At 43.7% G+C, this 144,179-nt stretch overlaps 1 protein-coding gene across 3 annotated transcripts; it reads left to right on the top strand.

The window, feature by feature from the left end:
* The first annotated feature begins 33,635 nt into the window (after positions 1–33,635).
* LOC148480752 (beta-1,3-galactosyltransferase 2-like) lies at positions 33,636–135,581 on the top strand. 3 transcript variants are annotated; one of them, XM_088453897.1, is made up of 2 exons: positions 33,636–33,663; positions 134,246–135,581. In XM_088453897.1, exon 2 carries the CDS (start codon positions 134,319–134,321, stop codon positions 135,405–135,407), a length of 1,089 nt encoding a protein of 362 aa, XP_088310023.1. In that variant the 5' UTR covers positions 33,636–33,663; positions 134,246–134,318; the 3' UTR covers positions 135,408–135,581. The 3 variants fall into 3 exon arrangements, with proteins under 3 accessions (XP_088310023.1, XP_088310021.1, XP_088310022.1); XM_088453895.1 differs by lacking the exon at positions 33,636–33,663 and adding an exon at positions 34,219–34,306; XM_088453896.1 differs by lacking the exon at positions 33,636–33,663 and adding an exon at positions 90,729–90,785.
* The last annotated feature ends 8,598 nt before the right edge of the window (positions 135,582–144,179 follow it).

Below are 144,179 nucleotides of genomic sequence, written 5' to 3'. Positions count from 1 at the left end.
CACTGCGCAGCATTATGGTCCTGGTGCAACCACACTTAGGGCCTGATTCAGACCTGGTCGCAAGCGCTGAGCACTCGCAACTGGGTTGATGGTGGCCCAAAGCGCATGCGCACGATGGAGCCGGCTCCATCGTGCGCATGCACAAGACCTGGCTAGCGACGGGAACTCCCCCTGCCTGCCGATCCATTGCCACGCATCAGAGATTGAATCTCAGGCAGGAAACTGTGCTGCACAGCAGCAGCCTGCCCTTATTCACTGGCTGGCTGGCTGACTGTAGGGGGAGCTGCAGCAGCAATGTGCAGCCCCTCCCAGGCAGTCCCAATGGGGCATTGAGTGAGTGGCTGCCGAGAGCTGTCGCCGGGTGATTATCTCTGTATTCCCGCCACTCTGTCCCGGAAACGCAGGTAAGTGGGTGTTGGAGGTGAGGGGGGTGCCCTGGGTGGGGTGTCATTAATAAATTATGTCATCTGTATTTATTTCCCTGCTGCATTAAAGGGAAAGAGGTGTGTCTGTGCCTGTGTCAGTGTGCCTGTCGGTGTGTGCCTGGGGGGTCCCGTGTCCTGTATTTTTTCTATAGGAGTGTTAGAGACCTGCCTGATGGAGGTCACCTGGATATGGTGGGCTGGCCCATAATTATGCTATCATAATGCTAAGAACCTCTTTGATGCAATTTAGCAGTATTATTATTAGGTTCAGCATGGTTTCGTTTTCTGCTTGCAGCACTACAAGTCTCAGCAGGTAGCACGTCACATTGTGCTTAGGGTGTTCAATCTAGGGCCCTTCTCCCTATGCATATATTCTTGTGATTAGAAGTTTTTTCATTGGTTCTACTGACTAAGTTTAATGCGTAATTATCTGCATACAGTTCTCAAGTGTGTAGTGCACAAAATTTCAATTTATTATAACACATACTGTATACTTTCAATTACCACCTGGTTCTTTTTTCTTCCACAGGATCTGGCTGCACAGGAATTCCCCCAAACCTCAGCTTCAGGTAAGTACTTCACAAATAATGTATGTTATAACTTCTCCTTCTTTTATAGGATAAAATGGTAATTAACATTCATTGGCTGTTACTACAGTATATGCATTACAATATACATTCAGAATACAACAATATCCAGTTACAACGTATGTGAATCCTGATACCCAAAGCATATAGCCAGTTCACAAAATGTTATATATTAATAGTCTCGGTAGTACTCCAATATATTTAAGGCTGTTCTGTGTGGCCTCAAAGTCCAGTTCTAGCAATAAGCTATGCTGATGCCTTGAAGAATAATAAATCACACCACTTCAGTAAACACTCTCCTGTGGGGTTTTGCGAAGCCAAAGCATAAGGCTTAACCAATTACCATATGCTGCTTGTGCTTTTACCAAAGTTAAAGTTTCTGTTGCCAGAATGTTGAATAATAATCCCCTTCTAATTTTCCACCATTACACAGACTCTCAGTAATTAGCTGCAGCCGTAATCGATACTGTGCTATCCTGCAGCCTTAGATCAGTTTATACAGTTTCCTTCAAAGGTGCCTGTCCCTGGAGTCTCACTGTAATTATTTACTCCTCCTGATATGAGTCTATGGTGCTAGGCAACCCCTTTACATGTGACTCTATCTGCTCCTCCCAGATAGTAATCGGTGTGGTAGTGTCCCAAGTTATGCCTGAAACTATGCCTCTAAGAATATACTTGGCTTATTAATATCCCCTGTATTGGAGCTGTATCATCTGTGTGGGTGCCAGGTATATTTACTCACTGTCACCTCAGCACTGCACTGCCTTCTCCCTGTCACTGCTGTCTCTAAGCACTGCTTCTCCTAACAGCGCTGCTGCTTCTGCCTTCCACCAAACACTGAAGCGGCCCTGCCTCCTAGTCCCCAGCTCTTACTGGGTGATCTCCGTCTCCATAGCAGCGGCAATAATTGATGATGCTGCAGCTGCTGACCTCATATGCAGGGGCCGGCTCTGTTCACCACAGCCGCTGGGTGGCCTCTTACAGCCACCTGCCATAGAGTTCCCGGACGCACACTGGCACCTCTTCACTAGCAGCTGTCGGGTAGTGTGACCACACACTGCTGCTGGCTGGCTTGCCCCTGGACACAGACAACACTCCTGGCTGCCTTCAGACCACAGCCCCACACTGGCGCCACGACCGCTGCTTCTGGGGTCCCACTACTGACAGCACCAGTAAGCGTGATGTATGCACTGGAGGAGGGAACTGCTCACTCCTAACGCTAGCCTATATATACTCAATTGCCACGCGACCTCCTCCCTTCCCGCTCACTGCACGAGCTCACCTTCTCAACAGCTCATGCTGGTTCTAGCACATTCTGCCTCAAAGCCCCTGTCTCCACACTCCATCAATCTGCACTAAAGCACTGCCTCTGGCTATGGCTCCACCGTTCCCCTCACAATCTGTACATTATTATATACAATATCTCATGCATATATTAAACAATAAAATATATAACCTATACTTTATTTCATAAAATAATAATTAACTATATACACTAATGGTACAAATACACTGAGGTGCCAGAAAGCACTCTCAATATTTTATGGTACCTATCCTGTTTTTAGCCATATATTAATATGGCTACAATCTCACCCTGGTGGCATGGCTATTTATTAAACTCAGAACAGCCATATCACCACACACAACAGTTTTATTTAAATAGTATAATTGATCTTCTTTCAGGGAGTATCCAAAGTATGGCCAGGAAAAAATTATGCTAGGATGATTTACTCGGAGGATATCTGCAGACTCACCCAACCTGTCATAAGTTAATATTGTAGGAGGTCGAATTGCCCAGGTGGGTCTATTTCTAACAGTGACTCTACTGTCATCAATCCCAGGTAGGTCTAAAAACTCAGAAACTTCTTGGGTTTCACTGGCACTTAGTGTTTCCCTACTTTTGATTTCTTCCTTTGAAGTATCCTTATGCATAGAATTCACTGGTGTTCGTCCTAGTGGTGGAACGACTGATGAAGATGATATAGATAGTTCATTATTTAGATCCTCCTCTCCTCCTATTCCCTCCAACTGATGTCTTAGGGTAGCTTCAAAAGGGTTAGGTCTGTTATCTAATCTTCTTTCATTTTGAAAGTAAAAGCGTCCCATCTCTTCACCATCCTCAACTTCCTGATCCTCCACTTTATCTCTCTCCTCACTACACTGTGCACTGCTATTTGCATGTTTCTTTGTTTTATCTATTTGTCCCAAGGGGAGTGGGCTATTATCTTCTGAGCATGAGGAAATATTAGGGAATCGAATGTTCATTCCGATAGGATGAATGTGTTGCCTATGGAGAGTCACTATTGGACCATCCTGTGTTTCAAGTTGTAGTCTATACATCGGGAGTTCATGAAGTTTTTCTATTACTATATAAGGATTCTCTTTCCATCAATTGGCAGTCTTCCTTTGGAGAGGGTTCCCTAACTGCCGAGTTAATACTCGATCTCCCGGATTTAATATCTGTTCTCTTACGGCGCGATCATATATTTTCTTGTTTTTCTCCCCCAACTTTCTAGAGGCCTGTTCAGCCGCCATGAAAGCCTCTTTTAAATCCTTCCTGAGCTTTGTCACATATTTAGTGTGGGATTGCAATGGGTGATCACTAGAAGATAGTCCCATACATACATCTATTGGCAATCGAGCTTCTCTCCTGAACATTAAGGCATATGGGGAGTACCCAGTGGCTTCGTTCCTAGAGCAATTATGTGCATGTACCAGATGACAAATATGTTGTCTCCATTGTGGCTTTTTACTTGGATGTAAGGTACCAATCATATTGAGCAGGATTCTATTGAACCATTCAGGTTGGGGATCCCCTTGTGGGTGGTATGGGGTAGTTCATGATTTTTTCAACAGACAGAAAGTCAATACACACCAAATCCATAGGTCCACTGCTGGTAATATTGACCAACCGGGCAGACTTAGTCGGAAGAGTCTTCTGCAGAACACAGTTCCCACAGTTTTTGCAATACTGATGGATATCTTGCTCCATACTGGGCCAGTAAAAGCGATCTGAAATCAAACCTAAAGTCTTGTCCACACCCAAATGACCATGCTGGTCTTGCATTGAGAACAAAACAAGTTGTTTGTACTTTTTAGGAAAAACTAGCTGCCATCTCCAACTACCATTTGACTTTAAGGTTTTTCAATATAATATCCCTTGCTTAAAGGTCAAATGTTTAAGTTGCTTTTTCAACACTTTGGCCTGAGAGGATACAGTTCGCCATCCAGAAAAGACGAGTCTCTTTTTCATTTTATGTATGACATAACCCAGGTCAACATTCCTCTTCTGGTCAGCTTCTATGTGGCTTTTACATATCTGCAAAATACCTCCCATTCCAGCTGACTTAGCCAACAGTAGGTAGGTGGCAGAGCCTTCTCAGTGGCTCCTAAAGCAGTAAGGCACTCTTGTAGTGGGTAAGGACTTATCCTACTAAAATGGCACAAACTCCTTACTTCAGGAGCCGGAACTTCTACCCACTGTTCAAATGTATTTTCTACCTTCTGATTGGGGATCCGAGACAGAGACTCCACATCGATATTACTGGTTCCAGGATGATATTTTAGACTGAAATCGTATAAGGCCAACCATGCCAACTACCGATGTCCAGTGGCATCGAGCTTGGCTGTTGTTTGCACATATGTAAGATGGTTGTTGTCCGTATGGACTTAAAAACTGGCCCCATACAGGTAATCATGAAACCTGTAAATTACAGCCCATTTAAGAGCCAGGAATTCCAGCTTATGAACTGGATATTTCTTCTCACTGACCAACAATCCTCTACTTATGTATGAAACGGGCCTCAATTTCTTGTTATGCTAGTGACATAGCACTGCGCTCAGACCTTCCATGGAAGCGTCTACATGCAACACATAGGGCAATGTTGGATTAGCATAAGCAAGGACAGGAGTATGGTCAGACTCCACTTCAGTTTCAAGAAAGACTCCTCACAGGAAGGAGTCCATCTTTCCCCAACGGCTTCATTGACCTTGAAAAAGGGCCCCACCGCAGATCCTCCACGTGACCCCTTGTTATTAGGCGGATATCCTCTAGTCAGCTCTGTTAATGGCTGGGCCACTTTGGAGTAATGAGGGACAAATCGGCGGTAGTACCCACAAAACCCAAGGAAAGACCTGAATTACTTTAACTTTGTGGGCCTAGGCCACTTCCCTACAGCTTCTACTTTTGAAGGGACGGTGGCTATTCCTTCTCTACTAACAATGTGTCCCAAGTATTTGACAGACGGTTGACAAAAAGTTCATTTGTCTATAGACAACTTTAACCCTTTAGCAATTAACCGATCCAGCACCTTTAGCAGGTACTGATTATGTTCAGAAAGGGTTCGCCCAAAAACAATAATATCATCTAAGTATACTAAGACTTCTCTATAATTCATATCGCCAAAAGTACTTTCCATCATCCGTTGGAAAGTAGCTGGCGCTCCTTTTATTCCTTGGGGCATGTTCAAAAATTCATAGAATCCTATTGGGCAAATGAAAGTGTTTTTTTCAATGTCATCTGGGTGCATGGGGTTTTGATAGAACCCACTTCTAAGATCCAACACTGAGAACCATTCACTCCCCAGTAAGCAATCCAGAGCTTCGTCTATATTTGGAACTGTGTACTGGTCAGTTATGGTTCTATCATTCAATGTCCGGTAATCCACACACATCCTGATCTCACTGCTCTGTTTCCTAGCTACAACAATTGGAGATGCATAGGGACTCTCAGAATTCCTAATGACCTGATTTTCTAATAATCCCCGAAGATGTTGGCGAACATCCTCTAAGTCTGCTGGGGTGAGCCTCCTTGATCTTTCGCGAAATGGAGTGTCATCTTTTAATCTGATACGATGTTCTACTCCTACAGCAACTCCCAAATCCGAGTCTCCTATTGAAAAAGCACTGATCCGGCTTCTCATTTCATTTAACAAAGAGAAATATCAGTCCCATTAAAACAACTGCCAAAAATTCTCTTTTCCCAATAGATTCTCATGAGTATCATCAGGGGACTGGACTTTCTGATATGCTTCCCTACATGTAGGGTGTATATGTAAGACTTGAGAATAATTTTCTCCTCCAATCTCCAAACACCAGCTAGCTAAAGTCTTAAAAGGTTAGCATTAGTTCCTATTATCACGGATATCTCACCTCTATCTCCGTGGATTCTGGACATACCAAGGTGAGGGTGGGAACCCGTTCTTTCACCCCTGCTATGTTTTCCCAGAAACTCAATAGTCACCAGAATATATCCTAAATAAGGATATTTCTGTTCACTCAACCCCCATATTACAAGCCTGGACAAGGGAAAGATGGGGATATCTGATAAATTTTCCCATTACCACTGCTCAAATACAATAGATACCTGCGATCCACTATCCAAAAGGGCCTTACAATACTGTCCATTAATAAAAGCTGTAACCAGTGGAGTAGGGTCCATCAATCCATCTGGTAGACAACTAGACCACTGAGAACTCCCCATTGCACATCTGTTTTCTTCTAGGGAGACTGTGAGGGGCCCACAGATCTCCCCCTGCCGTTCCCCTCATTATACGTGGTTGGAGATGGGCCTGCAGATCTACCTCTACCATATCTTTCATTGGTAGTGACCCAATTACGAGTTGGAGTTGACAAACTTCGAGATGGTGTCCACTGCTGTGTACACTCTACCGCTCTGTGCCCACTTTGTCCACATTTAAAACATCCCCTACTATTGGAGTTTCTACCTTGCTGAAATTCAGAGGCCCTTAAAGATGACTCCGGTACTCTAGCTGGTTGATTTTCCCTTCGCTCACCTAGAATCTGGTCCAATTTTTTATTCTGTTCTTCCATAAGCTTAACCAGCCTATCCTCCAAGGAAGTCTCAGGAATGGGTACTATCACCTTAACTTTCTTCACACTTTTTTCTCTAATTTCCACCAACACCTCTTCCAGTTTGACTTAATTCATTAAAGGTAGGAGGTGGATACCTACTTTCAGAATATCTCAGTCTCTGGGTGACTGGGTCATTAGTCAGCGCTCCTCGTAACAGTTGTTTAAACCGACTGGAGTCTTTTTGTTTTTTTTCTAAACCTCCTCTCTCTACTAATTTATATATTAGTTTATCCAACTTATATAAATAGTTTGTTCGTTTTTCACCAGGGTCCTGGAAAGTGTGGTTTAATCAGTATAGTAAATCACTAACTTCCTCTACAACGCCATAGGCCAGCTCCAAAGCCTCAAAATAATCTTGGACAGTAGCTTCATGATTGCTACATAATGTGGCTTGGATCACCCCAGTTGTTGGCTGCCTCAAATTCTCTACAATTCTTTGTCTCTTTATATTATGAGGACATTGCCACTCTTCAGTATGCTGTACGGCAGCTTCCTTCCAAGAATCATACGTCTCTTCTCCGGCTGCCACAGGTATATTCCCGGAAAAGGGAATATAGTCCATAGTCTACGATAGCCCCCTTCATAATGTAATCTTTCAAGTTGAGATACAACCCTTTCCACCACTGTTTCAGACTGACCTCAGATTTATTCTAATTTTTTCTACTGGGAGCTGACTCTATCAACCATTTGAGGGGAAAAATCAATCAAGGTTAAAGGTCAAGCTGCCTCCTCACTATTCCCACTATTGGCCACACTACACTAAACCTTGATCCTATAATCCCTTCTACAGGTATAACTTTTGGAATTAGGCATGGCTCCAGGGTATTTTCTGCCTATCAACACTGCACGGACAGTTCCGATATCCCCTCTCCATCGATCAATCACTTTGGGTCGAATTATCCCTTTAAAAGGTTGCAAAGCTGATAAAATAACTTCATCAGACAATCCATCAAAATTCCCTTGCATCCCCAGACATTTACTGATCACTACTCCCTTCTGATGACACCGTACATATACATCCTCCTCCAATATATTAGCCATCTTGTACTTTAAGTAACTGATATTTTTCCTGAGCTTTTTGCTTTGTATCTCAGCAGCACGCCTCCAAATGTAACCCACCCTTTACTCTGTAAATGGTCTCTGGGTCACTAACAGGAAGGAAATCAATATTGTGGTCGTGCCTCAACCCAAGCTATTTGTGGTTGGCCTGGGACAACCTACTGACTAAGTTTAATTTGTAATTATCTGCATACAGTTCTCAAGTGTGTAGTGCACAAAATTTTAATTTACTATAACACATATACTTTCAATTGCCACCTGGTTCGTTTTTCTTCCACAGGATCTGGCTGCACAGGAACTCCCCCAAACCTCAGCTTCAGGTAAGTACTTCACAAATAATGTATGTTATAACTTCTCCTTCTTTTAAAATGGTAAATAACATTCATTGGCTGTTACTACAGTATACGCATTACAATATACATTCAGAATACAACAATATCCAGTTACAATGTATGTGAATCCTGTACCCAAAGTATATATCCAGTACACAAAATACAGATATTGCCTATGTTAAATATTCAGTAGTCCTTTTGAAGCTTGACAGTGTTGCTTCTACCATATATATATATATATATATATATATATATATAGACACTGTATATATTTATATATTAATAGTCTCGGTAGTACTCCAATATTTTTAAGGATGTTCCGTGTGGCCTCAAAGTCCAGTTCTAGCAATAAGCTATGCTGATGCCTTGAAGAATAATAAATCACACCACTTCAGTAAACACTCTCCTGTGGGCTTTTGTGAAGCCAAAGCATAAGGCTGAGTGCTGTTCACCTTAACCAATTACCATATGCTGCTTGTGATTTTACCAAAGTTAAAGTTTCTGTTGCCAGACTGTTAAATAATAATCCCCTTCTAATTTTCCACCAATACACAGACTCTCAGTAATTAGCTGCAGCCGTAATCGATACTGTGCTATCCTGAAGCCTTAGATCAGTTTATACAGTTTCCTTTAAAAGTGCCTGTCCTTGGAGTCTCACTGTAATTATTTTCTCCTCCTGATATGAGTCCATGGAGCTAGGCAACCCCTTTACATGTGACTCTATCTGCTCCTCCCAGATAGTAATCGGTGTGGTATTGTCTCAAGTTATGCAGGGAACTATGGCCCTTATTCAGAGGCTTTTGCTATTTGCGAGCGCTCGCTCTGAATCAGGGCGGGCCATTTGTTTTTTTTCCCAGCCTCCAGGCTTTAGCGGGTGGCCTGGTGATGGTCGCGGTTATCGCACCATCGGGCTTGCAACGAGACCCTTGTGGTATGGTCTCGTCCACCACAAGCCCCAATGAACTTCCTGCTCTAATAGCTCTAACACCACTACTTCTTTTACTAAGCAATTGACCCTCCAACAATCCTTAGCGAGGAGGATGAAGTACGACAGCAGTCATCCAGAAGCAAAGCGGATAACTGAAGCCTTGACAACTATGTTGGTGTTAGACGTGTGTCCGGTATCCACCATTAGTGCAGTGGGATTTAGACAATTGATGGAGGTAGTGTGTCCCCGGTACCAAATCCCATCTAGATTCCACTTCACTAGGCAGGCGATACTGATAATGTACAGAGACGTCAGAAAAAGTGTCCTCAGTGTCCTAAAAAATGCACTTGTAACCAGTGTCCACTTAACCATGGACATGTGGACAAATGGAACAGGGCAGACTAAGGACTATATGACTGTGACAGCCCACTGGGTAGATGTATCACCTTATGCAGCAACAACAGCAGCGTCACCAGTAGCAGCTTCTCAGAAATGCCAGCTCGTTCCTAGGCAGGCTATGCTGTGTATCACCTGTTTCAGTAAGAGGCACACCGCCGACAACCTCTTAGAGAAACTGAGGGAAATCATCGCCCAATGGCTTACCCCACTTAGACTCTCCTGGGGATTTGTGATGTCTGACAATCCCACCAATATTGTGCGGGCATTACATCTGGGCAAATTCCAGCACGTCCCATGTTTTGCTCACACAATAAATTTGGTGGTGCAGAATTTTCTGAAAAACGACAGGGGTGTGCAGGAGATGCTTTGGGTGGCCCAAAAAATTTCTGGCCACTTTCGCCATTCAGCGACTGCATGCCGAAGATTGGAGTGCAGGCCAACACTCTTGAACCTGCCCCACCATCACCTGAAGCAAGAGGTTGTGATGTGGTGGAACTCAACCCTCTATATGCTTCAGGGGATGGAGGAGCAGCAAAAGGCCATTCAAGCCTGTACATCCACCTGTGACATAGGCAAAGGAGGGGGTATGCACCTGACTCAAGCGCAGTGGAGAATGATTTCCGTGTTGTGCAAGGCTCTCCAGCCCTTCGAACTTGCCACACGTGAAGTCAGTTCAGACACTGCCAGCTTGAGTCAGGTCATTCCCTTCATCAGGCTTTTGCAGAAGCAGCTGGAGAAAGTGAAGGAGGAGCTAAGACGGAGCGATTCCGCTCGGCATGTGGGACTTATGGATGAAGCCCTTCATTCGCTTTGCCAGGATTCGAGGGTGGTCAATCTGTTGAAATCAGACCACTACATTTTGGCCAACGTACTCGATCCTAGGTTTAAAGCCTATGTGATGTCTCTCTTTCCAGCCAACACAAGCCTGCAGAGTTGCAAAGACCTGCTGGTGAAAATACTGTCAGCTGAAGCGGAACGTGACACGTCAACAGCTCCTTCTTCATTTTCTCACGCAACTGGGGCTGCCAGGAAACAGCTTAGGTATCCTAAGCAACCCACTGGCGGTGATGCAGGGCAGGCAGAACAAAGTTTGGACATCTGGTCCGGACTGAAGGACCTGGCAACATTTTCTGACATGTCTACTGTCACTGCATATGATACTGTCACCATTGACAGAATGGTGGAGGATTACATCGGTGACAGCATCCAAGTAGGCATGTCAGACAGTCCATACCTGTACTGGCAGGAAAAAGAGGCAATTTGGAGCCAGTTTGTGCATGGACAGATTAATTGCCAGCTTGTTTTGTGGGGGCCCAAACGAACCAATTTCAGCCAATTATTTGTCGGGTGGCAGACCCTGGCGCTGAAATGATTGGTTTGTTAAAGTGTGCATGTCCTATTTATACAACATAAGGGTTTGTGGGAGGGCCCAAGGACAATTTCATCTTGCACCTCTTTTTTTTCTTTGCATTATGTACTGTTTGGGGCCTAGTTTTTCAAACTGACATCCTGTCTGCCACTTCAGTGTCACTACTGGATGGGCCACGTGTTTGTGCCACCCACTTGTGTTGCTTAGCATAGTTATCCAGCTACCTCGGTGCAACCTTTTGGCCTAAAAACAATATTGTGAGGTGTGAGGTGTTCAGAATAGAATGGAAATGAGTGGAAATTAAGGTTATTGAGGTTAATAATAGCATAGGAGCAGAAAAACCCACAAATTCTGTGATTTTAGCTGTTTTTATGCTTTTTTCCAAAAAAATACAGATCCAAAACACAAAACCCAGAACACAAAACACGGAAGGTTGGTTTTGGCAAAACCAATCCAGATCCAAAACACGAAGAAAGATCCAGATCCAAAACCAAAACACAAAACACGAAAAGTGGCCGGTGCACTCCCCTACAATACATACAGCATATTGCAGCATATCACAGAAATACAGAATTAAGTACTACTGGAATTTAATAACAGTGATCCACCTTGCGATATTATTCATAAAAAAGGCTTCCCGGCAATGGTAAAAAATAGCCTCCTCCAGGTGCAAAGTGCACACATAACGTATTTGTACAGTATATTCTTTCCCACTCTGCTAACACAGCATATAAATGCTATGTTATAACATCTGTTCTTCTAAATAACAATTCCCTACAGCTCTAGGAATGTTCTCTGTGCTTTATACTTACAAGGGGTAGAAACTCCTGCAAATATTGAATGTTTCTGTATTGCTGTTACATGATAAGATAATCACATGATCACTTATTTATTGTGTATTTATTTTGTACTTTAACTGTTATGCAATTTCCATTCACTGACTCGAGTCATAAATTATAATCTTATGTGTAATAAAACTACAATCACATATGTAGTTAGAAATTTAATAGAGTTATTTAAATAATCATTGGCATTATAATCTTATGTGTAATAAAACTACAATCACATATGTAGTTAGAAATTTAATAGAGTTATTTAAATAATCATTGGCATTATAATCTTATGTGTAATGAAACTACAATCACATACAGTATGTAGTTAGAAATTTAATAGTTATTTAAATAATCATTGGAATTAATAAACTCTTCTCATATTATATATTTTTTTTTTATGATTGTGTCAATCAGTTCCAGCCTCTTTGTCAACACACATTCCTTCATATTTAGGATAAATTGTTTAATAGTACAGAGCAGTACCACTGTAGGCTGGAAGTAATTTAAGGGGGTGTAGTATATTATGTCGGTTTTCAGAAAGTCAGCAGCACAATGGGCCTGATTTAGAGCCGCTCGCTATTTGCAAGCGCACGCTCTGAATCAGGGCAGGGAGAATTTATTATTTTTTTCATCCTGTCCGCTCGCTAAGCTGTGGGTGCCCACCCACAGCTAGTGAGAGTGGGCAGGAGATGGTCGCGATTATCGCAACCATCAGCATTGCGAGGCGACCCTAAGGTAGGGTCTCAGCACTCGCAATGCCGAGTGGACTTCCAGCTCTAATAGAGCCGGAAGTCCACTACTGACATCACGAGTGATTTCAGTAGGGATGCCCACAAACAGCAGGCGTTCCTTCGGGGAACGCCTCCGTTTGTTCAGCCATCCCTCCAACCCGTATACAAAAGAGGGCGAGCTGTCAGTCAACATCGACAGCCGCCCCGTTTTGCTGCGAGCTCCATAGCAAGTGAAGGTCTCACTCGCTACGGGGCTTGCGCGTGTGCACTGAGCCACCATCGACCCGCTTGCGAGTGCAATGCGCTTGCGAGCGGGTCTGAATCAGGCCCAATGCTATTATGGTCTGAATGTTAACATTCAGAATGAACATTTAGCATGTCGACATTCACAATCTTGTAACTGACATAATGTCAACATGCTATTTTTCAAAGATTTTCAATGTAAACCTAACCCTAGTGGCAGCCTAACCCTAATCCTAATCTTAACCTAATTGCAACCTAACCATAATCTAACTCTAAACCTCAAATCCTCTGTCAACATTCTGCCACAGTTGAAATTATGTTGTATGTCTACATTCTGAATATCTACATTCCAACCATGTAGAAATTATGACCTCTACCTATTTTTCTTTGTGTAAAGAAACTCATATCAGTAATCTGTAATTCATGTTCTGAATTATTATTATTATTATTATTATTATTATTATTATTAACACTGGAGAACAGTCGATCTGTTGCCAGGGATTTAGGAGTCGATTTCAATTAATTTTGTGATCATGAATATGCCATGCTTAGTTTTCAATTGGAAACAAAAAGTATGGTGGCCGCTAACATCGGCTTAATGACTTTGCACAGGTGCTTGTAAAGGGCGGGGTTTACACTGAACCACAGAGAAAAAAAGATTCCCTCCAGCACACTGCAGCAATATCAACAAAAATACTTGAATCCTACATGATAATAGAAATTCAGAGGTATTGGTTATATACATTTGCAAATATATGAATAAGCGCCAGGCCAGCGTCAAGGCTCCTCTATACTGGCATCCCTAACATTAAGGGGTTCACGTCCGAGGTGGAAGGTACCCCAAAAAATTCCAGCCATGGACTATCCCCAGGGTATCACACGAAAAGGGTAAAGAAGGTGATAGTAAAGTGTAAAGTATAGATGTGTAAAGATAATCAATAAGTGTTAATAAAATACGGAAGAATTAAAATTACCTAAATAATAAACAAACAAATAGAGAGGTGATAAAAAAATATCTATGTGAATTAAGTGGTGATGCCCTGAAAAACGCCCAGCCAGAGCAACTCCGGGGGCCCCACACCCAAACGCTCACCCCAAAATAATTATTGCTACCTAATAGTAGCACCCACTCTGGGTCATATAATTACAAATTAATGTACTGTATAATAACAGCACATGTATAGGCCGAGAGCAGACTCCAATTAGCAGACTAACTGTTGATATTGATATTGCTGCAGTGTGCTGGAGGGAATCTTTTTTTCTCTGTTATTTTTCAATTGGCTCTAGTTTTTGAGATACACATATGTCTAATATTTATGAAAAATTTAATGAAACCATGTTAAAAATTGTTAAAAAGATATTTTTTGTATTCTGATTAAATTTGATTCGTAAAATGTTATAAAAAGACACAGGATAATTACATACATAAATATTATGAAGCTATGAGAACTATTTTTTGTAGGATTTTCTTTTGTATTCTTGTTGCGGGCAGTCCCTCTGCAGACTCCAACAGTAATAGGCCATCATGTGACGATCCCACCTTCCTTGATATCTTTATTCCATTACCTGAATATCCTGTTCGCTTAAATCTGGTAGAATGGATGGGAAGTGATCTTAATGGCTGTACAAAAAATGTACTTTAATACTCATGTTGGCACCTACTTTCTCGAAACATTTTAGCATGTTGTGGACTAATTCATGATAGTTGTCTGCCTTGTGATTGACTAAAAATGTTTGCATGACAAACAAATAACTCAGCCATGCTTCAGATTCGGTTTCAGTGATAGAGGTGGTAAAATTTGGATCCTTGACCAGTCTCCGTATCTGTGAGCCGTCAAAAATTCCTGCCTTTAATTTTTCAATGCTAAGAGATGGAAATTTTCGACAAATATAAGTCAATCACCTAACTTGTCCAATACTTTTACAAAGTGTTTCGTTAAACCCAGTTTGATACGGAGAGGCGGTTGTATGATTTATTTCTTGTCAAGGGGCCATACAGTTTGCTGCCAGTGCTGTTGTTTTGCAAGACTATCCCTCCCATAAGCATATGCGACAAGGATACATAGTATATCCATTTTGCTGCCCAAGAAGAAAGTTGACCATTTTTAAATCGACACATCAGACCACTGATGCAGAGAATAAGCAATTTTTTCTAAGACTATCTTGATATTTTCATACAGTTCGTTAAGTTTTGTTGAATGACCAATAGAAATCGACGCAAATTTATTCCCATTGTGCAGTAATATGCATTTTAAGCTCCTTTTAGAACTATCCAAAAAGAGTCACCAGTCTTCTGCTCGATATTCTGGTAAACCTATCATCTGGATAAATTCCGGAATATTGTTGCAACACACAAGATTGTTATCTTGGCTTAAGAACGGCAGTATGGCTTGCTCTCTATTTCGATACGACATTATAGTAACATCTGGCTCAAGACTTTTCTTGAAGTCTGGATGCTAAAAGCTTAGCTCCTTTTTTCGATAAATTTAAGTCATGAATTAAATAGTTTAGTTCCTTTTGAGAAAATTCGTTTGGAGTAGAGGAACATTCTTCAAACTCACTTTCTTCTGTGTTGTCACTTGCATTGGATGAAATTAACATTTCCACATCATCACATTCAACTTTGTACAAAGAACTGAATGTAAAGGTAAATCTTCGCTATGTGATATCGGTTTTTTGCAGAATTCAAACTTGGGTATTCCCATTTGCATTTCTTAAATCGATTCATACCCTTCACATTTACAGCACAAAAATAGCAGTCACTCAAGTGATCTTTTGGCTCACACCACATCATAGGTATGCCGAAATTACTGTAAGTCCTTTTTCGATAACTTTTAGTCCAATTGCGGAGAGATTTCATGCAGGTTTTGCAAACTTTGTGAAGCACCCTAATCCTGTCTTGCTGGCTTATGTGACCTCCAAAATAAGCCTGATTTGCTTGTTTTATGAATACAGTTATATTTTTTCTTTCTTTTGCAACACAATATTTGCTACAAATATAACAAAAAACATCAGAGTTGTTAGTACCGAATGTAGAAATGCCGACTGCCAGCTTCCCAATTGTGCAATCCCAACGGGACAAATGATAGGCATTGAAATCCCGACGCCTATCATTATCCCTATGCCGGGAGCCCGATGCCTGGTATAACGAACAAAGGTAAGCCGGCCGGTGGGAGTGGACAGCCGCAGGGGGGAAGGGTTATGTTAGTGGCTTCCGGGGGGATTTAGGGTTTGGCATCCCCCCAGGAGGGTTAGGGGAAGGGAGGGTTAGGGATAGGCACCCCCAGGGGGTAAATTAGGGTTAGGCACCCCCCAGGAGGGTTAGGTTTAGGCTGCAGGGAAGGGGGGTTAGGTGGGTTAGTATACTTACCTGTCAGGATATTCACTGCTGCCGGACATAGGTACGGCGGTCACTCCTACCGATCCCGTTAGAACACCATCTCAGAGAAGAATCCATTTTTACGGCGAAAACGTTTTGTTTCACACATTCAGTGCTAACTCCCAACAAAAGCAGAGGATGTACTGAACAAAACAAGCCCAAACGGCGGGAAATTGATTGTGGTGGGACAGAGAGAAGGCCGAACAAAGGAACAGGAGGTGTGCTTACTGTGTCAATCTGTTCTCTCCATTGCTCCTCTCTGTATGCTGGGAGGAGGCATGGCTGTGGTCTGAGGATGTCCCAGCAGGCTCAGCAGTGTGCTGCCACACCTCCTCCCAGCGTTAGTGAGGAGATTATAATGTGTTATATGTGCCATACGTGACTACCAGCTACGTTATCACAAATAAAACAAATTCTTGTTATTGTTGAAAGAGTGTAGTTGTTAACAAAGCAAAACTAAGTCAATTATGTTAAGTAAAGCAGCCTAGACTAGTAAGGTACTTCAAATGGAGAATATAATAGAATTTTATAATTTTTCATTAATTTGAAAACTGGAGCCAATTCAGCTATAGCGAAGATCTAATGCGAAAGTAGGACCTGCAAGTACACTCAAACCGATCTTAAATCCTTGGCAAGAACAAAAAAATATTTTTTTGTTCCCCAGTATAATAGTTTGGTTCGTTGCTGTTTGTCATCACCGATATATCCAGCACAGCTATGATTTAAAGTATGGGTGTGCACCTGCCACTTTTCGTGTTTTGTGTTTTGGTTTTGGATCTGGATCTATCTTCGTGTTTTGGATCTGGATTGGTTTTGCCAAAACCAACCTTCCGTGTTTTGTGTTCTGGGTTTTGTGTTTTGGATCTGTATTTTTTTTGTGGAAAAAAACAACTAAAATCACAGAATTTGTGGGTTTTTCTGCTCCTATGCTATTATTAACCTCAATAACATTAATATTCACTAATTTCCAGTCTATTCTGAACACCTCACCTCACAATATATTTTTAGGCCAAAAGGTTGCACCGAGGTAGCTGGATGACTATGCTAAGCAACACAAGTGACACTGCAGTGGCAGACAGGATGGCAGTTTGAAAAACTAGGCCCCAAACAGTACATGATGCAAAGAAAAAAAAGAGGTGCAAGATGGAATTGTCCTTGGGCCCTCCCACACACCCTAATGTTGTATAAACAGGACATGCACAATTTAACAAACCAATCATTTCAGCGCCAGGGTCTGCCACCCGACTGTGGCTGAAATGATTGGTTCGTTTGGGCCCCCACAAAACAAGCTGGCAATTAATCTATCCCTGCACAAACTGGCCCTAAAGAGGCCAGTTTGGTCACCCACAGCTATGCGAGAGGCCAGGAGGCTGTTCTAAAAAAAAAAGACCGTCCCTGATTCAGAGCGATCGCTCTGTCAGAGCATCCGGCTCTGAATCAGGCCCAGAGTATTAAGTCATCCCCGCTGGAATCCACCACCACAGGTCCCTCTGTATGTTCTGGAGGCTGGTCTCCCTGGAAGAATTGATTATTCATTTTGATGAACATCATCTTCTCCACATTTTGTGGAAGCAACCTCCTACGCCTTTCGCTGCCAAGGCTGCACTAAACACTCTTTCAGAGAACACACTGGAGGGGGAGCAATTTAGGTAAAATAGAGCCAGTTTGTACAGGGGCCTCCAAATTTCCTCTTTTTCCTGCCAGTACAGGTACGGACTGTCTGACATGCCTACTTGGATGCTGTCACTGATGTAATCCTCCACCATTCTGTCATTGGCGACAGTATCATATGCAGTGACAGTAGACATGTCAGAAATTGTTGCCAGGTCCTTCAGTCCGGACCAGATGTCCAAACTTTGTTCTGCCTGCCCTGCATCACCGCCAGCGGGTTGCTTAGGGTACCTAAGTTGTTTCCTGGCAGCCCCAGTTGCGGGAGAGAATGAAGAAGGAGCTGTTGACGTGTCACGTTCTGCTTCAGCTGACAGTGTTTTCACCAGCAGGTCTTTACACCTCTGCAGGCTTGTGTCGGCCGGAAAGAGAGACATCACATAGGCTTTAAACCTAGGATCGAGCTTGGTGGCCAAAATGTAGTGGTCTGACTTCAACAGATTGACCACCCTGGAATCCTGGCAAAGCAAATGAAGGGCTTCATCCACAAGTCCCACATGACGAGCGGAATCGCTCCGTTTTAGCTCCTCCTTCACTTTCTCCAGCTGCTTCTGCAAAAGCCTGATGAGGGGATTGACCTGACTCAAGCTGGCAGTGTCTGAACTAAGGGGGTCATTCAGAACCGCTCGCGAGCGGCAGTACGCTCACAAGCGGGTCAATGTTCCCCACTGCGCATGCACACGACGGAGGGAGCTCCGTCATGCACATGCGCGAGACCCCGGGAGCGACGGGCTTTCCATCGCTCCGGGTCTCGCACCAAAGGGGGCATGCTGTCGATGTTGATTGACAGCACGCCCCCTTCGGTGGGCGTGCCGGGGGCATGCCTGCCAGACGGAGGCGTTCCTACGGGAACGCCTACCGTCTGAAGCCGGCCCCACTGACATCACTAGTGATGTCAGTGGGAGTGATTTTGGCTCTGAATCAGGCCCACAATTCTTTGCTGTGCTTTTGCCAGCTTAACTCGTTTGATTTTTGTAGTGGGAGGAGGGCTTCCATCGTCATGTGAAGCTGAACCACTAGTCATGAACATAGGGGAGGACCTCAGCCATTCCTTGTCACTCCGTGTTGTAAATGGCATATTGGCAAGTTTATGTTTCTCCTCAGTCAATTTAAATGTATTTTTTAAGGTCATTTTCCTGAAGTTTGTCATTTGGGATTTTATATGCCCTCTACTATGACATTGGGCATCGGGCCTTGGCAGATGACGTTGATGGCATTTTATCATCTATGTCATGACTAGTGGCAGCAGCTTCAGCACTAGAAGGAAGTGGTTCTTGATCTTTCCCTATTTTATTTTTATCGGGCAAATTTTTCTCCTCTATTTATGTGATATTGATATATACGTACGGCTAAGGCGCACACAAACACAGAAAAATATATATATATATTTTTTTTTGGGATGGAGCGCACCTTTAACAGACGAGCCAGCCGGCCCTAGATTTATGACACAGGCGCACACTTGGCACTACATTGTTGATGCACGTGCGGCTACAGCGCACACTTACCCTGATTCAGTGCCGGTCGCTCTGACAGAGCGCTCGCTCTGAATCAGGGCTGGTCTTTTTTTTTTATTGAACGGCCTCCTGGCCGCTCGCATAGCTATGGGTGACCACCCACAGCTATAGCGAGCGGCCAGGAAGATGGTCGCGATGGTCAAGACCATAGCGACCATCAGGGTTGCGACGAGACCCTTGTGGTAGGGTCTCATTGCCGCAAGCCCCATAGAGCTTTTGGCTCAAACAGAGCCGAAAGTTCTCCCACTGACATCACTTGTGATGTCAGTGGGGCCGGCCCCAGACAGTAGGCGTTCTCATGGGAACACCTCCATCTGGGACGCCACCCCCCCGGCCCGCCCACCAAAGGTGGCGTGCTGTCATTCAACATTGACAGCACGCCCCCTTTGGTGCGAGACCTGGAGCGACGGCATGCGCTCTGGGCCACCATCACCCGGTTGTGAGTGCTCAGCGCTTGCGACGGGGTCTGAATCAGGCCCACAATTCACAAACACAGAAATTTAAATTTTTTTATTTTTTTTGGAGTGCACTTTGGGGGTTACACCACCTTTTAACAGACGTTTTGGTGGTTGCGTCCCTAGAAGAAAGACAAAACAATATTAGTATAGTATACACAAAGTAAGTGTAATAGGGCAGTCTTTCTGAAAGTTAAGCTGGGTACACACTGACAAATATATTGGCTGATCAATTGATTGGCCAATATATCTGGTGCCCATTGGCCCGTGTGTACCAGCGATATGTCTGTGAACGACGTCGTTCACAGACATATTGCGTCGGCTCTGCTGAATAGCCGATGGACAGATATATCTGCAGACACATTTGTGTATCGGCAAGTGTGTACACATTTGGTGATACACATGCAGCGGCAGCTGCAGGGAGGGCCGGTGGACCCGACCCCACCTCGGCCCCCAGCCAGCGGGACATGCGGCTGCCTGGAAGATGATGGTCATTTAGTGTATATGAACGACCATCATCTACAAATATATCTGTGCAGTGTGTACCCACCTTTACATACAGTCAGGTACATAAATATTGGGACAGTGACAGAATTTTCATATTTTGGCCTCTATTCACCACCACAATGGCTTTGAAATGAAACAAACAAGATGTGCTCTAACTGCAGACTTTCAGATTTAATTTGAGGGTAATTACATCCAAATCAGGTGAACGGTGTAGGAATTACAACGGTTTCTATATGTGCCTCCCACTTTTTAAGGGGCCAAAAGTAATGGGACAAACTAAACAATCCTAAATCTAACTTTCACTTTTTAATACTTTGTTGCAAATCCTTTGCAGGCAATTACAGCCTGAAGTCTGGAACGCATAGACATCACCAGACGCTGGGTTTCATCCCTGGTGATGCTCTGCCAGGCCTCTACTGCAAATTTCTCCAGTTCCTGCTTGTTTTTGGGGCATTTTCCCTTCAGTTTTGGAAAATGCCCCAAGTGAAATGCATGCTCAATCGGATTCAGGTCAGGGGATTGACTTGGCCATTACATAACATTCCACTTTTTAGCCTTAAAAAACTCTTTGGTTGCTTTTGCAGTATGCTTCGGGTCATTGTCCATCTGCACTGTGAAGCGCTGTCCAATGAGCTCTGAAGCACTTGACTGAATATGAGCATATAATATTGCCTGAAACACTTCAGAATTCATTCTGCTGCTTTTATCAGCAGTCACATCATCAATAAATACAAGGGAACCAGTTCCATTGGCAACTATGCATGCCCACGCCATGACACTACCACCACCATGCTTCACTGATGAGGTGGATCATGAGCAGTTCCTTTCCTTCTCCATACTCTTCTCTTCCCATCATTCTGGTACAAGTTGATCTTTGTCTCATCTGTCCATAGGATGTTGTTCCAGAACTGTAATAGTTTTTTAGATGTTGTTTGGCAAACTCTAATCTGGTCTTCCTGTGTTTGTGGCTCACCAATGGTTTACATCTTGTGGTGAAGCCTCTATATTCACTCTTGTGAAGTCTTCTCTTGATTTTTGACTTTGACACATATACACCTACCTCCTGGAGCGTGTTCTTGGCCAACTGTTTTGAAGGGGTTTTTCTTCACCAGGGAAATAATTCTTCTGTCATCCACCACAGTTGTTTTCCGTGGTCTTCCGGGCCTTTTGGTGTTGCTGAGCTCTCCGATGCGTTCTTTCTTTTTAAGAATGTTCCAAACTGTTGATTTGGCCACACATAATGTTTTTGCTATCTCTCTGATGGGTTTGTTTTGATTTTTCAGCCTAATGATGGCTTGCTTCACTGATAGTGACAGCTCTTTGGATCTCATAATGAGAGTCGACAGAAACTGATTCCAAATGCAAATGTCACACCTAGAATCAACTCCAGACCTTTTACCTGCTTAATTGATAATGAAATAACGAGGGAATAGCCCACACCTGTCCATGATATAACGATAGTACCATTACTTTTTGCCCCTTAAAAAGTGGAAGGCACATATAGAAACCGTTATAATTCCTACACCGTTCACCTGATTTGGATGTAATTACCCTCAAATGAAATCTGAATGTCTGCAGTTAAAGCACATCTTGTTTGTTTCATTTCAAAACCATTGTGGTGGTGAATAGAGGCCAAAATATGAAACTTCTGTCAATGTCCCAATATTTATGCACCTGACTGTAAGTCGCAAGCATTCACTGACATACCATAATATGGCCTTGGAATGTGAATACACAGATAAACATGAATACAGAGATAATGGGTCTGATTCTCAGTTCCACGCAAAATTCACCTTTGTGTTACAGTCTGAATCGATCTCAGCTGCACCTTTGTGCATACACTCTGTGTAAGGCATACGCTGTGGGGGTTCCCTGAAAATTTAGCGCATGCGCAGTTGCACATAATCGCTCAGTTAGGTGAACATCTGCCTTGTGTGTTGCTCTGAATCAGGCACAATGTGCTTCACTAACCAGTTGAGGCACAACATTTATTGTGGTGATGCTGTGAGCCTGATTCTAAGTCGGACAAAGAAGCGCACGTAGCAGCATCTATAAGCAGTCACCAACATCTGCAACTTTATGCAACTACTGCTACATACTCCTTCCTTAGTGTACATCCGTTTGGCCGAATGTGCAAGGTTTGAGATGCCTACTTTTAGCATTTGTGCCCGCTGTATTACCCATTGGTGCTTCCTTATACGTAGCACCAATGAATTTCTATGCAGCACCTTATCAGTTGCACCTATGAAACTTTCACCAGCCCTATAGAAGATTCAGTTTCTCCATGTGACCATGGCCTCCTATGCTGCGTGTCTGTGATCATAGCCACTTGCATTGACACGTAAGCGAAACTCCTATAATACACCTACTGAACTGACCAATTGTGTGTGTGCATTACTAGCCACCTCCCAGTCACTGCCCAGGAACGCCCATCACTTTCCCACAACATTTCTGATACCAATGCGTCTTGATCTCAACAGCACCTTTGTGTTATTTTAGCTTATTTGTAGTTGCAAGAAATCACTCAACTATGTGATCAGCGGCATTGAATGCGGTCTGTGTGTGGCCCTGTGGGCCTGATTCAGAGATGTGCACTAATTTCACCACTGCTGCAAATTTGTATGCAGCGGTAATGTGCAAAAATGCAAATGCCGCAGCTTACAGGATTTGTATGATGCAGCATTGGTTGCAGATCAGTTGATAATCCATACTTGCCTACCCTCCCGATTTGGTCGGGAGCCTCCCGAAAATCGGGTGCCACTCCCGGCCTCCCGGTAAGGCAGGCAAGTCTTCCGTAAGCTGTCGACCCCTCCTGTCCCAACTTGCGATGTGTGAAAATCCCCAGGAAGCGGGGGGCCTGTGATGTAATTCGGCATGAATTTCGTCAATTTGGCCCCGCCCCTGCTTCACAATGCCGGGATTATCGCCTCTGCTCCGCCCACAACACTCGGCCACATCCCTGATTTTGCCGATCTGGCTGCCCCCTCCCGGAAGGGGCTGCCAGAATGTCGGCATGTCTGGGATAATCAGAGCTATGAGAAACCTTATGGTTGCTCAGAATGGCTGCCGAAGCTGAGATGCCAGAGCCATTTTTATTATGTATGGGATCAGTTTGAGACATGCCCCGGAATGGTCACTAGTCATGACTGTTGGAATTATTGCAGCCAAGAACCCCCTCTGACATATAGTGTTTTTAAAAACATTGAATGGGATTTATAGACCAGTTAGAAGGTGCCAGTAACAATATAGTTAACTGCATACACAGTGGATTACTGTCAGGTTGCGACCTAGGATCGACCGTTACTCACCTCAGCGCCGGCTTCCCCTGACCTTTCGAGCGGTCAGACGCCAGGTGCGGCGGTGAGTGACGCACTGATGATTATGCCTGGGGTCGGTCTGAGGCATCCATGTGCTGTTCCGTGATTTGGTGCCTGCGGTTACCATCATGGACGCAGTCATGAAAGTCTACATCACCTGATTAGCCTTTACCCAATGGTAGCATTGGTTGCTGTCAGCTGACACTATCCTCCAATGGACTGCTACCTTAGGGTATTTAGCCGGGCTCTGGACAACAGGAAGTTGCCTGTACAATGTTGTTACTTCCAGTGAGTACTTGCTGTAGCAGCATTCCAGGTTCCAAGCTCCTTTCTTCTAGTGATATATTCCTAGTGTTAATCCACAGTGTATATACATCTGAGTACCATCTCCTAAGTGTCATTCTCCTGTGCCAGTTCTGCATTTGGATCCAGTGTGTGTACTCAGTACATCATCCAAGTACTACCTCCCAAGTGACATTCTCCTGTGCCAGTTCTGCATTTGGATCCACAGTGTGTGTACTCAGTACATCATCCAAGTACTATCTCCTAAGTGACATTCTCCTGTGCCAGTTCTGCATTTGGACAGTGTACGTAGTCAGTACGTCTTCCGAGTATTATCTCCTAGTGCCATTCTTCTGTACCAGCTCTGCGTCTAGATTAACAGTGTGTGTACTGACAGAATTCTCGCTCTGAATCAGGGCCAGGCTTTTTTTTTTTTTTAGGAGCGGCCTCCTGGCCGCTCGCATAGCTGTGGGTGACCACCCACAGCTATAGCGAGCGGCTATGATGATGGTCACGATGGTCAAGACCATGGTCATCGGGCTTGCGATGAGACCCTTGTGGTAGGGTCTCATTCATTGCAAGCCCCAGTGAGCTTTCGGCTCTAACAGAGTGATGTCAGTGGGGCCGCCCCCAAACGGCAAGCGTTCCCTCGGGAACGCCTCCGTTTGGGCAGCCACCTCCCCGGCCCGCCCACCAAACGTGACGAGCTGTCACTCAACATTGACAGCTCGCCCCCTTTGGTGCGAGACCTGGAGCGATGGATTGCCCGTCGCTAGCCAGGTCTTGTGCGTGTGCACAATGGAGCCAGCTCCGTCATGCGCATGCGCTTTGGGCCACCATCGACCCGGTTGCGAGCGCTCAGCGCTTGCGACCGGGTCTGAATCAGGCCCTCAGTACGTCACTCAAGTGCAAACTCCCAGTAATACTCCTGTGCTTTCTTTGCGATTGTGTTCTTCCGTTTCCCATTTGTGCCGGATACCTAACCAGGGGCTGTGACCTGCTTGCTGGGTGCAGCTTAAACCCAAATCCCGATTGGAGGGGTCACTGGCCCAGTAAGTTAGACTCTACGCCTTTGCTCAGGTCTTGCCAACATCCGGTACTTGTGGATGAGGAAGGCATATATCCAGGCCCCTCGCCTCTAGTTCCTTCCCCAACCTGGGACCCCAACTTCCAATCCCTCAGTAGAGAATCTCTATAGCCCAAACATGACAATTACCCTGCATTCAAAATGGTATCTGACTATAGACAGTTAATAGGTCAACACTGTCTAGATAAACACCAGATGGTTATACAGGCAATAGGTCGACAGGGACAAAAGGTTGACAGGGACAAAATATCAATACATTGAAGATCGATATGTTTAAATGGTCGACAGTATCAGAAGGTCAACACGAGAATAGTCAACATGTTAATTTTTTCCATTTGGTTAGGGTTAGGTACTTACTGGAGGGTTAGGGTTAGGCACTTACCCCGACGGTTAGAGTTAGGCACCAGGAGGGAGGATTAGGCACTTAATGGAGGGTTAGGTTTTGGCACTAGAAGGGACGGTTAGGGTCAGGCACCTACCCCGACGGTAAGGGTTAGGCATCCAGAGATAGGGTTATGGTTAGTCACTTACCCCAACGGTTAGAGTTAGACACCAGGTGGGAGGGTTAAGCACTTACTGGATGATTAGGGTTAGGCACTAGAAATGATGGTTAGGGTCAGGCACCTACCCCAACGTTTAGGGTTAGGCAACAGGAGAGAGGGTTAGGGTTTGGCACTTACTCCAACGGTTAGCTTTAGGCATCAGATGCGAGGGTTGGGCACTTACCGTGGGTTTAGGGTTAGGCACTAGAAGGGACGGTTTGGGTCAGGCAACAGGGGAGAGGGATAGGGTTAGGCACCAAGGGGAGAGTTAGGATTAGGGTGAAGATTAAGGTTAGAAAACAAAAATATATGTTTCGACCATTTGTTTGACGACAATTTTGACACTGTAAACAATTTGTACCTGTCGACCTTCTTCCTTTTCGACTTTTAGTGTATCGACCTTTTGTCCCTGTCGACCTATTGCCTGTCTAACATCTGGTGTCTATCTAGACTTTGTTGACTTTTTAACAGTCTATCTTTTATACCACACCCATGGCATATCCACATTTTGCATGTCAACATTTTGACCAAATCAAAATATAGACAGTAAAAATTTCATCATTGACAATATATACATGTCTGTTTTCCATGTCGACATTTTAACTACAGTATATCAAAATAGACAGTCAAAATTTCGACATGGACGGTGTGGTTGCATCCCTGAGTGGGACACTATCTGTTGGAATCATAACTTTATGCTAACTACAATCAGATTGATTGCAATAGCATCAGTTTCATTGCAAACACACATCTGTAAAACAATTACAATACAATCACAATATTGCTTACTTTAGATTATAACTGTGCTGGAGATATCAGTGCGATCAAAGGGCAACTAACCAAACTAGCAAGATTTATAAATCATTAACAAACCACACAGGTAAACCCATATCTTAACATCTTTTTATAAAAGTCTGCACTCATTACTCCTATTTAAAAGATACAACAGAGGTACTCCAGACTGCATCGGATTTAATTTAGAAAGAAGAATATTTATTATATGTAATCATTTACTTGTATAGTACCATCATATATAGTTGTACTTTACATCGGAAAATGGATCCTATATTCTTTATTGGGTAACGTTTTAACACAAAGTTGTTCTATATTTTAGACAATGGGTCAAATGTAATAGGGTTCGAGGCAAACTCGCTTATTCTCACACATTTAAAATGTAACAGAGTGTGACTTTTAGGGTACCATTTTGACTGGCATGTGAGCTAAAACTGCGGGAAAACGCGCACCTTGTAATGTGACTTTCATTACAAGGTGCGAGTTACAGAGGCATGCACAGATCAGTGAGATCTGTGCATGGTTTCGTGTTAAAAATTTTTTAAAAGTGTAAATAAAAAAAATGCACCTGAAGGACTCTCAGACCATGACCTGCCCCCCCCCCACCCCCTTCGCCCCACAAATGCACATTCAGCACCGGGCTTTTCTGAACCGGTCTTGGTTGTGAAAATATATGGGAGAGAAGATGTAGGGTTCCTCGTATTTTCAATCATTAACCAGCACCAGGCTCAGTGAGCCAGTCCTGGTTGGTGGAAATACAGGGGACATAATGAGTAGGAGACACTGCCGCTACATTGTATCCTAAATTATGATACATTGTATCCTATGATGAAAATACAGGGGACCCCTATGTGTTTTTCCCCTGTATTTTCACAACCAGGACTGAATCAGATAAGCCCGATGCTGATTGTACTTTTAGCTGATCTGTGTATGTTTTTGTGTATTTTGCACCTGCTCAGGCTATGCTTGCTAGCCTGAAACAGGTCTATTATTTATCGAATTTTAGGTGAGTAATAGTGTGCGAGTTAAAATAAGGGGCCACAGGAAAAAAACATTGGTAGGGACCCACTGAAGGGCAGTGGCACAAAGCTTAAGGGGTGTGACCAGCCACCAGAAGGGCAAAAAGAAAGTAGAATAACTACCCAGTTGCCTCCCCTGAGTGATCCTTCTTTCATTTTGGACTCCAGGTGGAAGGGAACAACAGCAGCACTGTTTGTAAATATGGCACTGCAGCAGCTCTGTTAGATTAGAGGGTGCCAATGATTGTGATTTTGGGGTACTTTGAGGGCACCTTGAAAAATAAAAAAAATTATAAAAATAATTATTTTTCAATTAAAAATCTAAAAAAACTTTTTACACGTTGTCATTATGGGGTATTATGTGTAGAACTTTGAGGACAAAAATAAATTTATTCCATTTTGAAATAAGGCTGTAACATAACAAAATGTGGAAAAAGTGAAGCGTTGTGAATACTTTCTGGATGCACTGTATCTCGAGTAGCTCACTCCCCAATTAAGGTTGGCGGCCACTGGCCTAAACTAATGAAAAAGTTGATTTGTGGGTAATTTGAGGACAATTTTTATTTCCCCCCAAAAATGACATGTAATTATTGGACTAATTAAGCTAATTGGAAACTTCCAAATGCCTAATTAGTCATTAGGGGTGTGTCCAAGGGGTTCAGCACAGTGTCTCGACATTTTTACCTTAAAATAATAATGTTCCTTTCCAGTTCTCACTCTCAGTGAGGTGCGAATGGAAAAATGCAAATTCAGTCTGACTGGTTCAGTGCGAGTTACTAATTAGATTGCAAATTGAATTTGCTATGCGAATTTGAAGAAAAAATAGCTACTCGCACCTCTCACCATGCAATTCGTACCTATTGGATTGACCCCATAGAGTGAACACTGGCGGCCATTAGTCGGGCTTAGCCAAGTCTGGTGACCCACCTTCCCCTATTGAGAACCAGCAGCTGGAGGCGGACCCAGGTGGAGCCACAGTTGAAGAGTAGTGACCAGGGTAGACCAAGGTGTGTGGCTCGGAGTGAGGAAGCAGATCCTGGACTCAGGCAGAGACTGAGAAGAGGGGCCTGGCAGAGCTGGCCCTAGTCAAATTAGTGCTCTAGGCAAGATTTTGGGTGGTGCCCCCCGTGGGATCCTGGAAAGAGGTGTGACCACATGGAAGGGGCGTAGTCCACTGTGCTGTGGCCCCTTCCACATTGTGCTGTGCTCCCAGCACCCCTCACCCAGCACAGATCACTGCACCCATCACCCCTCTCCCAGCACAGCACCCTTCACCCCTCTCCCAGCAGAGACCACAGCACCCCTCTCCCAGCACACATCACAGCACACCATCCAGCACCCCTCTCCCAGCTTAGAACCCTTCTCCCAGCACAACACCCATCACCCCTCTCCCAGCACAGCATCAATCACCCAGCCCTCACCCAGCACAGCACCCCCCTATCCAAGCACAACATGGTGTCAGTGCCCCTCACCTGACCCAGCACCCAAATCCCAGCACAGCATCCCCCCATCACCCAGCACAACACTCCAGCCCTCACCCTGCTCAACAACCCTTTCCAAGTACAGCAAAGATCACAGCACACATCACACTTCTCCCAGCACAGCACCCCAGCCCTCACCCAGCACAGTACCCCCCTCTCCCAGCACAGAATGGTGGCACCCCTCACCTGAACAAGCACCCCTCACCCAGTACCCCAGCCCTCGTCCAGCACAGCACCTCCCTCTCCCAGCACGGCATGGTGTCAGCACCCACCTGAAACCCAGTACCCTTAATCCCAGCAGAGCGCCCCTCTCCCAGCAGTGAGCACCACAGCACTATGTCCCACTCCCAGTTCCAGACTTACTATACTTGAGTGCAGCCTACACAGCCGCCCGACTTGAGGTATAGCAAGCCGCAAGCAGTGGACCTGCTTTTCCTGGCTCAGGCTGGCAGGCCACAGCTGTGTGTGATGATTGCTGGAGGTGTGACTCACTACTCTGAGCTTCATAAAGGCCCATGGGAGGAGCTGCCATGGCCATTTACTTATAGTCCTGAATGAGCCTCTGCCCATGCACAGAAGCTCATTCTAATCATGGTAGTGGCCGCCGCCAGCCAATATCCTGGAACGTGCTGCTCCAGACTCTACCCAGCTCTAACCACTAGCTGCTGTCAAGGTGCCCCACTCCCCCCAAAATGCCGCTGACTGTCCTGCAACTGCCCGTTTACTGTTTGCTGCTGCTGGGCCCGATCAGAACTGTTAGCTGGGCTTCGATTGTGGACGCTGCGCAGCGGCAGTAGCAGCTGCCAGAGTCTCTGCCCAGCCGGCAACAGGCTGGGCAGAGCCATGTCTGCCCCAAACCTCCGCCGGCCCTAGACTGGTTTGGATGCCCCTAGGCATTCCAAATGCCCTAGGCATTTGCTTAGTTTGCCTATGCCTAGGGCCAGCTCTGGGGCATGGCTTGCAGTGAGTAACAGCAGGTGCTGTCACTGCTATCATGCTGAATTGCTGCCAAAGGAGGGAGAGAGGAGAGTGAAGTCTGTGAGTATAACTGGACAACAATCACTGCCTTTGTTCTGCAATATCTGCTAGGATTGTAGGACTACACAAGTGCAGAGTCCGAGATAGTAAATGCTTCAGGGACCAAAGACTGAGCTCTAAAAGGAAAACAGGCTAAAAAGTTATTGTGTAGCTATACAGACTTCTTTACAATTCCCTCTCCTATTCCTAATAACATTAACCATTGGGAAACTGTACTGACCACAGAAAGTCTCAGTAGAGTATATTTATTGGGGAACAGGATACATACAGTATAGCATCATGTTCATTTAGCCTCTTTCTAATGGGAGGGCAGACAATACTGTTAACTCACTTTATTGCAGGAGAGAATATTACAGTGCAGCGCAGATAGCAGCCGTCTACACATTGGACCTGATTCAGAGCCGTTCGCAAAAAGCGAGCACTCGCTCTGAATCAGGGTGGCTGCTTTGTTTTAAAAATCCCCGCCTCCTGGCCGCTCGCTAAACTGTGGGTAACTACCCACAGCTTTAGCCAGCGGCCAAGTGATGGTTGCGATGGTCACGACAATCGTGACCATCGGGCTTGCGATGAGACCCTTGTGGTAAGGTCTCGTCTGCCGCAAGCCCAAGTGAGCTTCCGGCTCTAATAGAGCCGGAAGCTCACTACTGACATCACTCGTGATGTCAGTAGGGCCGCCCACAGATGGCAGGCGTTCCGTCAGGAACACCTCCATTTGTCCAGCCACCCCCCCACCCCGCCTACAAAACGGGGCGAGCTGTCGATCAACATTGACAGTCGCCCCGTTTGTAGCGAGCCCCGGAGCGAGATAATTTCTCTCTCGTACGGCGAGTGTGCGCAATGCCCCACCATCGACCCGCTTGCGAGCGGGTCTGAACCATAGTGAGCAAAGTAAAAATACCACTATCTCTGAGACTATATCAATACAGCTCATTTTATAACATATGAAAAGTAACTGTTAAACATTAAAGGAGAGATACCATTAACTCCCCCTCAATACGCCAGCATATTATATCTGTAGTAAGTACGCAGTGAGAAACTTTGAGACCAGGACTACAATACACGAGACAATTTTGTAGGAAGTTCAAAATTGCCTTCAGTCCCGCCACTTCAGTCTGTTAAACTGTCCACTACCTCGCGTGTGCACCAATCACAAAATTGGCCAATGAGTATAAATCTTTAATAGGAAGTTAATTTAGTTTGGACTAAACTTCATAGCATAGGTATACTGAGTTAGATACATTGTTCTTTAAGAAAGTAGATAGATATCAATTGTATTAAAAGTGTTACAAAATGTAATGGTAGGGGAGTAATTGAAATGTTACTGTTAATAATATATTCGAGTGTTAACCTTTTAAATTACAGCTCCAGTTCCGGAGTTCCTGTCTAATAGACTTTTACTTTGTAAAGTGTTACTTTACTTTAGTGTACTGGTAAAAATATTCATTGTCAAAAGTAAAAATTAAAAAAAAATGAGGTTTACTGTGCTAGAGAATTAAACCTCCTTTACCTCCCTTCCCAAGAGCCACAGAAGAGACCCGCAAATCCCATACTGAATCAGAATAAGTCCTTCTAGCATGGACGCTGATAGATGGGCATATGTGAATAATTTGATCAATGAATTTAAATTAATAGCTATGTTGAGCACAACAGCCAATAGATCAAATAAAATAGTAGTGATGTGATTGCCTAAAAGTAATGAGATGCTTAACCACCACAAGTCCCTCTGCATGGTGATGCAGGTATAGACTTGCGATGTCCACACTGCAAAGTATACAAGATTCAGGCAAATGATCAAATGATCAATAGCAAGCAATTTCACCAATAGGGTAGCTGTACCTTTTAAATATGTAAACATTTTTGGATGCAGGGCTGTAAATATGCATCCAATTATACAGCTATCAGTTGGTATTGAGACCCACGGGTGGAGATGATAGGTCTGCTAGGGGACTCTGGGCCTCACGCACACTTGCACAAGGTCTAACTTACTCAGCAATTGTTAACCTCATCGCACACTGGGCCTGATTCAGAGCCGGACGCTCTGACCAGTGCGCTCGCTCTGAACCAGGGCCGTCCTAGTTAAATTTGGAGTGTCCTTTTGGACGCTCGCATAGCTGTGGGTTACCGCAAGCCCTGGAGTGATTTTGGCTCTATCACTCACCATCGACAGCACGCCCCCTTTGGTGCGAGACCCTGAGCGACGGCTTCCCCGTCGCTCGCCGGGTCTCACGCATGCGCTCGACAGAGCAGCCTCCATCGTGCGCATGCGCATTTGGCTACCATCGACCCACTTGCGAGCATCCTGCGCTCGCGAGCAGGTCTGAATGAGACCCACAGTGCAATCCCAAGCTGCGTATGGCATTGCAGTGGCTAGTATATGCATACACCTGCTACAGCGTTCAAACACACTGGCATGCCGACATTTTGCCGACCACCCCTCCGTCACCACCCCCAATGGTACTACCTGTCAATAACTCTGCGATGGTTCTGTGTAGTCACTGCGATCGCAATCCCGATCGCAGTGGATTGTTTGTGCATGCGCACTGTGATGCATGCACAGAACACAAGCGCCCAATTGCGTGTGGAATCACAGTTGCGATCACTGCTGAATCAGGCACTGTTACTGTATAGAATAAGGGAACAATAGGATGTTCCTTTTGTTAAAGCTTTATAAATGTCCATTTTAATCATAGTTGAAGAAAAGCATCTTGTAAAATATAATCAAGCTCTCTCTTGATAGCCACAGCTGGATCTCCAGAGAAATTGCCATATGTGGAAGTATCTAACAAGAGCCGCTCCCGTTCTTGTTTATAAAGTATAGTGTCAACAATAACAAAGGAGCCCTCATTATCAGCTCCTTGAATAATGATGTCCTTTTTTGGCTCAAGTTCTACAGAACTAGATGTTCACCCTTAGTGAGATTATGATCAAAAGTTTGGGATGTTTCCTGGGTAGAAGATTTAAGCATCCTAGAAAAAGTCCTAATGTATGGATTGGAGGTTCAAAAAGTGATTTAGGGACACTATTCTGTAATTGTGTTTGTTATGTTAAATTCATGGGGTCTAGCAGGCTGTTGTTGTGTCTGGGGGGCCCAGTGATAGGGCTCCCCTTGTTATGGCATCAGCCCCCTGCTAGAAAGGGTCCGTGCTGGTTTTAATTATAGGGGTACCCCTACACAATTTTTTTCCCCAATAATTAAAACCACGACTGGCCCTGCAGCCTGGTGCTGGTACCTAATTTACGGTGGAAGCCTACTCATTTTGTTCCCCATAATTTTAACAGGGCTGCTTAAGCTTTACGGGGGGGACCCTATGTAATTTTTTAAAATAATATTTAACCCGTTTTTAGGTATTAACACACAAGCAGCCAGCACATATCTCACTGTTATGTGCAGGATGCTAGCTCGGGAGAGATTTGCAGAGAGAAAACACTGCAATCTTGGGTGAGTAATCTCATCTAAACTCGCAACTAGGGGAAGAAATCTCGATCTGCATCACCATCGGCCATCTCACTTTCAGCTAAACTCACATCTTAGTAAAAGGGAAAACTCACCCGAGTTTTGGTGAAGCAAAGTGAGTTTAAAAAAAAAACCTCGACCAAACACAAAATAAGTAGGAGAAAAGGGGGCCCCAAATCGGTGTCTTGCTTAGAGCCCCGTAAGGCCTAAATCTGCCTCAGAATGACTGTCACATAATATAGAAATAAATGATTGCTTATAAATAATATAAAATATCAACTAATTCACAATCATTTTTAATTTTCTACAGCCCCACTACGGATGGACAATACTAACAACAACATATAGGTAGGTATATTATATTCAATAGATCTTGTTACTAGTAGACAACCTTCATTTCCTTTGCATACTATCAGAGCCGACCCTAGGCATTGGAAAACTAAGGAAATGCTTACCCACCTAGGGCTGGCAGTCAGCGGAGGTTTGGGGCAGGCACTGAGGCATGGGGGGACATGCTGCTGGCTGGGGCAACTGCTACTACCACCACGCAGTATCCACTGGCCCGGCAGCAGCAAACAGTGAGCAGGCAGGAAGCGGGAGAACAACCGGTGGCGGGGGCAGGGCATCTGGACGGCAGGGCTCTGCTAGTGGTTAGGCGAACACGATCGGAGCTCTCATCTCTGATCAGCCTGTTGCTCAGGTCCAGGGAGGCTGGAGCAGAGTAGCAGACTATGCACAATGGGGGCAGTGGGCATCAACAAAAATGGATGCTGGACTCTGGAGGAAGGCTGCTGCGCATGTCCAGCCACAACTGATCCTCTGCCCATGGGCCTTTGCAGAGTCCAGCAGGCTGAGCTTGCACTGACTTCCTGCACCCTACCAGCCCACCCTCATAAAGCCACCCCCACAAAGCACAGTGAGGAGGATTCAGCAGGAGCTACAAAACAGCTAGGGGCGGATGCACAGGCAGCCTGCCAGACCATTTTAAAAAGTAGGTGACTGTGTTATTAAAATGCTTTGATTAAAGTCAGCTTAGCATGTGAGGGGTACTGGTGCTGTGTGCTGGCCAGGTGAGGAATGATGATTGGTGATGGGTGTTGGGTGTGATCTGTGCTGCTGGGTGAGTGTGCTGGGTGAGTTGTGCTGGATGAAGATTGGTGTGTGGGAGAGGGGTGATGGGTGTTGTCGGCTACCTCTATGGGTTATGGGTGCTGTGCTGTGATATAGGGAGAGGGGTTCTGGGTCAGAGGCAGAACTAGTGGCGATGCAGCCGGTAAATTGCACCGATCTGGGCCTGTTGCAATGAAGGGGCCCTTAGCAGGCAGCAGTATAATGAGTCTAAAGCTGCATACACACGTAAAGATTTTCTGTCCAACCATCCAACTAGTTGATTGGTTGGAATGAAAATCTGGTAAGATATGAAAGCAAATGACAATCAGCAATTTGCTCCCAAATGCTGGAAAATGGACAAAAACTGTTGTTTGAACAAATTATTTACATCAAACATTTAACAAACTTGTCTGACCGACCATTATCATCTGTTTTCTGGCATTTAGGAGCAAATTGCTGAGCATCAGTTACTCCCATACATTACCAGTTTTTCATTCCAAACAATCAACTACTTGGATGGTTGGACAGAAAATCTTTACGTGTGTATGCAGCTTTACTGACTCATTTTACGCAGTTCACCTCTGACATAACAAAGGAGGATGCCTGGATAGTTGTATGTTTTGTGCATTTAGCACGTGTTTCTTTAACAATAAAAAATAAGCCATTAACCAATGTGTTAGTTTTGGTGTCCGTGTATAAACACTAAGCTTGTGGTTGGATTATCTGCATTAACAAAAATTTTGCATATGGCATCAAATTGCTTAGGGCCGGCTCAGCATGCTATGAGCAACCTTGCCTTCACAGAACTGACAGCTAACTAGCCACAGTGTGAATAATGACTATTGCCTGCAGGTGAAATCATTCCAGGAACACACTATTCCTTTCCTGACAGTGCTGATACACATAGGAATTGAAAGATTCAGTTTTTCATCATGTGAGTACAACTGGTCCCCACCACGGGTATTTAGTATTTACTAATACCCTTTTTCCACTCAATTCCTGGGTCTGACCCGGTATTTGGAACAAGGGGCCCAATTCAGACCCACTCGCTAGATGCGTTCGCTCGCACCTGCCAGCTGCCAAAGTATGCAAATCCCACGATCGCACTGCAAGGCAGTTAGCACACCCACTATGTCTTGGCGTGCGATTGCAGTGTGTATGTAAACATCCACCAGCCTGTCTTAAGATGCCCACTTTCCCTTAGAAATACATGTCATCTCCAAGAAGTCTATTCAACAATCGGTAACATCGAGTACCATCGGACCCATACGCAGCACTTGTGGCTGACCATACTCTAACGCAAGCGCTGCGAGTGCTTCAGTGTGTAATTGTCATGTGACGTGTATTATGACACTGCACCTTATTTATGCACGCCTCTGGAACGGCGTTAAGACGCACAGATATGCCTGCGTTCGCACCACCACACCCCCATTTCCATCGACCAACCCTTGTCACTACCCACAAACTGCTCTTCCTCTCACTCACTCTAGCGAGGCATCTGTGTACAAGGGGCGATCTTATTGCAATCACGTGGACTGGTTCGCGCACATGCACTGCGACTTATACTAGTGCGCAGATGGCAAACATTGGCAGGCTACGAGCGAATGCATCCTAGCGAGCGGATCTGAATCGGGCCCTGGGTTCCAAACCGAGTCAGACCCAGGACATACCCCATTCAGACCACGGCGTTGACCCGGGATATTCCCGGGTCGGTGCTCTTCACACTGCACACGAGTGCAGTGGAGCTGGTCTTCCGGCGCTTGGAGATGACATCATCTCCAAGCACCAGAAAATCCATAACGCTCTATGCTGTAAACGGGAACCGGGTGAGACGACAAGGGTTACCTGTTTACACTGCAGGGTTACACAGGTCTTTCCCATGTTAAACCCTGCAAGCTGCCTGGGTTGGAATGCTGGGTCACTCGACCTGGGAATCCAACCCTGGTCCCTTTTACATCTAGCAGCAACCCAGGTTAACTCGGGAATATCCAGAGTTTTGGCTGCTAGTCTGAAATGGGTATAACATTCACAATCCCCACCATTGGTACTTGTCTACATGTTCTCTGCTGCGGGCACATGCCATCTTCCTATCAGTTTTATATGCATGGAAATGACAATAATAAGTTTTAATGCAATATACCTCTACCTTTCATTGTTTTCCCTGTTAGGATATTCATAGACCATTCTCATTTGATACATCGGGTTAAATTACACCATTACTACAAAATACCATCCTGCACCAATACCACATAAATTTTCATTGGTTTCCTTTGCATGCCATCTACTGACAACACCAGAATAGCACTGGTTGAGCGCAGCTCATTTGAGCAACTTTGCCTGCACAGAACTGACAGCTGATTAGCCACAGTTCTGGCAATAGTAATCGATGTAGATAATGATTATTGTCTGAAGGTGAAATCATTGAGTCATATCTTATAATTACTGCAGAATACTATCTTGCAGTCTTACCACTCTTATATGATATCAGGTTAAAACATACATGCCTACCCTCCTGGAAGTCGCGGGAGGCTCCCGGTTTTTCATGCAACCCACCGCACCTCTGGAAGGGTAGGCACTTCTCCCGCATTCTGCCCACTTCACTATGAAGTGGGCAGAATAAGGAGAATTTTCTTGTGGACCAGCAGGTCCGCGAGTAGGGGGCGTGACCTAATGATGCAATTCTATGAGAATCATGTAATTTGGCCCTATCCCCTTATTTAAATATGCGCCGTTCGTGGCAAATTGCCATGAGGTGGCAGGGCTTAATGACGCGATCTGTCTGGCCCCGACCCCAAAACCTCCCACCTGCTTCTCCTCCCTGGGCTTCTCCCGGGAAGAAGAAGTCAAATGTCAGCCAGTATGGGTTAAAAATCCAATTAATACATGGTATCCTGTTTCTATGCACTATAAAAATCTTATTTCACTGTATTTACTAATTGGGAGCTACTATATCATAACAACTTCATGCAACAATGATGGACATTTGTATGATGTAATCAACTAAGAAGTTTTTGGCTTAATTTCAAGGTTTAAATCAGGGATGAGTGGATTTGGATTTCTGAAATCCGAACCACACCCCCGAGACCCTCCGATCCGAGTCGGGAACTGAGTCCGGCTCGGGTTTTCCTGCCTGACTCGGAACTGAAATCGAGGCAAAACGTCATCATCCCGCCTTCCAGATCTCGCGGGTTTTGGATTCTATAAAAGGTCCCCGCGTCTGCGCCATTTCTCACCCTGGCAGAGGACAGTGAAGAGGGAGGGTGGAAGTTAGGGCTGGCTGGGCTGTTGTGTTGTGTTGTGCACAACACAGCCCAGCCAGTTATGGCTGGCTGGGCTGTGTTGTGCTGTTGTTGTCCATAGGGGCCGGCTGGACTGTGTTGTGCTGCTGTTGTCCATAGGGGCTGGCTGGGCTGTGTTGTGCAGTCAGTTGTCCATAGGGCCTGTGTCCACTCCAAAAGTCTATAGGGGCTGGCTGGGCTGTGTTGTGTAGTGTCCCGTAAAAGCTGTAGTCCTAAAGGGGTGCTGTAGTGTTGTCCAGGGGGTGATCTGTCCATCAGGGGTGCTCCCCCCAACTGTGCGCTTGTGTCATAAGTAAAGGGCCTGCTGGCTCGTCTGTTAAAGGGTGCTGTAACCCCCAAAGTGCACTCCAAAAAATTTTTTAAATTAAATTTAATTTTCTTTTCTGTGTTTGTGTGCGCCTTAGCCGCACGTATATATCAATATAACATAAATGGAGGACAAAATTTGTCCGATAAATATAAAATAGAGAAAGATCAAGAACCACTTCCTCCTAGTGCTGAAGCTGCTGCCACTAGTCATGACATGCCATCAACGTCGTCTGCCAAGGTCGATGCCCAATGTCATAGTAGAGGGCATATAAAATCCCAAATGACAAACTTCAGGAAAATGACCTTAAAAATAACATTTAAAACATATGAGGAGAAACATAAACTTGCCAATATGCCATTTACGATATGGAGTGGCAAAGAACGGCTAAGGTCTTTCCCTATGTTCATGACTAGTGGTTCAGCTTCACATGACGATGGAAGCCCTCCTCCCGCTACAAACGAGTTAAGCTGGCAAAAGCACAGCGAAGAACTGTGCATTCTTAGAAGATATCACAAAGGAGAGTCCAAGTGTGGTGGCGGTTGCGATGTCTGACCTTCTCAGCACGGGACGGGAAGAGGTGGCTCTTTCCACCATTTGCACGCCCTCTGCAAGTGCTGGAAGGAGCACCCACAGTCCACTTGCTGATATGCAAACTGAAGATGTCACTGTTGAAGTACAACAGGATGAGGATAATGGTGTAGCTGGCGCTGAGGAGGAAGTTGGCGAGGAGGATTCTGATGGTGATGTGGGTTGTTTAAATCAGGCTCCGGGGGAGACAGTTTTTCGTGGGATTAAAAAGCCCATCAAGGTCATGCCTGGGCAGAAAACCAAACATTCCACCTCTTTGGTCTGGCAATATTTCTATCCAAATCCGGACAACAACCGTCTTGCCATATGTACCATATGTAAAGGTGAAATAAGTAGGGGTAGGGACGTTAACCACCTAGCAACATCCTCCCTTATACGTCACCTGCAGCGTGTTCATAAAAAGTTGCTGTCAAGTTCAGAAACTTTGGCTAAGACCGTTAGCAGTCCAGGGACATCTAAATCCCTTTGTCCTGTTGTATACAAGTGCCTGCAAACCACACCGTCAATTTCCTCCTTAGTCAGGATCGGAAGTAGTCCTGCAGGCCATGTCACTGGCATGACTGACTGTCCTATCCGGGATTCCTCCGGAGGATCCTGCATTGCTACACCTACTGCTGCCACTGCTGCTGTTGCTGCTGGGAGTTGTTCATCATCCCAGAGAGGAAGTAGGAACACCACTACTTTTACTAAACAATTGAACCTCCAACAGTCCTTAGCGAGGAGGATGAAGTACGACAGCTTTCATCCTGAAGCAAAACGGATAACTGAGGCCTTGACTGCTATGTTGGTGTTAGACGTGCATCCGGTATCCACCATTAGTGCAGTGGGATATAGACAATTGATGGAGGTAGTGTGTCTCCGGTTCCAAATCCCGTCTAGATTCCACTTCACTAGGCAGGCGATACCGAGACTGTACAGAAACATCAGAAAAAGTGCCCTCAGTGTCCTAAAAAATGCGGTTGTACCCAATGTCCACTTAACCACGGACATGTGGAACAGGGCAGACTAAGGACTATATGACTGACAGCCCACTGGGTAGATGTATCACCTTACGCAGCAACAACAGCAGCGTCACCAGTAGCAGCATCTCAGAAATGCCAGCTCGTTCCAAGGCAGGCTACGCTGTGTATCACCAGTTTCAATTAAAGGCACACCACCGACAACCTCTTAGAGAAACTGAGGGAAATCATTGCCCAGTGGCTTACCCCACTTAGACTCTCCTGGGGATTTGTGATATCTGACAACGACACCAATATTGTGCGGGCATGACATCTGGGCAAATTCCAGCACATCCCATGTTTTGCTCACACAATAAATTTGGTGGTGCAGAATTTTCTGAAAAACAACAGGGCCATGCAGAAGAAGCTTTGGGTGACCCAAAAAATTTCTGGCCACTTTCACCATTCAGCGACTGCGTGTCGAAGACTGGAGCACCAGCAAACACTCTTGAACCTGCCCCGCCATCACCTGAAGCAAGAGGTTGTGACGTGGAGGAACTCAACCCTCTATATGCTTCAGAGGATGGAGGAGCAGCAAAAGGCCATTTATGACATAGGCAAAGGAGGGGATATGCACCTGACTCGAGCGCAGTGAATGATTTCCGTGTTGTGCAAGTTCTCCAGCCCTTCGAACTTGCCACACGTGAAGTCAGTTCAGACACTGCCAGCTTGAGTCAGGTCATTCCCCTCATCAGGCTTTTGCAGAAGCAGCTGGAGAAAGTGAAGGAGGAGGTAAGATGGAGCAATTCCGCTCGGCATGTGGGACTTGTGGATGAAGCCCTTCATTCGCTTTGCCAGGATTCCAGGGTGGTCAATCTGTTGAAATCAGACCACTACATTTTGGCCACTGTGCTCGATCCTAGGTTTAAAGCCTATGTGGTGTCTCTCTTTCCGGCCGACACAAGCCTACAGAGGTGCAAAGACCTGCTGGTGAAAACACTGACAGCTGAAGCAGAACGTGACACGTCAACAGCTCCTTCTTCATTTTCTCCCGCAACTGGGGCTGCCAGGAAAAAACTTAGGTATCCTAAGCAACCCACTGGCAGTGATGCAGGGCAGGCAGGACCAAGTTTGGACATCTGGTCCGGACTGAAGGACCTGGCAACAATTTAGACAATTGATGGAGGTAGTGTGTCACCGGTTCCAAATCCCGTCTAGATTCCACTTCACTAGGCAGGCGATACCGAGACTGTACAGAAACATCAGAAAAGTGTCCTCAGTGTCCTGAAAATGCGGTTGTACCCAATGTCCACTTAACCACGGACATGTGGAACAGGGCAGACTAAGGACTATATGACTGTGACAGCCCACTGGGTAGATGTATCACCTTACGCAGCAACAACAGCAGCGTCACCAGTAGCAGCATTTCAGAAATGCCAGCTCGTTCCAAGGCAGGCTACGCTGTGTATCACCGGTTTCAGTAAGAGGCATACCGCCGACAACCTCTTAGAGAAACTGAGGGAAATCATCGCCCAGTGGCTTACCCCACTTAGACTCTCCTGGGGATTTGTGATATCTGACAACACCACCAATATTGTGCGGGCATTACATCAGGGCAAATTCCAGCACGTCCCATGTTTTGCTCACACAATAAATTTGGTGGTGCAGAATTTTCTGAAAAGTGACAGGGGACTGCAGGAGACGCTTTGGGTGGCCTGAAAATTATCTGTCCACTTTCGTCATTCAGCAACTGCGTGCTGAAGACTGGAGTGCCAGCAAACACTCTTGAACCTGCCCCACCATCACCTGAAGCAAGAGGTTATGACGCGGTGGATTCAACCCTCTATATGCTTCAGAGGATGGAGGAGCAGCAAAAGGCCATTCACGCCTATACATCCACCTATGACACAGGCAAAGGAGGGGGTATGCACCTGACTCAAGCGCAGTGGAGAATGATTTCCGTGTTGTGCAAGGTTCTTCAGCCCTTCGAACTTGCCACACGTGAAGTCAGTTCAGACACTGCCAGCTTGAGTCAGGTCATTCCCCTCATCAGGCTTTTGCAGAAGCAGCTGGAGAAAGTGAAGGAGGAGCTAAGACGGAGCGATTCCGCTCAGCATGTGGGACTTGTGGATGAAGCCCTTCATTCTCTTTGCCAGGATTCCAGGGTGGTCAATCTGTTGAAATCAGACCACTACATTTTGGCCACCGTGCTTAATCCTAGGTTTGAAGCCAACGTGGTGTCTCTCTTTCTGGCTGACACAAGCCTGCAGAGGTGCAAAGACCTGCTGGTAAAAACACTGTCAGCTGAAGCGGAACGTGACACGTCAACAGCTCCTTCATTTTCTCCCGCAACTGGGGCTGCCAGGAAACAACGTACAGAGAGACCTGTGGGGGTGGATTCCAACGGGGATGAACTAATACTCCTGTGAGGATGAGGATGTACACAACACTGAAGAGGGTGAGGAATCGGTGGATGAGGACGACAAGTTGCCTACGTAGAGCCAGTTTGTGCAGGGACAGATTAATTGCCAGCTTGTTTTGTGGGGGCCCAAACGAACCAATCATTTCAGCCACAGTTGTGTGGCAGACCCTGGCACTGAAATGATTGGTTTGTTAAAGTGTGCATGTCCTGTTTATACAACATAAGGGTGGATGGGAGGGCCCAAGGACAATTCCATCTTGCACCTCTTTTTTTTCTTTGCATTATGTATTGTTTGGGGCCTAGTTTTTCAAACTGCCATCCTGTCTGCCACTGCAGTGTCACTCCTAGATGGGCCACGTGTTTGTGCCGCCCACTCGTGACGCTTAGCATAGTCATCCAGCTACCTTGGTGCAACCTTTTGTCCTAAAAACAATATTGTGAGGTGTGAGGTGTTCAGAATAGACTGGAAATGAGTGGAAATTAATGTTATTGAGGTTAATAATAGTATAGGAGCAGAAAAACGCACAAATTCTGTGATTTTAGCTGTTTTTATGATTTTTTTTCAAAATAATACAAATCCAAAACACAAAACCTAGAACCCAAAACACGGAAGGGTGGTTTTGGCAAAACCAATCCAGATCCAAAACACGAAGAAAGATCCATTTCCAAAACCAATACACAAAAAGTGGCCGGTGCACACCACTAGTTTAAATACAGGTCAGTAATACCCCTTTCACACTACAAACAATAACTCAAGTTATTGCAGTGAACACGCAGCAACCCAGGCTACTGTGCAGTGTGAAAGGTAGAGGTTGAAATAACCCACCAGGTATTGAAGGGAAAGTATGCCTTTTTGCAGATGACTCAGAAGTATGCAACAGGGCAAACACACCTGGAGGGGTCAAACAAATGACTGAGGATCTTGGTAGACTAGAGAAATGGGCAAGAACATGGCAACTACAGTTTAATGTCAAAAAATGCAAAGTCATGCACTTGGGTCTCAATAACCCAAATCTAAATATAGTATCAAGGACACTACATTGGAAAATACAGAGAAGGAAATTAATTTAGGAGTCACCATTTCAGATGACTTGAAGGCAGGCAAGCAATGCACCAAAGCATTGAGGAAGGCAAGTCAGATGCTTGGTTGCATAGCAGGAAAAAAGAAGTAATAATGCCCCTGTATAGGTCTTTGGTACGGCCTCATCTAGAATACTGTGTCCAGTTCTGGAATCCATATCTCCAGAAGGAAATAAATACATTAAAGACGGTATAAAGAATGGCAACTAAATTGATGCATGGCCTACTGCACAGAACTTGCCCGTAAAAACTAAAAGATCTTAATATGTATAGTTTGGAGCAGAGAAGGGAAAGGGGAGACATGATAGAAACTTTCAAATACATGAAGGGTTTTAATAAAGTACAGGAGGGAAGCATTCTTCAAAGGAAGAGATGTACAAGAATACGAGGACATACACTGGAGGGAGACAGGCTCAGAGGAAATTTGAGGAAAAATTACTTCACAGAAAGGGTAGTGGATAAGTGGAATAGTCTCCCATCAGATGTGGTTGAAGCTAAGACGTGGAACAATTTAAACACGCTTGGGAGAAGCATAAGAATATCCTTAAGAGAGACCTAAGGAGCAATTAGGGTTGAAGTTACCAAAACAATAAATGAAAAGAGGCAGACTAGATGGGCCAAGTGGTTCTTATTTGCTATCAAATTCTATGTTTCTATGTTTTAACCCTGGTCACGAGCAGGGTTCAACCCGGCTCGTGATGCAGTGTTAACGGGTAACCTGGGCCAATGCTACCACAAACTTATTTAATATTAATAATTATATGGCTGTACTGTAGGTCCTGTGGGGTCTATTACTAAGCTTTGTTAGGAGATAAAGTCAACGGAGGTAAGGTACCAGCCAATAAGCTCCTGACTGCTAATGTCACAGGCTGTGTTTGAAAAATGACAGTTAGGAACTGATTGGCCGGTACCTTACCTTTGCTCACTTTACCTCCTAACAAAGCTTAGTAAATAGACCCGTATATCACTATATAGTGTTACAGGACCTAAAGCCATATACAGTAAAGACGTGGTTATTAAGTAACTAGCAGACGACAATACATAAAATAAATTACCAAATAATCCTACTAGACAATTCCATCAGGAATTGCTCACAATCTTGCAGGAAGCATTGCATGACAACATAATAAACCAGAAAGTCTTCGATGCACCTCAACAGAAGGATCCAGCCACACCAATTATATATACAGTTCCAAAAATTCACAAAGACCAGCAGTGTCCACTGGGAAGACACATCGTCTCCGCTCGAGGGTCAATTTATCAACCGGTATCACAACTTTTGGACTACCTAATTGAACCATATGTCATGCGACAACCAACTTGTCTCAAAGATACAATTTAGTTTCTCAATCTATTGCAGAACATCTGTGAGATTGAAGAAAACACCATCCTATGTGTTATGGACGTCAAAAGCCATTATACTGTACCTCCATTCCACATTTAGCAGGTCCGGCAGCAATTAGGTAATTTCTGTATAATTTACACATCCCGTTGGGTTTTGAGAAATATCTGTTTATGAACCTTTTAAGATTAACTCTCACCTGGAATTACTTCCTGTTTGATGGCGAATATTACCTTCAGCAGTTAGACTGTGCGATTGGGGCCAATGTTTAAATGTTTTAGCAAGAGAGGGATATGTTCTGTCAGTCTTAAAGCATTTTTAAGCAAATAAATTTATACACCAGGTACATAGACAATCTCTTATTATTGTGGACAGGAGGCAGTGAGGCGTTTATTAATTTGATGATGGGTATTGACAGCTCTGACTCCCCAATCAAATTTACATTACCAATTACCAACAGGCATTTATCCACTTCTTTATTCCAGAAGGAGACAGACAGAAACACCTTCGCAGCTATCACCGACCATCCCTCAAAAGAGGGTTACCTTCTCACAAATCATCAGGATAGCACATACAGCAGTGGCGTAACTAGGGCAGGGCTACGGTGGCTCGTGCCCTTGGTGCTGTTGGACCGGGGGCACCTCATGGGGGGGACCTCTACTGGGGACTACTACTAGGGGGACTACTACTGGAGGCATGGCATCGGGGGGGACCACTACTGGGGGGGACCTCTACTGGGGGCACTACTACTGGGAGCACTGCATCAGGGGACCACTACTTTGGGCACTATCTAAAGGGCACTGCATAGGGTGTACCACTACTGGGGGCACTGCATGGGGGGACTACTACTGGGGGCACTATCTAAGGGGCACTGCATCGAAGGGACCACTACTTGGGACATTGCATACTGGGGGTACTGTATAAGGGCACTACTGGAGGACCACTCCTGGGGGCACTGCATAGGGGACACTGTATAAGGGGCACTGCATTAAGGTGCATATGGAATGGAAAGGAATGTTCAGAGTGACGAGATAGGGATGTGTGTTATGTTGACATGCCCCATTTTAAGTGACCACGACCATTTTTTTGGCACGCACACAGAGGGGGAAGGGGGGTTGGGGGCTCCAGTTTTCAATTTGCCCTGACTCCAAATACCCTGGTTACACCACTGACGTACAGTATAACAAGGAACAGGGGGGAATTACCAGCCTCATTTGAGCATATGAAGGCATGATATATAATGAGACGATCTACAGAACCAGCATGATCAGACCATTTATAATATCATTAAGGTTGTACCAGATTAATACAGTGCAACATCTGCCCCCTTTTTTCCCCCTCTTTTCCAGTTTTTACTTTTCATGATCCATCTCCCCCCTCCCCCATTCTGTTATTTCAGTTCATGCACAAATATGAACATTAGGTTAAATATCGGTCAGCACCTTTGTAGTGCAACGGAGGTTTCCAATCTCCTTATCTCTCTTTCCCCTGTATGCAACTGTACCATATCAGTTTGTCTAGTTTCATTAGTACAGTACATTTCACTGTACAACATAAATTGTAATATCAATTTATTATCATATTCTTAGATTCATTTTTCTGGGACATAGTATATCTTTTATTTACTCCTAATACTCATTGTATTACCAATATTGATTCTATGTGTCCAATAACAAGACTGGCAACAACTCATTATTCCATTATGACAAGTACAGTTTAAACTTTCCGTTTCCATTTTTATGGCTTTAAGGATGCATAGGGTCTCCTTCCCCCAAGCTTGCTCTCCCTTCCATTATCACACTCAGTAACCATGGCAAAAGGTTGTTTACAATGACATAGGCCCGCATCAGAGACTAAGCCCGCCCAACACACTTTATATTCCACCTCCAAGATGGTGCCGATCATCACTCCCTAAGGAAGGCTGTTAGCCGACACGCGTAGGAGCACCTAAGAACCATTGCACATCTCTGCCATCAACGTGACCCGCACCCCCCCTCTGCCCGTCAGAGTCTCCTCAGTTTGGCGAGTCGAGCGCACAGCAGTCCGGAGCCGTCAGCTTCCCTTACAGCCCGCGACCTCTCGTGAGATCGCGGCGCTGCATGGGATTCGGCATACGGACTCTGTGGGGACCAAGCCTGCAACTGTTTGAGCAACAGTTGCTGGAATAGGGCCCTACCATCGGCGGAGACAGAGAGGAAGCCGGGACCCCGAGGGCAGAATGAAACAGGATCAGGAACCACTCCGTGTTCATCAGAAGGTGAGGCCTCACCAGGATTTTTATCTATTAATAGACTATCCACGGACCACTTTTTTGGTCTGATTACATTTACCATTCTGAATTTGACTCTCTCTTAAACTTTGACTTTGGTTTTTTAGGTACAGTGGGGTGTGGGACGCCCTCCCTCTGTACCCTGCATTTTCCTGCTTTTGCCAGTTACTGAACGGTATCCTACTACTGATACCACATTAGTATTGTTCTCTCTTTCACCCATATTTAGTCCAATACATCATCCCCCCTCCCTATATATTGTGCTTGGTTATTCACAGTCATCACAATTTGTGATCCACAGCACCTACAGAATAATTAATAAATATAATATACGGTAGGACCACTAGAGTGTCTCGGACTCAGTCATTTATATATGGTATCATTCGTACACCATTTCCGGAGAGCAGTCCCACTTTGATACATGTGTGAGCTCACACATGAGTCATTCCCAGTTACAAAGGAATTACCAGCCTGTCTGGATGACATCATATATAAGTTTAGAACGAGAGGATACTTGCTAAAATCACTTAAGGCTACAAAACAGAATGTTCTTGCCCTCAAGAGGGAAGATTTAATTACAGCAAGTCAAATGGATAAAAAGAGAGATAAGTTTCCTTGGATTACCACCTTTACTGCTTCTAGTTCTGTTCTTCCCCAGGCCTCTAAAGCATTATGGTCCATTGTGACACGTGACAAAGATCTTCCTGTATTTTGTAAAATGCATCCAATGATGTGTTACAGATGGGGCAAGAATCTATGGGACCATTTGGTCCACACAAATATCACTAATTTCAAACTTCATTCTACCACAGCAATAACTTTAGAAAAACCAGGTTGCTATAAATGTCCATCCTGTGTGACCTGCAGCTACTGTACTTACAGACCAGCAATACATCCCAACATCTACACACGGGTAACATTTTTAAAATCAGGCACGTGTTACATATAACAAGATCGTCATTCACATGATCACATGTCCATTGGGTTTTTGTTATTTTTCATGGCTTTGAGAATGTTTAAAGAACGCTTGGCCTTCATCTGCCATACGAACGGAGTGATAAAGAAAAGTATCAGCCTGTAGCTAAACATTTTAAACAAGAAAGTCAGCAGCTATCGATGTTGTGATACCGGATTATAGATCATAGTCCCTCACTATCAAGGGGAGGGGATAGAATTGGTGCCTTAGCGAGGCTTGACGCAAAGTGGATTTTGAGACTCAATACCGTCCATCCTTTGGGTCTTAACAAATGCATTGCATGGAACTCATTCATCTTATCTTGACTTTTTAACCACTTAGATTGTAGTCTGTTCCCTATATAGTTTAGTGTTTCCTAGCATTGTTTGGTTATTTATTTTTCTTATAGTCGTAACAAGTATAGTGATTTTAGGCATGTATATATATGCCTATGGGGTTGTTAGTGTCACAAATCTCGGATACATAATAGATGCTGCCCCATACTTCAGGATTGGCTAGTCCCAGAACTGAGGTGCGGAGTCTAATGTGCTGGCAGTGTTCACCAGGGACCCCTGCAAGGAAGTTTGGACTTAGCTGCGTTCCCTAGTACAGGTGCTCGTGCACTCTGGGCTGGAGCAGAGGACAGTGAAGGCATTCAACGTAGTCAATAAGCCGTGTCAGAACCAACCAAACAAGATGGTGCCAGGGGTCAGGCCATATCAGGTCAGGAATAAAGACAAGGTCAGAACTGGAATACCAAGCGCAGTACCATGGAGGAGACGGAGACAGGTCATGGACAAGCCAAAGGTCAGAAAGAGAAGACTGTAACATGGATATGGACGCTGGAGTAAGGTAATGGAACCTATACTCTGGCACCAGAGTTTCCTCATTGACTTCCTTATATAGGATGCGGCTAATTTTGACTTCATCCTGATGTGCTTCATACCCTCCAGTCACATGATAGTGGCTCTGGAGCAGTTCTTTCTGTATACAACCGCTTGATTTCTTATGCACCCAGGCACTAGGAGCATTGAGTGCCAGACAATTGTACCATATACAGTATGCCTACTCTCCCGGAAAAGTAGGCAGGCTTCCCGACTTCTCCACTGCACTGGCTCAAATCACATACACATTCAATACAGAAGGTACCAGACAGATAGCCAGGAGGTCAGTGCATCGTTCTTTAGCTTAAATGAGAGCTTAAATGAGACCCATGAAAGTGCCCCTGTTAACACTACAACATCAGACACAGGGCCTCATCTGGGCTTGTGATATTGCCAATTGAACCCTGGAGGACTCGCAATGTGTGTCATTGTTCGATGAATCATGGTCTAGTTGTTTCGAGCTGATGGCAGGCAGGGCCAGATTAAGGTCTGTGGGAGCCCCTGGGCAATAAACTGGTGGGGCCCCCATCAATTACATTATCAAATATAAAAAAGTTACAAGTGATTTTCCAATATTTCTAAAGTTAAATAAAAACAATTAAAATCACACAGACATCTTTCAGTACCCCAAAATAATCTTTAGGTAAGTGGAATCTTTAGTTAGGTGGAAATCTATAATATATATATATATATATATATATATATATATATATATACACACACACATGTATCTATATATATATATATATATATATATATATACATACAGTATATACATACACATACATGTAGATAGTGTGTGTGTGTATATATATATATATATATATATAAAATGTGTGTGTATGTATGTGTATATATGTGTATGTATGTATATGTATATGTATATGTATATATATATATATATATATATATATCACAAACCCTCAATGCGCTAATAATGACACAGATATTTATACATGAATAAATAAATACATAAAAGAAAAAGGAAAGCTGCTTCGCTTGTATAATCCTTGCCAGGAAATGGATCTATAGATAGAATATAAAAAAAAAACCAAGAAGGTTCTAATAGTGTAGTATTTTTGATACCATTAGATTATCAAGATAAATAATGTGTGTATATTTAATTTGATATAGTTACGCTTATCTCAATTCCACCCAGTGAAACGATGAATCAGGACACGATATTTATATGGTTTCCAACATCAGAATGTAGCCCAGCTATTTAGAAATAAAACATGAGATTAAGAACACGTACAAGATGACAACTTGGTAAATAGCGTATCAATCAAGAACAGTTCACCCAAACCAGGGATCCAAAGTGTTCCAACTGAATGGTACCAAATTCAGGAAACCTCCGTGATATTGTAGTGAACTTGAAAGATAATGGACAGATACCTCCAACGCGTTTCGTTTGTAGCCAAACTTCCTCAGGGATAGGTTCCTAGTCCAAGTTGTGATGCTTAAATAGGGCTATGAATTCACTAGAGCAACAAATGTCATAATTTCCTATTCATACTAAAGTGAATCCATTTTTGGTCATATAAATCAATATACGGCTACAACAAAATGGCCGATTATTACATAAAAATAACTTACATAAAAGCATGTATAAGACAAAAATACACAAAAAAATGTTTAACATTGATGTTTTTATAATCAAAAACGATCACATTAAACAAATAACATCAGACAAGTAGTGCATGTTGTAATTCATTTATTGATGAAAAGAGGAACTAACCAAAAATGGACGCCTAATATAAGGACAATGTGTTTATTATGTTCGACTGTGGGGCAGCTGGAAGACTAATTCAGCCATAATGAGTCCCATTGGACCTATAAAAAGCTGCCAACTCATATAATTGCGCCAATTCCAGGTGCTGTGATAGTGACTGAACTAAATAAGGGCCCAAATGGCCGATTATGTAATAATCGGCCATTTTGTTGCAGCCGTATATTGATTTCTATGACCAAAAATTGAGTCATTTTATTATGAATAGGAAATTATGACATTTGATGCTCTAGTGAATTAATAGCCCTATTTAAGCATCACAAGTTGGACTAGGAACCTATCCCTGAGGAAGTTTGGCTACAAACGAAATGCGTTGGAGGTGTCTGTCCATTATCTTTCAAGTCCACTATAATACCACGAAAGTTTCCTGAATTCAGTACCATTCAGTTGGAACACTTTGGATCCCTGATTTGGGTGAATTGTTCTTGACTGATACGCTATTTACCAAGTTGTCATCTTGTACGTGTTCTTAATCTCATGTTTTATTTATAAAGTCTTTTTGTGATATACTACCCTATGAATTTCTCTTGGTTTTGTTTTGATGCTGGGCTACATTCTGATGTTGGAAACCATATAAATATCGTGTCCTGATTCATCGTTTCACTGGGTGGAATTGAGATAAGCATAACTATATCAAATTAAATGTACGCACATTATTTATCTTGATAATCTAATGGTATCAAAAATACTACACTATTAGCACCTTCTTGTTTTGTGTATATATATATATATATACACACACACACACACACACACACACACACACACACATTTTATATATGTGTGTGTATAACCTTGATTGGAGTTAAACCTGTAATGATTATAATTTGACCTGTATTGTGTGCCTAATATATGTGTAGAAATGTGTGGTGCAGTGGGCTACCTGCTTGTCAGCTGTCTAGCTCAGCTCACAACCACACAAGGGAAATTGGCTTGGATGTCTGATTTATCTCTGAGTCTCCTCTGCAGTGCTCTGTGAGTTGCTAATGCTTACAGTGGTTCGTTACAGGCAGCCCCGGCTCTGGTCCTGAGTGAGCAAGCCCCGGTTCTGGTCCTGAGTGAGCAGTCAAAGTCTCGTGAGATGTGATGTCATCAGCTCGCAAGACTTTGACTGCTGCTCACTCAGGACCAGTGCAGTACAGTGGAGCTCCTCGTAGGAGCTTCCTAGCTGTATTACAATGCCGGTCCTCCTCGGTGGCTGCTGTTAGGAAGCAGCTGAGCTGCCGCCGAGGAGGACCTGAGTGTACACAGTTAAATCCTCCATTTTTTTTGTTCTAGTTGTGGGGGTCCTGTGTGTGGGGGAGCCCGGGACAACCGCCCCTGCCGCGCTGCCTATAATCCGGCCCTGATGGCAGGGTTCATGTGTGGCGCAGACCTCATGAGGTCATAGACCCCAGTTGTCGACAAAGTACCATGCTGGCTGGTGCTGGTTCCATAATGGTGTGGGGTGTGTTCATGTGGCCTAGGTTGAGTCTGCTGGTTTGTCTGAACATATCATTGACTGATAACTGCTACATTGCAGTATTTGATGATTATTTGCTGCCCTTCATGGACTTCACGTACCCCCACAACAATGGAATATTTTATCAGGATAATGCATGTACTGTGTCATTGATCCCAAGTTATCCAGAATTGGTTTGAGGAGCATTCTGAAGAGTTCCAAAGAATGGTTTGGCCAGCACGTTCGCCTGTCAAGAACCCAATTGAGTATTTATGGGACGTGGTGGAGAAGTTAATTCACACCCAAATTTCTGCACCTACAAATATCAGGGAGCTGTGGAAAGCTATCCAGGTAGCCTGGGTGTCAGGATGTGGCCTAGGATCGGCCGCTACTCACCTTCATGCCAGTTTCCTTGGCTTAGGTGTCCAGTCGCTGGGAGTGGAGGTGAGTGGTGTCTGAGTATTCTTCCCAGGGTCTGCTAGGGCTTCTGTGCATGTGTCCTGGTTTCTGGGGTGCCGGGCATGGGCTCAACCATGTTGGTCCATATCACCTGACTAGTCTCTCCCAATGGTAGTCCTGTGGTCACTCAGCTGATCCTCTGATCCAATGACCAGCTACCCAGGGGTGTTTTAGTCTGACTACAGGAACAGGAAAATGCTGTTCAACTTCACTGTTCCAGTGACTGTGATACTCACCAGTGGTCCTCTGTGTTATTCCCTGCAGAGGGAGTGTTGCTTCAGCCTATTCACAGTTTTCTAGGGTTACCTGTATTAGCTTCCATGCTAATTCTCAGTCTGAGACTTTAGTTTTCTTTCAGAACGCCAGTGTCTTATGTTATTTTTCCTGTGTCTTGTAGTGCGCTGCTTAGCTCTATTGCAGCTTCTCTGTGTTACTGAGGTGTCAGGTTTCCTGCTAATTACTAGTTAGCAGGACTTCTAGCAATTCCCAGTACATGCCTGTGTCCACATCTCTCTTTTTCCTGCTTATTCCTTAGTCATCCTACCTGGCTTCTCCTCTACGATTTGTGACACTTGGTCAACATCTCTCCAGAGGTCTACAGTCCACTTGTGGAATCAATGCCACATTGAGTTGCTGCATTTCGTGGGGATAGAAGAGGTCCTACATGATACTAGGCATCTAACCCATGAATTTTGTCACTTCAGTATATATATATATATATATATATATATAATCTCGACAACCGGGACCCAAGAAGGGAGCAAACCACAGTGATGGCTTGTGACAACAACCAGGCTCTAGTATTAGTACAGTAGGTGGACCTCTGCTATGCATCCTCAAATTTGGACCACATCTAACACTTAATGATTTCATGGAGAATGCCTTTTTCAAACTCGGGGCCTGATTCAGTAATTCACTGGTGAACGCTGATTCCCGATGTTCACAGAACGGGTATGCGATCCCACTCGCAGACTGTCAGCAGACTGTCATTGATTTACAGTCTGCTGCAATTTGTGGGTGGGGAGGGGGCGGCGATGGCCTCCGTTTCCTGACATGGAGGCATGTCGCCGCCATCAGGGGGGAGGGAAGAGGCCAGGATCTCTGCCGGCTGATGGAGATTTCCTGGCCTCTTCCGCTCAACTGCGGCGGCCAGCTGCATGACCCCATGGGTCACCTGAGCCGACCAATGTTATGTAGATTACCCAATGCTATGTTGGACAACACAGCTCGGATAAGTAATTAACAGGAGGCATGATGCCTCCTGCTGCATTACCATATATGCAAGGATCGCAATTGCAAAGCTGCCTATGTGCAGCTTTGCAATTGCGATCCTTTCTGAATCAGGCCCTCAGATCACTCAATATTATAGGCCAATGCTTCCTGATCGCTCTCGATGTTCTCTGCAGATTAATGTCACACCAGATACTAGGGATTATCCTGTTTATTTTTTTTTATCTGCTGTGGATTCCATCACATATTTCTGCCTTGCCTTCAATAGACACCTATCAACAATATTTCTCTTGTAGCCTCTGTGTGCTGTAATGTATCTAAAATGGGTCATACTGGATGAGGTACTGTGAGGAAGCATAAAATATTATCATCAATCCAACCATTATTGTTTGCTATTTGTAAAAACTTGTCAACCTTGTTTTTTATATCTATCATTGGACATTGATAGATACTTCTGTAAATCAAGGATTCCCCAAATTGTCTCCTGATTTCTAAATCATACTCGCTGGCATCTTGGATCATAATAGCTCTGCCCCTATCTGCAGTACGCAGAACTATTTCGGTATTATCCTTTAGCTGTTACAAAATCAGCCTCTGATCTCTAGTTAGATTATCAACCCCCCTTTTAGTTTTTGTATCAACAGTTCTTACATCCTTGTTCACAATTCTAAGAAAAGTTGTTTTACTGGCATTATTAGACAAGGGGTCAAATTTCTGGGGTTATGATAAATTGGAATCCTCCTAACAGTTTGTCCATCAGAAAAGTACTCTTTTAATATTAATTTCCTGCCCAATTTATAGTGGTCCACTGACCATTTAAAATCGTCAAATCTGTTTGTCGAATTAAATGACAGACCTTAATTTAGTAACTGATTCCTCTTCTGGTGATGAATTATGGCTAAATAAGTGAAATACATCCACCCCTTTTCAGGTGCTGCCTTCTATGTTTAAAGGGGCCTAAGCCCATGTGGCCACTCCTATAAAACCACTACGTGTTGGTTTTGATTTCTCATACGATTCGAAGACCATGGGGGAAATGTAATAGAGGGGCATATTCAATTAGGACTTTTCGCCGACACCGCTGGTTTACCATGTGGAAAAGTATCGAGCTTGTCCCCACTTATCCCCGTATTCAATTAGAAATCAGAAAAAATTGGACCTGGCAAATTCCGACCTGGTGAAAAGTCCTGTCAGATTTGGGGAAATCAGCCTGACACCCCTCAAAAGATGCACTGACATTGGGGATCACTCTAGATACCCCCGAGTAGGCCTGCTGTAGGTATTTGGGGTACTTAAATGCTCTCAATAGCTGCTAATTAGCGTCTTTGCAGAAGTGGTGAAAAATAGCATTTAGCAGTTTTTTTGGCAGAAAATAAATAGTCCCAGCAAATTTGGGGTACACGAAAAATGGGTGCTAGCATATTTTAAAGTTGCTAAAGTGAAGTTTTAAAAAACATAAAAAATCCACCTGCCGCAACCACCTGCAAACTTAAAAACACCTGGGGCATACTTGGGGACCCCCCTGTGGTGTATTTCGCTAGTTATTAAATTTGTCCCCCAACTTTGGACTTTTTTGCCCCCAAAATGAAAGTACTTTTTTGGGGTGATCTAAAGTATTTTTTTTAAATTTTTTGACGCAGTTTATCTTTGGGGGACTGTCCTAAGGGTGCAGGGGGGGTCCCGAAGTTTGCACCCCAAAACTCCAATTCTGCACTTTTTTGTTCGACACCTATTCATATGTGAAACTTTTTCCCCAGTTCCATTGCATTGAGTTTCCGCACCGGCGAAAAGCCTCCGGAAGTGAATACAAAGGAAACTTTTCGCATGGCGAAATTATGCCTTTTCGCACCTAATTGAATATGGCCCTTAGTTTTAATGTGACTATGGACTCACATTAATTTGCTGCAAGTATGAAGCAAGTTTGTTCTTAAACTATGTAATAACTTGGAAATTGTCTAAGAAATGCAAGTCTATGCGAGTTTCATTACAAGGTGCAAGTTTATCAGAAGCCTGCACAGATCAGAAAGATCCTTGCAGGCTTTTGTGCATTAAAAGAGTAGGAAAGTGTTTTAGTTATTATTATCTTTTAAATCACGTGCCCCCCCCCCCAGCACAACCAACACCAGGCTGTGTGAGCCGGTCCTGGTTGTGAAAATACAGGGGAAAAAATACATAGAGGGACCCCCGTATTTTCATCAACCAGCAAAAGGCTCGGTGAGCCAATCCTGGTTGTGGAAATATGGGGGAAAAAATGAGTAGTGGTTCTCCGTATTATCCACAACCAGCACCGGGCTCAAACTAGAGGGGGTGTAATTCCACAGCCGAGGGTGTAATGCCACAGCACCCCATACTAGTCAGCCCTGGCCAGCAATCCCTGGGGTGCTGGGGATTGCTGAATAAAGGAGATCCCCCTCTACAAGGTACCCCAGGTGGGGGCTGAAGCCTGGGGCTATCCAAAGCATCCCTGGCTGGTGGATGCGGGGTTGATTGTATAAAATAAGAAAGATAAATTAATTTTGTCTTTTGCAATATTACTGTGCAGGTCTCCCTTACATGCTGGTACTTGGAGAACCACAAGTACCAGCATGAGGGGAATTACAGGCCCGCTGGTAAATGTAGTTCCACAGCAAAATAAATATTAATAATGACAAGACACACACACTATAGGTTGTATTATTTTATTACACTCACATGCACTCAAACTACATACTTACATTGTCCCTTGTGTCGGTCTGTCCCCTCACCCACCCCTTGATTCCGGTCCTCTTCGATGTATGTAGGCATCCAGGGTCTTGGTAAAGTAAAAAAACTAATGCACAGAACCCACGGACACAGTACTGTCCCCTAAGGCAATACTTACTGAATGATCAGTCAGTCATGTCCGTTTCCATAGAAACAATGATGAACGATGATTGGCTGAGAGAGACGTGCCACTGGGTCTCTCAGCCAATAACTGCTTCAATGGTTGCAACAAACATGAATAACCCTGCGGTTCCCACCATGGAAGTCTATGGGTGAAGCGCCTATTTGCTGAGAGAGAAGGGGGCTCGGCTCTTTCAGCCAATATGCAGTCCGCCCATAGATTTCTTTGGGAATTACTGCAATTCTGTCTTAATTCAGGAAGTACTGTACTTAGAGTACAGTACAATTGTCCGTGGGCACAGGTAATTTGTTTCTGACTGGTGCCATGGAGAAGGTGATTATGTAGGGTGAGTGCGAGTGAATGTATATTAATCTAATACACCATTTGGTGTGTCTCATGAGTTTCAATATTTCCTTTACAGTGGGACTAAAAGTGCCAGCAGATCAGCAAGTGCTGACATGCTAGAACCAGCTTTCTGGGACCAGTAGTCCCACTGTAATGGACAATATTTATTCTATTTTTACACAATTAACCCCCCACCCAAAAGGTAACAGGTGTGGGCGAATAGCCCCTGGCTATCAACCAGCCAGGGCCTGGGGTATACGCAGGGGCAGGGACCTCTTTATTGGGGGTCCCCAAATCCTGAGAAATCCCTGGCCTGGGCTGACTTGTTGGGGGGTTAATGCTTTGGCGGGGGGAACCCTTGAACCATTTACCCCTGCTGTGGCATTACCCCCCTGCTATTAAGAGCCTGGGGCTGGTTTATGGAAATACAATGAAATACAGAGTACCCCCACGCCATTTTTCCCCTGTATTTCCTGAACCAGGATCGTCTCAAAAAGCCCGGTGCTGGTTATGCTTTGGAGGGGAACCCACTTTTATTGTTTTGTTTACACTTTTATTTAACAATATACACACACAGAAGCCTGCACAGATCTCACTGATCTGTACAGGCCTCAAGTTAGGGAGTGTTTGGCAGCAGTCAGACACAGGGAACACGGGGGAGAAACATGATCTCATACACCATTGGAAAATACGATTCAGCAAATCACAATTCCTGGTAAATTTGAGAGTTTCAGCTGACAAAACTCTCCCCTGTACCTCAGGCCAGACACAATTCTTAGTAAATTTACCTCTAAGATTGTGTTTTATACAGCACTGTCAGCTGAACTAACATTGCTCCAATGTTATTAAATACTGGAAGAGAGAGTGTCACTTGCAATTCATGACCCTCACATCATTGATTAACATCACAGCACTGTTTACAGATCTCTGGCTAAAGAGCAGCATGAACTTATTACCTAGAGTACAAGTTGTTTCCTCTCAGCCGACAGTTTTCAACTTTCTCACTGCAAGGTACATCAGCAGCTGAAGTGGTGAGTAAGCATTGACACATTACAATATTGACATATATACCATGTTATAAACACATAGCCAGGATTTTAACATTCTGACTTCTTTATAAGTCTCTGTGGAGACTTTCACTTTGCACCATATGTGACCAGGGTTCTCTTAACAGCAGTGCAGGCCCCTGGATAAAGCAATGCACTGGATAAAGGTGCCCCTATTAAACAGTCCACCTGCAGGGGATGGGATGTTATCGGTGGAGGCTGTGTCGAGGGGAGGGGGGTGTTGGCTATCAGCAGAAAAACAGAAGTCATTTACAGGAAAAGTCACAGTCTGATCATGTACAGTGCAACAAATTTCAAACAAATTGTGAGCATACATTATATTCTACATTTCCAGTGGAGGACAGGAAAAAAAACTATTTTTTAAAAAATGTACTGAAAACACAGACAACATAGCACTTGCTGTGAATGAATAATGAGAATATACCATAAAACATGCACATCTAAAGGCCATGAAATGTAGAGTGCGTCGCAGTGAGAGCCATTTAATGCAGTGAGCGCCAAATATCACAGAGAACATCAGTGACCATATACTGCACTAATACAAATTTAAAACATGAATGATTTAAAATAAATGCAAAGGTAAATGTACTATAAAACAAGTTAAACAATAAGACAGCTCCTGAGCATGCTTGCCTACCTTTAGGCTGTCCCTTCCGGGAGGGGACGGCCAGGTCGGCTCTATGAACACAGCAGGTGGGCGGAGAGGGGGGGGGGCATGGCGGCTTAATAGCGCCATCATGGCCCTGCCCCTCGCTGTGCAGAGCTGGTAATACAGGTACTGTACAGCGGGGGGCAGGGCTTCATGTGATGCGATTTAACGTGAATCACGTCATCTGATCCCCCAGACTGCATAGTAAGTGGCCGGCAATGGGGGGTGTGGGCTGTCTGCGACCGGTTGTGGGAGACTTGCCTAGTCTTCCGGGTGGTCAGGAGCGCAACCCAATTTTCGGGAGGCTCCCGGCCATTTCGGGAGAGTAGGTAAGTATGTTCCTGAGTGAATGGTGAAGTGTATGTATGTTCATACACAGAGAATCCTATGTGGTCCTTACCAAAAATATCCGTTATTCAGTATTGAAAATCCTCCACTACATCAGTCCATATAGAGGTAATATTTTCACATATGAAGTACCATTATAAGTCTTTATGGGGCAGATGTATCAAAACATGCAAAAATAACCCGTTTCTTTCCGCCAGACATAGTGTATTTATCACCATCTTTTGACTTTTTTTATCGTCTTATTTATCATGTATTTTCGCCAAATATGGGAATGTGATAAACCCCCTCAATTGTGATAATTTTCGCAGTTTCGTTTTTGAATTAGACAATGGGAAAGCAACTGCATAGTTGTTGTTTTTGTATTGGAATATGAAAAAGCAACTGCACTCTGTTTCAGTTTTGGCCATGCGCAGTGAATGGTAGTTGGTATTCTGCGTGAGTGACAAGCGGAATTCTATTGGTTTTATAAAAAAAGTATCCCTTGTTACTAGATATCCCCTCCACATATCTATATATATATATATATGTGCATGTGTGTGTGTGTGTGTGTATATATATATATATATTATATATATATATATTTATACATATAATATATATATATATATATATAAAACAAAAAGTGGAAAAGGAGCGCCTCCTAGTGCAATCTCATACAGACTTTGTTACCCTTCACCAGTGAAAATCACCTATGTGATGGAGGTGTACCTTCAGTGGTGGAATTTAACCACAAATCAATCAGCATAGAACACACCGGTGCAGTCAGCACTTCACCTTCTTTTTTATTATAACATACTTATAAGTGGGATGGCTCAAAACCATATATGTACCAGCCGTGGTAATATGCTAATTCATAGCCAAGTAGAGTAATAACTGCTGGCGCAAATTATTAATCTCTCTGGAGCTGTAAAGAGGAGGTCCTGTACAGCTTGGTGGGGAGTGCAGAGCTTCTGTGAATTTTTAGAAACATCAGATATGGGAGTGGTAAGAGCAGGACCCCTGGGGGACACACACCATACAAGGTATAAGTTTATTAGCACATACATGCACACACTATCTCATACTCACCTATGTATTCCTGAAGCCAATCACATCCACTTGTCCATGTAGATAATCCAATGGTGTACCTATAATAAAAAAATTCGTACACACCTCCTCCTATGCGTGGATCTGGTCCTCTTTGTTCCAAAGTAGGCAATCCAGGGTCTTGGCAAATATAAAAACGAAATACGCGGACCCACAGACATTAGTACTGCCCTCTAAGAGCAGTACTACCCGAATGACAGCTTTGCAGCAGGATTTCACTATAGAAATCCTGTTGCGGAGCGCTCACTGGCTGAGAGAGATGAGCCTTATGCCTCTCAGCCAATGAGCGGTACTCACCATTGACTTTAATGGTGAGAACCGCGATGCCCATTTAAAAAATGGTGCCTCATCGTCATTTTTTAAATTTAAATACGGTTGCCGTGAGCCAATCACGGCTCGTGATGTCATCAACCAATCCCCTCGGCTGGCTTATATAAGCCAGTGCGAGGACACGGCACGGCAGTCCATCAGCCGGGTGGCAGCAGAGAAGAGCTGCCGAAGAAAGAAGATGCTGGGGAAGTCCTCGATGGGCAGCGGCCATGCAAAAAAGCTTAAAGAATGCCGCCCTACAGGTGAAGATGCCGTGGAAGTTCTGGGGGAAGCAGAAGCAATGAAAATGACCTTAAAGGCTGCTGCCCCTCAGGTGAAGGTGCAGGAAAATAAAATATTCAATAAAACGGTGTTGTTGTTGGTACTTGTCGTTCTCCACGTACCAGTATGTGGGGGAGGCCTGCTGGGACCTGTAGTCCTAATGCAAGACAATATTTTTACTTCCATATGCACCACACTACACTATCAACCTGGCACCCACCGGCCAGGCCTGGGGTGTCATGGAGAGGGGGACCCCTTTATGGTGGGTCCCCAACTCCCCAAGGATCCCTGTCCTCGGCTGACTACCAGTCAGCGGTGATACGTCAGCTGGGGGACCTGGTGATAGGGCACCCCTGGCTGTGGCAGTACTCCCCCACTAGAAAATTTCCGGTGCTGGTTCTGGTTAATACAGGGGTACCCTACACATTTTTTTCCCTGTATTTCCAGAACCAGGACCGGCTCAGAACCCAGTGCTGGTTGTGCTGAATATGGTGGACCCCTACGTTGTTTGTCCCTCATATTTTGGCAACCAGGGCTGGTTCTGAAAAGCCCAGTGCGAGGACCCCTACATGTTTTGTCCACTGTATATAGCACAACCAGTACTGGGTCTCCAGAGCCCGGGGCTTGTTGTTTCTGAGGGGGGAAATGTAGGTTTTTCTTTTTTTTTTCAGTATACTTTTATTCATTTTTTTAACACAGATGCATGGATGGATCTCACTGATCCATCCATGCATTTGTGTCTTATTGATTATTCTTTTCAGATGCAAGCCACATGGATTGCACTGATCCGTGTGTGCATCTCATTTATTTTACACAGATACCTACATCATGGATCTCACTGATCTGTGTATGTAGTCAGCTATCTTTAGATCTTGCACAATAGTTTCCAAATCAAAATGTGCTGTTTAAGCACCATATCGTGTCCTGGAGTGTCGGGGAGTGTACAAGGGAAATTGTTCACGATATCACATTGTGAGCACATCGTTCCATGTGTAGGGGTCTTAAGAAGCAGATCAGGGCTGGGACTATTAGCGCCCGTGTGCCTTTCTGTCTCCGCTACTGCATCTGTGCACTGCCCCAATGCTGCCACTGCCCCACACGCCTACAACCCACCCCCTCAGCTGTTTCTCTGCACCCTGAAAACACCTCCTTTGTGCTGTACCCTCCAACACCAGTGCTAGTGTACCATTTTGTTTCCCTTATCCCCTGCAGGTGGCCCGGTTTGCTGCTTCCATCCCTGATGGTTAATAAAAAAGCAATGACATTTCATAGATAAAAAACCTTACGGTTTCACGTGTGCCATTAAGGCTTCTTAGACATGATCTGAAATTTCACAAAACCTATAGAATTTCTACCAATCAAACTTAAAAAAGCATTGAAATTCCAATCATTAAGGCTGACGCCTTGATGGGCATGTTTCTTTCACAATACAGATATGGTATGTCATGACACCCTGTGGTTAACTGCAGATTCAGCACACTCACAGAGTGAGATTGCTGTCACTCACAAAATGGTAGACTTTTTCTAGCTCGGAGATAATGCCACAGCCAAGGGAGCCCTTTAACTAGGTCCCCAGCTGAAGCATCATCCCTGACAACTAGTCAGCCCGTGCCAGGGATCCCTGGGGAGCTAGGGAACCCCCCACCTATGTATCCCTGTAGCCCATCAGACCTTTTCTGCAGTAGAAACCATAGGGTACAGTACCTGTAAACAAAAATCCATACTCACCTCCTCTTCATTCCAAAGTAGGCAATCCAGGGTCTTGGCAAAACTAAAAAAAATGAACTTCGAAAGCCACGGACATTAGTACTGTCCTCTAAGGACAGTACTACCCAAATGATGGCTCATCAGTAATTTATTTAGCTGCACCTTCACCTTGGGGGCGGCGACCATTAAGCTTTTTAATGGGGCCGCTGCCCCCCAGGTGAAGGTGCAGCTAAATAAATTACTTTAAAAAAATCGGTGTAGTGTGTTTATTTTAATATATCTTTTGCTGTGGAGTTACAGGTACCAGATGGGCTGTAATGCCCTGCATGCTGGTACCTGTGTTTCTCCAGTGGGGGAGGCTTGCTGGGACCTGTACCAAAAGACAATATTTTTAAACTCTTTCAAATGCCCAACACTACATCAATCAACCTGGCACCCACTGACCAGGGGGGCTGGGGATAGCCCTGGCTTATCAGTCTAGGCCTGGGCTGCCCTGGAGAGGGGGACCCTTTTATTAGGAGGATCCCAGCTCCCCATGGATCCATGCCCCGGGCTGACTAGTGGTCAGGGGTAATGCTTTGACTGGGGGTCACAGTGAAAGGGCTCCCCTGGCTGTGGCATTAACCCCCCACTAGGAAGTGTCCACTTCTTGTTCTGGTAAATACAGGGGAACCCTACTAATTTTTTCCCTTGTATTTCCAGAATCAGGACTGGGTCAGAGCCCAGTGCTGGTTGCGCTAAATACAGGGGACCCCTATGTTGTTTGTCCCCTGTGTTTTGCAAGCAGGACTGGCTTTGACTAGCCTGGTGCTGGTTGTGCTTAATACAGGGGACCCCTAGATTGTTTGTCCCCTGTATTTGGCACAACCAGCTCTGGGGCTCCAAAGTCTGGTGCTGGTTGTGCATTGGGGACACGTAATTTTTTTTATATTACACATATTAATATTTTAACAGATGCATGAATGGATCTCACTGATACATCCATACATCTGTGTCTTATTGATTTGATTTTCTCAGGTGCATGCATAGCGCTAGTGAGTCCTTCTGTCACTTGCTGATGCTCCTGTGCACGGCCCCATTGCTGCCACTGCCCCACACACTTGCAGCCTGCCCCACAGCTGTTTCTCCCTCTGCAGCCCCAAAACATCTCCTATGTGCTGTCCGCTCCTCCACCTTTGCTAGTGTACCTATTTGTTATCCTTCTGTCCTGCAGGTGGCCCAGTTTGCTCCTAAAAAGCAATGAAATTCCATAGACAAAAACCCTTACGGTTTCACATGTCCCATTAAGACTTCATGCCACTCTGTACCCCCATCCACATCACTCTGTTCTCCCATACAGTGCCACTCTGTCTCCCCTGCAACCACACCACTGTTTCCACCCACCTGTATCACTTTTGCTCCTTCCCATCTGTGCTATATAATCTTCCCCTCCTCTCCACTCCTATCTGTCCCTATCCACTCCACTCTTATACCATCTGTGCAGCTCTTAATTCTGCTCAGACCTCAGTTGCATAGACTGCATGTGTGTACTCCAATAAGGACACAATTCTGTGAATTAGCAGCTCCACCATTTTGTGAGTGACAGCAATATCTGTGAGAGTGCTGAATCTGCAGTTGTGATGGCATACCATATCTGTATTGCGCAAGGAACACTTCCATTAAGACGTAAGCCTTAATGATCAGAATTTCATTGCTTTTTTAAGTTTGAGTGGCTCAAATGTAGTAGGCTTTGTGAAATTTCAGATCACGTGTAGGAAACCTTAATGGGACATGTGAAACCGTTAGGTTTTTTTGTCTATGGAATTTGTGTGCTGGGCTTTTTGCAAAAAAAAAATGCTTTGGTGCCTTTTTTGAATCCACCGTAGGAAACCGTATAGCAAAAGATACTCTCTCTTGCTATACGGCACTCAACAGACTTAATTAAAATATCAATAGTCCAGCATGTTTTGAGGACACCCCCATCTCCAGGGACAAGTGTATACATTCACATTGCACAATTCAACTTTTATACCCACCCCAAAGTGCAATTAATTACTGAATACACTCGCCTATCCACCTCCGCCATGAGGAGTCTTACACTGCATGCCGGGTCCAATGTCAAATCATCTTGAGGTCATTGGGTGGCGCCAAACAGATGATGCATATTAGAGTGTGCAACAATCTGTTATTATGGACATGGTTTACCTAATATGTAACATTTTAACATTCACTCCAAGGATCAAAGTAGTGAAATAAAAACAAAATAATAGCACTGACAAATATGGTATAACTTAAAAATATTCAGCTATAAGCAGGGAGAATCAATCATAGAACAACAGTACTGCATATCTAATTACCCTATATACGATTATCATGTTCCATTTATGTGAATATATTATCTCAATTGTGATAGAAGCACTGGAGAAGTGTGGAATGGCTTATATTTATGTCCTAGGTTCCTGTTATACGTGTTCTGAAACCCCCAGGATAAGTCTGTTTGGGAAAAACAGACTAGAAATGTTAGCTTTAGAGAAAAGCTGGTTTGGGTCCTGGGGGTGTGGATGTGAGGAGAGGGAGGGCTCCAACCACAGGCCACTCCAGGTTTGGGGCCTTTCAGCCTGGTAATGGCTAATATAAGCTGGGTTTGTTTGTGGCTGAGTGCCTCACACCTGGGAGAGCAGGCAGACTAGTCTGTTCAGGGACACTTGGTGATAATCCTTGTAAGTACTGTGCACGTGTTTTGATGATGGTGAGGGCAATAGACTCTACCATTATTATAGAGAGGGAATCTGGAATCTGTAGCTAGTGTCCAGCCAGGCTAGGACTTATGTTTATGTTTTGTTTATGTTTATATTCATTTGGCACAATAAAGACTGGCGTTGACCAGTTGGTACAAGAACCCCCGAACTGTTTCCTGTTTCTACAGCTGCTGTGTGTGTAAAGAGGGAGTCCATCTACCCCAGGAGAGGGACCCCTATCCTGACTGTGTCACATTTGGTGGAGAATGCGGGCAATCACACACTGAAGTTTGCAGCAAGGAAAAATTTTCGGTAAAAATTTAAAGGGACAGATACCAATTCGTCAGGGTGGATATAAAGTTGTGTCCTTTGAAGTCCATAGAGGTGGCATCTGCAGATGCTTAGGGAAGCCAGATTCTGATTCCAACCTACACCCCAGGACAAAATGGAGGACATGGTTAAAGCCTTGTTCCAAGCTACGGCAGCTCAGCAAGAAGCTGCCAGGGCTCAGCAGGAATCCAACCAGGTGCAACTATTGGCCTTGGAGGCAGCCCAGAGGCAACAACAAGTCACTATCGAGGAAACCTGCCAGGCCATAGCGGAAAACAGCCAGGCCATAAAAGAGGTGGTGCAACAGCTTGTAGTCTGGTCTGGAGATGCTTCCCTTGCTCTTCTAACACTCACACCATATGGGCCAGTCACTTTCTGCAAAAGATGACCCAGAATGATGATGTGTGCATACCTTATGGCCTTTGAAAGAACCGGCGAAAGAGAGAAGTGGCCTAAAGGGCAGTGGGCAAGTCTTGTGGCATCCTTCCTGTCTGGAGAACCACAAAAGGCCTACTATGATTTATGCCTGGATGATGCCAAGGACTATGCAAAGTTAAAACGGGAGATCCTAACCTGCTTGGGAGTCACCTCATTTGTTCGGGCCCAACGAGTCCACCGCTTGGAGTTTCAAATGGAAAAACCTCTACGCTCACAGATGCATGACCTCATCCATCTAACCACAAAATGGCTGCAGCCCGAGATGCTGACAGGTCCACAGATGGTGGAGTCATGATGGACTGGTATCTGCAATCGCTACCTGCGTCTCTGTGCAAGTGGGTAAGCCATGCAGACCCTAAGTCCACAGACCAGCTAGTCGAACTGGTGGAGATGTACATGGTGGCTGAGGAGCTGAGGAGTGTGCCCCACCAAGCCCCGATGGCGAACTCCCATTGACACTGGTAAGACTGTTCCAGGGGAGAAGGTTGCTGGGCGGTGGAATGTACTCAAGACTGGGGGTGTGGAACCTGGAGACGGGCCAGCCAGGCCAGGAAAGTTCCTACCCCGTAAAAGACTAGATATTAATGTAATTCACTGTTTCCGATGTGGTGGTTTCGGCCATATTGCGGCTAATTGTTCGCTTACCTCTGGACCTATGCAATGTGATACTGCTCATGTTGACCGCAGGATGTCTTTCTTTGCACAACCAGCCTGTACTGCTGTCCAGCAGGTTGAGACAGATAAGCACATGTGTATACTCACTGTAGAAGGCAACCAAGTCTAGGCTCTGTTAGATTCTGGTAGCCTGTTTACACTTATGAAAGCTGAACTGGTGAACCCCTTGAAGCATAAGGGGAAAACTGTTGGTGTGACCTGCATACATGGGGATACCCGGTATTATGATACTGCAGAAGTTAACATAGAAACACCATGTGGTTCCGCGATAGTCTCTGTGGGTTTGGTACAGTTCTAAATGTATGATGCAATATTGGGCAGGGACTTTGCTCACTTCTGGAAGTTGTAAGAAAGACAATTTTGCACAGAGGTAAATCACCCTGACTCGTTTGAGAGGGTTACTGATGTAGTAGCAGAGTCAGAGATGTTCCCTTTTTCTAGTATGATTGGTGAACTACAGAATGCGGAGCCTGATGGTGGCTCGCCAAGTGGTGTGCCTCCTACTGAGGTGGGGAGTGTTATTGAGTGAACCGCCTGTCTGATCTTGAGGTCAGGAGAGAGGTCTTTGCCATGGAGCAGTTGAATGACCCTACTCTGGTAAAAGCCAAGGAGAATGTCAAGGCGATCAATGGTAAACCCATAGACCCCAATAATCCTTTGTCACATCCTCACATGGCAGTATGTCAGGATTTGTTGTGTCAGGTGACTAAGAAGGGGGAAGATGTTGTGGAACAATTAATAGTTCCCAATGCATACAGAAGAACAGTATTAGATCTGGCCCATGGTCATACAATGGCAGGCCACCTAGTGGTAGAGAAAACTACTGAGCAAATTGTGCAGAGGTTTTTTTGGCCCGAAGTCCATAAAGAGGTATCTGACTATTGTGCATCCTGCCCTGAATGTCAGTATCATGCTCCAAGGCCACATTTCAAAAGTCCCCTGGTTCCGTTACCCATTATTGAGGTTCCGTTTGAAAGAATAGCTATGGATTTGGTTGGGCCATTAATTAAATCTGCCATGGCCATCAATATATTCTGGTGATAATGGATTATGCTACCCGGTACCCGGAAGCGATACCATTACGCAATATGTCAAACAAGACCATTGCTAGAGATTTAGTCCATGTCTTTAGCAGGTTGGGAATACCTAAGGAGATCCTGACTGACCAAGGTACTCCATTTATGTCAAAAATCATGAAGGAGTTATGCCGTCTGTTTAAAATTGACCAATTAAGAACCTCTGTGTACCATCCCCAGACCGATGGGCTAGTGGAGAGGTTTACTAAAACTTTAAAACACATGCTAAGGAAAGTAGTGGACAAAGATGGTAGAGATTGGGATTACTTGTTACCTTATTTGCTGTTGGCCATAAGAGAGGTTCCCCAATCTCCATAGGGTTTTCCATTTTGATTTATTGTATGGGAGACATCCAAGGGAATTACTTGACATTGCCAAAGATATATGGGAGGGGCAGTCCAGTCCGTATAAAACAGTTATTGAGCATGTTTCTCAAATGCAAGAAAGAATTGCTGCTGTGGTGCCGATAGTAAGAGAGCACTTGGAACAGGCCCAACAGGCACAGCAGAGGGTATATAACCGCAATGCTCGCTACACAACTTTGTTCCTGGGGACAGAGTGTTGGTGTTGGTTGCCACAGTAAAAAGTAAACTTTTGGCTAAATGGCAAGGACCCTTTGAATTCTTAGAAAAAGTGGGGCAGGTCAATTATAAAGTTTACCAGCTGGGGAAAGAAAGCCAGAACAGATATACCATGTAAATCTTATAAAACCCTGGAAGGATAGAGCAGCACTGTCAGCCGTCCGAGCCCCTCCAGTAAACCCATTGCCCATGGTACCTGAAGTGACAGTGGCAAAAACCCTGTCAGCCAGTCAACAGCAGGAAGGGATTTCTGATCAGAAATAGGGTGCTGTTTTCTGACCTACCAGGGAAAACCACGGTCATCAAACATGACATAATCACTGACGCAGGGGTTAAGGTTAACCTAAAGCCCTATAGGTTACCAGAATTCCAAAGAGAATCAGTGTTGAAGGAAATAAAAAAAAAATTAGAGTTGGGTGTAATTGAAGAATTACATAGTGAGTGGTCAAGTCCCATTGTGCTCATTCCAATACCCGACGGAAGTGTGCGATTCTGCAATGACTTCAGGAAATTGAACAGCGTGTCAAAGTTCGATGCCTACCCTATGCCTAGGGAGGATGAACTAATTGAAAGGCTGGGGACAGCCAGATATTTAACTACTCTTGACTTAACCAAAGGGTATTGGCATGTGCCGTTAACTGAGAACTCCAAAGAAAAGACAGCTTTTTCTGCACCAGAGGGGTTGTTTCAATACAAGATGTTGCCCTTTGGGCTACATGGGGCACCTGCTACCTTTCAAATAATGATGGATAGGATTCTAAGGCCCCATAGACATAGAGATTCTAAGGCCCCATAGACATAGAGATTCTAAGGCCCCATATGCTGCTGCTTATCTGGATGATGTGGTCATTCATAGTCCTGATTGGCAGTCTCACTTGCCCAGAGTACAAGCAGTGTTGGACTCCATCTATAAGGCAGGTTTAAAGGCCAACCCAAAAAAGTGTTGTCTGGGGATGGAAGAAGTAAAATATCTTGGGTACACCATTGGCAGAGGTTTGATAAAGCCACAGCTCAATAAGATTGAGGCAATCCAAAACTGGCCACAACCCTGAATAAAAAGCAGGTAAGAGCCTTCTTAGAGATCACTGGGTATTATAGGAGGTTTATACCCAATTTTGCCACCATTGCAGTCCCACTGACTGACCTTACCAAAGGCAAACAGAAAGTCATGGTGGAATGGGGTCCTGAAGCAGAGAAGGCTTTCCAGGAGTTAAAAATAGTGTTATGTACCCAACCAGTTCTGATGACCCCTGATTTTGACAGAGAGTTTGTTGTACAAACCGATGCCTCAGATATAGGCATTGGAGTGGTCCTGTCCCAAAGCAAAGAGGGTGAAGAACACCCGATTTTCTTCTTAAGCCGGAAATTAAATGTACATGAAAGAAACTATGCTACAGTCGAGAAAGAAGCATTGGCCATAAAGTAGGCGTTAGAGACTCTCAGGTACTACTTGGTGGGAAGAAAGTTCAGATTGATCACTGACCATGCCCCTCTGAAGTGGATGTCAGAAAACAAGGACAGTAATGCGAGAATAACGAGATGATTCTTGGCATTGCAAACCTTTAAATTTATGGACAGGCCAGGAAGCCAGCTGGCCAATGCAGATGCTTTGTCACGTGTCCATTGTTTGGGGGCTGCAGTTGTTCCACCCCACAGGTCGAAACAAAGGGGGGATTTGTGATAGAAGCACTGGAGAAGTGTGGAATGGCTTATATGTATGTCCTAGGTTCCTGTCGTATGTGTTCTGAAACCCCCAGGAGAAGTCTTTGGGGAAAACAGACTAGAAATGTCAGCTTTAGAGAGGGGTGTGGATGTGAGGAGAGGGAGGACGCCATCCACAGGCCACTCCAGGTTTTGGGCCTTTCAGCCTGGTAAACGGCTCATTAGGGCTTGCAGCTGGTAATGGCTAATATAAGCTGGGTTTGTTTATGGCTGAGTGTCTCACACCTGGGAGAGCAGGCAGACTAGCCTGTTCAGAGACACTTGGTGATAATCCTTGGTAAGTACTGTGCATGTGTTTTGTTGATGGTGAGGGCAATAGGCCCTACCATTATTATAGAGGGGGAATCTGCTGTGTAGCTAGTGCCCAGCCAGGCTAGGACTTATGTTTATGTTTTGTTTATGTTTATATTCATTTAGCACAATAAAGACTGGTGCCAACCAGTTTGTACGAGAACCCCTGACTTGTATCCTGTTTCTACAGCTGCTGTGTGTGTAAAGAGGGAGTCCATCTACCCCAGGAGAGGGACCCCTATCCTGACTGTGTCACATTATATATATATATATATATATATATATATATATACACACACACACATATTATAAGACAGACAAACATGAGTACTAAGATGAATATCTGAACATTCTTTGCTTAACCTTAATGGCTGAAATATACACAGGGATGATGTTTTTTACTGGGTGATGAATATTAAAAGGAACATTGCAAGTAACATTGGAGTAAAGTAGCAGTGATTTCACTCTATTTGGATATTGATGGGAGTACTAGATATTGGTAGTCCAATTTGAAGGGCACCCCTGTGATGACAAAGGAAGTGTGTGCATAAGCCTTATGACTATAGATAAGGAGTTGGATAAAGTTCAACTCATTGCTGTTTGCACCCTATTATATTGGAAGAACATTATTAGAAAGTATTTATATTATGTTGTCTTCTCTAGTCAGTAGAAGGAGATTTGAACCCCTATGTGTAATGATTTTTTATCTACATACATTGCAAGTCTTATAAATTGTTTTCCATATTGTATGTTATTGATTTTGATTGCTTCGAGACATTGGTAGTGCCACGGCGAAGTTATCTGAATAATTATAATACAAGGTGGTGTGAGATTCTTGGATGAGCATTTATTAGATCAAGCTGAAAATGTTCAACTCAGTTTGACTGATGCTGAAAATGTGTTGTTTGAACAGGAGGAATTTGGGGTACTTCTGGCAGAAACTGCAGTTGATCTATACCATAAATTGTTAAGATTGACTAAGAAGAAGGTTGATTTAGGCCTTCATGGCCAATTTTTATCATATTATTTTAGACAGAAAAAAATACCAAGAGGATTCAAGATCCAGAACATTCCTACTATAAGCTGCACCAACCCAACTTTTTGTAGTAAATGGTGTGCAGTGCCTAATAAGTGTTCTATGGACCTGATTCTCTTGGTGATTGAGGAAGTTGGCACTGAGTTGAAAAATACCAGAAGTGAATTAGGCAATTGTGAGAGCTTGACAACCCTAAAGGGTGATAAAACTGAAAATTGGTTGGATAAGCTAAACATCAGTATTGATAGGTATAGAAAAGATTTAGTGGCTTTCAAAAGAAATAAGTTGGAGGTGGTGCAAAATGATTATATAAATCATAATGTTTACAGATGGTTGAAAGGTGATGGCTCAAGAGTACCAAGACAACGATTTAGAAATAATAGACGAATACTGCCTTTTTCAGTCAATTTGTCGTATTCATCCTCAGAGGCAGAACAAAATGACCGCTTACCCCCCAGTGGAGTAGTTCCTTTTTTGAGGAAATCCCCAGAAGGGGCAGATAGAGAATTTGTAGGAAGAAAAAGGTCCCACACGAGGAGGGGGGGGGGGGGGGAGAAGGAGCAGGAGAAGACCTGAGTGAAAATGTCTTCAATTTATCGAGATCTAAATTGACTGAGGAAGAGATATCTGTTCTTGCATTGGGTCTTACTTCTGTTCTCACTCATGGAGGCAATGATTTTGAGTTTTTGATTGATTTGTACAAAATGGGTAGAAAACTGAGACTAAGGGAACATTTTAAAGATAACAATTCTGAAGTAAAAGAGTAGAAGATCAATTTGGGTAACAATTCTAGTACTTTTGATCCTGTCTCCACCAATGGTAGCATCAAAACCTTTCTTTGGTTGGTAGAGAAGGAATATGTTGATGGTAATATCTGACAAAAAGTTCACCACAATATATAATTTGAACAGAGACAGGCCTTACGGTTTTTCCAGGTCAATGTTAGTATTGTAATAAGACTGGCGGACAAGGGTGGTGCAGTGGTTGTGTTGGATTATGACTATTACGATAAAGATATCAGAGAACAACTGAGTGACAATAGAGTGTATACAAGGGTGGTGAATAGTCCAGTATTGACAGTAAAATTTAAAGTAGATTCATTGATCCAAATGGGGGTATCCCTTGGTTATTTTGATGAATATCTAGCTATGATATTGACAACTAATCATCCTGTTTGTCCGATCTTTTACACCATACCTAAGAACCACAAGTCACCAACACAGCCAACGGGTTGACCAATAGTGTCAGCCAGATCTTCTGTTTTGCAACCATTGGCACAATACATTGACATCCTATTACAGCCAATTGTATCAAGTAGTGAGAGCTACATTAAGGATACCCCAGATTTGCTGGCTAAATTACACGATATTGGTGAGATCCTTGATAATCTATGGTTTGCCACCCTAGACATTACATCATTATACACGGTAATACCACATATACAGGGAGTAGAGGCAGTGAGAAAATGTTTTGTTACATTCTAACTATGAAGGGCCTCCAATTGATTTAATTTGTGATATAATTTTTTGTGTATTGGAAAACAACCATTTTCAGTACGGCGACTCGTTTTTTGTGCAGAATGCTGGGACCTCTATGGGTTCTAATTTGGTGCCTGTGTACACTAATTTATATATGACACTGTATGAGCATGAATACATATACCCAAAATACGGTCCCAGAATTCTGCACTACTTTCATTTTATTGATGACATATTGATTCTCTGGCATGGCACTAATGAATGTTTCCATCAGATAGTCAGGAAGTTGAATGAGCTTCAGAGCCCAATAAGGTTTACTAGTAATATTTCAATATTCAAGAATGATAAAAAATTGGGAACTACACTATTCCGGAAAGCTACAGACAGAAACACCATCTTATATGCAACGAGTCACCACCCCAAGGCCTTAAAGGAGGGCCTTCCAGTGTCACAGTTTATCAGAGTCTTGCGCAATAACCCTGAGAAGGAGTTGGCAGAGATACAGATAAGTGACATGGTACATAGATTCTTGGCACATGGTTACTCCAAAAAAGTTATCAAGGGATGTTTGAGGAGAGCTTGCCATATCCATCAGGCGAGAGATAAATCGCGGGAAAAAACCATGAGTGGAAGAATGATAGTGACCACCCAGTATAACACCAGAGCCACAGGTTTTGTTAAGGCAATGAAAAGTATTGGCCATTTGTTGGAACTGATGTGGCACTTAAGAGTGTAGTGAAACAGCTAATAGTGGCATTTAAACGAGGTCCAAATTTGAAGCAACTTTTAATGAAACCAACAAAAAACTTCAATGAGAAGATGGAGGACACATGGCTACAAAGAAAGAAACTAGGATGTTTCCAATGTGTAGGTTGCACAACCTGCAGTGGCGTGATCCCTGGTAAGGAGTTTGCCCATCCCCACACAGGGGTCAAGATTGGAATTAAACATTGGCTATCATATACATCTACCTTCATGATCTATATTCTGATGTACCCATGCAGCCTTTACTACATCGATAAAACGGTGAGAAGTTTTCGCGAACGTATGGCCAATCACTGTATGTCTATTCGGCAAGCCATCAGAGATGGCAGAAGTGATAAACCAATGGCCCGCCATTTTATGCAGATGGGACGTCAGACATCTACATTAAAAAGTATGCTTATTGATCATTTCCCAGTGCTGGAGAGGGGTGGTGACCACAAGAAGGTGCTGTTGCAGAGAGAGGCAAGATGGATTTTCAATTTGAACACCATAGCCCTGAAGGGGTTGAACGAAAACATAAGTTATCAATGTTTTCTATGATAAGGTGTTCCAACGTATTAAGGTTAATGTTTCATTCTTCTGATTATTGATTCTGTCCTGCACCTATTGGTGAGGCGATCCTATCCAAACAATCTTTTAAGGATGGTTATTTATTGATAAGATAATTTCCTGATGTTTGGGTTGTTCAATCCAAACAATTATCTAAGGTTGCATTAGTATGTTTTTAATATTAGTATTATTGATGATTGATGTGGTGTATGCATGTCTAATTTTTATGGCTTTACTACTGTGGTTTAATTGTTATTGTATAAGTAATTGTATTTCGTGATTTTTATAAGTGGGGTTTTTGTCTCACAATTTGGCTCCCCAACCCCACGTCGGAAGGGATTATAGCTATGGGTATGTGCTCAGGGCTAATTTGATTAAGTTGGTTAGTGTAAAGCTATTGTAATGGTTGCCATGACGCTGGGTGGCACATAGAACTCACTATTAGCTTACCGGAAATAGGAGTGGAGACATGTGACCAGACTGAGCTGGTGACAGCTCGGTGTATGCATATCCTCATGAGAGGATGGGGACAATGGGGCTACAGGCTGGGACACGCATGCACAGTGCCCTGGAACGCACGCTAGACCTGGTGAACAGGTGGGATTTCTACAATATAGGTATGCTTTATAAGTCCATTCCAGGTGGGGGAATGTGAGCCATATCTGTGAGCCATACTGTGATGTTGGTGACATGTTGTTGCAAGGCTTGAATGGCCCTGTGTGGTCCGAAGTCGACAGACAAACATGAGTGTTAAGATGAATATCTGAACATTCTTTACTTTACCTTGATGGCTGAAATATACAGTGATGGTGTTTTTTACTGGGTGGTGAATAATAAAAGGAACATTGCAGGTAACATTGGAGTTAAGGAGCAGTGCTTTCACTCTATTTGGATATATATATATATATATATATATATATATTGCTCCAAGGGATGGCACTCCCATCTAGGATTGTTGAATTGCCAGGGTGCTCAGCAGCTGTACAGAAAACAGCATCATATACTCCTATGGAATCATATTTAAAACCTCTATGCAATCCTGCCTATAACCTCTATGGAATCCTGCCTATAACCTCTAAACCTTATATGACGCTAATTAGCGTTATGAATAGTCGCACACAGCAATAAACACTTTCAGACTTTGGTTGTGGTTCCGAAGCACAAAAAGTTATTATTCAGCATAAAAGAAAAAGGTACTTAAACACACATGATCTAGACAATACATGCAAAGGTTACATTCGATATAGGTACAGTTGATATACATACGCCAGTGCACCGGTCCCAGTTACAGTCATCAATCCAGAAGCCTGTGGTCATCCAAGAAGAAGAATGGCTCCTAACTGGGACCAATACACAGGCTATATACCCGAACTGATCATGATAACAGCAATGTAGACAGACAAACATAATTCCATTGGTTCTTGCTCTTGGTCTTTGTAATACACTGTAGTTCATAGGGCAGCTCACTAGGGGTATGTCCCACTTCTTCAGATTGTATTGTCTTCCTTTAATTGATTTAAATTAACCACAGGCTCAGCATACAGAGGGCCTGATTCAGAGCCGGACACTCTGACCAGAGCGCTCACTCTGGATCAGGGCCCTCCTCCATGAAAATGGAGCATCCTCCTGGATGCTTGTATAGCTGTGGGTGACCACCCACAGCTATAGCGAGCATCCATGATGATGGTCACGATGGTTAAAGACCATCGCGACCATCAGGCCTGTGACGGAGACCCTGCGGTAGGGTCTCGCTGCCGCAAGCCCTGGAGTGATTTTGGCTCTATCAGAGCCAAAATCACTCCCACTGACATCACTAGTGATGTCAGTGGGGCCGGCTTCAGACGGTAGGCGTTCCCATGGGAACGCCTCCATCTGGCCGCCACGCCCCCGGCACGCCCACCAAAGGGGCGTGCTGTCAATCAACATCGACAGCACGCCCCCTTTGGTGCGAGACCCGGAGCGACAGCTTGGCTGTCGCAGTCTGGGTCTCGCGCATGCGCACGACGGAGCTTCTTTTTTGTGTAAACTTTCTTGTGCTCTGCTGGGGAGCACACATGACAGACCAGCCTCCGGAGCCTGAGGACGGAGCAGAGCACCGGAGGGACTCGTCGGGGGACCTGCACACGCGGATACAGGTAAGTCGATTCTGCTATTCGCCACCTCACAATGGCGAAAAGTAACTGCATCAAATTCCGAAAATTTATAATTTTCGGAATTTAATGAATACCACAATTTCCACATCCCCATACTAATGTATGGTGAGTGTGGAAATTAACGCAGGGGAACTTAGCAAGGAGATATCTGTGTCTAACCATTTTTTATCACACCACCAAAAGAACCCTAAAGGGTTGAAATTTGCAGCAATAAATAAAGTAAAAATTGGAGAGGAGGACAGTATGTGAACAAAATCTCGAAATCTGAAACGGAATGGATTTATAAAATGGGCACTCTCCAACCTAGGGGTCTGAACATCGATTTTGATTTAGCCGCTTTTTTGAACAAGTAAATTTTACATATTATTTTATACAACTTTTTAACATCCAATTTTAATGAAATAACATATTTGAGTACCTGGCAATCACCTAAGTAACATTGATGTACTGAATTAGTACCATTAACGAAAGAATATATGTAGCCCCTTTTTTATAAAAATTTTTATATAATTATATTTTTATATATTTTTATATAATAATTTTTAAAACATTCTAACCCCCACATATTTTAATCATTAAAGATTGTTGCATTTATCATGTTTATTCACATATTTATTACAAACAGCAAGGCCACATAGCAATAAGAGAATCCAGCCACTAATTAAGAAAGGACCAATGAGAACACTCCAATGGGTATTTAAGAAGGCTGGAATCCTTTTGACAGACACCTTGAAAAAGTCATTGAATGACAAAACGCGTTGGTGTTAGGAAAGGCAGCAGTAAGAGCACGGAGAGACAACAGGAGCGCAAGCGGCAGCAGGAACCTCGGACTTCAACTTGCTCCACAGAGCCTGAAACAACACAGCCCGGGAAGACTCAAGCAAGACGGCAACAGCACAGAGCTTATAGCCGATACTACCCGTTCCCACAAGTCGTCAGCGGACTCCAGTCTGCGCCGCCAATAGGGCAAGATAGGATAAGCTTTCAACCGCTGCTCCACTCTCAGCGTGCAAGACACGGGACTGCCACAACAGATTCACTTTCCTCCAGCACACACACATTTTTTCTAAGAAAGAGCTACAAACATCCATTTGTCTTTATGTGTCTATTTTCAGTCCTCTGTTTATTTAGCAATTGCCGGTCTCATTAACTATTGATCATTGTAACATCTGCACATATCTGTTTTGTTTATTACAATACCCCTTTTTTTCCACCCCACCTGTAATCACTAGCGCGTCCAAACCCCATTTGTATTTGCTGTCTCCAACAGCAGCCTGACTGGTCTGCCTTCTCATCAGCCCACACCTGAGCTCTCTCCACAAGGCACACACAGGTGTATCACAACTCAGTATTTCTACCCTGTGTGGGAGGATCTCTCCAACCCCACAAAGAATCTGCTGCTCACGTACACCATCTCTGGTGATACTGCCACAATATATATATATATATATATATATATATATATATATATATATATATTGTGGCAGTATCACCAGAGATGGTGTACGTGAGCAGCAGATTCTTCCATTCTTACACTTTTGCAGTGTATATATATATATATATATATATATATATATATATACATACACTGCAAAAGTTCGGCACTCTGTAGAAACTGCAAAAGACGGGGTGCCTTCCTAAATAAAACATATAAACACAATGTTTCTCCTATGAGAGGTATGGCAATCCCCAAGGGAAGAGAACAAAACACAGGAGGCACTCCCTTTAGAAAATAGAAAAAAAAAAATATACTTATATCATAATGCAAAAACAGTACAGCAACATGTCAACGTTTCAAGGTCCGCAGACCTTTTCGTCAGGACTGTACAACTGGTTTATATATATATATATATATATATATATATATATATATATATATATATATATATATCTATCTATATATCAGGGCCGTAACTAGGGTGGGGTGACCAGTTCCATTGCACAGGGCAGGGGGCGCTGTTTGGGCCTGTCAATTTCCCTGTTTATTAACATTCTCACTTGTTTCTTCTTCTTTTATCCCCATCATCTCCTGGCCTCCCCTATCGCTTTCATATAAGAAGGGAAGGGAATAAAGGGAAATATCTGCACAACTAATAATATATATTGTAAAACCCCTATATAATCTTGGCTCAATGGTTCATACAATAACGGGGGTGCAGCCCTAATCAACTAAATTGATTCGTATGATAAGGAAAGGAATAAGGAGTTGTTGGTAGTGGGCGCACAGAAAAAAAGTATATAATAAAATAAAATTTAACTTTTATTGGTTAAATTCCTAAAAAATGATATTCCCTACTTACAGGGAAATATACAGTGAAATATAAAGATTAAAAAATTGATATAAAACATAACACACTTATATAATAAAAAAGGAAAGGCAGATCCACTGATGTATTATTCTATGAGGTGTGACTACAACTAAATAAAAATATTGATTGTAGTATTTATCAGTAATTCTGATTATTGATTAGATTATTAATTGATTATTGATAATTCTAAATAAATCTAATTAATTCTTCATTATAGATGCCATGTATATTAGCGGCCAGACACCCTCACTGTGTGAACAGAATCAAGGTTATCACTTTATTATTACATTTAGCTGATGGAGAATAAATAGTAATAATGTCATTAGCACACATTTATATAGTGCATTTAACAGTAGTTCCCCAACTAATTGTTTCTAGTATGGGTGGAGCGTCCTTCATAAATTAACATAAGAGCATATTGGCATACTTTTAACTTAATTGCTGTAATAAGCTGGTTGTTGCCAGTCTACAGTATGTCATACAACTGTTCAAGGCATGTAGTGGTTCCCAATACTATAAATAAATGTCTGTTTTTTAGCTCTAATAGTCAATTAATTGGTTGTATGCTAATCTGCAACAATCTATCTTGTTCAACATGTATCAATTTATTGATATATAATACAATGTGTGTTACAGATTTCATTAGTGGTATACTGTAAATTATATAATACAGCTATTCAGGGCATATAGCAAATTTGAGGATCTCAGTGTCAGCTCGTTAGCTCTAATAGTCAGATAATTGTCTACGTGCTGATTTGCAGTATTGGATCTTGATCTGCAAATATCAACTTGTTAATATTGATATTAGGATAATTGACACTGCAATATGTTGCCCTGAGACAGACTAATCTATTCTGCAGTGTCTAACACAGTACATGCCGCTACATAGCATCTGGTAATCAATTTAGTGTAGACATGATTCTCCTTTTAACAAACAACAAACAACATGGAGCTGCCAGTAACGCCGACGCGCACGTTTCACTGTAAGCAGCTTTTTCAAGGCTGAACCCGATTGTACAGCTCGGCCAGCTATTTATTCAAAAATGAGTCTCCAATCATATTAGTGTCCTATGTCACATGGAATCCCCAACCAATAGGGGATAATTCTCGTCAGCAATCTCATCTTTTGTCACATGATCTACACAAGGGATCATAGAAGGTAGTACCGATCATGTGATCGGGATTCCTTCCAATAGGAGGGGGGGTGTGTCCTTCAGTCTATTTTGTAAACAGACAGTAAAAACGAGCAATCAATGTATTAGCCGGTAAGTAAAAAATATAATACTAATAATACATTGACAATCTAGATCTTACAACTATCCACAGATGTCAATTGAGAATAGATAATATATAGATACTGACACTTCGAATAATGTTAATAATCCACCTAAACTTGAAGGTGCAAAAACTTGTTCCTTAGTGTATTAATAAATTATTAATGTCACAATGAGTCACACATCCAATAGGAAATAGTTCTCATCAGGAATCACATCTGTTGTCATATGATTTATACAGAGGATCATAGATGATAATACCGATCATGTGATCGGGATTCCAACCAATAGAAAGGGGGGTGTGTCCTGTAATCTATTTTGTAAACAAACGGTAAAGACGAACAATCGGTAAGTGTAGTAGTCGGTAAGTGAAGAATGATACTAACAAGTGCATTGACAATTTAAATCTAACAACTATTTATAAATGTAAATAAAGAATGTGTGAATACTGACACTTAGAATAATACTGATAATCCACCTAGAACAGCAACTTGTTCCTTAGTGTATTAATGAATAATGTGATGAATGTAATACCCTACCCAAATGTGTAGAAAAAGAAAATATGTATAAGTATTTAATGTGAGAGATTCCCTTCCTAAATATAATGAAAAAAGAGGGAGGGAAGGGAAAGGTTTAAGTGAATCCTGAATGTAATGATCATAAATAAGTGTATTAATAAGGCGCAAACATAATTGGTGATAATGAATGAAAATAATAAAACCAACAATAGTGAACAAAAATTAAATGCGTGCAAAAAATAATAAAGTGTTTGCTACTCTTATGAAATAATGACAATATAAAATTAGATTATCATCAGATGAATCATGATAAATAATTATACGTAATATCTACTGTCAACATGTCCCTAATATTAAAAAGAGGTCGACAACATCTGATTTAATTTTAATAATTCCACATAATCATATGGCTAATAATTCATGGTTACCCTTTATTTTCCTTGATGTTGGTAATTTCCCAGATCTACTATATTAGAGGGATAATATCCATGATTTTAAAATTTAAGGAAATTCATACATCTAATAACATAAATAGTAAATCACAACTAACCCCTTTTTTTCTTGGTAATAACTATATCCCAAATCTACTGTGTTGGAATAATGGTATCAATTCTTGAAAAATTAGTGAAATGGGGCATAGCTATTTGCTTCATTTAGTCCTCCCGGATGCAGGCTATTCAATAGAAAAATCATTTTTGTTTCATATTTCACAATTCTCGATCCAGGTCTCCTCCTCTAATTCCAAGCTGTATATGTCTCATACCATAAACCTGCAAGCCTATGGGATCACTGTTGTGGAACCTCTGGAAATGCTTGGCTACTGATGTTAAGGTTCTGAACCTAGCTTGGTCTTTATTGGCATTACGAATGTTGCCCACATACTCTAATAATCTGACTTTCAAAAGTCTAGATGTCTTGCCAATGTAAATCATATGGCATGGGCATTCCACACAGTATACAGTGCCTATAGTGGTACATGTTATATGATAACATGTTAATCGATCTTATTAAAAGATCGATTAAGAAAGTTGAGACATATCCTAGAGATTCTCTTTTAAAACCAAAATTGAGATGCAACATAGAGGAACCTATAAGATTCGTGGGTACCTTTAACACCCAATGGAAAAATATTAATAATATTCTCCAGAAACATTGGCCAGTACTAAAAATGTATCAAGCTCTGCAAAGAATTTTGCCTGATAGAGTTCAAACGAGTTGGAGGAGATCTCGGAATATTAAAGACTATCTTGTGCACAGTCATCTATCTACAATATCAAAAATTAACTGCAGCAGGAAGGGATCTTATTGCTGTGGTTTTTGTAAGGAGTGCAAATACATGGTTCCAAAACAGTGATTTCTTGACAAATACAATCATAAATGGTTTATATCTTCTCATATAACATGTACCACTATAGGCACTGTATACTGTGTGGAATGCCCATGCCATATGATTTACATTGGCAAGACATCTAGACCTTTGAAAGTCAGATTATTAGAGCATGTGGCAACATTTGTAATGCCAATAAAGACCAAGCTAGGTTCAGAACCTTAACATCAGTAGCCAAGCATTTTCAAAGGTTCCACAACAGTGATCCCATAGGCTTGCAGGTTTATGGTATGAGACATATACAGCTTGGAATTAGAGGAGGAGACCTGGATCGAGAATTGCTGAAATATGAAACAAAAATGATTTTTCTAATGAATAGCCTGCATCCGGGAGGACTAAATGAAGCAAATAGCTATGCTCCATTTCTATAATTTTTCAAGAATTGATACCATTATTCCAACACAGTAGATTTGGGATATAGTTATTACCAAGAAAGAAAGGGGTTAATTGTGTTTTACTATTTATTTTATTAGATGTGTGAATTTCCTTAAATTTTAAAATCATGGATATTATCCCTCTAATATAGTAGATCTGGGATATTACCATCATCAAGGAAAATAAAGGGTAACCATGAATTATTAGCCATATGATTATGTGGAATTATTAAAATTAAATCAGAGGTTGTCAACCTCCTTTTTAATATTAGGGACATGTTGACAGTAGATATTACGTATAATTATTTATCATGATTCATCTGATGATGATCTAATTTTATATTGTCATTATTTCATAAGAGTAGCAAACACTTAATTATTTTTTACACGCATTTAATTTTTGTTCACTATTGTTGGTTTTATTATTTTCACTCATTATCACCAATTATGTTTGCGCCTTATTAATACACTTATTTATGATCATTAGATTCAGGATTCACTTAAACCTTTCCCTTCCCTCCCTCTTTTTTTTCATTATATTTAGAAGGGAATCTCTCACATTAAATACTTATACAAATTTTCTTTTTTCTTTACATTTGGGTAGGGTATTGCATTCATCACATTATTCATTAATACACGAAGGAACAAGTTGCTGTTCCTTTAAGTCTAGGTGGATTATCAGTATTATTCTAAGGGTCAGTATTCACAAATTCTTGATTTACATTTATAAATAGTTGTTGGATTTAAATTGTCAATGCACTTGTTAGTATCATTCTTCACTTACAGTACCGGCTACTACATGGATTGTTCGTCTTTACTGTTTGTTTGCAAAATAGATTACAGGACACACCCCCCTTTCTATTGGTTGGAATCCCGATCACATGATCGGTATTATTGTCTATGATCCTCTGTATAAATCATATGACAACAGATGCGATTGCTGATGAGAACTATTTCCTATTGGATGGGGACTCATTGTGACATTAATAATTTATTAATAAACAAGTTTTTGCACCTTCAAGTTTAGGTGGATTATTAACATTATTTGAAGTGTCAGTATCTATATATTATCTATTCTCAATTGATACCTGTGGATAGTTGTAAGATCTAGATTGTCAATGTATTTATTAGTATTATATTTTTTACTTACCGGCTAATACATTGCTCTTTTTACTGTCTGTTTACAAAATAGACTGAAGGACACCCCCCCTCCTATTGGAAGGAATCCCGATCACATGATCGGTACTACCTTCTATGATCCCTTGTATAGATCATGTGACAAAAGATGAGATTGCTGATGAGAATTATCCCCTATTGGTTGGGGATTCCATGTGACATAGGACACTAATTGGAGACTCATTTTTGAATAAATAGCTGGCCGTTGTACAATCGGGTTCAGCCTTGAAAAAGCTGCTTACAGTGAAACGCGCGCGTCGGTGTTACTGGCAGCTCCATGTTGTTTGTTGTTTGTTAAAGGGAGAATCATGTCTACACTAAATTGATTACCAGATGCTATGTAGCGGCATGTACTGTGTTAGACACCGCAGAATAGTTTAGTCTGTCTCAGGGCAACATATTGCAGTGTCAATTATCCTAATATCAATATTTACAAGTAGGTATTTGCAGATCAAGATGTAATGCTGCAATTCAGCATGTAGACAATTATCTGACTATTAGAGCTAACGAGCTGACACTGAGATCCTCAAATTTGCTTTATGCCCTGAATAGCTGTATTATATAATTTACAGTAGAACACCAATGAAATCTGTAACACACATTGTATTATATATCAATAAATTGATACATGTTGAACAAGATAGATTGTTGCAGATTAGCATACAACCAATTGTTTGACTATTAGAGCTAAAAAACAGACATTTATTTATAGTATTGGGAACCACTACGTGCCTTGAACAGTTGTATGACATACTGTAGACTGGCAACAACCAGCTTATTACAGCAATTAAGTTAAAAGTATGCCAATATGCTCTTATGTTAATTTATGAAGGACACTCCACCCATACTAGAAACAATTAGTTGGGGAACTACTGTTAAATGCACTATAAAAATGTGTGCTAATGACATTATTACTATTTATTCTCCATCAGCTAAATGTAATAATAAAGTGATAACCTTGATTCTGTTCACACAGTGAGGGTGTCTGGTCTCTTATATACATGGTATCTATAATGAAGAATTAATTAGATTTATTTAGAATTATCAATAATCAATTAATAATCTAATCAATAATCAGAATTACTGATAAATACTACAATCGATATTTTTGTTTAGTTGTAGTCACACCTCATACAACAATACATCAGTGGATCTGCCTTTCCTTTTTTATTATATATGTGTGTTATGTTTGATATCAATTTTTTAATCTTTATATTTCACTGTATATTTCCCTGTAATTAGGGAATATCATTTTTTAGGAATTTAACCAATAAAAGTTACATTTTATTTTATTATAAACTTTTTTCTGTGTGCCCACTACCAACAATTCCTTATTCCTTTCCTTATCATACTCCCCTATCTCTTCCCTGGCCCTTCCCCATGAAGTCATGGCCCTTTTTCAGGTGCACTATCTTATGTTCCTATTTAAAAAATGGGGGGTGGACGCCAATGCTCTCTCTGGCACAGTGCACCAAAAAGTCTAGTTACGGCTCTGATATATATATATATATATATATATATATAGACCACAGTACTTGCCCGGCACTCATTTAGATAGTGACACCAACATCCCAGGTGCTTGTCCAGCGGCAGTCTCATGCAGCAATATATACAAAATACATGGGATGGCTCTCCAGATCAATATTATGAATACCCTTTAATTGCTAGAGAGAAATAATCGCTGTCCAGACAATTATTGTGGTTCCAATGCACAAAAGTTCTTATTGCAATAAAAGAAAGTTACACGCTATCATCTAGCACAGTTAGCGCATAGAAAATTAAATACAGAATATAAGATACAGCCCAATACATACGTGTGCGCACTGGTCCCAGCATACAGTCATCAGTCCAGAAGCCTGTGGTCATCCAAGAAGAATGGCTGTACAGTGGCAAACGCAGGATTTGCAAAGGGGGGTTTCCAAATACTAGGTTACACAATCAATGACAAAAAAAATCTAAAAGACTACAGACATACACAGACACACACACTCACATACTGACACAGACACACACACTGACACAGACACACACACTCGCATACTGACACAGACACACAGACTCATATACTGACAGACACACACACACTGACACACACACTCACACACTGACACAGACACACTGACACACACACACTGACACACACACACTGACACACACACTGACAAAGACTACACTGACACACACCTCTCACTTAAAAACACAAATAAATACAGCTCTGGCATCATTGCACCCCACATGTTATACACAGACCTGCAGTGCAGCTCGAGTCCAGGAGAGACTGCCGGCAGTACGATCAAATCTCTGTCACCCGGCAGTAGCTCCCTCTCAGCCTCTCACAATACTGGTGGCTGCCATGTGAACTGCCTAGGAGGGACTGTGCGCTGCCGCTGCAGCTCCCCCTACTGCCAGCACAGTATGACAGCAGGGACAGTTGCCTGAGCTTCTCTTTAAAAAATAAATAGTTCACCTGCGCAGCAATGGAGCAGCTGGCAGGGGGGGTTTCTAGGTACTCAGAAACCCCCCCTGCGTGCGCGGGTGCTGTATACTAGAACCAGTATGCAAGCTATATACCCTCCCAGAACAAAGAAACTACTTAATGGGTTTCCATTGGATCTTGCTCGTGGACATTCTGGTACAATGCAGGTCATTGGACAGTTCATATAGCATCACTAGGAGTATGTCCCAGTTCCTCAGATGTTGCTTTGTGTGGTTTTCCCGCCGAAGAACTGGTTTAAACTAGTAAAAAACACTTCATACAGTTTCACATTCTAACCACTATTTTCATATTGTTCATATCTTGCGAATGCATTCTACGATTTCCTTGCAGGTCGAACCGGAAATCTGCAAACAAACTGTGCTTTAGAATTGTACCAAACATGATATGTCTACTAGCTTATGTACCTTAAATATCGTATACATTACATTTCACAACATAAGTATTCGCTAATAAAACCTCTAATATTTAGTTTTTAATGTGGAGGAACCTTTTTATAAGTTATGATATGTGTAAGTGTGAGAATATTGCGTATAGTCGCTAATATGCGTGGTGCATTTATGTGTAGAGTGCTTTGATAAGCATTGCAACTGTGTGCTGTGCATCTTGTATATTTTTTGTTTTAATTAATGTGCATATGGGGTATGGTAGGACTGATAACAATATGCGGTAGCAATGCAGATGCACGATGCTAATAATCGCATATTAGCATTGCACACAATGGTTTCATGCAGACGACGCAAGATGGCATCGTCAGGGGCAACACAAGATGGCGTCACCCGATATTAATTTAAGATCTGGTCTCAGCCAATAATCCTGCTTCGACAGTCCACCCTTTGATAGCAAACAATACGCTATAACCTTTGGTCTTAAATTTATTCAGTCATACACTATGAAATATTATTTAAAGTTATATTAGGGGATGGCACAATTTTGTCATTAGACCATCAATAATGTGTCCCTGGGAGGGACATAAAACTAACCTTATACACACACTGCGGACCTTGGAAGATCATGGGAAAGATGTGGGGATGAACCTAACCAATAAAGGAAGTCTTGAAGGAGATAGGGACTTACATTATATAGAATGTTTAAAATAACATTTAATAATACATTTCATGCATGGCTAAATCTATACATCATCTGATGGTACATTCTAGTTCAGTATTGTAATGCAGTTCTTCATTTACCTTAGTATGCATACTATTACTACTAACCACCATCATAATTTCATTCTCTCGGTTTACCTTAGCATTACATTTTCCACACTTCAACACAGCAGGAACGCATCTGACACATAAGCCAATTACTAAGATGACAACCAATATGAGGATCAGGAGTTTGCCTACACTAGCAACCATTTCCTGGACCCACTCTCCTAGACCAGAGAACTGTTTTACAGGGTTCAACCATGAGAACCACGCTTCTACCTTTTCCTCTACCTCAGTCAATGAGGCATAATGGTTCTTTCGAAATTCCCATTTCAGCTGCAGAATCTCATCCATCCTCCGGTCTATCACCTCCTTGGGATCACCAGTATTATTTGTGATGTAAGCGCAACACTTGACACCAATTTGGGTGGCCAGAGTCACACAGTATCCACCAGTAACAGCTATTAAATAATTTAATACTAGTCTATGTTGCACAAGTTCTTTCTTATAGGCCTGTTGCTCCTTACCAGTGTACCTGAATGTGCCATCATACATCTTGGTGATATTATCTATTAATTTAGCAAGGTCTTGGATGTATCTAAAATTTAAAGTACCCTGAGTGATCCTGGTGGGATCTAGTGCTACCAAAATTTGGAAGCCAGTTGTTTCGCTAATCAACTGTGTGGCTGTATGTACATCACCAGGTATCATATTTATTTTGTCTCTGTGTTCATACTGTGCGTGAAGATATGGTGATGGTGTGTTTTTATGAATACCAAGCATTTCACCATGTGTAAGGGTCATAACCTCTGGGAGTACCCTTCCCAGATAACATAAACCTTCAGAACTTGGAGTGAGCCATTTATATGCTTTTCTTCCACATATAAATACACATCGTCTGGGAGTACATAAGGGATAGAATGCATCATTATCATCAGGCACAATTCTCTGACAAATAATCCTACCCCAGATTTTCCCATTTGACTAATACATATTTTAGGTTGTACAATAACTGCACAGTACCCTTCTGGTACTCTGCCAACCATTACCTTGGTGGAACTAAGTGTATATTTATACCGGAAGTGTCTTCCACTGGTAATGTTGCGTATAAGTTCACCATCTACTGGTTCATTATCAGCTCTTTGTGAAAAGGTCATTGTCTGATTGTTCCTGGACACCTCCCAATTTCCTGGTTTATTGTAATTGGTGATGTTTAGACATAACAGGGATCTATCCACTTGGTACTGATGAAGCTTAAAATTTGGAGGCTTGGACTTAACGAATTTCCTGTCCAGTTTTTTCCCCTTAAGTAATGCAAGAACCTCAGAGACATTTAATGGGAGTAGTACTAAAGCTACATTATGTTGTCCCTGAGGCACATGAGTGCAAACCCAACACTCAGTCTGGTTTAAAACCTTACCCACTAAGGAATGGTAATCCTCTAAAGGATGCTCACCCAAATACAGGTTACTCTTGGACTGGCATCGCTGGAAGCACTTTTTATCAATTTGAGATCCACAGTTTTCACACACATACAGTATTCCTCAGACAATAGACCTTCACACTGACTCCGAGTTTCTAGAATGAGGGATCTCTTAATTACTGTACTGGGTTTGGTCAGATACCGCCCTTGCGACTGTATTGCTCCTTCTCCCGACTCCACTCCATTGATATCACCATCGACCTCTCCCTCCATCATCTGCCCACCATTACAGAAACAGGACATCCCGAACCAAACGAGGATGATGAGAACTCTGGAAGAAAATAGCAATGCAAACCCAGCCCGCCATTCCATTGCTGAAATAGTGGACTGTAAATTTCCCTTGCTCAGGTATCTCACTGCAGTCTTTAACTCTCCTGGAACAAGCTCGCAATTGACAGGTCTACGTCATCTGCCTCGACTCCACCTTGTATCTCCACCAGATAGTTGACCTTTCTGCAGTGAGTGGAATGGACCCTGGTATCTATCTCTGCCACTTTCAAGGATGTTGTACATGTCAGCAACACTTGATACAGACCTTCCCACTGATCTGTCAGACAACCTGAACGTAAGAAAGTTCTGATCATAACAAATTCTCCAGGTTCAACATCATGACAGTTTGTTTCTGGCATATCAGGTGACAACAATTTCAATTTCTGCTGTTGCTGTTTCAACTGTTTACTCATGGTTATAAGAAATTTCACAGTAACCTCGTTGTTACTCTTCAAATATTCCTGTGGACTTACAATCAGATGAGGTTGTCTCCTGAACAGTATCTCAAAGGGTGACAAATTAAGAGGGAGTCTAGGAGTTCTGATGCTATGAAGGACTAGTGGTATGGCTTCTGGCCAACCTAGTCCAGTTTCTGCCATGAACTTATTCAGTTTATTCTTAATAGTACTGTTCATCCTCTCCACCTTGGCACTGGCTTGCAGTCGATAGGGGGTATGAAGTCTACTATTAATTCCCATCAACTTACACATGTTCTGAAAGACATCACCAGTGAAATGAGTCTATGATTCTAGGGATACTGTACCTGCATACAAATTCCTGAACAATCTTTTTAGCAGTAAACGCAGCAGTATTAGTGGCAGCTGGATATGTCTTTACCAAATTAGAAAACACATCTGTACAAAGTAATACATACTTGAGATTCCTGCAGGGTGGTAATTGGATGAAATCAATTTGTATTACCTGTAAAGGTCCGTCTGTCGGAGGGATGTGAGATGGCTCAGTCGGTATTGTTTTTCCAACATTTTTCCTCAAGCGGGTCAGACAGGACATTGCCCTCTTTTCTGCATGAGAAGTGCACACCAATACACCCTCACCAACTTGCACATACCTTGTTTACCCAGATGAGTCAGGCCATGCGCTGCCTCAGCCAAGCTTGGGTAGTATGCCTTGGGAGCCACCGGCTTACCTTTTCCATCTCTCCAGAGTCCAGAGGACTCTTGCCCACATCCCTTGGATCTCCAGACTGCCTTTTCCTGAATGGAACACAAATTTTGCATCTCAATTAATTTCTGCATATCAGTAGTTTGAAACATCATCATTTTATCAACTGGTATGTTAACTCTTAACCCTGCTGCCCATTTGGCAGCTTCGTCTGCTCTATTATTGCCCAGTGACACCGGATCGTCCTCTCATGTATGGACGTTACACTTAATGACGGCCACTGCCTTTGGCATTGGAATTGCTCTCAATAGTCCTTTTATATGTTTTGAGTGTGCTACTGGTGTGCCTGCTGCTGTCATAAAATTTCTAAGATGCAATAGAGCTCCGAAATCGTGTACGACCCCCAAAGGCGTACCTAGAGTCAGTGTATATGTTAGCAGATTTGCCTTCTTCCAACTCACATGCTCTTCTTAGTGCCACCAGCTCCCCCACTTGGGCCAAGTGTGGTGGACCAAGGGGTTCGGCTTCTATAACATCCTTGTCATTTACAACAGCATAACCTGTACAAAACTCTCCAGTGTCAGTTTGTCTATGACAACTCCCATCCATGTAAAATGTCACATCTACATTTTCTAAAAGTGTATCACGTATGTCAGGTCTTGCAGTAAAGGTCTGATTCAAATATTCCATACAATCATGTGCATCAGTATACCTGCATAACTCACTTTCCACCAGCGAATCACCTCTCTCCACCCTTTGTGCATCCTGCGGCACATATGGTAAATACATTGCTGAGTTTAACGTACTGCACCATTTAATTGTGATATTTGCAGGTGCTATTAGAGCTAGTTCCCATTTCGTGAACCTAGCTGAGGAAACATGTCTGGTTTGGGCAGAATTCAGCAAAGCAGATACAGCATGGGGTGTATAAACAATCATATCATGGCCTAACACTACATCCTCACTCTTACTGACCAAAGAGCAGTTGCTGCTACACTTCTTAAACACGTTGGGAGTGATCTTGCCACAGTGTCCAATTGTGCACTGTAGTATGCTACGGGTCCACTAGCATCACCATGTTTTTGTGTGAGGACACCTGCTGCGCAACCATTAGCCTCTGTACAATATAAATCAAAAGTTTTTTTTGTATTCTGGTATTCCCAATGCAGGTGCTCTTGTCAGACTATCCTTAAGATTAAAGAAAGCCTGCTCTGTTTCCTCAGTGTGTGTGACACGGTCGGGTTTTGAGGAAGAATGTCCTGCAATGGTAAAGCCAAAATAGAAAAACCTGGGATCCATGATCTGCAGTATCAACACATGCCCAAGAAGGTATGGATTTGCTGTTGGTTTTGCGGCAGTGTCATGGTCTGTATAGCCTGTATTCTGTCAGTAGTCAGATGTTGTAGCCCCTGGGTTAGGCAGTGTCCCAAGTATTTAATCCTGGTCTGGCATGGCTGTAATTTGTCCTTAGCAACCTTGTGTCCTGTCTGTGAGAGATGAAGCAACAGTAGTTTAGTATCATTTAAACATGTCATAAATGAATCAGAACACAACAATAAATTGTCTACATATTGGATTAGAACAGATCCATGGGTGGGTTGAAAAGATTGTAAACAGTCGTGTAAGGCCTGGGAGAAGATTCTGGGGCTGTCTATGAATCCCTGGGGCAACCATGTCCATGTGTATTGTATCCCCTTGTATGTGAAGGCGAATAAATACTGACAGTCAGGATGAAGACGGGCAGAGAAGAAGAAAGAACAGAGGTCAATAACAGTAAAATGTGTTGCATTTGGTGGGATCTGCATGAGAATGACAGCTGGGTTTGGCACTACAGGGAATTGGCTCTCAACTACCTTATTAACCACTCTAAGGTCCTGTACTAGCCTATAACCCCTCCCACCACTCTTCTTAACAGGAAAGATGGGACTGTTGGCTACACTAGCTGTATGGACTAAAATCCCCTGCTGGAGCAATCTCTCAATTGTGGGATACACTCCTAACTCCACCTCTGGTTTTAAAGGGTACTGAGTAATTTTTGGAGCCTGTCTTCCCACCTTTAAGTTGATCATTACATGAGCTACATTTACCATTAAACCAGTGTCCTGTCCATCTTTGGTCCAAAGGGAACCCGGTATTTGAGATAACATCTCCTTTACCTGTGATGGACTTTGCTCTAGGATGGTAGAGTGAAGCATTAACCTTTGTGGAGTGTCCAATATATCCCTTACCTCGTGCACAACTCTCACTGGGATATCTAAAAATATACCATCAGGGGTACAATAAATGATACATCCCATTTTACACAACAAATCCCTTCCCAGTAGGTTAGTAGGAGCTGCCGCTGCCAGGATAAAGGAATGCCTGGTATGCAATGGCCCAATAGTAACCTCTGCAGATTCAGATAATGCTGCACTTTACCTGTTACAACCATTGCTGGTACTGTCTTGCAGGTGTCACCTGTAAAGTGGATGGAGATTTTAACACTGATCTGGTTGCCCCTGTGTCTACAAGAAAAGTATGTTTAGTACCAGCTACATCAACCGTCATTACAGGTTCTTTCCTAGTACTAACAGTTAACCTCACTTGATAAAGGCTAGACAAAGCCGAAACGCGTTGGTGTACTGACACTATAAGCAGGAAAAGAGACCCAGCACTGGATTGCAGGACAAGCATATATGGAGGACTAGGACAGCGCGTATACACGCTGACAAAACTTGCATTGAAGCCACGCCGGAGGTACACACTGATAGCCTAACATCAGAGCGGGACCGCAGACCACGCGACAGACGGAGCGGGTCTCACCGCCTATACCACCTGAAGGAATCAGAAGAGACTCGCATCTCTGGAAGCCGGAGAGGTAAAGCTCCACTCACGGACCTGAACGGCAGAAGTCCAGCGGTAATCGTCCGTGACGCCAACAATAAGAGACTGGAGTCTCTGCAGCCCAGGAAGGGTAAGTCACCCACGGGGCTCATTACGGCCAGACCCCAGCGGCTATATAAACTTTTCAAACAGCCATTTATTCATTGATTCAACGACGACCTCACCAGGTTCCCCATACAAAAATAACTTTGATCCAATATAACGGGACACCATCCGGACAATACAACTACATAATCCCTATCCCCCCCCTCCCCCCAATACATACACTTAAGCACCATTATATTTGTCTATCACACACTCCCACACACTCACCCACCCCAATGTCAGTTTGTAATGTATACGTGCTGTAATGTTTTATGTGGATGTCTTATAATCGCCTAGTGCCAGCAGGAGATTTTAAAGTATCTAATATATGTGTTGCAACAATTTACTTTTCATCTGATACAGAGATTTAATCAGACACATGTTAAAAGTTATTCTTTTATATCCATGGTACAACATAGAATTGTCATTTTACAATACTGCCAATAGACGCGGCAGGTGTCTGTTAAAAAGTCTGTATATGATTCTGATAGGGGCAATATATATTGATAAATAAAAGAATTTTAAGAAAGACCAACATCTATTCATTTATTTAGACAATATACTATACATAGGTAGAGCGCTGAGGTACAATATAAAAATCAAAGAACCTGACTGGCTGTAGACTACAGGTGTGACCTGACCCCTAGAGCTGACTGTCCTGCTCCAATAAAGCATTTACTGCCACTATGTGAGCAGGCGATTGCTGAAAGTTTCTTGCATTCTGGGGGTGTTTTGGAGTTCCCTGTTTCCTTGCTTTACAGTCCCTAATTAGGTGTCCCTTCTGGTTGCAGTTATAACACCTTTGTGGTAGGCATGGTTTGAAAGGTTGTTGTATGGGTTGGGGAGTGGGGAAAGATAATGGCTGGGGATGTGGATATGGGGGTTATGGCTGTGTTTGGAATGTGTTCTGAGGCAAGGAATGTTGATATGTGTTTTGTTGCCAAGTGTGATATGTGTGGTATGGCTGTGTAATTTGTGACAGCGCAAGGATGATGTGTATTGACAACTTGTAGCTGCGCAGGTGAGTAGGTGTCTGGTGGCTGTGGGTGCATTGTTTCAAGAGCTTGAATGCTAACAGCCATTAGCTTCTCACTCTGTGTTTCAGTCTTCCTGAGGATGTTTTTGTCATGTTCAATAGCAGTTTCCCTGAGGGTGTCAATCGTAATTCCCCTCCACCCAGTATGTGAGGTCTGAACCCTGGTCTTTAGATTGTCTTTAAGACCATCCATAAGTACCATTATGACCCTTTCCCTGTGGTGCGTGCTGTCTTTTATGTCCTCTGTCCCAGTGAACTGGATAATAGTCTGCAGCGCTCTGGTAAAATAATCTTCTGCAGACTCGCTCTCCTGCTTAATTGTAAAACTTTTACTCCAGTTAACTACCACTGGAAAATATACGGCCAATTAGGTGATTATGTGGGTTATGTTGTCCTGATTACTTTCGTCAGTTAAGGGACTATCTCCATCCAATACACAAGCCGTGAGAAACTTTTTCACGTCGGTATTGTGTGGAAGACATGCCCATAAAACCACTTGCCAATATTTGTTGGTTGGCTCATGAGCATTACCTAAATCTTTTATAAATCTGTGACACTTTGCTAACTCTTTTCTAGGGTCAGAGAAATCTTTCATTATGGAATGTAGCTCCGCTCTCGTCCATGGACAATGCATTGCTACCTCCCTTGTAGGCACTACACCACGTGCGTCCGGATTCCCGTTCGGAACTGTTATTGTCCGGACTTGATGCATGCCTACCACACCGTTACCTTTGGCCTTGGTACTTGGGGGGTTCAGTCTATTACAGCAACGTATAATATTATTTACACCAGTTTCCACTATGGCTTCTGCGGGTGGTAGCACTTCCTGTACCTGCTGTGAAGGAACATTTAACATTTGAACTGCATGAGAAATGGCTGACATTACAACAGGTTCATCATGTGCTTTGTGAATATTTTCCTTATAATTACTCAGGAGAGGGTTCAAGTTACTTGTTACATTTTCATCATTTTTGGTATGGGCTGTATCTTTACCTCCCACCACATAGGGCGGTGGAGGTGTGCCTGCACTACTAACTGTACTTTTGACATTGATACCATGCCATGCATAGGCATTCCCTTATGGCGCGTACACAACGCTATTTTGTGTTATGTGCGCACTCCCTTGCGTCGTGCGCATGACGCTATTTTGCGCCACGTGCACACTGCTACGCCACGTTTCCCTCATGCTGCCACAGTTTCAAGCAATCGTTATATTCTACTCTTTTCTTCAGAGATTTCACCACACAGATGCTATCTCTAACATTGTTCAATATGTCCTCATCAAAACTACCAATCTTCAGATAAGGTTTCACACACTTCCTTGTCATTCTAACCTATACATTACAGTGCGTAGTTGCATACGGTCTGTACTTCTTATGCATTATATGCCGTGCCGACCCTGTCAGCCTTTTCAAAAGCAGCACATTGTCCACCATACCTAGCGTTAGCCTGGCACTCATCTGAGAAAATGCTAAGCACTTTTCGCTAGTATGTGGACTGGTGGACGAATTCACAAGCTGCGTCCACTCCCCTTCACCCGCTGTGTACAACCAACTCACTAATCATTACAGTCAACCTGTACAACAAGCAGCAGAATGCCACCTATACAATATCCTGCCTTCCGGATAGAGAAGACACAGTACCCCTAACCAGTGGGAACACACAGTACCCCACACCAACGGGAACACACAGTACCCCGAAAAAAAAGAAAAACAATCCCTTTTAGAGTACTCTCCACTGCTAGCAGTGATTTTCTCCACCACGACTCAGTTCACAATCACGGTCTGCCCCAACCATGTGGTTTAATCGCAATGCCCAAAGAATCTAACTGATCAATGGATTTTGCGATCACACTGAGAGACGATTTCACCTCTAGGGAATACACAGTACCCCTATCAGTAGGGAACGCACAGCACCCCTTTCTGCAATACACCTGCTTTGTGTACCCAGGAAACAAACAGTACTCCTAGGTCTAGGGAACACACAGTACCCCTACTAATAGGGAACACCCAGTACCCCTATTCTCACTACAAATATATGTCTATCATGCACCTTTTCTGCGCAGAAAAGAAATGACACTTTTTCTCAGATATGGCAGTATGATTAAGAGACTTAAAACAATCTAATCACGCTATCAATGCAACAATGCAATCTTAAAAAATTAGCTTGAACACGTGGCAGCAATACCGGAAACACGTATACGCTATTGTGCGTCTAGTCGCATACACAATAATGCGACTGATACACAAAAGCGCGGAAATAAAAATTACACTATTTTGCGACTAGTTACATACACAATAATGCGACTAGCACACAAAACGCAAACAATAAAAGAAACAAACCTTTCTCTCTTGTCCCTAAGTTCCTAATCAGCGCCCCTTAAGATCACACAATAAAGGACATCGATTCCACAACACTGAATGGTAGCAGGGTTTCAAACACAGTGTGTTCTTGCCCGCTTATGGTGCCTTCCACCCTCTGTTGCGGAATTGAGGTACGTTTGCTATCGTGCCAATTATGGTGGCGTGATATCAACTGCAAGCCCCCATCTATGAATACCCTTTAATTGCTAGAGAGAAATAATCGCTATCCAGACAATTATTGTGGTTCCAAAGCACAAAAGTTCTTATTGCAATAAAAGAAAGTTACACGCTTCATTTAGCACAATTAGCGCAAAGACAATTAAATACAGAATATAAGATACAGCCCAATACATATGCGTGCGCACTGGTCCCAGTATACAGTCATCAGTCCAGAAGCCCGTGGTCATCCAAAAAGAATGGCTGTACACTAGAACCAGTATGCAAGCTATATACCCTCCCAGAACAAAGAAACTACTTAACGGGTTTCCATTGGATCTTGCTCGTGGACATTCTGGTACAATGCAGGTCATTGGACAGTTCATATAGCATCACTAGGGGTATGTTCAAGTTCCTCAGATGTTGCTTTGTGTGGTTTTCCCGCCAAAGAACTGGTTTTAAATTAGTAAAAAACACTTCATACAGTTTCACATTCTAACCACTATTTTCATATTGTTCATATCTTGCGAACGCATTATGCGATTTCCTTGCGGGTCAAACTGGAAATCTGCACACAAACAGTGCTTTAGAATGGTACCAAACATGATATGTCAACTAGCTTATGTACCTTAAATATTGTATACATTACATTTCACAACATAAGTATTCGCTCATAAAACCTCTAATATTTAGCTTTTACTGTGGAGGAACCTTTTTATAAGTGATATGTGATGATATGTGTATAGTCGGTAATATGCGTGGTGCGTTTATGTGTAGAGTGCTTTGATAAACAGTGCAAATGTGCGCTGTGCATCTTGTTTATTTTATGTTTTAATTAATGTGTGTATGGGGTATGGTAGGACTTTTAACAATATGCGGTAGCAATGCAGATGCACAATGCTAATAATCGCATATTAGCATCGCACACAATGGTTTCATGCTGACGACGCAAGATGGCGTCGTCAGGGGCAACACAAGATGGCGTCGCCCGATATTAATTTAAGATCTGGTCTCAGCCAATCATCCAGCTTCGACAATGTAGAAATGATTCATCCCACTCAGCTATAGACGGTCAACATTTCAGAGGTGTTATCAAATTGATAAAAGAGGTAGCACCTCTGAAACGTTGACCTTCCATAGCTGTGTGGGCTGAATTATTTCTATATTGACCCGGAGTGCCATCCCCTGTGTGTGTGTATGTGTGTATATATATATATATATATATATATATATATACTGTATACAGAGCTTGCCACTCACCATAATGAAAACAACTCCATTCTTCTACAGGAGAAGTATGTGATTGTAATTGTGCACCCATTTATCTGACAATAAAAGCAAATGTTCATTCTAATGATAAAAAAGAGAATATAGGTTATAGTTAATAAAAATGTTTATTAAAAAAAAAAAAAAATCTATATATATATATATATATATATAGCATTGGTCATTTCGATTATAAATAAGTACTTTATTTCACAAAAAAGGAGGAAAAAAATTAATTTTATAGGAAGATTTATGATGCCCTAATACAATTAATGCTAGCAAAGGCTGACAAAAAACATGAATGATAAGTTTCGTAACAAATGCATGATAAAACAGTGATACATAAAGGTTTCATTCATTTTCAATAGAAAAAAATAAATAAAAAAAGCAAAAATAAAAAAAAAATAGCAAAATTTATAATGATAGACTTTCTTACATTCCCACGATACTTATTTATAGCGAAAATTAGACTAAAATCCTTTTTCTCACTTTTTTTTCTGGAAAAATCTGTTGATACATATCCCCCAATATGAGAAGGAGTATTCAACTTACAGCCCTCAATGTTCCAATATCAAACAACTCCAATTTCTCTCTGAAAAAATGGATACGTTGTAACTGCATATATGTAGCTGTAGCAAGGTTGTGTTTAAACGGAATGGAGCAGCCCACCCGCTCCCTCCAGGAGCATGCACCTGTGTAGCAATATGAATTACAGTGCGGTGGTCAGATGCTAATCCGGACTACGGCTCACTTTCAGCAGCGAGGTGATCAAATGCTCTTCCGGAACGGGGCTTGCCTACAGCAGTGCGGCAGTATGTAGCGGAGGCCAAGCTCCCAGGACCTCCTACGGTAATCAAACGGGTAAAGAACACTGAAGTGTCTCTTTTAAATTAACAGTCAGATTTCAAAGGTCTTCTTCCAGTTACCAGGCAAGTTGGGACCACTGTGATATTCTCCTAACGTGTTTCGCTCCTATAGGTAGCTCCATACTTACCTACCCTCCCGATTTACGTGGGAGCCTCCTGCTATAAGCTAGGAGCTCCCGCTACCCCAGAAAGTGTAAAGAACCCCCCCGATTTCCCCACTGCCCCGTCGAAAAATGCCCTGTGCATGCACAAGTCGGCTGTGACGGGGACGGGGCCCAGGTGCGAGGATGTCACGACATGTGACGTAATTTAGCTTAATAAGATAGGCCGGCCACCACGGGTTGCAGGAAGTTGTGGCCGCCTAGCACTGCCAAATCACTCACTGCCGTGCCGGCTCTGAGTCTGTCTGATGGCAGGGACTGACAGCGACGATAGCAGTAGCGCCCTCTTCCCATCCCCTGCAGCCGGTCCAAGCACCACATGCGCACCACCTTAGTGGTGTAAGTAGGGGTCAGGAGGGCATTCCCCCCCTCCCCAGGGCGGTACATGTCAAAGAATTTGGGTCCACGGCTAGGTGCCAGGCAGTGGATGCTCCTGGAAACTGCTGTGCCATGCAGAGTGGGAGAGAGCCGGGGTCGAAGATGTGAGGGACCTCAGCAGCAGCAGGAGGATGTTGAGTAATGGGCCACCCCCATGGATCTGAGGTCTCATTTAAAATGGATTTGTATTTACCAGATTTGAGGCAGTTGGATCATGCTAGTAATTGAGGGGGGAGGGGTGGCAGGTAAGGGAAGGACACTTCTGGGACATGATGTTAATTGAGGAAGAAGGGGTTGTTTGGTTTGGGGGACAAGTCTGTGATTTTAATTGCGGGAGTTGTCAGCTTTGAGACTTATTTAATTATAAAGTATATTGAGGAAGGAGGGGGAGATTGTCAGGACTAGGGGATTTCCAATTGAAGAGGGAGTTTGTCAAGTGTGGTGTATGATCATAATTGAGGTGGGGGGTTGTCAGTAATGGTGTATGATCATAATTGAGGAAGGCTGTCCAATCAGCGGTGGGTCTGATTTTAAAGAAGGTAGGAAGGATCTGGGAACATATTTTTAATGAGGAGGGGAGGGGGCGTGTATCAGATTACCACACTTGTAGTGAATTAGGCGGGACTTCCATTTGTCCTTTGTTACTACCCATACACAAACTTGCTCTGGCAGCATACTGCTCATAGTACTATAGTTTTCAACTTCCACAGCAGGACAAACCCCTCAGTGGATATAGATATGCTCATTGGTGGAGCTAAACACACCCTTTGGGCAGACCTGACCACGCCCCGACAGCGGAGAGCCGTTCTACATGCGGCTCATTCTACTGCTTTCTACAATCTCCCTGAAAGTAGTTTTCAAAAGTAAGCAAGTATGGGTAGCTCTATCAAAGAGTCAACACTTAAGGTGCGTACACACTAGACTATATGCTCCCTGAGCGATATCGTCTAGTATGTCCCCGGCAGGCTGTGCTCAATGTCGTTCATGACATTGAGCACACCCGCTGAACAATATCATTAACAATATCGTTCAGCGCCGGGCTCTCTCCCCCATTCCATAACATGCAGCAAACTGACAAAATCGTCAGGTTGGCTTGCATGTTAACCCGATGAACGATAATGACGAACGACCCGCGGGGACGCGCATCGTCGCTATCGTTCATAGTTTTTTGAGGTAAAAATGGACGATAAAGTGGACGACTGAACGATAACGATATCGTTATCGTTCAGTCGTCCACTTTAATCGCCCAGTGTGTACGCACCATTACACATTTAAATTTTAGTTGCATAGTACTAAGGTCAGGTTTTCTAGGTGAGTGGGAGTGCTTCTTAATGAAAACAGTGGGATTTATTTTATAAATAAGTTAATAGTTTATTTTTTTTATTGTATTTAGTATTCCGTGTGTGTTTCAGTAGCAGCTTAAGAGGGGAGGGGTCCTATGTGCTTTCTCTGTGTGCCCCCCATTCTTTCATGGATGCAGTTCCCGAGCAGACTCTGGTAATGTGCATGAGTATACTGCGCATAGTATCTAGGAACATGGTGCACATGCCTTGCTTACAGAGTTGGATTAAGATCCCATAGGGTCCTAGGCAAAGTATTTATTTGGGGGTCTTGTGTCTTCAAAACTATGGGCCTGCGATCTCTCACAGTTCGCAATTGCTAAAATAGGCTAATGACTCACTGTCCAGTATTTAGAGAAGCCCACTGATAGCATCTACCGTTCATGCACAATATCAGAAACCTCAAATGCACATCAGGCAGCCATTAGCCTTCTGAGTACGTCTAAACTGTCGCAGACATATCGGGTCTTCAGGCACAGAGAGAGCTTCCTGCTGTGTGCAAGGATGCAGTGACTAATTTATGGACGCTCAGAAAACAGTGTTTAATTGGACCAACATGCCAGCAAATTTTCTAACCACCCCTGTTACCTCCCCCAAATGCTGACTACATGTCACTTACTTTGCGAGTGAATCTTCCGTGTGAGGATAATCGCAGTTCAATCATTGTGTGTGTACAGTACAGCTTACATGCATGCGTAATGGCTAACAATCACTTAATCTGTTTAAATAACGGCATTGCATCTACATCTAAATTAGGAGTGTGCACCGGCCACTTTTCGTGTTTTGGTTTTGGATCTGGATCTTTCTTCATGTTTTGGATCTGGATTGGTTTTGCCAAAACCACCCTTCCATGTTTTGGGTTCTGGGTTTTGTGTTTTGGATCTGTATTCTTTTGAAAAAAAAGCATAAAAACAGCTAAAATCACAGAATGTGTTGGTTTTTCTGCTCCTATGCTATTATTAAATCAATAACCTTAATTTCCACTTATCTCCAGTCTATTCTGAACACCTCACACCTCACAGTAGTGTTTTTATGTCCAAAAGGTTACACCGAGGTAGCTGGATGACTATGCTAAGCGACACGAGTGTGCGGCACAAACACGTGGCCCATCTAGGAGTGACACTGCAGTGGCAGACAGGATGGCAGTTTGAAAAACTAGGCCCCAAACAGTACATAATGCAAAGAGAAAAAAGAGGTGCAAGATGCAATTGTCCTTGGATGCAGGTGCGGCTACAGCCCACACAATTCACAAAGACTGAAAAAAAAGAAGAATTTTTTATTTTTTGTGGAGCGCACTTTGGGGGTTACATCACCCTTTAACAGACAAACGCACACTTGGCGCTGCTGCTTTGAGGATGCAGGTGCGGCTACAGCCCACACAATTTACAAAGACAGAAAAAAAAAATAGAATTTTTTATTTTTGGAGTGCACTTTGGGGGTTACAGCACCCTTTAACGGACAAGCCAGCCAGCCCTTTACTTATGACACAGGCGTATGCTTGGCGCTGCTCCTTTGTTGATGCACGTGCAGCCACAGTGCACACAATTCACAAACACAGAAAATAATTCCTCCACCATTCTGTCAGTGGTGACAGTAGTATCATATGCAGTGACAGTAGACATGTCAGAAATTGTTGGCACGTCCTTCAGTCCGGACCAGATGTCCAAACCAGCCCTTGACTTATGACACAGGTGCATGCTTGGCGCTGCTGCTGTGTTGATGCACGTGCGGCTACTGCGCATACATTTCGCACACAAACACAGAAAAAAAAGAATTGTTTATTTTTTGTGGAGTGCACTTTGGGGGTTACACCACCCTCTAACAGACTTATGGGACACAGGCGCACGCTTGGCGCTGCTCCTTTGTTGATGCACGTGCAGCCACAGTGCACACAATTCACAAACACAGAAAATATTTTTTTATTTTGTTTGGAGTGCACTTTGGGGGTTACACCACCCTTTAACAGATGAGCCAGCCGGCCCTTTACTTATGACAGACAGACGCACGCTTGGCGCTACTTTGTTGATGCACGTGCGGCTACTGCGCACAGTTCACAAGCACAAAAAATATTTTTTTATTTTGTTTGGAGTGCACTTTGGGGGTTACAGCACCCTTTAACAGTCAAGCCTGCCGGCCCTTTACGCATGACACAGGCACACGCTTGGCGCAACTATGTTGATAACCATGCGGCCACAGTGCACACAATTCACAAACACAGAAAATATTTTTTTATTTTGTTTGGAGTGCACTTTGGGGGTTACAGCACCCTTTAACGGTCAAGCCAGCCGGCCCTTTACTTATGACACAGGCGCATGCTTGGCGCTACTTTGTTGATGCACGTGCGGCTATTGCGCACACAATTCACAAACAGAAAAAAAAATAGATTATTTGGAGTGCATTTTGGGTGTTACAGCACCCTTTAACGGATGAGCCAGCCGGCCCTTTACTTATGACACAGGCGCACACTTGGCTCTACTTTGTTGATGCACGAGCGGCTACTGCGCACACAATTCACAAACACAGAAAAAATATATTTTTTTTTTGCACTTGGGGGGAACACCCTTGATGGACAGAGCACCCCCTGGACAACACTACAGCACCCCTTTAGGACTGGGACACTGCACAGGACTTTGGAGTGGACACAGCCCCTATGGACAACAGCAGCACAGCACAACACAGCCAGCCCCTATGGACTTTGGAGGAGTGGACACAGCCCCTATGGACAACAGCAGCACAGCACAGCACAACACTACATTGCACTATACTACACTACACAGCCCAGCCAGCCCTAACTCCCACCCTCCCTCTTCACTGTCCACAGCCAAGTGAGAAAATGGCGCCGACGAGGGTACCTTATATAGAATCCAAAACCCGCGAGACCCGGAAGGCGGGATGATGATGTTTTGCCTCGATTTCAGATCCGAGTCAGGCGGGAAAAGTCGAGCCAGACTCGGATCGGGGGGGTTCGGATTTCAGAAATCTGAACCCGCTCACCCCTAATCTAAATCATACCCTATCCCTGCAAAAAAATCCCTTTATGAGACAAATTGGTGGTCCTCTTCAATAGAAACACAGCAAAGGGCAACACTCCAGGGACTTCATAAAAGAACTACACCAGCAGCAGTGTGTGGGAGCTTGTGAGCAACCCTGGATGTGTACCCAGGCACTATTGGAAACACCTGGAGTGCTTGTCTGTGCCGGTTTGCATATATATATATATATATATATATATATATATATATATATATATATATATCCAAGTAAATAAGAGTGCACTCACCAGGCTTAATCCAAAAAGAGAAAAGTATACTCAGCACTTTATTCTTTCATCAGTTAAGACGACAGTTGTCTTTGGTCGACGTTTTGGTCCATGCAGGGACCTTTCTCAAGACCCACATTCTGCCCCAAGGTCAGCCGTAATGCTGACCTTGGGGCAGATTGAATGCAATTTCCAGCGCATCCTGTTGCTCCAGTTCCGGGTCTGTTCCCGGCGCAGTGAGTGAGAGGAGCAGCACGCGTCAAGAGGGGTGAGCTATTTTACTCGATGTTTGTTTGTTGTACTTTTTATCTGTACTTTGCATCCTGAGGAATGGGCGTGTAGCCCCAAAACATTGATGTATTTGCATTAAATTATTGCTATTCTTCTGACCTTATTGGAAGTTCTCTGAGTGCTACCTCTGTGAGCAGTATATATATATATATATATATATATATACAGTGCTCGAAGTGAGCCGGTATACAACGGTATGGTATACCAGCACTTCCAGCACTGACCCGCCCGCCGCCGAGAGGCATATGGAGAAGGCGCTGATGCTGCCATCTCCATATGCCGGGCACCTGCTGAGTTTATGTTACCAGCAGGCGCCCGGCGACTCCTTCCCTGCAGCCGGGCGCCTGCTGGTAACATAAAAAAATGCCTATAATTATTTGATTTCTATTATTAGAATAATATGGCCTGAATCCATGGGTGGACCAAGATGGCAACACCGTTCATATGTGAGGAGAAAGATGGCTGAAGATTATTCTGCCAGTAAGGGCGGATGCTGCGTGATGACTAATAGCCACAACATTCACAACAAGGGCGGAAGCTACAAGTTGAACAAAGATGGAGAAACGCAGATGACAGGACACCACGAGGAGAAATCGGGTGGACAAAGATGGCCGCGATGCACCTAAGCGAGGACCAAGATGGCCGCTACCGGGATGAATACATGAATGGAAGTGACGCGTCTCAAAGGCGGATGTCGTAACCAGCCAATGATGACGCTTCATAGATTGACCCGAGGAGAAGGGCGGAAGTGCCGCTCGGGGAGATCGTAAGACTGGCGGAAGTAACATAACGTGCAGGACTCATTTCGCAACTTATAGAAATAAAAGAATCTCTGTATGCATTTTTTATTGAACTAATAGCGTGATACCACTTTTTATTCCATTCACACTACCATTGATCTATTTATTTGGCTTTTTTTTTGGTCACTGAATCAATTATTACACAAAAACCGGAAGTGACCTAATCGATTACAAATTGAGGCTAGTTTGTCCCTATTAAGGGGGTTTATAAACCAGACACCCCACAGGAGCTTTTCATTCCTTGAAGAAGTCTGATTGGCAGATGAAACGCGTTGGATGCTCCACTTACCTCTCATGAACTTTACTAACATCCTTATCAGATAAGCCGCAGAATCCTTTTTTAAACTATATTTATTGTTATGTCTTTTTTATAATATTTATTTATCTGTGCATACCCCCATATACCAGTCAGTGACAACTTTGTATTTGCTGTGTATAGCACATTTATTTCTGCATAAAACTTATATTTTTTATTGTTTGATTTTTATACTATGTTTCTTGTCTTAAAATAAATTTTGTGTATTTTACGTATATTATAGTCTGAGTAATATTTTATTTTCACTCGCACTTTCCTAGATGGTACCACTGTTTTATTTGTGTTATTAAGGAAATTGTTTCACATTTGCACTCTGCACTTTATTGGTTAAAAGAACACAGATATTTAATACTGATCTTCTTGAAGTTTATTAATAATATTTATTAATTATTATTTATTTTTGAAGTTTATTAATAATATTTATGCACGCACAGCACTTTGTTTAGCACGTAGGCGCTTTTAAACAGATTCAATGTTTTCATAAGTCTATTAACAGCAGATCACCAATGCTGTACTTCTTCTGTTTGAGCTGACACCCATACTATAGGGGAGTGCTATACACTATACCTTTTATATTTGAAAAGCTATATATAACTTGAATACAACTGGTTTTAAGGAGTAGGACTTCTTCCTATTTTATTGAATAGGGTGTTTATTATCTTTTGGCGCCATGTTCTCCCATTGCTACATATATATATATATATATACAGTGCTCGAAGTGAGCCGGTATACAACGGTATGGTATACCAGCACTTCCAGCACTGACCTGCCCGCCGCCGAGAGGCATATGGAGAAGGCGCTGATGCTGCCTTCTCCATATGCCGGGCACCTGCTGAGTTTATGTTACCAGCAGGCGCCCGGCGACTCCTTCCCTGCAGCCGGAGGACGGAGCTCACTCCTAAGCTCCGCCTCCCGGCTCCTGCAGTGCGTGTTGAGGAGAGACATCATGACGTCTCTCCCTCTCCCACAGTGCAGAGCGCGGAGCTGACGGGAGAGGACTATGCATTGTGCACTGTGGGAGAAGGGGCACTACTACAAGGGGCACTAATATGGGCACAAGAGGCACTATTACTCTGGGCACTACTGCAAGGGGCACTACTAGTATATACTGTGGGCACTAATACAAGGGGCACTTTTATTGTGGCCAATGTATTGGGGTCACTGTTACTCTTGTGGGCAATGAATAGGAGGCACTACTGCAAGGGGCACTACTACTGTTGGAAATGTATAGTGGGCACTATTACTATTGTGGGCAATGTATAATGGCACTACTACTGTGGGCATTGTATAGAGAGCACTATTACTGTGGGCATTGTATAGGGGGCACTACTACCAGGGGCGCTGCATAGGGGAATTACTACTGTATACATTGCATAAGGGCACTACTACTGTGGGGTAATGTATAGGGGTCACTACTATAAGGAGCACTACTACTGTGGGCATTGTATAAAGAGTACTACTACTGTGGGCACTGCATAGGGGGCATTGTATAAGGGCACTACAGCTGTGGGCATTGTATGAGGGCACAACTACTGTGGGCATTGCATAAAGGGCACTACTACTGTGGGCATTGTATAGGGGACACTACTATTGTGTGGCATAATGTGTATATGGGGTACTACGGTATGGTACACTATACTACTGAAAAAGAGCACGTCGTTAGGACACGCACATAAGTGCAACCTTAGATTTTCCATACCCCCACTATAAAATTCCCACTTTGACCACTGTATATATTAGGGGTGAGCGGGTTCGGATTTCAGAAATCCGAACCCCCCCGAGCCCCCCCGATCCGAGTCCGATCCGAGTCAGGCTCGACTTTTCCCGCCTTACTCGGATCTGAAATCGAGACAAAACGTCATCATCCCGCCTTCCGAGTCTTGCGGGTTTTGGATCCTATATAAGGTACCCGCGTCGGCGCCATTTTCTCACTCGGCTGTGGACAGTGAAGAGGGAGGGTGGGAGTTAGGGCTGGCTGGGCTGTGTAGTGTAGTGTAGTGCTGCTGTTGTCCACTACTTCAAAGTCCATAGGGGCTGGCTGTGTTGTGCTGTGCTGCTGTTGTTAATAGGGGCTGTGTCCAATACTTCAAAGTCCATAGGGGCCGGCTGGACTGTGTTGTGCAGTCAGTTCTCCATAGGGGCTGTGTCCACTCCAAAGTCCTGTGCAGTGTCCCAGTCCTAAAGGGGTGCTGTAGTGTTGTCCAGGGGGTGCTCTGTCCATCAGGGGTGCTCCCCCCAAGTGCTAAAAAAATAATATATTTTCTGTGTTTGTGAATTGTGTGCGCAGTAGCAGCACGTGCATCAACAAAGTTGTGCCAAGCGTGTGCCTGTGTCATAAGTAAAGGGCCAGCTGGCTTGACCGTTAAAGGGTGCTGTAACCCCCAAAGTACACTCCAGTCCAAACCAAAAAAAAAATTATTTTCTGTGTTTGTGAATTGTGTGCGCAGTAGCCGCACGTGCATCAACAAAGTAGTGCCAAGCGTGCGCCTGTGTCATAAGTAAAGGGCCGGCTGGCTTGAACATTAAAGGGTGCTGTAACCCCCAAAGTACACTCCCGTCCAAACCAAAAAAAAAATAATTTTCTGTTTGTGAATTGTGTGCGCAGTAGCCGCACGTGCATCAACAAAGTAGTGCCAAGCGTGCACCTGTGTCATAAGTAAAGGGCCGGCTGGCTTGACCGTTAAAGGGTGCTGTAACCCCCAAAGTACACTCCAGTCCAAACCAAAAAAAAAATTATTTTCTGTGTTTGTGAATTGTGTGCGCAGTAGCCGCACGTGCATCAACAAAGTAGTGCCAAGCGTGCGCCTGTGTCATAAGTAAAGGGCTGGCTGGCTTGACCGTTAAAGGGTGCTGTAACCCCCAAAGTACCCTCCAGTCCAAACCAAAAAAAATATTATTTTCTGTGTTTGTGAATTGTGTGCGCAGTAGCCGCACGTGCATCAACAAAGTAGTGCCAAGCGTGCGCCTGTGTCATAAGTAAAGGGCCGGCTGGCTTGACCGTTAAAGGGTGCTGTAACCCCCAAAGTACACTCCAGTCCAAACCAAAAAAAAATAATATTTTCTGTGTTTGTGAATTGTGTGCGCAGTAGCCGCACGTGCATCAACAAAGTAGTGCCAAGCGTGCGCCTGTGTCATAAGTAAAGGGCCGGCTGGCTTGACCGTTAAAGGGTGCTGTAACCCCCAAAGTACACTCCAGTCCAAACCAACAAAAAAATTATTTTCTGTTTGTGAATTGTGTGCGCAGTAGCCGCACGTGCATCAACAAAGGAGCAGCGCCAAGCGTGCGCCTGTGTCCCATAAGTAAAGAGCCGGCTGGCTCATTTCTTAAAGGCTGGTGTAACCCGCAAAGTGCACTACTCTCCAGCAAAAATAAAAAAATATTTTCTGTGTTTAGCCGCACGTATATATCAAATCTATATAACATAAATGGAGGACCAAACTTTCTCCGATAAAAATAAAATAGAGAAAGATCAAGAACCACTTCCTCCTAGTGCTAAAGCTGCTGCCACTAGTCATGACATAGACGATAACATGCCATCAACGTCGTCAGCCAAGGCCGATGCCCAATGTCATAATAGAGGGCACATACAATCCCAAATGACAAAGTTCAGGAAAATGACCTTGAAAAAAACATTTAAATCAGCTGAAGAGAAACGTAAACTTGCCAATATGCCATTTACGACACGGAGTGGCAAGGAACGGCTAAGGTCGATCCCTAGTATGTTCATGACTAGTGGTTCAGCTTCACATGATGATGGAAGTCCTCCTCCCACTAAAAAAATCAAAAGAGTTAAGCTGGTCAAAGCACAGCGAAGAATTGTGCTTTCTACGAAGATATCACAAATCCCCAAGGAGAGTCCAAGTGTGGTGGTTGTTGCGATGCCTGACCTTCCGAGCACTGGACGGGAAGAGGTGGCTCTTTCCACAATTTGCACGCCCCCTGCAAGTGCTGAAAGGAGCACCCACAGTCCACTTGCTGATATGCCAATTGAAGATGTCACTGTTGAAGTACAACAGGATGAGGATACTGGTGTAGCTGGCGCTGAGGAGGAAGTTGGCGAGGAGGATTCTGATGGTGATGTGGTTTGTTTAAATCAGGCTCCGGGGGAGACAGTTGTTGTCCGTGGGATGAAAAAGCCCATCACAGTCATGCCTGGGCAGAAGACCAAACATTCCACCTCTTTGGTCTGGCAATATTTCTATCCAAATCCGGACAACAACTGTCTTGCCATATGTACCATATGTAAAGGTGAAATAAGTAGGGGTAGGGACGTCAACCACCTAGGAACATCCTCCCTTATACGGCACCTGCAGCGCGTTCACAAAAAATTACTGTCAAGTTCAGAAACTTTGGCTAAGACCGTAAGCAGTCCAGGGATACCTAAATCCCATTGTCCTGTTGTATCCAAGCGCCTGCAAACCACACCGTCAACTCCCTCCTCGTCAATTTCCTCCTTAGTCAGGATCGGAAGTAGTCCTGCAGGCCATGTCACTGGCATGACTGACTCTCCTATCCGGGATTCCTCCGGAGGATCCTGCATTGCTACGCCTACTGCTGCCGCAGCTGCTGTTGCTGCTGCTGGGAGTCATTCATCATCCCAGAGAGGAAGTAGGAACACCACTACTTTTACTAAACAATTGACCCTCCAACAGTCCTTAGCGAGGAGGATGAAGTACGACAGCAGTCATCCTGAAGCATAACGTATAACTGAGGCCTTGACTGCTATGTTGGTGTTAGACGTGCGTCCGGTATCCGCCATTAGTGCAGTGGGATTTAGACAATTGATGGAGGTAGTGTGTCCCCGGTTCCAAATCCCGTCTAGATTCCACTTCACTAGGCAGGCGATACCGAGACTGTACAGAAACGTCAGAAAAAGTGTCCTCAGTGTCCTGCAAAATGCCATTGTACACAATGTCCACTTAACCACGGACATGTGGACAAGTGGAACAGGGCAGACTAAGGACTATATGACTGTGACAGCCCACTGGGTAGATGTATCACCTTACGCAGCAACAGCAGCAGCGTCACCAGTAGCAGCATCTCAGAAACGCCAGCTCGTTCCAAGGCAGGCTATGCTGTGTATCACTGGTTTCAGTAAGAGGCACACCGCCGACAACCTCTTAGAGAAACTGAGGGAAATCATCGCCCAGTGGCTTACCCCACTTAGACTCTCCTGGGGATTTGTGATATCTGACAATGCCACCAATATTGTGCGGGCATTACATCTGGGCAAATTCCAGCACATCCCATGTTTTGCTCACACAATAAACTTGGTGGTGCAGAATTTTCTGAAAAGCGACAGGGGCGTGCAGGAGACGCTTTGGGTGGCCCGAAAAATTTCTGGCCACTTTCGCCATTCAGCGACTGCGTGCCGAAGACTGGAGCACCAGCAAACACTCTTGAACCTGCCCCGCCATCACCTGAAGCAAGAGGTTGTGACGCGGTGGAACTCAACCCTCTATATGCTTCAGAGGATGGAGGAGCAGCAAAAGGCCATACAAGCCTATACATCCACCTATGACATAGGCAAAGGAGGGGGTATGCACCTGACTCAAGCGCAGTGGAGAATGATTTCCGTGTTGTGCAAGGTTCTCCAGCCCTTCGAACTTGCCACACGTGAAGTCAGTTCAGACACTGCCAGCTTGAGTCTGGTCATTCCTCTCATCAGGCTTTTGCAGAAGCAGCTGGAGAAAGTGAAGGAGGAGCTAAGACGGAGCGATTCCACTTGGCATGTGGGACTTGTGGATGAAGCCCTTCATTCGCTTTGCCAGGATTCCAGGGTGGTCAATCTGTTGAAATCAGACCACTACATTTTGGCCACCGTGCTCGATCCTAGGTTTAAAGCCTATGTGGTGTCTCTCTTTCCGGCCGACACAAGCCTGCAGAGGTGCAAAGACCTGCTGGTGAACACACTGTCAGCTGAAGCGGAACGTGACTCGTCAACAGCTCCTTCTTCATTTTCTCCCGCAACTGGGGCTGCCAGGAAAAAACTTAGGTATCCTAAGCAACCTGCTGGCGGTGATGCAGGGCAGGCAGGACCAAGTTTGGACATCTGGTCCGGCCTGAAGGACCTGGCAACAATTTCTGACATGTCTACTGTCACTGCATATGATACTGTCACCATTGACAGAATGGTGGAGGATTACATCGGTGACAGCATCCAAGTAGGCATGTCAGACAGTCCATACCTGTACTGGCAGGAAAAAGAGGCAATTTGGAGGCCCCTGTACAAACTGACTCTATTTTACCTGAGTTGCCCCCCCTCCAGTGTGTACTCCGAAAGAGTGTTTAGTGCAGCCGGGAACCTTGTCAGCGAAAGGCGTAGGAGGTTGCTTCCACAGAATGTGGAGAAGATGATGTTCATCAAAATGAATTATCAGCTCTTCCAGGGAGACCAGCCTCCAGAACGTACAGAGGGACCTGTGGTGGTGGATTCCAGTGGGGACGAGTTAATACTCTGTGAGGATGAGGATGTACACACTGAAGAGGGTGAGGAATCGGTGGATGAGGAGGATGAGGATGACATCTTGCCTCCGTAGAGCCAGTTTGTGCAGGGACAGATTAATTGCCAGCTTGTTTTGTGGGGGCCCAAACGAACCAATCATTTCAGCCACAGTTGTGTGGCAGACCCTGGCGCTGAAATGATTGGTTTGTTAAAGTGTGCATATCCTGTTTATACAACATAAGGGTGGGTGGGAGGGCCCAAGGACAATTCCATCTTGCACCTCTTTTTTTTCTTTGCATTATGTACAGTTTGGGGCCTAGTTTTTCAAACTGCCATCCTGTCTGCCACTGCAGTATCACGCCTAGATGGGTCACGTGTTTGTGCCGCCCACTCGTGTCGCTTAGCATAGTCATCCAGCTACCTCGGTGCAACCTTTTGGACATAAAAACACTATTGTGAGGTGTGAGGTGTTCAGAATAGACTGGAAATGAGTGGAAATTAAGGTTATTGAGGTTAATAATAGCATAGGAGCAGAAAAACCTACAAATTCTGTGATTTTAGCTGTTTTTATGCTTTTTTTCAAAAAAATACAGATCCAAAACACAAAACCCAGAACCCAAAACACGGAAGGGTGGTTTTGGCAAAACCAATCCAGATCCAAAACACGAAGAAAGATCCAGATCCAAAACCAAAACACAAAACATGAAAAGTGGCCGGTGCACACCCCTAGTATATATATATATATATATATATATACACAGTATGTATACTATCGCTGCCTATGTTTTTTTCCTCTCTCCAACCCTCTTTGCCTCCCCCTTTCTGCAATTCTAAAATTCTGAAAATTCAAGCATTTGATGCGTTGAACCCTACAGTGTGTGGTGACTGTGGGCCTGATTCGCAACCGTATGCAACTGCAATTATGCACGCAATCGGCCGATTGTTGCGTTCTGCGCATGCATATGCATTGCAGTGCACATGTGCGAACTAGCTATTGCAATCGGGACTGCTATCGCAGAGGCTATGCAAACCCCCTGCAGATTGATTGACAGGAAGCACCGTTTGTGGGTGGTGATGGAGGGGTGGTCAGGGAAATGCTGGAATGCCAGTGCGTTCGCACGCTGTTTCAGGGGTATGCATAAATTAGCCACTGCGATGCCATGCGCAGTCTGAGGTCTCAGCGTGCATGTTTGTTAGCAATTTCTGAGTAAGGTCAGAGCCTGTGCAAAGTGTGTGTATGGGTCCGATGGTACTCTATTGTACCGATGGTTTTGCTATTCTGCTAAGTATTATGGATGTGTGCAATGTAAAGTGGGCATCCTTATGTAGTGCTGAGTTTGCATTGTGATCGCAATGGATTAGCATACTATCACAGTTGAACTGCGTGCGTACACTATATTGCGATCCGTAATGAATCTGTTTGTACACTTGTGGAGTTGATGTTCCTCTGTACAGTATGTCTTATTGTGGACATGTTTGAATATCCTAGACCAGAGGTTCTCAAACTCATTCCTCAGGACCCCACACATCTCTTGTATTCTGGGTTACCTAGCAGGTGCACAGATGCAGAGACACATTTTAAAACATCCACTGGTGGAGCTAATTATTTCACTTGTGATTCTGTGAAGTGACCTGGAAAACATGCACTGTTTGGGGTCCTGAGGACCAAGTTTGTGAACCTGTGGTTTAACCTAACATTTCCAAGAAGGCAGTTTTCTAACAGTTATACACTCTTAGGGGTAAATTTACTAAAGTGAGAATTTTTAGAAGTGAGTTTTAAAAGAGATGTTGCCCATAGCAACCAATCAGATTCTACTTAACTTTTAACTAGCACCTTCTAGAACAGGGATTCCCAACCTCGGTCCTCAAGGCACACTAACAGTCCTGGTTTTAGTGATATCCATGCTAAAGCACAGATGGTTAAATAAGAATAACTGAGGTACTAATTAAGTCACCTGTGCTCAAGTATGACAAACCTTAAAACCTGGACTGTTAAGCTGGCCACACATCTAAAGATTATCTGTCCAACCAGCCAACTAGTTGAAATCTGGTAAGGTATGAAAGCAAATGACAATCAGCAATTTGCTCCCAATCGCCGGAAAATGGACAAAAACTGTTGTTTGAACAAATTGTTTAGATCAAACATTTAACAAACTTGTCTGACGATCATTTTCATCTGTTTTCTGGCATTTAGGAGCAAATTGCTGATCATCATTTACTCACATTCCTTACCAGATTTTCATTCCAACCAATCAACTAGTTGGATGAAAGTTGGTCTAGTGTGTGGCCAGCTTTAGTGTGCCTTGAGGACCTTGGTTGGGAAGATAATAGCTAGAATCTGATTGGTTGCTATGGGCAACATCTTTTCTAAAACTCACTTCTAATAACTCTCTCTATAGTAAATTTACCCCTTAGAGAACTGAGTTTGAGAAGCTGTTTCCTAGACACAAATTAATAAATTTATTACAAATGTGAGACTTATAAATAAATATAGCCCTTCTCATCTGAGTTAATTGTTAGTATATTTAATTTATGCAATACATTTAAATAAACTGTGAAACTTTCATGTAATATGGGGAATACCCAGAAGTAAGGGGCAAGTTCTCTGCCAGGAATTTTAGTCACAGATGGGACACACCAGTGTCATCAGTGCTAATCTGATATAGTACTTACCCTGGCTGCCAATGCTTCTTATTGTCTCCCTCATGGCCTTCTCTTGATCAGCCACTTCCATGCTCAATCACACACTGGTGCCTGCTTTTCTTCCAGGTTTCCCATTGTTACCAGTGGCAGTGAAGTTTGGGGATACCCAAGGAAGCAAAGAAAGGGTGGGGGAGGACTACAGCAGGGGACTGTTCCAGGATCAAATAGTGTAACAGAGTAATTTGCTCATATGTTCCAATAGGCTCTGTCCCCAGTGCAGTATTTTATACGTGAATGGAGGAAGGGAAGTTGTGGTAGGATAAGTGTAGTGGGAAAGTGGAAAGGGGGATTCTCACATGGATGCCTAAAAAAGTCAGGCCCCAGAAGGTGGACAGATGTGCCTCCAGGTTCCACTGGGCCCTACGCAGATGTCTGCATCACCTAACGGGTGATCTGGCTCTGCATGTTTCCAATGATTTCTTTACTGTGCATTCGCAGATCTTCAGCAAAATGGCAGCCACGCAATTTATTTTGTAATTGCTTTGGCGCCGATTCTGTAGAAGTATGATTCATGAGTACATAGTGTGCAGTGTAGGGCCCCCTGGACCTAGTGGTCTTTGTGCTCCTCACACCCTGCATCCATTATAAATACACCTATGATGTGTTTATATATAATAAAGCTCCAAAAATGTTTGGAACTTTTTTTTTTTACACATTAAACTGACATTTGCATTTTTTGTCAATCTTTAAATCAAACTTTTAGTAAGAAGAATTAATTTACACAAAAACTCCAGTTAAGATGAAAAAATAAATATGTGTAAAGTGCTTTTTAGCCAATTAATCATCACTGCCAGTTGATGAGGGACGCTGCTTTGCAAACTTTGGCCCTGATTCATTACGGAATGCTATTGCGATAGCAGCTGCGATTACACACAGACCTGCTGCGAAAATATGCTAATGTTTTCTACTGCCCACCCGACATAGAGAGGCCCACTACTGCTTTCTCACATCCGTAAGACCTCGCAATCCTGCGTATACATTGGTAACATTGAGTAACATTGGACCCTCATGCAGAATTACAGCAGGTCTGACCTGTCTCAGAAACTGCAACTTTCATCAAACGCAGTGAGTACTAAAGCTGTAAATGCCGTCGCAGTGTCTAAGTTATGCACGCCCAGTAAATGGCGTTCAAACAGATAGGCACACCTGCATTTCACTAACCACTTCTCCTGTCACCACCTCCAAGTGCTGATGTCTTGTCGCTCACTCTGCGATGGCTTTGTACGCATGCACAGTACGCACCATCAGCCGATCTGTGTGCGCTGTTGCAATTGCGATCCGTGATGAATCATGCCCTGTATTATTTTTTTTATGTCTTTCTAGGTCAGTATATGTATATCAAAGTAAGTAAGTTGTAGAGCCATCGTTTTGTTAGATATCTCTTGGTAAAACAACCTTGTGAAATATCCAGATTTAACATGGTGCATTGTGTACAAAATGTGCTGAAACATGCAGCATACTATCATATTGTAGCTGTTATTTTTGTAGTGTAATTTAGAAAATAAAAGCAAACATCTGATTATTTGCTGGGAATTACAGCACATTTGCTTATCATTAAGTTATAACATAAGATCATTTGTATTGACCTATCTGTATAAACAATAAGTATGTTTAAGACTTCCACTTAGGAAAGGGGTTGGGTATGGCAGACCGGCAGTCAGGATGCCAGCTGTCAAAAGACCAACAGCGGCATCCCGATGCCGAGAATCCCAACAGGGGCTTAGTAAATAGAGTAACCCACCCTCCTTCACCCCCTAACCCTCCGTTCCTACTGTCACTACGCAGGTTTCGCGGCGTGGAGGTTTGTGGTTCTTACCGGTGAGGGCACTGGGGCACGGTCCTCCTGGCAGGGGAGCTGGCATGTGGAGATTGGCATTGCATGTACACAGAGGTCTGCCAGCGTTGGGCCATCCTGACAGGGGTAAGACTAGTGGTGTCTCCGCGTCACGGCTGTCTGGGCACCACCATGTTGTCTTTGGCCATGTGACATAGCAGGCCATTCGTCTGTGGGTTGCCTGCTCTCTCCGGCCTATCATGTTTTGTTGCTGGGTACTTAAGGGTTTTTGGAGCACCCTGTAGTTGCCAGTGCAACATGTCTCACAGCGTCAGCTGTGAGAGAGTTCCTGCACTCCTGACCCTGAGACCTGTGCTCCGGTGAATGCCCTAGCTCCTTGTCTGCCTTCGGCTCCCTGCAGCCTGCACCACTCTGCCTTGTCTTGCACTCTGCTGGAGATCCCCCTGTACCTTCCACCAGTCTCCTCAGTTAACCAATTCCTGTACAGCCAACATCACAGCATTTCCGGATATCCCTCTCAAGCCATTACTGTGCATACCCGGATTTCCATTTCACCTTTACAGTCTATCTGGATTCACCTTATTCATCTCTGTCACCGTGCTGGACATTTATTTATTCCCACTCACTACAGTTTCCTTCTGCTACAGTTATAAGTTTGTTATTACTGGACTTTAGTTTTCTTATTGTTAATTTTTACCAACATCCACATTAAACAACTTACTTTTCAGTTTAAACCTGTTCAGGTGTTTCCTCCTGTTTCCACCCTGGGTCCACAACAAACACAGACTCTAACTCCTACGTCCTAACCCTAACCCCCCCGCACCCCAACCCTAACCCTCATCATTAGTGCCTAAACCTAACCCTTCCCCCTTAGTGCCTAACCCTAACTCCCCCCCTCAGGAGGTGCCTACACCTAACTCCCCCTGCCCTTGGCCTAACGCTAACCTCCTTCCTCCCGCAGCCTAACCCTATCCTCCCCATGGTGCCTGAACCTAACCCTCCATACCCCCGCAGCTAACAGCTAACCCGGGCCGCTATACTTGCATTTGGGATGCCGGCTGTCGGGATTCCGGCATTGGCATCTCAAGTGATGTCGGGATTTTGGTGACGGTGTTCTGGCCGCGGGACGGGATTCCGGTGCCAGGATTTCGACCGATGGTAACCCATGTGGAGATTAATAAACTACATCCCGGACAAAGATCATATTATGGTAAATGTGTATAGTGAACAGTATAACTGTATATCTGGCCTGTAATGTCAGTGTGACCTTTGTATAGTGATCATTGTACAGACATTGCTGCAGTCATGCTAAAAAGCCCCTCTGCTAGCGCCAGGCGTCTTTTTGGCAAAAATGCATTTAAGTCACAATGCAATGCGTTTGGGATACACCTGCAGACTGTGCTAATTTATTTGATATGCAACACTTGATGCATCCAAATACTTCAACAAGTTTGAGGATAGATAAGCACCCTGTTTGATATGTAATTCTGTTAGGTAAGTTAAGGGTTAAAAGCTGGGGGGGGTGCGGTCAGTTAGTGGTCACTTGAGGCCTATGATAGGATTTAGGGGAGGGCTTAGAGGTCCTATATAAATAGCCTGGTGAGGGGAGCCATCTTCCTCTTTCCAGTTTATTCAACCAACTGGCTAAGTGTTACACATATTGTATTTTACCTGTCTGACTGTATATTGTTTATTCACTTTCACCCCTTCATCTTTCTTTGTCTTACATCACCCCTGTGTCCTGTAATCTTTTATTCCTGGATTTCTTCCATTTCTCTCCCTCCACACACCTGTTCCATTTCTTTCTCTTCCCTCCCCTGCTTTTTTCCCTATTCACCATTATTTGCCAGTGCATACCCCCCCTCTCACTACATCACTGTCATGCCCAGGCCCCGTCGTTCCACCCCCTGCCCACCGCTTGATGTAGGCTGCTAGGCTCCGCTCCAGCGTCCAAGCGCGGGTCATGGCCCACTTCCAGCCGTGAGGCCGCGCTCACCTGGGACCCGCTTCCAGTCAGTGGGATTCCAGTCAGTTCCGCACTCATGGCCACCTGGCTCTCCGGCAGAGCCACGGCTATCTCGGCCAGCCCGCGCCCTGCACCGGCAGTTAGCCCCACCCACAGGGTTGCGGTGCCATTTTAGTTCCCCTGCCGCTGCAGCTGGAGCCCTGCGCGTTTACAGTATGCACAGGTCCTGACCCCCCGCCACTTGACGGAGGCCGCCATGCCTCTCTCCTCCGCGGATGCTCCCCCAGCCAGACAATGGCCACGATCCGCACAGCTCATGACCATCCTGCACCCTGCACTGGTGGATAGCCCCGCCCACAGGGTCGCGGTGGCCATCTTATGTTCCAGCCAGGCGCTGCATGGTACCATGTTGCACCCTCCAACCCCCCCATGCCCCCACTACTTAAGAACAGAGGGGGCACCTCCCTGCACAGCACCCTCCGCTCTGTCAGCCCCAGAGACCCCCCCTTTGTGTGGTGTCCCCATGCGTGCCACCCACCAACTTGTCCCTGCTGCTTCCCCCGCACCCTCGGGTGGGGGTTACACCCCCTCAACTTCTGGGGCATCTGGTGCGCAGCATATTATCCTGCCCTGTTCATTCCTACAATTGCAAGCAGCCCAGCTGCTGCCCCCCTTATTTCATTAGAACCGTACCACTGCACATAACCCCAATGCATCTTTCAGCCCCTTATCATCCGCCCCTGCTCCTGTACCACCAGCCACTGCCCTCCATTCTCATCCAGTACATCCCGCCCCACCACTAATACCCCACCACTTACCCCTCTTTTCCCAGAGATTGGCGCCTCACTACAAGGCGCAACAGCTGCGCCCACCCGGCCACATGCCACTACAGCTGCTAATTCCTGAAAGCATACATGTTTCAACCTCCCCTTCCCCCCCCAGCCACCAGCACCTGATCCTTTATCCCCGCTGGCTACAGCATCCCCTGCTCCTTCTTCTGCGGAGGGACTTTCTGTTACATGGGGCTCACCGGATATGTTTTCGAGCCCCCAGGTCACAGTTTCAGAGCATCTAGGCCCATTGTCGGAGTCCTGCGGACAGATAGTGCACTGCTGATGTCGAATCAAGTCGACACCGCACAGCGAGGGACTGTTGGCGAAAACACAGGAGGCAGTTGCTGGTCTTTCCGCATCAATATTCGGTGAGCATGGTGTTAACCCATTCACGCAGCACACATTCCCCTTCCACTGATGATTCTAGCGATTCTTGCAGTTAATGTGAAAGGCTGCGCAAGCTCATGCGTGACTTAGTGCACAAATTTAAAGGGAAGCAGGGGAGCCCTTAGAGTTCTAACACAGTGTCAGCAACTAAGGTGCCGGATGCAGCGGGGGTTATGGTTCACTGCGCGAATACAGCCATCCTTAGGGGTTTAAGGTTTAAAGTAGAGAGTGGTTAGGGAAGGGTAAATTTGTGGATATGTTTGCGATTATGGCCGACGCACGAAGGTTTTAGATCAGGCTAAGTCAGCGTGAGTAGTGGCGGAGGAAGCCCTCCATTCGTACCAGAATTGGTGGCAGGTATGTATATTTTTTGCACAGTGCTACCTTGAGTCCAGACACAACAGGAGGGGCAGGCATTGTTTCAATTAGGTTTCAAGGACGTCGAGGTTTGGCTTGCTTGATCAACTGCCTAGCTCGCCTGCGGAATCCTCAGCTGGTCGGAAGCAGCCATTTCTGGCCTGCCCAGATCTGCGGGCATCAGCCGCGGGTAGTGCTACACTTTTAATAACGTGCAGTGTCATGAGGGACAGGCTGTGGATACAGACATAACTGCATGCTCTGCGGAAGCGGTCACCCAGCCAAGGTGTGCGGGCTGGTTTGTTGTACAGGGGCAGGTGAAGGAGAATAATGAAACGAACAGTGCAGAGGTGTTCAGTAAAGCACCGTTTCTGATTTTTTTTTTTTTTTTTTTGATGAGCTGGTTGTGTCGTAACCCCCATTGGGGAGGAAGCTGTTTTTTGTTGCAAGGTTTTGGCGTGGGTTTGCATTTACCTTTGTCATGGGCGATTTCCGAGGTTTCTAAGAGAATTCTGAAATCGGCACGTGACCATACAGAAGTCGTTCGGCCGCGCATGTGCGGCCCCTTTTTGCTTCCCCACATTTCGGAAAGTTTATGTGCACCACCTTTAAGGTGGCGCCATAGAGGGATCTGAGTAAATTTGGGTTGATACAGCATCTCTTTTGCCCAGATAGAAGGGTTGGGCTCCCACGCATTATACAGTATCCGTTTAGATTGTTGCGTCACTTGTACCAATCTGTCAAACACACACTGGAGATAGTACAAGGTTTCGGAGGGAGGGATCTACTGGCTAAGGCAGATATCGAATCCACTTTCTGGCTGCTGCCCATTCGCCCTGAGGTCTTTAGATATGGGGGTTTTAAAATAGCAGGCTCTATTACATAGACAGTTGTCTGCCGATGGGCTGTTTCATTCGTGTACTTTTGCAAGTGTTTGTTAGTCACTTTTTGCAGTGGTGCATCCAGGCGGGTACAGGGGCAGAACTATGGGAGACAATGGAGGCGCCTGCCGCCGGGCTCCAGCTCTGAAGGGGCACCTCCTCCATTGTCCACAACATATTCACTCCACTTAGGGCTGTGTCTCATACTTCCCTACCTTTTAATATCTCTTCCCGGGAGAAGCCCGGGTAAGAGAAGCAGGAGGGTGGTGACAGGGGAGGGGCCTGACAATTTGCGTCATTAATCCCCTTCCCGGCACCTGAGAAGCCACCATATACTAGTGGAAAGCTCCATGTCAGACCATCATCTGCTGCCTCCGTCTATCTATAGCCTGTCTGCATGCGAATTGCTACATTACAGTGTCAGCGGCTGTGACGGGGGAGGCCCCAAATTATAACTTGCCTACGGGCGTCTGGGATGAATTTACGCCACTGGGCCGGTATACGGCATACTGGTGTGTCCCACTACCGGGATGAGTTTCTGTTAGGGAGGCGAGTAGATGCCTAAGTTTGTGAGGATTTACTTTTTTCCTTGCAGGCCTTGTTCGTTGTCATGAGCACCCTGGAGGTTTGTGACAAGACGGAGGGTCTAGTTATGTGCATATCTTACTTGGGTATAGAAATCGATACCTTGATAGGGTTATGTCGCTTGCCTACGGAGAAGGCGTGGCGTTTTGGGGGAGTTGCTAGAAGCATTCGCTTCGGCAAAGGGAGTTTCGCTAATACAGTTGTAATCGCTTTTGGGTATCCCTAGTTTCGCGTTAGAGCATATCTAAGGGTTGGATTTTTAGTAGATGGCTTGGGAGAGCCACAGTGGGGGTTAGGAAGCCTCATCGCCTCATTCTGCATCTCTTTGGAGCTGAGTTAGGTTCTGTGTGATTGGTTGTTTTTTTATGCCCGACTTCAATGGTGTACAGATATGGCCTCCCGGCACCCGTAGCCAATTCTGAAATTCAACTGTTTACAGAATTGTCCGGTTCCTTGAGTTTTGGTGCAGTTTGTAAGGGTGTGGTGCACGGAGCCGAGGCCGGATACTTGTTGGGTTCAGGGCCTAACCAAGAACATCCTTCTTTTAGATATTTCCCCAATTGTAGGGGTGGTTGAGCTGTGGGATAGCAAGAATTGCAATAGGCAAATCCTTTTTTGGATAGCGTAGGTGGAGTATAGGCCGCTGTTAATCAGGGACGGACTTAGATCTGGCCTTACGGTTGTTTAGGCATTTGACACTGCTAGGTGGGTAAAGAATATTGAGTTTAGGGCATGGCATGTTTCGGGCGGCGCAAACAAGACGGCATATGCCTGAAGTCATTTTCAGTGGGACAGGTTTCAATTGCTCACGACCCCCGCTAGTTTACATGGTTTAACCTTCCCCTTCCATACCCGGCGGTTCATCGGGCCGACATCAAGGGCCTCACACTGAAGTCATTGGCACCTAGCATCTTAAAGACCTACACGGCACTTTTGTACAATGGGCAGGGTCTTAGCTTTCAAGAGCAGGTGAGGTAGGATGGTTTGATGATTGTATAGCAGAGTTTGTCTGGGGCTGCCATAAAGGGGGTCATTCCAAGGCTTCAGCGTTATCAGGTATTTCTAATTTTTCCAAGTTGCGCCTTTGGCAGATCTGGCCAAATAAGTCATACTAACCAAGGCATTAACAAGTTGGGCAAGGGAGCGTCCTCACACAGGCATTATGTGGAGGCCATCAACCCGGCCCTATGACAGGATTTGATTAGGACAATAAAGGGAGTTGCTTTGGGCAAGTGCTAAGTGCCACCCTTTTTAGTTTAACCTTTTCCTTAGTTTATTTTAGGGCTTATAGAATGGGCGAGCTAGTTGCGGCTTCAGCGACCTCTGCAGTTTTCCTTAATCAGGGGCCTATTGCTTTAGGTTTACCTATGGAGCATTTCGGGACACATTAGTTTAGGATAGGGACAGCAACTTGCACAGCGGTTGCAGGTGCTTCAGTCGACACATTAAAACAGTTGGGTCGGTGGAAGTTGGCAGCTTATAGTACTAATTAAGGGGGATCAGTTGCATAAGTAGCTGCGCTCATTGCAAGTTTGTTGGGAAACCAAGGGGCCTTGTGCCTACTGCCGCTATGGAGTTTGAAGGGCTTTTCAGATTTGCCCTCAAAGAGGTTTGCTGTTTTTCACCTTCAGATGGGTCACCCAATTATTTGTTTCCCTTTCCTTGGGCTTAGATTGTTGTTGTTACATAAATACCAATTTCTGTCTAGGTAAACTTTCGGACAGGGTTGTTCAGTAGTGCTAACTGTCGGGTGTGGTTTAGGGGGTATTTCTATATTTAATGGGGTAGCCAGCACCCCTTGGCGTTACAGGCCCAATTTTGTTGTACCAAGTGATTTACATTGGATTCCGAGAAATGTGCTAGACGCGCCTGCTGGATGCCCTATTGGCAGCAGAGGAGATAGTGTGGGGCCCCTGGCTGGGTGGTCATTCATTTTGGAGGCATTGATTTGGGCACGTGTGTGGGTATTGAGCTGATATGGCCTTGTCAGTAGTTTTGACAGACGTGTCATACAACACCCAAGTTTACATTACGAGGAGGAGAGCTTTTATGCACCTAATGGGGTGCACCTCACGGGTGCGGGGCTAGAGTGGTTCATCAGCGACCTCTGCAGTTTCCTTTAATTTCAGGAGTGTCACAGTTTGGTGGCCGGCCTGGCTCTGCGAACCGGGCTTTGGTGGGAAACAGTGCTCCTGGGCGGCCTATTATTAGCACAGGAATGGCTGCGGTAGCATCTTTCCTTTGAGAGCGGCAAGTTTGGTCACCGCCTGAAGGGGACCTGGTCTCTGTTCCAAGGGAGGAGCAAAGGCTGTGCCAATTAGGGGAGGATGGTACTGCCACAGGTCAGGCTGTGCAGGGCAGGAATCCGCCCCTATTATTTAGTATTAGTATCCATCGGGCTGTGGCCTCGGAGCACTGCTTTCTTCTTGCCACCTATTCTAGAATTTCAATTATATCAATAAATTCTGGCTGTGACCTCTTTTAATTCCATATACATGTGTCAGTGTGCTTATTTCTAGGTTAAGGCTTAAGTTAACAAAAGGGAATAATAAAACAAATGGGTGACTCATACAGTATATTCGTGTGCGAACTAGTACTTAAAGTTGTATATGAAGTGCTACAATGTAGCGGCCACAAAATTTTTCATTCCAAGTTCTACTTCATATACAGATCAGGTGCACACAAAAATACAAGTGTCACACATCAAATTAATCAACACAAAAAAGTCGCCCAACACTAGCAGAGTAGCACTGGACCTGGTGCTCCAGGCCGACCAAAACCTTAATTCAACTCTACATGTATGGTGAATTAAAAATTACATTGTGCCACACAGTGCCCCCATTATAAACATGCCACAAAGTGCCCCAGTATGATACACAAGTTGCCTTAGTATGCCAAACTGTGCCAAGTTCCAAGTACTTACTACTTACCTTTTGTGGAGGACTCCTGTTACCGTATATACTCGAGTATAAGTCGACCCGAATATAAGCCGAGGTACCTAATTTTACCACAAAAAACTGGGAAAACTTATTGACTCGAGTATAAGCCTAGGGTGGGAAATGCAGCAGCTACTGGTAGTAATCCCCCCTCTGGTACTGTCCCCAGTAGTAATCCCCCCCTGGTAGTGCCCCCAGTAGTAATCCCCCCCTGGTAGTGCCCCCAGTAGTAATATCCCCCCCTGGTAGTGCCCCCAGTAGTAATATCCCCCCCTGGTAGTGCCCCCAGTAGTAATATCCCCCCCTGGTAGTGCCCCCAGTAGTAATATCCCCCCCTGGTAGTGCCCCCAGTAGTAATACCCCCCTGGTAGTGCCCCCAGTAGCAATATCCCCCCCTGGTAGTGCCCCCAGTATTAATACCCCCCCTGGTAGTGCCCCCAGTAGCAACATCCCCCCTGGTAGTGCCCCCAATATTAATCCCCCCCCTGGTAGTGCCCCCAGTAGCAATATCCCTCCCTGGTAGTGCCCCCAATATTAACCCCCCCTGGTAGTGCCCCCAGTAGCAACATCCCCCCTGGTAGTGCCCCCAGTAGCAACATCCCCCCCTGGTAGTTCCCCCATTATTAATCCCCCCCTCTGGTAGTGCCCCCAGTAGCGATATCCCCCCCTGGTAGTACCCCCCCCAGTAGAAAGAAATGTAAAAAAAAAAAAACACTTACCTGTAACCCCGCTCCTGGTCCCGACGCTGCTACAGGCTCCTCCGCCGCTTTGCATAATGGGAGAGACGTCGTCATGACGACGTCTCTCCCATTACCCACTGCGGGAGCCGGAAGATGGCTCCCGCAGTGGGAGCAGCAGTAGCCGCTGAGAGTCTGACAGACTCTCAGCGGCTGCTGATTACACCAAACACATAGCTGCCGGCTCCGGCGGCTGTGTGTTTAGCAGTGTGTAGTGCTGACCGAACTCCGTCCGGTCAGCGCTACACACGCGGTGCAGGCTGTGTCACAGTGACACAGTCTGCACCGCGGCCCGCATGGTACGCTACTCAGCAGCGTACCATGCGGGTATGACTCGAGTATAAGCCGAGGGGGTGCTTTTTCAGCACAAAAAATGTGCTGAAAAACTTGGCTTATACTCGAGTATATACGGTAATTTCCTGGCTTCTGGATGAAGCTGCCCCTGCTTATAATTGCATAGCACATACAGAGTGACCTCTGAGTCCCTTAAGTGTCTCAGATGTCACACAACACTAAAGGGACTCTGGAGCCACTCTTTATGCACTATGCATTCAGAAGCAGTGCCCAGGTAAGCCCCATTTGGGAAAAGCTACTGCTAAGCACTTGTTCTTGGTAATTGGTGGGTCTGTGTGGGGTCCGTGGGGCTTTGGCCCCGGTCACCCTGCCTTTAATCTGGCCCTTTGTGTGTGTTGTGAGCCGTCTCATTAGTTGCATGTTTGACATTTGAGGCTATTCCTTCCTCCAGACAAATGTGTAAGGTAGTCATTTCCCTTAAAGTACATACAATAAATGAGGCTCACCATTTCCTTTGTGAAAAGGGTCTCTCCTGGTGATAAATTATGTGCCAATGAGCCCTTCTCATTGCCTGGTACTCATCAAACTCTGGTTTAGTTGTAACCTCACAATTTGTCCTATGGAAATTGTGTTCTAGTTTTGTGCTTCTATGTCTACATGATTTGAAAGGCCACCGCTTGTTTTTGATTGGCCGCTGGTCCGCGATTGTTTTATGGCTGGCGACATGTATATACTGTGGCTCCTGACCCGATACTCTTGAGGAGGTGGAATGAATTGCAGGGGCAAGGCTGCTTGCATGTGTCATGTCAGATTGTGGTAGGCAGCCGGCTCCGCCCTCGGGACAGTCTCGCTCTGTGTGGTGGCACCAGCCGCACCACCCTAGCTATGCCCTGCCTAGGAGCAGCCTGACTCCTAAATCCACCTGTTTCCTAGGCCAATGTAATCTTCTTAAAAATGTTGTTTGTGTGGCAAATGTTACCCTTATTGATAACAAGAAAAGAAATTAAGATTCTCAATGATGCATTCCAAAAATGTAGTTGGTCTAGTAAATGACCTAGAATAGCTATGTTTTCATTGCAGCTACCTGTGACTAAGGGGAAAGAATGGGGCGGCATAAATGTCAAAAATATTTTGGATTATAAATTAGCTGCCAATTATAGATATGCCATTGATTGGATCAATAAAACAAATAATTTCACTTCATATATATTTGAACAAGTTTTTAGCCCAGATATACATCTAGCAGCCCTACTAAATACTGACTACAAGAAAATGTAATAGGGAATACTTTAATATATCCGATTTGCAAAGCATGGAAGCAAGTTTGTACCAAATTAAAATGATCTTATTCACATTTTTATTAACCAATATTGTTTAACCCAGTGATTCTCAAACTCGGTCCTCAACACCCCACACAGTTCATGTTCTCCAGCTCCCCCAGCAGGTGCACAGGTGTATTCATTACTCACTGACACATTTTGAAAGTTCCACTGGTGGAGCTAATTATTTCACTTGTGATTCTGTGAGGAGACCTGGAAAACATGCACTTTTTGGGGTCCTGAGGACCGAGTTTGAGAACCTGTGGTTTAATCTAACATTTCCAAGAAGGCAGTTCTCTAATACCCCTTTTACACCTAAATTCCGGGTCTGACCCGGAGTTGGAACAAAGTTCCTATCCGGATCAGACCCGGAATTTTGCCGGCGCTGACTCGGGATATTCCCGAGTCAGCGCTGCTCACACCGCAGTCGGGTCTGCATAGACCCGGCTTTTGCGGAGTGAAAGTGGACGCTTGGAGATGACGTCATCTCCAAGCGCCACTGAAGCCGGGCCAATCAGCCGGCTAGCAGCGCACTCCAGGTCTTCGTGACCCGGAGTGCGCTGTTCCCATAGCAGGGTTTCACGGGCTATGCCCGTGTTAAACCCTGCTAGTTACCTGGGTTGGATTGCCGGGTCACTCGACCCGGCGATCCAACCCTCTTCCCTTTTACACCAGGGAGCTGCCCGGGTTAACCCTTCAAAAACCCGGGTTTTAGCTCCGGTGTAAAAGGGGTATAACAGTTATAAACTCTTAAAGAACTGATACATTTTTTAGTCAAAGTTATACCATAAGATATGCCAAGTCATAAGAATTGTAATAAAAAGTGTAATTTTGGTAAGACTTGAAAATAGACACCCTCTTTGGAAGAAGCTATGAAACATCTATTAGGTCATATACCAACAGTTCTTTGATATGTTCTTGAATAAGACAATTAACCACTTTACTGGCTAATAATTGCAAAGATATGTTATTTGATCATTATTATGTACCTGTTTTATAATTTCGATAAAGAAACTTTAAAACAGATGACTGTTAATTTCAGGGTAGAAACTAGGCTTTCTGTTACCTGGGGAAAACACTTAGCTGGGCACCCGCTGTAGATAGTATCACTCTTGGCTTGCTTGAATAAAATGTCAATACAGGTTGAGTATCCCATATCCAATATTACGAAATCCGGAATATTCCAAAATACGGAATATTTTTAGCGTGACTGAGATAGTGAAACTTTTTCTTTCTGATGGTTTAATGTACAGAAACTTTGTTGAAGGCACAAAGTTATTAAAAATATATTATAAAATTACCTTCAAGCTGTGTATAAGGTGTATATGAAACATAAATTTCATGTATGTACACAAACTTTTTTTGATGCACAAAATTATTTAAAATATTGTATAAAATTACCTGCAGGCTGTGTGTATAAGGTGTATATAAAACATAAATGCATTCTGTGTTTATATTTGGGTCCCATTCCCAAGATATCGCATTATGGTATGAAAATATTCCAAAATACGGAATATTCCATTATCCAAAATACCCCTGGTCCCAAGCATTTTGGATATGGGAGACTCAACCTGTATTGTAAAATTATTGTAATGTGGGGGCAAAACCTACTTGTAATCTCGCTACATTAAGGTGACAGTGCCTGTTGCATTTATTCTGTGGATCTCTTTTGTCTTCACTTTTAAATGAAGACTATATGGTCTCCAGACTCAAAGTAAGTATTTCTGCCTGTAGTACACTACCTCAACTACTGCAGAGCATCACAGTGACCACAATACAATGTAGAGAACATTTTAGTGACTGCCATATAATACATAGAAAATCGCACTGTTTACCATATAATGCAGAGAACACACAGTGACCACCTTGTAATGAAGAGGACATCACATTAACCACCTTATAATACAAAGAGCATAAGTGACTACCATATAATACAGAGACCATCAATGACAGCCATATTATGCAGAGTCCATCAGTGCATGCATCCCAGTGACTACCATATAATACAGAGAATATCACTGAGTAGCATAGTTGTGACCACCATATCTATTATAGAGCATCATTCCCTCAAAATATTATTCCCTCATCAATAATTAACCCCTCCTCAAAACCATTATCTACTTTAGCGTCATAGTAGTAACTCATTCAGTATATTTAATATAATTAACCATTTTACAATCATTACCTTCAAAATCCCCATTATTAACACCAATTTCATCAATGAATTCTATTCAGGAACATTAATCTTCATCGTAAATAACCCAATTAAAGTATTACCCCTGTATTCATAATTTTACCTTCCATAAGCTATACCCATTCTCTCTATAACCTAACTTACATGTTGGTGTTCTTATCTGATTCTCCTCATGCTGCAGCATTGAAGAAACAGGTCCTGCTAGGGCTGTGAGGAGGAAGGGCCATCAAAATGGATTAGAGGGCCTTGCAACCTGGGAGGTGATCAGTATATGCTGCTAAATGTCCCACCACCCTACTCCAATTTTACAGAAAAATAAAATACTGAATTCCACTAGAGATTGTGATCCGGCTTCACATCTAGTGCACCCCCTCCATCACCCTTGGCTTGTGCCTCCATCCACCTCCCTAGAATAACCCCTGGGTAGTACGATCTCATTCGAATTGGAACTTATCGCTGTCAGTAGTTGAAGATTTGCTGCTTTTATGTAAATTAGTTCCCCACTACAATCGACTGTGTTTTAACGAATGGGACAGTATACTAGGCAGATGCTAAATTTTACACATTTCATATGATTTGGACAATTTCAAGCGGATACTCACATAATTAATATTCCTATTATCTGTTATCTCAGAATTGATGTTCTAATGTATATGGGGATTGTTCATTATATAACTATATGTTTTAATATAATTACTTGACTTTGTAAATTACATGCATCCACTGCATCACACAATATTATGAACGACTGTTGAATAGCAGCTTGTAGTTTTATTTATTACAACACAATTATTAAGGACATAGGGGGTCATTCAGACGATGGGAACGCCTACCGTCTGGGTCCGGCCCCACTGACATCACTAGTGATGTCAGTGGGAGTGATTTTGGCTCTGATAGAGCCAAAATCACTCCAGGGCTTGCGGTCACCGAGACCCTACCGCAGGGTCTCGTCGCAAGCCCGATGGTCGCGATGGTCTTGACCATCGCGACCATCATCATGGACGCTCGCATAAGCTGTGGGTGGTAACCCACTGCTATGCGAGCGTGCAAGAGGCCACTCAATTTTTAGGGAGGAGGGCATTGATTCAGAGCGAGCGCTCTGGTCAGAGCGTCCAGCTCTGAATCAGGCCCAAAGCCTCCTTTTCACAGAAGCAGATGCTTTTCAACTTATGAGAACTGTATTAATTCTATTTTAATTAATATTGATTGAATTGGATAGCAAATTATAATGCCAATGTCACGTCGAGAATGGGAAGTGGACCCGGACTGAGTGCAGGGAAGTCCTTGCGAGCAGTTTCCTGATATTGGAATGAAGCTGGACGTAAGGGTTATTTGTTCATGAATGTTTCAGCAATTGCAGGATGATGCGAAGGGTGGTGATCCAGGGTAAGGGTGAAACCAGACCCCCATTGGGTATTCTGAGCACGACTCCTGGAGACGCTGGGGTACAGGAACCAAGTATCAGTGCTGACTAAGGTCACTGGTGAGGGGAGACTCTGTAATGTAGCGCAGTAGTGGTTAAGATACCGGAACTGAGATGGCTGACCAGCTGGCAGAGGCACAATGAATTTCTGCAACTGGATATTGCACACTGGATACAAATGAGACAAGGGAGCACAGAGAACTAGCACACAGACTAGCTGTGTAAGACGTTGCACTGGCAACCTAAGGACTCCCAGGAAGCCCTTAAGTACCTGAGGCTTGTGCAGGATTGGCTGTCAGAGCCCATTGTGACACATGCGGACTGGATTGACTCTTTCCTGACATGTGACCAGATCCAAGATGGCGATGCCCAGCCAGTGGCGGATATAGACTCTTCTTTTGGAGGGGGGGGGGAGGCGGTTTACCATTTAGCACCGACTCTTACCCCTCCAATTAATACCTTGCCAGCCAATAATGTGTGCTGCAAGGAGGAAAGATGGACCTGTGACTGAGTTTCTGCACTTAGCATATGCACACATAGATCGCCACATATATACATACAGCCACATATGCACACACAGCCACATATATACATACAGCCACATATACACACACACAGATAGCCACATATATACATACAGCCACATATGCACACACAGATATCCACATATATACATGCAGCCACATATATACATACACACAGATAGCCACATATATACACACATACAGCCACATATATACATACATACACATATGCACAAACAGATAGCCACATATATGCACACACACATACAGCAACATATATACATACACAGATAGCCACATATATATATATATATATATACAGCCACATATGCACACACACAGCCACATATATACATTCAGCCACATATGCACACACACACAGATATATATATATATATATATATATATATATGGCTATGTACATACAGCCACATATGCGCACACACACATAGCCACATATATACATACAGCCACATATGCACACACACACAGATAGCCACAGCCACACACACAGTCACATATATACATACAGCCACATATGCACACAGATAGCCACATATGTACATACAGCCACATATGCACACACCCACAGATAGCCACATATATACATACAGCCACATATGCACACGGATAGCCACAAATGCACACACACAGATAACCACATATATACATAGAGCCACATATATACATGCAGCCACATATGCACACATACACAGATAGCCACATATATACATACAGCCACATATGCACACACACAGCCACATATATACATGCAGCCACATATGCACACACACACAGATAGCCACATATATACATACAGCCACATATGCACACACACAGATAGCCACATATATACATACAGCCACATATGCACACAGATAGCCACATATGCACACACACAGATAGCCACATATATACATACAGCCACATATGCACACACACACAGATAGCCATATATATACATACAGCCACATATGCGCACACACACACACACAGCCACATATATACATACAGCCACATATGCACACAGATATCCACATATGCACACACACAGATAGCACACATATATACATACAGCCACATATGCACACACACACACAGATTGCCACATATATACATACAGCCACATATGCACACACACAGCCACATATATACATCAGGCTTGCCTACCCTCCCGATTTGGTCGGGAGCCTCCCGAATACTGGGTGCCGCTCCCGACCACCCGGAAAGTCAGGTAGGCCTCCCGGCTGCCGCCTACCCCCCCCCCCCAGACTACTAGTAAAAAACCCCGCTGCCGGGGGGCTCGATGACGCGATTCACGCTGAATCGCGTCATCGTGGCTACGCCCCCTGCTTTACAATGCCTTTTTTCTGGCATTGTGAAGAGGGGGCGGGGCCACGATGATGGCATCAAAACGGCATCATAGCCCGGCCACGCCCCCCACAGAATGCAGGCATTCAGCTCCCTCCCGGAAGGAGGGAGCTGAATGTCGGCAAGTATGATATACATACAGCCACATATGCACACACACACACACAGATAGCCACATATATACATACAGCCACATATGCGCACACACACACACACAGCCACATATATACATACAGCCACATATGCACACACACACAGATAGCCACATATATACATACAGCCACATATGCACACACACACAGCCACATATATACATACAGCCACATATGCACACACACACAGATAGCCACATATATACATACAGCCACATATGCACACACACACAGCCACATATATACATACAGCCACATATGCACACACACACAGATAGCCACATATATACATACAGCCACATATGCACACACACAGATAGCCACATATATACATACAGCCACATATGCACACAGATAGCCACATATGCACACACACAGATAGCCACATATATACATACAGCCACATATGCACACACACACAGATAGCCACATATATACATACAGCCACATATGCACACACACACAGATAGCCACATATATACATACAGCCACATATGCGCACACACACACACACAGCCACATATATACATACAGCCACATATGCACACACACACAGATAGCCACATATATACATGCAGCCACATATGCACACACACACAGCCACATATATACATACAGCCACATATGCACACACACACAGATAGCCACATATATACATACAGCCACATATGCACACACACACAGCCACATATATACATACAGCCACATATGCACACACACACAGATAGCTACATATATACATACAGCCACATATGCACACAGATAGCCACATATGCACACACTCAGCCACATATATACATACAGCCACATATGCACACACACACAGATAGCCACATATATACATACAGCCACATATGCACACACACAGATAGCCACATATATACATACAGCCACATATGCACACAGATAGCCACATATGCACACACACAGATAGCCACATATATACATACAGCCACATATGCACACACACACAGATAGCCACATATATACATACAGCCACATATGCACACACACACAGATAGCCACATATATACATACAGCCACATATGCGCACACACACACACACAGCCACATATATACATACAGCCACATATGCACACACACACAGATAGCCACATATATACATGCAGCCACATATGCACACACACACAGCCACATATATACATACAGCCACATATGCACACACACACAGATAGCCACATATATACATACAGCCACATATGCACACACACACAGCCACATATATACATACAGCCACATATGCACACACACACAGATAGCTACATATATACATACAGCCACATATGCACACAGATAGCCACATATGCACACACTCAGCCACATATATACATACAGCCACATATGCACACACACAGATAGCCACATATATACATACAGCCACATATGCACACACACACAGCCACATATATACATGCAGCCACATATTCACACACAGACAGCCACATATAGACATACAGCCACATATGCACATACACAGATAGCCACATACATACAGCCACATATGCACACACACAGCCACATATATACATGGATGGACCTAAGCAAACACACACACAGATATATACATGCAGCCACATATATTTACACACACTGAAATATTAGGAACATGTGCTCTCCTGTAATGTAACTTGTTATGGATATATTCCCCTTCCATACTACCACGGTACTTCTTCCTGGTGGGGGCTGGTCCTCGGGAAAATGGGCGTTCCTCATCACTTGCACATGATAAAGCCGGGGACACCTGCTACTACTCTATTGCCCTCTAGTGCCTGGCCCTGGATCTCCACCCCCTCATGCCTGCAGCAGCGTGACATGGCCGGCTACTGGATGCTATGGAGAGGGATGCGGAGCGCTGTTCTATGACAGTGGGGTCTGTGCTGCTCTGTCTGCTAGGGGGCGATCGCCTCAATCGCCCCCCCCCCCCCCCCCCGGATCCGCCAGTGCGCCCAGTACTCAGCAGTGTTTGTGCAGACTCCCAGCCACAGCAGTTCCAAGATGTCAGAGACCCAGCGGTGTCTCTCAAGGACCTGCCCGCACCCCGCGCTAACTGCCAGCAGCCTGCACCCCCACCAGATGGACCCCGCCAGAGCGCTCGGACAGATCAATTTCGAACCCCCCGTGCTGCAGTCAACTGTGGAGTGTTTTTTCCATTGGTATAACCATTTTTTAGCCACTGGGATTTTGTCTCAACCATAAAGATGGAAATTTCCCTTTGACATATAGGGGTATATTGTGATTTGCCCCCTGCAGATGAGGCAATAAGGAATATTTTTAGGGGGTATTTTATTTACCATACTTCATTTGCCAGGGCGCAGGCTCTGATAAGATGAGCTTATGCAAATACTTAACATATGGGTTTATGAATGGGGAGGATTTGGTAAACTTTTGGTGGAGTTGTCCGGTGGTGGAACATTATGTGGAACATTATGTGGCACATTCAGTGTAGTGTTGTCTTTCAAACTAATAGTGCATGTGAAATACTTTCAGATTTCACATTAAACTCCTTAAAATAAGTTCCATATGTAAGGAGGCAAAAATCATCACACATGCAAATTCAAAAATTGCAACAATGTTTTCAGATAAGAGAAACAATTGTTTCTGCTATTCTTTGTGTAGGAGAAAAACAAAATCAAGATTTTAAATGTTCATTTTCTCATCTTTTTCAGATTGTGCATCTAGATCTGAAGCATCTGAACGGCATCACTGTGAAATTGCACGGTGGCACTCAGCCTTGCCGTAATGGTTTTCCAAAGAAAACGTCACTGCTGTATTTCAAGGTTTAAATTGACAACCAAGCGCTTAGTGTTCTACGTCATTGCATCCGGATTTTTTATTTTGGCTTTTCTGGTCTTCATGTTGTTCACTGTAAATGATTATAAATGGTTCCCAAGGAGACTTGTTGTAACAGAAAATCTTCAAGCACGCAAGTTTTTTCATGTTTATTCTCAAACTAGTCAAACAAATCATTCAGTGCTGGTGGAGAACCTTGGAAAATCTCAGGACATCCATCACTACAAATACATTATTAATGAGCCTAATAAATGTCAAAAGAAAAGTCCTTTTCTGATTCTGCTTATAGCAATACAAGCAGGGCAACGAGACGCTCGTCACGCTATAAGACAAACCTGGGGAAAAGAAGATCTTTTGCCTGAGGTCCATACACTTACATTATTTTTGCTGGGAAAGGACTCTGATCTAACTAATGAAACAGAACAGACTCTTGTGGATGAGAGTCAGCAGTATAATGATATCATACAGCAGGATTTTATGGACACTTACAACAACCTAACTCTCAAGACTTTGATGGGCTTGGACTGGGTAGCAACATACTGTCCACATGTCCCATATGTCATGAAGACAGACAGTGACATGTTTGTTAACACAGAATATTTAATAACTAACCTACTGAAGCCTGATCAACCACCAAGAACCAAATACTTTACAGGATATTTAATGAGAGATTTTTTACCCAATCGGAATAACCAAAGTAAATGGTACATGTCGCCAGAGTTGTTCTCAGGAGAACGATACCCTTTGTTTTGCTCAGGAACTGGTTATGTGTTTTCTGGAGACCTGGCAGACCAAATACGTAGCATTTCTGCAAGCATTAAAATGCTTCACTTAGAGGATGTGTATGTAGGCATATGCCTAGACAAATTGGGGATTGTACCTGTACCCCCACCTAAAGAAAGTGACTTCAACCACTGGAAAGTTAGTTATTCTCACTGTACATATAACCGATTAGTCACATCCCACCAGTTCAATCCCAAAGAATTGCGCTGGTACTGGAGCACTTTACAGCAGAATAAGCATAACTGTCTGAAGTAACTGGTTAAAAAAAGATTTTGATCATTACCAAAAACTTTTGGCTGGAGTAGTAACTGTATATGTTAAGAATAAGAAGAGTAATATTGATCAAATAAATACAACTGTAACAATAATTTTAATTATTCATATTTTGGATTAAAATGTTAATTATATTCATGTACTGAACATACTGTGATGTTGCGGTAGAGAGATGATAGCAAGTGATGCTTACACATATGAAAATGAGAGATGTGCGTGGACATGTTCTAGTTCATCATCGTGTTTTGGTTTTGACAAAACCACCCTCAAATGTGTTGGCATTGGGTCTGGATTTAAAAAATATATATACAAAAACAGCTAATATCATGTCATTCTGACCTGTTTTTGTTCCTACAGTATTATTAACTTCAATAACATTAATTTCCCAATGGCTGTAGCAAACTGACTGGCTAAATTAAGTGACACAAACACATTGCAGATTAAAAAAAGTTTATGGTTTTGCCATATTCAATTTAAATTAAGCAAATATTTTCGACTAATGCTAGAAATATTTCAAACTAGGGACAGAATCTAACATTACTGTAATAATTACTACGTATTTATTAACAGTTTTTCATATAGTGAAGTGAATACATTTTATGCAACACTTTACAGTCATGCACACCAGTCCCTGCTCTTGTAGAGCTTATATACCATATTCCCTTCCACATGGATATACATACTTGACATTTTTCGTCAGAAGACAATCAACCTACAAGTACAGTATGTTTTTGGATTGTGAGAAAAAAATGGGTACCTGGACGAAACTCACACAAACACGAAGAGAACACGCAAGCTCCACACCTGGTTAAAATTTAAATGATGACGCCAGTGTTGTGAGGCATTAATGCTAATCACTGCACAACATGCTGTCTCAACTTAATAGTTAACTTTAATCTCAAACCATTAAAAATTGATTGTAAACATTTCTAGTTTACAGGTGTTGCTTTAATCAGACATTTCAGCACCTTACATACAGTACCTGTCCCAGATCTATAAAACACCCCCACATACAGTGCCTGTCCCACATCTATGCAACACCCCCACATACAGTACCTGTACCACATCTATGCAACACTCCCACATACAGTACCTGTCCCACATCTATGCAACACCCCCACATACAGTACCTGTCCCACATCTATGCAACACCCCCACATACAGTACCTGTCCCACATCTATGCAACACCCCCACATACAGTACCTGTCCCACATCTATGCAACACCCCCACATACAGTACCTGTTCCATATCTATGCAACACCCCCACATACAGTACCTGTCCCACATCTATGCAACACCCCCACATACAGTACCTGTTCCATATCTATGCAACACCCCCACATACAGTACCTGTCCCACATCTATGCAACACCCCCACATACAGTACCTGTTCCATATCTATGCAACACCCCCACATACAGTGACTGTCCCACATCTATGCAACACCCCCACATACAGTACCTGTTCCATATCTATGCAACACCCCCACATACAGTACCTTTCCCATATCTATGCAACACCCCCACATACAGTGACTGTCCCACATCTATGCAACACCCCCACATACAGTACCTGTCCCTCATCTATAGAACATCTCCACATACAGTACCTGTCCCACATCTATACAACACCCCCACATACAATACCTCTCCCACATCTATACAACACCTCCACATACAGTACCTGTCCCATATCTATACAACACCCCCACATACAGTACCTCTCCCACATCTATACAACACCTCCACATACAGTACCTGTCCCACATCTATACAACACCTCCACATACAGTACTTGTCCCACATCTATGCAACAGCCCCACATACAGTACTTGTCCCACATCTATGCAACACCCCCACATACAGTACTTGTCCCACATCTATGCAACACCCCCACATACAGTACCTGTCCCATATCTATGCAGCACCCCCACATAAAGTACCTGTTCAACATCTATACAACAAACCCACATACAGTACCTGTCCCACATCTATGCAACACCCCCACATACAGTACCTGTTCCATATCTATGCAACACCCCCACATACAGTACCTGTCCCACATCTATGCAACACCCCCACATACAGTACCTGTTCCATATCTATGCAACACCCCCACATACAGTGACTGTCCCACATCTATGCAACACCCCCACATACAGTACCTGTTCCATATCTATGCAACACCCCCACATACAGTACCTTTCCCATATCTATGCAACACCCCCACATACAGTGACTGTCCCACATCTATGCAACACCCCCACATACAGTACCTGTCCCTCATCTATAGAACATCTCCACATACAGTACCTGTCCCACATCTATACAACACCCCCACATACAATACCTCTCCCACATCTATACAACACCTCCACATACAGTACCTGTCCCATATCTATACAACACCCCCACATACAGTACCTCTCCCACATCTATACAACACCTCCACATACAGTACCTGTCCCACATCTATACAACACCTCCACATACAGTACTTGTCCCACATCTATGCAACAGCCCCACATACAGTACTTGTCCCACATCTATGCAACACCCCCACATACAGTACTTGTCCCACATCTATGCAACACCCCCACATACAGTACCTGTCCCATATCTATGCAGCACCCCCACATAAAGTACCTGTTCAACATCTATACAACAAACCCACATACAGTACCTCTCCCACATTTATACAACACCCCCACATGCAGTACCTGTACCAAATCTATACAACACCTCCACATACAGTACCTGTCCCACATTTGTGCAACACCTCCACATATAGCACCTGTCCTACATCTATACAACACCTCCACATACAGTACTTGTCCCACATCTATGCAACACCCCCACATACAGTACTTGTCCCACATCTATGCAACACCCCCACATACAGTACCTGTCCCACATCTATGCAACACCCCCACATACAGTACCTGTCCCACATCTATGCAGCACCCCCACATAAAGTACCTGTTCAACATCTATACAACAAACCCACATACAGTACCTGTTCAACATCTATACAACAAACCCACATACAGTACCTGTCCCACATCTATGCAACACCCCCACATACAGTACCTGTTCCATATCTATGCAACACCCCCACATACAGTACCTGTCCCACATCTATGCAACACCCCCACATACAGTACCTGTTCCATATCTATGCAACACCCCCACATACAGTACTTGTCCCACATCTATGCAACACCCCCACATACAGTACTTGTCCCACATCTATGCAACACCCCCACATACAGTACCTGTCCCATATCTATGCAGCACCCCCACATAAAGTACCTGTTCAACATCTATACAACAAACCCACATACAGTACCTCTCCCACATTTATACAACACCCCCACATGCAGTACCTGTACCAAATCTATACAACACCTCCACATACAGTACCTGTCCCACATTTGTGCAACACCTCCACATATAGCACCTGTCCTACATCTATACAACACCTCCACATACAGTACTTGTCCCACATCTATGCAACACCCCCACATACAGTACTTGTCCCACATCTATGCAACAGCCCCACATACAGTACTTGTCCCACATCTATGCAACACCCCCACATACAGTACTTGTCCCACATCTATGCAACACCCCCACATACAGTACCTGTCCCATATCTATGCAGCACCCCCACATAAAGTACCTGTTCAACATCTATACAACAAACCCACATACAGTACCTGTCCCACATCTATGCAACACCCCCACATACAGTACCTGTTCCATATCTATGCAACACCCCCACATACAGTACCTGTCCCACATCTATGCAACACCCCCACATACAGTACCTGTTCCATATCTATGCAACACCCCCACATACAGTGACTGTCCCACATCTATGCAACACCCCCACATACAGTACCTGTTCCATATCTATGCAACACCCCCACATACAGTACCTTTCCCATATCTATGCAACACCCCCACATACAGTGACTGTCCCACATCTATGCAACACCCCCACATACAGTACCTGTCCCTCATCTATAGAACATCTCCACATACAGTACCTGTCCCACATCTATACAACACCCCCACATACAATACCTCTCCCACATCTATACAACACCTCCACATACAGTACCTGTCCCATATCTATACAACACCCCCACATACAGTACCTCTCCCACATCTATACAACACCTCCACATACAGTACCTATCCCACATCTATACAACACCTCCACATACAGTACTTGTCCCACATCTATGCAACAGCCCCACATACAGTACTTGTCCCACATCTATGCAACACCCCCACATACAGTACTTGTCCCACATCTATGCAACACCCCCACATACAGTACCTGTCCCATATCTATGCAGCACCCCCACATAAAGTACCTGTTCAACATCTATACAACAAACCCACATACAGTACCTCTCCCACATTTATACAACACCCCCACATGCAGTACCTGTACCAAATCTATACAACACCTCCACATACAGTACCTGTCCCACATTTGTGCAACACCTCCACATATAGCACCTGTCCTACATCTATACAACACCTCCACATACAGTACTTGTCCCACATCTATGCAACACCCCCACATACAGTACTTGTCCCACATCTATGCAACACCCCCACATACAGTACCTGTCCCACATCTATGCAACACCCCCACATACAGTACCTGTCCCACATCTATGCAGCACCCCCACATAAAGTACCTGTTCAACATCTATACAACAAACCCACATACAGTACCTCTCCCACATCTATACAACACCTCCACATACAGTACCTGTCCCACATCTATACAACACCTCCACATACAGTACTTGCCCCACATCTATGCAACACCCCCACATACAGTACTTGTCCCACATCTATGCAACACCCCCACATACAGTACCTGTCCCATATCTATGCAGCACCCCCACATAAAGTACCTGTTCAACATCTATACAACAAACCCACATACAGTACCTCTCCCACATTTATACAACACCCCCACATACAGTACCTGTACCAAATCTATACAACACCTCCACATACAGTACCTGTCCCACATTTATGCAACACCTCCACATATAGTACCTGTCCTACATCTATACAACACCTCCACATACAGTACCTGTCCCACATTTATGCAACACCTCCACATATAGCACCTGTCCTACATCTATACAACACCCCCCCATACAGTACTTGTCTCAAATCTATGCAACACCCCACATACAGTACCTGTCCAACATCTATACAACAAACCCACATACAGTAACTGTCCCACATTTATACAACACCCCCACATGCAGTATCTGTACCAAATCTATACAACACCTCCACATACAGTACCTGTCCCACATTTATGCAACACCTCCACATATAGTACCTGTCCTACATCTATACAACACCCCCACATACAGTATCTGTCTCACATCTATGCAGCACCCCACATACAGTACCTGTCCAACATCTAAATACCTTTTCCAACGTCTATGCAACACCTCAAATAGAGTACATGTCCTACTTCTATGCAACACCCCACATACAGTACCTGTTCCATATATTTAAAACACCCCACATACAGTTTTTGCTATATTTCTTGTGTGTGGAGATTGGCATTCTACACTTGTGGTTGTTGTTTGGCTGCCTGATTATCATTTTATTCAATACATGTGACTCGGTAGGTGTTAGGTTTATTCTGCTGAATTTCTTGTTTTTTTGCCAAACCGTGCAGCCTTAAGAAACCTTGGACTGAAATTAATTTTATGTGCTTCACAGACAGAATATGTAGGAGAACAGAAGTATTAATGAACTATGAAAATGGTAGCTCAAGATATGCTGGTGATGCTAATTATGAGCTTAGGAATTTTAATATATTAGAGGATCAGATGAAGGCAGAAGTCAGACATTGGTGGGATAAAACCACCCTGCAAATATATCTGGAGAATAACAAGATTCCCAGAGGCTTACAGATTTTTCAAGCTCTTTCATTTGGTGAGGATGAGGAGCTACAAGAAAAATGGAATTCTATTTTAGATAAATGTTCTTTTGCACTATTTGAATTACTTATTGACTATAGAGATAATAAATTGAGATAATTGGAGTTAGAGACTAAACAAACACAGGATAAATTAACCACCTTTAAAGAGGGGGTCCCCTTTATGTAGAGAGAGACACTGGTTAACAAAAGGCTAGAGGAATATGAAAAGGAAATTTAAGAGATATCTCCTAGACTATGGTTCAAATAGTGAGAACTTATCACAAATCACATTATCATACACTATTAGGAGAAAAGTTTAATTCCCCAATAGAACTGACATTAAACCTTCTACTCAAGTTCCACATCAATATGAAGAAGCCCAACAACATTATAAGAGAGATTCCCATTGCCCCATGAGAACTATTTAACCCCAATGGGAAAGTAATGGCCCTTATAGGACTAGACCACAAGATATATCTAGGACCCTTTATGAGCATGCAAACTATATACAGGATTCCCCACAAAACACAAGATCTTCTTTAGCGAGACAGAGGAGGGGAAAAAAGAGAAAATCATCAAGATCATCTGGAACAATTTCTCCATCAAAACAGGTACGAAGTATTAACCCATTCCCCAAAAAGATCAGAAATACAGATTTAGATATAGGGGTAGACGACGAGGAAGAGATCACAAATGTAAAAAGAGGAAAAAATCCAACATTCAGATAAAACCACAGGGGGGGGGGGGGTTTACAGTAACCTCTCATCTAAGCAATTAACGAAAGAGGAAATAACTGTACTTTACAATGGTTTAAATATTTCCCCTACATCCCAACCCAACTTTTTTTTAACTCTTTATAAAGCTAAATAGGTAAATAAGGGGATTGTGTAGGGAGAGGTATTTTGTTGTCAAGGTCCTGAATAATAAACAGGTGGATGGTGAACTTATTGTCCTAGATGATTCAGATAAGATTGGTATAGAAATCCTAAGTAGTCTTCTTGATGAAAATTGCACACAAAGTTGTGACTCTGGTTGTTCTGAAGTCCTCCTATGTGATGTTAATAATAAGCCTGTTGATAGTAGATTAAAAAATAAATCACAAGTTTTTCCCTTTCAACATAAAAGTAGTGCTCCCCTCCCTGCGGCTGCCACTCTGTATGTACGGGAGGTCTGCAGACAGCCGGTACACACCTGCCCATGGACAGATATGTCTGCAAACATTTCTGTCCATTGGCTGTGCAGCACAGCCAATGTGATATGTCAGTGAACGACGATGTTCGCCGATATATCGCAGGTACACACTTTCCAACAGGCAGCAGATATATTGGTCGATCAATTGATTGGCCAATATATCTGTCAGTGTGTACCCAACATATGAGACAACTGTCCGATTGTAAATTTTACCATCAATTGAGTAATGATCTTACCTCTCAATTTCAGATGGAACTCAAGCTTCTTGCAGAAGCTCTTGCTGAGGGTGTATTGACTAAGGAAGAGTTTGACTTCCTCTATCCTCTTTACCCTATCACCCGTGTTTATTATCAATTACTCAAAATCCACAAAGCACTTCACAATCCACCTGGGCGTCCCATTATTTCCGGTATTGGGGGTCTCACTTCTAATTTATCTTTCTATGTGGACTCATTTTACAGCCTCACGCTATCGCTCTGTGCTCCCATATTAAAGATTCTAAACACTATCTGATCATGGTAGAAGGGAGGAGATGGAAACAAAGCTATCATTTGTGACCTGTGATGTGCAGGCATTATATACCAACATCCCACATGGAAGGGATATTGAAACTATAAAGATGTGTCTTAAAGAAACAGGGACTGCAGAGAGACAGCGTGAATATTTATTGGCTTCTATCACGTAATTTTAACACATATTTGGAATGGGCCATTCGCTGCAAATCTGATCCTCTATGGTCGCTATATCGACAACCTGTTCTTCATTTGGGATGGGGATGTCACTTCTGTTTTTCATTTTTATTATCTTAATCACAATGAATATGGGTTATTCTTCACTGCCAGTCACAATCCTAAACATATTCATTATTTAGATATTTATTTAGAAGTTATAGAGGGAGTCATTTGCACTTCCAATCTACAGATACTCTCAGCTTTATTCCTTTTTCCAGTGATAAAACAGGAATATGTGGATGTACATATTCCTTCAACACCTCACAATTATATGCATGCTTATGTTACTTTATTTTCTTGCACTGCAATTTAGAGTATATAGAAATGATTGAGAATATATATATATTTGTTGTGCGAGTTGCAGAAGGCTGCACTTGTCGAATGGCCCCAGGCCTAGAGAGGATAAGGCCTTCTCTTTCCTCTCTAAAGTAAGCAAGTGTGTCTGATGCAGCAACCATTTTGTTTGATATTTTAGCTAAAAGCATGTTAAATGATGTATTAAAAAGTGTGTAGAAATTAGTGTTTTATTTCTCTGTAGGTGTGATTAACTGCGGAGATATGTATAGGTTAAAATGCTACATACATTGTTTTAGCAATAAGAATTATAGATTTAAAATGTATAAGTTTTAATATGTGCAAAATAGCTGACAGCAAGTCTCAGTTACATAAACAAATGACCTAACTGAAGATAGCATTTAACTGCAATAAGCAGAAATGAAGGCTAAATGGGCGACCATGTCAGATTTCTACATGGGAACTAAAAGATAACATGGAATTATGTCAATATTATGTCTAAAGCACAGATGACCAATGAGGGCCTAGTACACACAAATATTAATTAGATTAATAGATGT

The sequence above is a fragment of the Taudactylus pleione genome, unplaced genomic scaffold (assembly GCF_031769625.1).
Source record: "Taudactylus pleione unplaced genomic scaffold, aTauple2 ptg000602l, whole genome shotgun sequence".
In the NCBI taxonomy this organism is placed as follows: Eukaryota; Metazoa; Chordata; class Amphibia; order Anura; family Myobatrachidae; genus Taudactylus; species Taudactylus pleione.
This window is presented reverse-complemented; position numbering and strand designations above follow the sequence as displayed.

Coding starts and splice junctions, on each gene's coding strand:
- LOC148480752 (XM_088453897.1), top strand. CDS start 134,319: ATGGTTTTCCAAAGAAAACGTCACTGCTGTATTTCAAGGTTTAAATTG.